Source organism: Megascapheus bottae, chromosome 9, assembly GCF_031878675.1.
Source record: "Megascapheus bottae isolate mThoBot1 chromosome 9, mThoBot2.hap1, whole genome shotgun sequence".
Classification (NCBI taxonomy): Eukaryota; Metazoa; Chordata; class Mammalia; order Rodentia; family Geomyidae; genus Megascapheus; species Megascapheus bottae.
In genome coordinates this window covers 5,201,852-5,346,030 of record NC_143517.1, presented here as the reverse complement: position 1 = coordinate 5,346,030, position 144,179 = coordinate 5,201,852, and the positions used below count along the sequence as shown (strand labels likewise).

At 40.2% G+C, this 144,179-nt stretch overlaps 1 protein-coding gene across 4 annotated transcripts; it reads left to right on the top strand.

Annotated features, from left to right (window-relative positions):
- The first annotated feature begins 45,399 nt into the window (after positions 1 to 45,399).
- Positions 45,400 to 135,467, top strand: Rb1cc1 (RB1 inducible coiled-coil 1). Of its 4 annotated transcripts, none has more exons than XM_090338815.1 (24): positions 45,400 to 45,501; positions 77,064 to 77,173; positions 78,453 to 78,548; positions 79,642 to 79,768; positions 80,689 to 80,859; positions 84,702 to 84,904; positions 88,909 to 89,335; positions 92,039 to 92,209; positions 93,957 to 94,141; positions 94,357 to 94,543; positions 94,750 to 94,831; positions 95,568 to 95,629; positions 96,294 to 96,397; positions 96,982 to 97,108; positions 97,199 to 99,099; positions 115,208 to 115,373; positions 117,507 to 117,615; positions 117,710 to 117,950; positions 119,497 to 119,551; positions 122,728 to 122,775; positions 128,214 to 128,272; positions 131,750 to 131,886; positions 133,767 to 133,837; positions 134,519 to 135,467. In XM_090338815.1, the coding sequence occupies exons 3-24, from the start codon at positions 78,478 to 78,480 to the stop codon at positions 134,594 to 134,596; spliced, it is 4,782 nt and encodes a 1,593-aa protein (XP_090194941.1). In that variant the 5' UTR covers positions 45,400 to 45,501; positions 77,064 to 77,173; positions 78,453 to 78,477; the 3' UTR covers positions 134,597 to 135,467. The 4 variants fall into 4 exon arrangements, with proteins under 4 accessions (XP_090194941.1, XP_090194942.1, XP_090194939.1 ...); XM_090338816.1 differs by having other exon boundaries at positions 78,448 to 78,548; positions 131,750 to 131,877; XM_090338813.1 differs by having other exon boundaries at positions 78,448 to 78,548.
- Positions 135,468 to 144,179: the final 8,712 nt, after the last annotated feature.

Here is a 144,179-nt window from a genome sequence, read left to right as displayed (position 1 = left end):
ATTTCATCAGCGGTCAGTTATTACTGAAAGAAAATATATTGTTTTCTCTTGGTCAATATTTACTAAAAATGCATTTTCTACAATGAGGAATATAGTAGAAAGCAGAGAAAAATGTTCTCTGAATAATAACGTTTTAAAATGTAATTATTATTTTCTTTTTTGCCAGTCCTAGGGCTTGAACTCAGGGCTTGGGCATTGTCCTTGGACTTTATTTTGCTCAAGGCTAGCGCTCTGCCACTTGAGCCACAGCAACACTTCTGGCTTTTTCTATGTATGTGGTACCAGGAATCAAACCCAGGGCTTTATACATACTAGACAAGCACTCTACCACTTAGGCCAAACTCCTGGCCCCTAAAATGTAATCTTATTGCAGTGAACCAGAAATCAAAATTAACATGCCTAAAGAATGATCTCTTCCTCCTCTTCCTCCTCCCCCTCCTCCTATTCTTCTTCTTTTTCTTTGTCAGTCATGGGACTTGAACTCTCAGCCTGGGTACTGTTCTTGAGCTCTTCAGCTCAAGGTTTCCTCCCTACCTCTGGGCCTGGTTGTTGTCCCTGAACTCTTCAGCTCAAAGCTATTGCCCTATCCCTGGAGCCATGTATCACTTCTGGTTTTCTAGTGGTTAACTGGAGATAAGAGCCTCACGGACTTTAGTGCCTGGGCTGGTTTTGGACCTTGATCCTCATATTTTAGCCTCCTGAGTAGCTAGGATTACAGGTGTAAGCCACTGCACTCAGCTTAAGAATGATTTCCAACTCTAATTTTCTTTTTTTTTTTTTTTTTTGCCAGTCCTGGGCTTAAGCCCAGGGCCTGAGCACTGTCTTTGGATTTTCTCAAGGCTAGAGCTCTACCACTTGAGCCTCAGCACCACTTCCGGCTTTTTTCTGTGTATGTGGTACCAAGGAATCGAACCCGGGTCTTCATGCATGCTAGGCAAGCACTTTAACCACTAGGCCAAACTCCCGGCCCCCAACTCTAATTTTCTTTAGGGAAAAAAATTGTATAGAGCTAGGTGTGGATTCTCACAACTATATCCCAACTACTAAGAAGGCAAAGAGCAGAAGGATTACTATTCAAGTCTTGCCTGAGCAAAACGCTAATAGATCCTATCTCAAAGAAAGCCAGGCATCGTATTTTATGTCAGTAATTCCAGCTATGAGAGGAATACAGAGAGAAAGTGCTCAGTCTAGGTGGATGAAAGCATCTGACCCCATGTAAGTAAATAAGTAAATAAAGAAATGGATAGGGCCATACCTCAAATGGTAGAGCAAGTACCTCATAAGAACCAAGCTCTGAGAGCCTGGCGCAGTGGCTCACACCTGAAATCCTAGCTACTTAGGAGGCTGAGATCTGAGTATCAAGGTTCAAAGCCAGCCTGGGCACAAAAGGACCTGAGACTCTTATCTCCAATTAACCCTTAGAATATAGGAAGTGGGGCTTGACTCAAGGGTAGGGTGGTAGCCTTGAGCTGAAGAGCTCAAGGACAGTCCCCAGGCTAAGTTCAAGCCCCATGACCCACAGGGAAAACACACACACACACACACACACACACACACACACACACACACAACAAGTTCTGAGTTTAATTTCAGCACTACTAAAAAGAAAAAGAGAAAAATTAAAAAGGCTTATACAATCAAAGAGAGACCACTAAGGTTTAGTCTGGAAAACGTAAAGATTGAAGAGTGAACGAAGCCTGAGCTCTAGATGAGCTGAGTCTCACATGAAGAGCAGAAAGCAGGCCATAGCTAATGCAAAGGAAAATATGTCTGCAGAATTTGTGAAAAAGTAAGACCTATGTCTGTGCCCCACAAATAAAAAGGACAGATATATGAGATCACAGACAGCCTGAGAGGCCAGGGCAAGAGTTTGGATTTTATTCTAATGTCACCCAGATAAAATGTTTTGTGCGAATTTTTTGTGCAAAACACTGGTGTAAGAGCTGTGTTTAGCTGGAAATCTAGCTCAGATGGGTGACAAGCTGTTTGCCAGTTGGAAATAGAAATGACAACTCGGTAGCTGAACAGAAAGGAATAATTTTGGATAATGCGAGGCAGCCACATTCAGAAAGCCTAATTGGGACACCACCGTTCAGGGATGCGGACCCCTCCAGGCTGCCAGGAAGCATCATGAAGACAGTGGGGGCCTCTGACAGCCCCTGTCCTAACCCAGTGCCCTAGGCTAAGAGCAGGGAGACTCAGGTGCTGTTCAGTGTCCCTTACCCAAGTTCTCTGAGCCCAGTGGAGGCAAGAGGCAGCTGTGAAGTGAAGAGAATGTCGGGAGAATCAGAAGTCATCACTGAACACTATTTAAAAAAAAAAAAAATCCCTGAAGGAAGTTGTGGCTCCCCTCCCCCCACCCCCCCCTAGTAATGCTGTGGGTACCAGAAGTAAATCTGGAGTTCTATAAAGCAGGAAGAAATTAGATTAAGAACCCTTCCTAAAAGATTATAAACTAGAGCCCTGATTAACAGAATTCCTTGGAATCAGGCAACAGAGTGAAGACTGTTCAGGCTTTGAAGTAAAACAGGTTCAGATTCAAATTGCGGGAGCAGGTATTATGGTAGTACATTAAAATAGGGAATTCTCAAGGCCCACCAGTCAGACAAAATATATAGCCAACAAAAAGTCTTTATTGTCCTCCAACCACACTTGGAAGTGTGATATTCCACCTTCCAAGTCACGCTATTATACCCCTCACCCAGGGTTTGGAAATTCCCCTTTTTCCTAACCTTACAGCTGCAAGCAAGCAAGCAATCAGGAAATTACATGACTGAATCTAGGTGCAGTGTGTTCATCTACCCAAACCAAGCCATTTCCTAAAATGAGGTCCTTTCTGAAGCTTATCCATTCCAAGCACACACTAACTGAACTAACGCTTTTCTGAAGCAGGATCTAGCAGGGAGGAAGTATAAGTGTTGAGGTGGTGCTTAGCCATAAAATGGAGGCATTCTGTTCAATACATTATCGCATTATACCTGTAATCGCAGCAGTCTGTCATTCCAGCACTTGAGAGATTGAGGGAAGAGAATTTTAAGAGACCAGACTGGGCTACATACCTCCAAAATGAAAACTAGCCAGGTGCCAGAGGCTCAGACTTATAATCCTAGCTACTCAGGAAGCCAAAATCTGAGAATCAGAGAATCGGAGTTCAAAGACAGCCTGGAAAGGAAAGTTCATGAGACTCTTTATCTCCAATAATCTACTAAAAACCACTAACTCCAGACTGGACCCTATAAATTAACAAGGAACAAGATAAAGGCTGAGTCCTCATCTTGTATCTGTGTCCTCTCTCCTGGTTATTCTTTCCAGCAGTCCCTTTACAGACATCTAGAAATCCAGGAAGAACCAAACCAACCACCAGACTTCAATGAGGGCCCAATCCAACCTCAGCCAGTGGACTATCAGAGCACGCTTGATGCTTCCTCTGAAACCCACCTTCGGCTTAATAATATTTTAACTACGCATACCTTCTCATCCTCATCCCCAAGTCTCTCTATCCACCCTGAGGCCAATGTTGGGCCAATATGGCTGGAAATATACTGAAATATTGTCTTCCTATGACTGGCATGTAATAATTTCCTTTCTCTGCCCTTCACCATGCTTCTCCCATATTTGGAATATGGGAGCAAGTGGCCAGACTTTAAAAAGTGGAACCTGAGTTTGAATCTGGGGTATCAAAACTCTTAATTTCAAATGTATGTGAAATAAATATTTGACATATGAACTACTGAATATATGAAAGCCAAGTATTCTATTAGATAAGTGGTCTTTCTTCCCTCTCCACTTATCATTTTGTCTCCATTCCTTGCATGGGACTCATAACAGGCCCTGACTACAATAAAATTTCCTCAGTGTTAAAATATTATCACTAGGTGTGGTGATACATGCCTGTAATCCAAGCATGTTGGAAGCTAAGGCAGGAGAATCATTAGTTTTATGCCAGCCTGTACTATGAAATTCACACAGAGACCATAAAGAGACCATTTACACACACACACACACACACACTCACAAAGAAAATGGGAAGAATGAGGAAGGGGAGGAGAAAAAGGAGAGAAGGAAAGAAGGAAAGCTCATAATTTGATAATGAGAATGTGAAATGAACAACCACTGCATAAAACAATCTCATATTTTCTTTTAAAGTAGGCATATACCTACCCTGGCATTCTATTCCTGTGGGTAATGGAAACACATGCCCACAACATCATCTCCTAAGAACGTAACTATATCCAGAAGAATACTGGAAACAGCCATCCATCAATAAAATGAACACATGTTAGGGTCCAGTCCCCCAATATTAGAGTCCGTGATTAAAGGAATGAGTCTGACACAAAAGCGGAAGTTAAACAGAGTTTTATTCCATGCCTAGCATTGAGAATCATACTGACCAGCCAGGGCCGTCCCTAAGATGTGAGTGACCCCGCTCAGTGGGGCAACCACTGACACCTTTGCTGTTTGAACTGACCTATCAAGTAGGGTGGGGGAGAAATTCTGGTAACTCCACCTGGTTTAACTGTTCTTGTAATCTGAGCTGTTATCAGGGATTTTAGAGCCCCCACCTTGAGTCAAGTACTCCTTTGTCATGAAGATGGAAAATGCCTATAGGGGATGGATTTTGAGGGAAGAGAAGGGTCCCTTCACACACAGGCTATTTGTTCCCAAAACAGAACACAAGCTGGGAGTTTGGCCTAGTGGTAAAGTACTTGCCTAGCAAGCACAAAAACCCAGGTTTGAGTCTTCTGTACCACATACACAGAAAAAAGCTAGAAGTGGTGCTGTGGCTCAAGTGGTAGAGCTCTAGCCTTGAGAAAACCCAAGGACAGTGCCTAGGCCCTGAGTTCAAGCCTAAGACTGGCAAAAAAAAAAAAAAAAAAGTTGAGGAAAAGGAGGAGGAGGAGGAGGAGGAGGAGAAGCAGAAGCAGAAGAAGTTGTGGAGGAGGAGGAAGAGGAAGGAGAAAGAATCGAAACCCAGCCCAGCAAGCGTTGTCCTTGAGCTCTTCAGGACTACTGCCCTACCCCTGAGCCAAGCCCCACTTTTCTAGAGGTTAGTTGGAGATAAGAATCTCAGGTTCTTTTGAGCCTGGCCTGGTTTTCAATCTTGATCCTCAGCTCTCAGCCTCCTGAGTAGCTAGGATTACAAGCAAGAGCCACTGTGCCCTGCCTTCCTTTGGTCCTTTAAAGGCATTTGGGGTTTTTTGTTTGGTTATTTGGTTTATTTTGTTTATTGTAATGAGGAATCAAACCCAGGGCTTTATGCATGCTAGGCAAGCACTCTACCACTAGGCCACATTCCCAGCCCCGGGGCATTTTTTTTGTTTTGTTTTTGTTTTTCCAGTCCTCGAGCTTGAACTCAGGACCTGAACTCTGTCTTTGGGCTTTCTCAAGGCTAGTGCTCTACCACTTGAGCCACAGTATTACTTCTGGCTTTTTCTGTGTGTCTGGTATCAAAAAATCGAAGCTAGGGCTTCATGTATGCTAGGCACGCATTCTACCACTAGGCCTCATTCCTGACCCCAACTAAGGCATTTCTGAATAACACTTCAGACCCTGGAGGAATCCTGCCAACACATTCCTCTGCATTGCAGCTGGCTTTCGAGGGGAGTTAGGGCTTCCTATTAGGCTGTGGCAACTAGAATATTAGCACCAAACCTAGTTACCTTTTAGAGTCCACAGAGTGCTAGTGATGGCACCTTTTGTTTCCTTCAAGCCTACTTTTTAATTTATTCATTTTTATTTATTTATTTTTTTGTCAGTCATGGAGCTTGAACTTTGGACATGGGTGCTGTCCCTGAGTTCTTCAGCTCAAGACTACAGCCCTACCCCTTGAGCCACAGCACCACTCCTGGTTTTCTAGTGGTTAACTGGAGATAAGAGTCTCAGGGACTTTTTTAGTGACTGGCCTGGATTTGAACTGTGATCCTCAGATCTCAGCCTCCTGAGTATTTAGGATTACAGGTGTGAGCCAGCATGCCTGGCTTATGTTTACTTACTTTTATATATTATATACATAAAAATATAGTATGTGTACATATGTGGTATGTATATATATATACATAACATATGCATATACATATAGTGTGTCAAAGGGGCATTGTGTACCCACCCCAGTACTAGGGCTTGAATTCAGGGCCTGAGTGCTGTCCCTTAGCTTTGTTTTTCTTTTTTTTTTTTGGGGGGGGGTTGTTTTTGTTGATCTTAGGGCTTGAACTCAGGGCCTAGGCACTGTAGCGGAGCTCTTTTGCTCAAGACTAGCACTTTACCACTTTGATCCACAAATCCATTTCTGGTTTTTGAATGGTTAATTGGAGATAAGAATCTCACAGGGATTTTTCTGCCCTGGCTGGCTTCAAACCAGGATCCCTTGAACCCACCCTCCTGCGCAGCTCAAATTACAGCACTTTAGCTTTTTTTTTTTTTTTTTTTTTTTAAATAATCAAGGCTGGTGCTTGACCATTTGAACCCACCTGTAATCTTGTGGTAGTTAATCGGAGATAAGAGTCTCAGGAACTTTTCTACCCAGGCTAGCTCTGAACTGGCATACTCAGATCTTAGCCTCCTCAGTAGTTAGGATTATAGGCGTAAGACATCACTCAACTGAAGTCTATTTTCTACAGTGTATAAATTTAACCTCTATCTTCCTTTCAGCTTATCACCTTAGTTGGAATGGTTTTCAATAATCCTGTGTTCTTGGGCCAACTCTTACTATGCTTTGTCTCATCTTCCCTTAGATTGATGTTATTTTAATTTCTGAACTTGTTTCCTGACGGAGGCAGCCGGCAGCGAATGGGGATTCCTGATTTAGGGGGTGAGGACTTGGGAAAGAAGATAAGAAAAAGATGGGGTCGGGAGGACTACAGCACAAGCTAGCAGCCCAAGAAGGCTGTGAGCTTAAGACTGTAGCCCCATTTATTTCAAGTTCCAAACTTAAATACCTTTCTTAAAACCAGGAAACTACCAGGGGTTACATTTGTACAAAACAGCAATCAAGACTCAGATAAGTTAAATGAGAAGTGATTGACATAGCCCAAAGTCATCATGATAACAGCTTACTTCCTTGTGTACTCAATTGTGCAGGTCCAAGGTCACTCTGACCCCACACTTGGTCCCCAACAGTTTCCTTGCCACATTCTCTTACCTGTTGATTCACACATCGACTTACACTTTGCCTTCTCCAGCCTAGCAGAATCCACGGACCTTGTGGACAAGACATAGCTCCTCACACACATACATCACTTAGGTGTTGGAGCTTGAAGTCAGAAAACTTGTTTTTTGGAGTGTGTTTCTTACTATTTGGTGGTATAAAGAAATGAGAGGCAAGGGAACGGGAGCATGGCCTAGTGGTAGAGTGCTTGCCTAGTGTAAACAAAGACCCGGTTCAATTCCTTGGTAACACATACATAGAAAAAAAAAAAAGCCAGAAGTGGTGCTCTGGCTCATTTAGTAGAGCTCTAGCCTTGAGAAAACCCAAGGACAGTGCTCAGACCCTGAGTTGAATCCCCAGGACTCGCAAAAAAAAAAAAAAAAAAAAAAAAGAGCAAAAAATGAAGGAAGAAAAAGAAAGGAGAGGCAAGCAACCAATACAGGCTCGAGGCTTTATTAGAGGATGGACCTGCCTGGCTGCCCTAAGCAAAAATGGAGCCAGCAGCAGTGGGCAGCTGTGAGTAGAATTTAAACACAATTTTAGGGGGTAGTCACATGGTCACATGGGTCACATTATGTGGTAGAATCGGTTCCAAGAAGAAAGTGTTGTGAAAGTGTTATGTGAGCTACAGGAATCAGGAGAACAAGACTATTGCAACTAGGGCAGGAATTTGTAAGTCACACCAGGAAAACAATACAGCATTGGAGAAATAGAAACTTAACAAATTTTTATAACAGATGGGGACACAGTGTAGGGATTTAATTGACAAGTTGACTCTGAAACCTTTGATTCTTGTCTCTTTTATGTATAGGTTTAAGAGGCAGAGGATAGAGGGTTGGTGAGATATTCTCCAGGTGCTTCCTGCAGGTTAGGGGCATTGATTTTAGGGTTAGCATCCAGTCTAGAAGAAGGCATCAATAAGAGTTCCTTGGTGAACATATGTATGCATCTTTGGATGAAGTCTGAAAGAAGTCTTACAAGGCAGGAATCAAAGAAAAGAAAATAAAAACATTATTGGAGGACCTACAAACAGCAGAGGGAGGACAGCCATCTATGTAGGGTAGAAAAGGAAAAGATTGGATGGCTTGCCTGGTTGCTGTCTCTTGTACTCCAGGTGATCCTGGAGTTGGTGAATCATATCACTAACTACTCCTGACTGACATTTGGAGTTAAGACTAACCAGTCAGAAGCTGGGACTTGATTGGCATTGTTAAGGGCCCATTGGGAGGCCTTGATCATTTTCTGGATGAGGATGGATGAAAAATCTATCCAATAAAAATAGCAGATAATAGATGTCAGTTCCTGCCCAGTTAAAAGATAGACAGGTATGGGCATTAGATAGGCGTGCTCATGAACCATTTTCTCTGGACCTCTTAGCTCTGGTTAATTTTAAAAGGGCAAGCACAAAGTGACTCCGTTTAGAATCTAACTCCAGGCCCTCTTTTTTTTTTTTTTTTTTTCAGGCCCTTTTATCTGAGCCTTCCTTCCCACTTTCTCTGGGTGGATCCTCATTGCCTGGATTAGCTTTGTCTCAGGTGGCTCTAGGATGTCTCTTCTTCTTGCTGGGGTGATGTTGCATTTGGTGTTTAATGCTTGTTGCTGGGAAGGCCTGTCTCCGCTGCTGATGGCATGTCCCATGTTGGAGGGGGAAGGAGGTAACTGTCAGATTAAATGAGAGTTCTTGCCAATAGCCCCTTGTTATTTCCAATTGAAGCAACAAGGAGATCAATAGAAATAGTTTCCAAGCAGGGCTGACCTGGAACTTATTAAGAATAAATGTTGAATTTGATCAGTAAAATTGTCTTTTTGTTTTTGTTATGCCAGTCCTGGCACTTGAGCTCAGGGCCTAAGCAATGTCCTTGGGCTTTCTCAAGGCTAGCACCCAGCCCCACCAGGTTTTTAAGGGGAGGAGGTGACACTTTTCTTAAAGTTCTGCAGACCAAAAAAAGGTAAAGAGGTCCAGGCCTTGAGAGGGAGAGAGAGGGGGGGTGGAGAGAGAGAGAGAGAGAAAGAGAGAGAGAGAGAACTGTTTCTACTACATTTACAACACAAAAAAGTTATCTTTGCAGAGGAGATGGCCAGGCTTATTCCCACTGTGTCAGGCACACATAGGTCTGGGGTGGGGGTAGGGGGGTGAAGGTTGACAGAGGGAGTTTGCTAGAGAGACCCAGAAAAGGATGAGCAGAGAGCAAAGAAAACCTGAATGTATGAAACCTCAGACCATTTAGCATTGTGTTAGCAGAAATCGTCCAGCTCCCTCAGAGTATTCCAATGTGGCTAGACTTGAGCCATTTTGGTTTTATGTCTGTAAAGGGAGTCTGGTGAAAGGGGTGGAGTCCAGGAAGACATAGAAGGGAAGAAGTCTCGCTGTTGGGGGGGGGGGGTCGTCCTCAAGCTTTTTATTTTTTTTCTCATGCTGGCAGAGGACTGAGATATAAAATGGGAATAGAGAAAAGCCACGCCCACAGGAGTGGATGCATCAATGAGGGTAAAGCAATGTAAAGATGTCTGTCAAACAGCTCAAAAATGTACTGGGAGTCTCACCGGGACACCAAATTACCTCCTCAATTTGTCATAGTTGGACAGACTTGTGGTCAGTCCAGTCACAGCTATAGAGGAGGTAAAGGAACATGTCGTCCCTAAGAGTTTGGTGGTGTGATCAGGCTGGCAATTTCACCCAAGCTGGAGCAAGGTACAAACTTCCCGGTTTGGTTTGGTTTTGGTTTTTTTTGCCAGTCCTGGAGTTTGAACTCAGGGACTGAGCACTGTTCTTAGGCTGTCTCAAGGCCTTGAGCTCTGCCACTTGAGTCATGGCACCACTTTGGGCTTTTTTTCTATGCATGAGGTACTGAGGAATTGAACCTGGGCCTTCATTCATGCTAGGCAAGCACTCTACCACTAGGCCAAACTCCTGGCCCCTGAACAACAGGTTTTTGATTAAGGTATTTAAACTTCTATTTAGGACAGGTCAGAGATGAAGAACAGAATGTGAACACGAACAATGCCTTTTAGTGCCAGCCACGTCTTGAAAGGAAAAGAGGTGGGCTGGTGACACAACAGATTATTGATGGGCATTGTAGGAACAGGGATAAGGGAGAGGATGAAGAGTGGCGAAGGGGCAGAGGGAGTAGAAGAAGATGTGGCTTGATAGGGTGGTGGAGATTGAGGAAGAGATTGAGATGTGGAGTTTGATGGGGAATGAGGAGGAAGGAGAGTGGTCAGTAGGGTGGAATGGCAGGGCTGCATCAAGGAGAGCGCCAGAAAAAAGCCTGAGCATAAGGGATTTCCCCAGCTTTGCCATTTCAGTGACTGAAGTTATCCAGATCTGAGAGACTATTAAAGGTGAAGGCATCATTCTCAGGCTAGCAATCTACCATTTGAGCCACCAAAGCATCTGGCTTTTTCTATTTATGTGGTACCATGGAATAAAACCCAGGGCTTCGCTTCATGCATGCTAGGCAAGCACTCTACCACTAAGCCACATTCCCAGCCTGTTGGCATACCTTTTTTTTTTTTTCTTTTTGCCATTCCTGGGGCTTGAACTCTGGGCCTGGGAACTGTTAGAAAACAATCCTCCCCCCTCTTCCTCTTCACCTGCCTAGAAGCAGTTATCACCTGACTATGAATCAGCAAAGGATCTCAGGCTCCGAGGTCACTTCCTCCTCAGATGTGATCCCGCCTCCTGCCTTTATATAATTTGGCTCAACAAGAGACTCCTCTCTTTTCCTCTTTTCTCTTTTTCTCCTTCCCCTCTTACTCCACACACATCAGTCTTGTGTGGGACCACAGTTTGCTCTCTGCCCAGTGAATAATTTTCTGCCTGAACCATGTAGTGGTTTTCCTTTCCCATCCAGCAACCCTTACAGGCACTGTCCCTGAGGTTCTTTTGCTCAAGACTGGCATTCTACCACTTGAGCCACAGGACCACTTCTGGCTTTTTTTTTGGTGTTTATATGGTACTAAGGAATTGAACCCAGGCTTCATGCATGCCCAGCAAGTCCTTTCCACTAAGCCATATTCCCAGCCCCCTGGCATACATATTTTTTTTTGTCAGTCATGGAGCTTAAATTCTGGGCCTGGGAGCTGTGTCTGGGGTCAGCTCAAGGCTAGAGCCCTATTAATTGAGCCACACTGCCATTTCTGGTTTTCTGGTAGTTAATGGGAAATAAGAGTCTCACAGACTTTGCTGCCCAAGCTGGCTTTGAACCTCAATCCTCAGATATCAGCCTCCTGAGTAGCTATGACTACATATATAAGCCACTGGTGCTTGGCCTTGGCATACTTTTTTTTTTCATACATTTTTAAGGACAGGTGTCCTTCTTTGAGATAAGTAATTTTTGCCAGAAGGAGTCATTTTCCAAAGTGTTTGCTTCTCCAGAACACGTCTTTCTTTATGATGTCCCTTCTCAGTTTTCATCGCATATTAATTATTTTGAGCCAGCAGGCAATATCAGATGGAGACAGCTGCCCTGTCCTTTTCTTTTTCCTTGTACTGATCTTGGGGCTTATAAATGAGTATAAATGTTATAAGCAAGGAAGACAGTGCTTTTATGTTTCCAATAAAATTATTCATTAAGTACAGTGCTTGTTCCCAAATTCCTACCTACTCTTAACCATGCCTATTTTTCCAGATCTATCTAGTCTCAATCCCAGATAGGTGAGAAGATTAAGTAGGAAGACCAAAGTCCAGGCTGGACTCTTGAACTTATCCAAAAATTAACTCAAGCAAAACCAGTTGGGGAATGATTCAAGTGTCAAGAGTACATGCCTAGTAAGCTGTGAAGCAATATGTTCAAATTCAGATAAGTTTCATAATAATTTGCTGATAGAGGCAAGGGCCTAGGTGGCCACAGGACAAGGTGGGTCCCCAAGAGACAGGCCAAAATGGGGGCACAAACAATGGTCAGAAGTCATATCAGCAGTTTATCTCAAATTATTTTTATTTAAGATCTCAGGCACATTCCCCACACTGATACCATAAAATTCAAAAGCTTATGGATTTAGAATGTAGAGAAAGAATAAAGAAGAAATACAAGCAGCTTTGCTCCGGGCTAATTGTGGTCCTTAATCCTAGTGATTGCTGCAACTGAGTTAAGCTGAATGCAAACCCTGGCTTTGAACTAGGTACCCCAGCAGCTTCTTTAATCATACGTGTAATATCACCCTGTCATCCTCTTAGTTATCCTGTTGAGCTGGGTTTTCATATAGAGATGAGAGTTCCAAGACTGTTTTCAGCTCATTGGAAAGCAACTGGGAATTGTCAGGGAAAGAAAGGAGAAAACGTGGCATAAGCAAGCCTTGGCCTTTATGGATAATCGCTTTGATTTTTCTGTCCCTGGGTCCAAGTGAGGAATTGTGAAGTTTTCTACAAAAGGTAGGAACTCCTCGCTTAGGATCTTTGACATTGATCAAAGAATAAGAATTTCTAGAAAAATCATAATGGTAAGAAAAAAATTGGCAGAGTTTTATTAAGTAAGCAAGCAAGCAAGCAAACAGAAGTAGAGAAGCACATAAGCAGAAAGGCAGAGACAAACTACCAGTGTGGGTGATCTCAAAGAAGAGACACAGTTCTTTGACAACAAGGTTATTTATAAAGGCGGAGTCTGACTTAAAGTTTTGCAAAAGTATGTATTTATCTTTTTAAATTTATTTGGATGTTTTATTTTCTATCTTAAATATTTTCTTCTCTTTCTTTCTTTTTCTTTTTTCTTTTGTCAGACAGGGCCTGAGCATTGTCCTTGGGCTTTTACTTCAAGGTTAGGGCCCTGCCACTTGTGCCACAGTACCACTTCCAGCTTTTCTCAGTATGTGGTACTGAGGAATCAAAGCCAGGTCTTCTCGCATACTAGGCAAGCACTCTACCACTAGACCAAACTCCCGGCCTCTTTCCTTTTTTTCTTTTTCTTTTTTTTTTTTTTTTTTTTGTCAGTTGTGGCACTTGAACTATGGGTCTGGGCACTGTCCCTGAGCTCTTCAGATCAAGGCTAGCACCACTTGAGCCACAGCACCACTTACAGTTTTCTGGTGGTTAATTGAAGATAAGATTCCTCACTACCATATAAACAGAAAAGGCTAGATGTGGTGCTGTGGCTCAAGTGGTAGAATGCTAGCCTTGAGCAAAAGAAACTAAAAGACAGGGCTTGCAGGCTTTGGACCACATTCCTCAGATCTCAGCCTCTGGGATCTGAGCCTCTCAGATCTAAGCCCTGTTGGTCTGAGTGTTTAGTATTCCAAGGAGGTTGCCACTGCCATCCAAGGGGTGTCATCTTGGCTAAGCTCTCCATTATCCCTGTGTAGAGAGGCTACTGGGAAAACTAGACTAGGAGTTTCATGTCATGTCCTAAGAAACATTCATGAGTTCTTTCTCTTCCCTATTATCTCTCACAAATGTTTCCTTGTGGATAATATATGGCAAGACTGTGGTTATTACTTCTCCTTAGGGACAGAAAAGCTCTGGGCTAGTTTTGACCAAATCTCCCCCCCCCCACACACACATACTTAAAATTAATTATAGAATGGCAATCTTGTACATGTGAAGATTTCTTCCTGAAAGGCTGTCAACAAGTCATAATCTTTCATTTCCCTAAAACCCACCTATATCTTACTAGAAACCCTTCCCACACTCTCTGCGCACTAGAAAGCAGAAAATTTCTAACTATGGCCTCACTTGTTTTTTCTCTTAAGGTTATAACTTTTTTTAAAAAAAGTTGATTTTTCCCCCCTTCTTTACCAGTCCTGGGCATTGAATTCTCGACCTTCAGCACTGTCTTTGCATTTCTTTTTCTCAAGGCTAGTTCTCTGCAGCTTGAGCCACAGCACCACTTCTGTTTTTTCCTGTTTATGTGGTACTAAGGAATTGAACACAGGCCTTCATGCATGCAAAGCAAGCACTCTACCTCTAGGCCACACTCTCGGCCCCTTAAGGTTATATCTTTTAAGGTCCCTTTGTGCATAAACAGTACCCTTGGAGGTCTGGAGTTCCAGACATCTTGAATGCATTTTCCAGATAGCAAAATCTAATTGCAATTCAAAGATACTTAAGTAAACATAATAAATAAATTAGTAATGAAGACAGGCTTGTGCTAGGAATGTGGCTTAGTGGTACAGTATTTGCTTAACATTCATGAAGCCCTGGGTTTGATTCTTCAGTACCACATAAACAGAAAAAGCCAGAAGTGGTGCTGTGGTTCAGGTGGTAGAATGCTAGCTTTGAACAAGAGGTCAGGGGAGAGGAGAAGGGGAGGGAGAAGAAGAGGGGGAGAAGGAAGAGGAGGAGGGGGAGGGAGAGGAGGAAGGGAGGGAGAGGAGGAAGAGAGGGAGAGGGAAGACGAGAAGGAGACAGCTTGAAACTGGTAATAACTTTCAGTAACTACTGGTCATACATAAACTCAGCAATGTGTTAGTAACATTAAGAATGGCTTACAGAAACTGGGAGAGTGGTCTAGTGGTAGCGTGCTTGCCTAGCATGCACAAAGCCATGAGTTGAATTCCTTGGTACCACAAACACTGAAAAAGCCACAATGGCACTCTAGCTCAAGTGGCAGCATGCTAGCCTAGAGCAAAAGTGCTTAAGGACAGTGCCCAGGCCCTGAGTTCAAGATCCAGGACTAACAAAAAAGAAAAAGAACAAAGAATGGCTTACAGTAAGCACTGGCTGAGCAGACATTCTTTCAGAAAAACATTTTACAATGTGTTTAATAAATGTGCAGACACAGCCTTAGTTGGATATAAAATGTCTTGCTGGGCACCAGTGACTCATATTTGTAATCCTAGCTGCATAGGAGGCTGAGATATAAGGATCAAAGCCAGCTTGGGCAGGAAAGTCCATGAGACTCTTACCTCTGATTAATCACAGAAAAAGCTGCAAAGTGTTCTGTAGCTCAAGTAGAGTGTTAGCCTTGAGTAAAAGGAGCTTAAGGATAACATCTAGGCCCAGAGTTGAAGACATAGGACTGACAAAAAGAAAAAAAAAAGAGAGATAGGGCCCAGGTCCTTAGTTCAAGCCCCAGAACTTGCACACACGTCATACACCTTCCATAATAAGTAGTCACTGTAGATAATCACTACAATTTATATTTGTCCACTAAACTCCAGTGCCTACCTCTGAGCTAGGCATTTTCAGACTTTCATATCAGAAGTGGTTAGTATTTACTGAGATTCTTAGGATATATGCTTTGCTGAAATAAAACACAAATATATGCTTTCTTTATACTTATTACTCTAGGTTTTGTTGTAAGGTGAATTCAGCAGCGAGATACATAGAAGCCAATTTTAAGAGGTTAGTCTTTATCAAAAGGCCGGTGACTGGTGAATTCCCATCTCGAAGACTAGCAGCCAGCAAATATACTGAACACTGTTAGAACACTGAGCCATAAAGGCTGGAGAGGAAAAGAAAGAACAAAAACAATACCAACAAGCCAATTCAGCTCCACTGGAGAGCTGAAGTGGGACGCCATGGTGACTGAAGAGGAGCCAGGAGCCAGAACATGAACGCAGAGACACTTGCTAGTCTGGGCCTAACCAGTGTCAGGGTCACAGGAAACTTGAGTCCCAGACACTGGACTGACTGGTTTAGTAGCCTATCATCCAAATCCCCACCTCTGCCTCCCGGATTTCAGGCATTCCCATCACTGGGGGATGGTGAAGGGGGTTCACCTTCCCCAACCACAAAGACAAGTGCCAGACATGGCTAAGATGGTGCCAAGCAGATCCGATCTCCTTACTTCAGGATATTATTGCACACTGGTGATGGGAATGTAATCTGGAGGTTCCTCAAAAGAACTAAACATAGATCTTTACTACCACACAGCCATCCCTTTCCTGGGTATCTTCCCTGAACATCACAAGCCAGGATACCATAAAGACACTTGCACATCGATGTTCATTGCTGCACTATTCACAAGAGCCCAGGGATGGAAATAGCCCAGATGTCCAAAAAATGTAGAACCTATACACAATGGAATTTTATACAGCCGCTAGAAAGAATGTCATTTGCAGAGAAATGGATGGACCTAGAACAAATCATTTTAAGTGAGGTAAAGCAAACTCGGAGACAAACGGCACATTTTCTCTCACATATGGAAGCAAGAACTATGATACATTGTACAGGTTTCTAGTCATTCATACACAGTGAGACCAAAGGAGAGTATTCTTAGGAGAGGACCTGGTCATATATATAATTGATGGAAATGGAAACAAGCTCTTTCTTTGTTGTCTTTGTTTTCTTTCTTTTTTGTCTCCGTTGTTCATTTATGTCTGTGGGAGGGTAAGAAGGGGTACAGAAAAGAAGGGACAAGGGACCAAAAAAAAATTGCAGCAGTAAGCTGGGCACAGTGGCTCATACTGTAATCCTAGCTACTCAGGAGGCTGAGATCTGAGGATCACAGTTCAAAGCCAACCCAGTCACTAAAAAAGTTCAGGAGACTCTTATCTCCAATTAACCACCAGAAAAGCAGAAGTGGTGCTGTGGCTCAAGGGGTAGGGTGGTAGCCTTGAGATGAAGAGCCAGGGACAATGCCCAGGCCCAGAGTTCAAATCCCACAGCCAACAACAACAACAACCTTGGACAAAGCAAAGGGGAAATTTTTGTTTTTTGTTTTTTGTTTTTTTGGTGGGCCATGGGGCTTGAACTCTGGGCCTGGGCTTTGTCCCTGAGCTCTTTAGCTCAAGGCTACTGCTCTACCCCTGTGCCACAGCCCCACTTCCTATTTTCTAGAGATTAATTGGAGATAAGAAATCTCCTAGTCTTTAGTGCATGGGGTACCTTTGAACCTCAATCCTCTTATCTCAGCCTCCTGAGTAGCTAGGATTACAGGCTTGAGACTGCGCCTGTCTGGGGAAAGGGTAATATTATGCAAAAAGAAATTATGCTTTTTTTCTTTTCTCTTTTCTTTTAGCAGTCCTGGGACTTGAACTCAGGGCCTGGGCACTGTCCCTGAGCTTCTTTTGCTTAAGGATAGCACTTTACTGAAAGGTTAGGAAAGGAAACCTACCACATGGTTCAGGCAGAGAAGAGTTTATTGAGGGGAGTGCAAACTGGGCCCACACAAGATAGAAGCATGCAGAAACAGAGGGAAAGGAGAAAAAGAGGAACACAGAGAAGGGATTCCTGTCAAGCCAGATTATATAGGGAAAGGTGGGAGGTGGCACTACACTGGATGAGGGACCACAGTGGATGTGGAAGTTATCTCAGAGCCTAAGGAACCTCTCACTATCCAAGGGAGGCATGACCAGGCAGTTCAGGAAGACCTCATTGGATGAGGAAGAGACCTCAGAGCCTGAAATCCTGGGCTGATTCAGTCAGGTGATTAACAGTCAGGTGATGAGTGGTTCTAGGCAGCTGAAGAGGAAGGGCAGAAGCTGTTCTCCAGGATGGACCTAACATTTAGCACTTGAGCCACAGTACCACTTCTGTGTGCGTGTGTGTGGTACTGAGGAATCAAACCCAGGGGCTTCATGTCCACCAGACAAGCACTCTACCACTAAACCACATTCCCCACCCAAGAAGTGTAATCTTTATCTGATTTATGTAACTGTAACCCCTCTATACCACCTTTATAACAACATTTTTTAAATAAAATAAGACCAGGTACCAGTGGCTCATGCCTGTAATCTTAGTTACCAGGGGAGATTGAGATCTGAAGATAGTGATTTGAAGCCAGCTGGGGCAGGAGACTCTTATCTTCAGCAAACTACTCAAAAAAGTCCAGAAGTAGAGCCATGTCTCAAGTGATAGACATTAACCGGGAGCAAAGAAAGCTCAGACTAGCAAAAAAAAAAAAAAAGATATTGTTAGCATAGACATGGAATGAAGACAGTGTAAAGGTCAGGGAGATGACTGTGCCTATTTGGAGAAGTGTGATTATTTGCACTTTGGTTTCTGGGTAACCATATAGTACTGATAAAGGAGAATGGAGCTATTATTAATATTTTTCCATCAAAGTAGTATTATGTCTGCCCATGAGAACAGTCCCATACCCCCTACCTTCTTCCAGAAAGACAGCACACAGCCTTATTAGAAATCACTAGCCTGAAACCAGTAACCACCTGTCACTTACTTGACTAGGAGTCAGAAAACAACCCCAGGCATAAGGTCACTTCCTGAATCACTCCAGTCATGCCTCCCTCAGACAGTGAGAAGTTCTCCATGCTCTGAGATCACTTCCTCATCCACTCTAATCACTTCCCTGGAAATTATATTTGGTTTTCCTTTTATTTTGTCAGTCCTAAACTGGAACTGTGGCCCAGGCAGTCTGTCCTTGAGCTCTTTTTGCTCAAAGCTAGCACTTTACCACTACTTTGAACCACAGCACCATTTCCAATTTTCTGGTGGTTAATTGGAGATAAAAGTCTCTCAGTGACTTTTCAGCCCTGGGTAGCTCCAAACAGTGATCCTCGGATCCCAGTCTCCTGAGTAGCTAGAATTACAAGTGTCAGGCACCAGTGCCCAGCTCACATTTCCCTATAGAATCCCATTCAACCACAAGTTCCCTCCGTCTTTATCAGTTTTCTTCTCTCCTTGCATGCTTCCATCTTGTGCAGGGCAGAAGTTTGCTCTTTCCTGAATAAAGTCGTTTCTTTGGGAACCATATGGCAGTGTCCTTTTGGTGAACATTATACTTAGCTGTACGTAATGAAAAGAAATTGTTGATTTATAATGAAAATGTATATATCACCCTGTGGCAGGCAGGATTTAATGTAGCAGTCCAGTTTTGCATATATTTATTTCGGAACAAAAGATGCTGCTAATGCTAGTTCCATCCAGCAGACATCAGAATGGCAAACGAAGAATTACTTAAGAAACAATATGGCCGGATTCCAATGGCTCAGTCCTGTAATCCTAGCTACTCAGGAGACTGATATCTGAAGATCATGGTTCAAAGCCAGCCTGGACATGAAAGTCCATTAGACTCTCGCTTTTTTTTTTTTTTTTTTTTTTTTGTGGGCCTTGGGGCTTGAACTCTGGGCCTGGGCGCTGCCCATGAGCCCTTCAGCTCAAGGCTACTGCCCTACCCCTGGGCCTGGGCATGGTCTCTGAGCTCTTCAGCTCAAGGCTACAGCCCTACCCCAGAGCCATAGCCCCACTTCTTGTTTTCTAGTGATTAATTGGAGATGAGTCTTCCCTTCTTTAGTGTCCCAACAGACTTTGAACCTCGATCCTCAGATCTCAGCCTCCTGAGTAGCTAGGATTACAGGCTTGTGCTACTGCACCTGGCTTCCGTGAGACTCTTCTCTCTAATTAACCACCAGAAAACTAGGAATAGTGTAAGAAAAATGGACAAGAATGGAAAAGAATAGGCCGGACAACTGTTTATTGAGGAACAGCAGGGGGCACAGACCTTCCTGCAGGATTGGAGGTTGTGCTAGGGACTGGATTTGGAGGTAGGTTTACATAGGTTTACATAGGTTTCTTTCTTGTTATGGTACTGCTCTTGAGGCTTAATTCTAGGCCTGGGTGCTGCCTTTAGCCCTTTTGCTCAAGGCTAGGGCTTTAGCACTGGAGTTACAGCTCTGCTTCTGGCTCCTTGTGGTTAATTGGAGGTTAGGTGTCTCAGAGACTTTACTGCCTGGGATAGCTTGGCCAGGAAAATACTCTATTACAAACCACATTCCCAGCCAAGAGTTGGTTATTTCTTTTCTTTTTTTCTTTCTGTTTTTGGCTTGTCCTGAGGCTTGAACTCAGAGCCTGCACATTATCCCTGAGCTTCTTTTGGTCAATACTAGCACCTGAGACTCTTATCTTCTATTAACCTCTAGAAAACAGGAAGTGGGGCTTGGCTCAAAGGGTAGGATGGTAGCCTTGAGCTGAAGAGCTCAGGGACAGCATTCAGGCCGAGTTCAAGCCCCTCAAACACAAAAAAGTCTAAACATAGAGCTCCCCTATAACCCAGCAATTCTGCTTCTGGACATTTACCCAATCGTCCAGAAACAAGAACATACTAAAGCCACTAGCACAATGATGTTCATTGTAGCACTATTTACCATAGCAAAGATATGGGACCAACCCAGATGCCCCTCAAAGATGATTGGATGAAGAAGATGTGGTATTTATACACAATGGAATTCTATGCTGCCATCAGAAAGAATGACATCATCCCATTTGTAAGGAAATGGAGAGACTTGGAAACAATCATATTAAGAGAAGTAAGCCAGACCCCAAACAACACAAGATCAATGGTTTCCCTCATTTGTAATAATTAGTACACATCTAGGACTCTCCTCGCAGAGGATTACAATAGCTCAAAACCTAGACACATAAGGTCATATAGGATGAGACTAAATGAAAGGATCTCTAGGATATGGAAACAGGTTTATCTTATTGTTCTTAATGTACTATGTTATGTCTCTTCTCTTGTTGCCCTTTGGTTTATCATGTATTGTTACTGTATCTGGCTTTGTTACCTGGTATATTATATATAGGTTTATTTGTTTATTTGAAATAGGAAAGGGAAATGGGGGAAAACAAGATGATTAAGACAGTGTGGGAGGAGGGAAATAGGGACAAAAACGTGAGAAGGGGTATCAATGTATAAAAAGTAATGCACCTAATATCTGGCAAATGTGACTGTAACCCCTCTATACATTACCCTGACAATAAAAAAAAATTGGAATGGGAATTTGACCTAGTGGTTGAGTGCTTGCCTAGCATGCACAAAGACCCAGGTTTGACACTTTCTATGTATGTAGCACATAGATAGAAAAAGAACCGGATGTGGTACTGAGGTTCAAGTGGTAGAGCTCTAGCCTTGAGAAAGTCCAAGGACAGCACTCAGGCCCTGAGCTCAAGCCCAGGACTGGCAAAAAAAAAAATTATCATGTCCCTGTCTATTTTAGACTTGCTTCCAAATATGAGAAAAAATGCATTATCTCTCTGATCTTGTATTTCTTCACTTAAAATGATTTGCTTGCCAACACTGGTGGCTCACGCCTGTAATGCTAGCTACTCAGGAGGCTGAGATATAAGGATTTTAGTTCAAAGCCAGCTCAGGCACAAAATTCCCTGATACCCTTATCTCCAAATACCCACCAGAAAACTGGAATGGTGCTGTGACTCAAAGTGGTAGAGCACTAGCCTTGAGCTGAAGAGCTCAAGGATGGTGCAAAGGCCCAGAGTTCAAGCCCCATGACTAACAAAAAATAAAATAATAATAATTTGCTCTAGGGATTGTGAATATGACTTAGTGGTAGAGTACTTTCCTAGCACACATGAAGCCCTGGATTGGATGCTCAGCACCACGTAAACAGAAAAGGCCAGAAATGGCGCTGTGGCTCAAGTGGTAGTGCTAGCCTTGAGTAAAAGAAATTTAGGGACCACGCCCCCCAGGCCCTGAAGGCCCCAGGACTGGCACACACAATGCATACACACACAAATGACTTGTTCTAGTGTAATCCATTTCCCTTCAAATGACATATTATTCTTTCTAATAGCTGTGTAAAATTTCATTGTGTACCATATTTTTTTAATCTACTTATCCATTGTAGCGCATCCGGTCTGCTTCCATAATTTGGCTGTTGTGGATAGTGCAGCAGTAAACATGGATGGGAAAATGTTATGGTATCCTGGCTTGTGATGTTCTGGCTAAATAGCCAGGAGTGGCATGCCTGTTTGGTAGAGAATATCTATGTTTGATTTTTTTTTTTTTTAAGAAACCTCCAGATTGTTGCCTAGAATGGCTGTACCAGGGGGCTGGGAGTTTGGCCTAGTGGTAGAGTGCTTGCCAACCCAGGTTGGAATCCTCAGTACCACATACATAGAAAAAAGCTGGAAGTGGTGCTGAGGCTCAAGTGGTAGAGCTCTAGCCTTGAGAAAGTCCAAGAACAGTGCTCAGGCCCTGAGCTCAAGCCCAGGTCTGGCAAAAAAAAAAAAAGAAGAGGAAGAAAGAATAGCTGTGCCTGTTTACGTTCCTATCAACAGTGCCATAGGATCCCTTTTTCTCCACAGCCCCATCAACATTTGTTGTTTGATTCATGATGCTGGCTAATCTAACTAGGGAGAGAGGGAATCTCAAGAGTTATCTTTGCCATTCTGACAAGTCTCTCCTGACAAGTCTCTAATTCCTTTGTTCATTTTTGTGATTGATTTATTAGGTTTGGGTGGCTTTTATTTCTTGAGCTCTTCGTAGATTTTGGATATGAGTCCTTTCTTGGATCTATTTCTAGTGAAAAACTTTCCCCAGTCTGTTGGCTGTCTTTCTAGTTTAGTAAATATATTCTCTGTTGTGCAGAAACTTTTTAGTTTGATATGATCCCAATTGTCAAGTCTCTCTCCTATCTGTTGTATCCCTGGAACTCTTTTTTTTTTTTTTTAATTAAATTTTTCATTCATGGGGTTTGAACTCTGGGCCTGAGCAATTCAGCTCAAAGCTAGTACTCTACCACTTTGAGGCACAGTGACACTTCCAGTTTTCTGGTGGTTAATTGGAGATGAGTCTCATAGATGTTCATTCTCAGGCTGGATTTGAACCACAATCCTCAGATCTCAACCTCCTAAGTAGCTAGGATTATAGGCATGAGCCATGGAACCAGGCTTTTCTCTGGAACTTTTCAAAAAGTTTCTGCCTATGCTTATTAGTTATAGTGTTTCTCCTACTCCCTCTTGCATAATTTCAAAGATTCAGGTTTGTCATTGAGGTCTTTTATCCATTGTGAGCTGATATTAATGCATAGTAGCAAACTTGGATCCACTTTTAGTTTTATGCATATGAATACCCAGTTTTCCAAACACTAATTATTAAAGAGACCACCTTTATTCCACTGTATATTTTTTGTTTCCTTATCAAATATCAGATAACCATAAGTGTATGGTTTTGCTTCTGGTCTTCTAGTATGCTTAATCTATTTTTGTGCTAATACCAAGCTGTTTTTCTTTGGGATTTTTTTTTTTTGCCAGTCCTGGGGCTTGAATTCAGGGGTTGGGCACTATCCATGAGCTTCTTTTACTCAATGCTAGCACTCTACCACTTGAGCCACAATGCCAATTCTAACTTTTGTTTCTGTGGTACTGAGGAATTGAAACCAGGGCTTCATGCATCTTAAGCAAGCACTCTAACACTAAGCCACATTCCATGCCCATCTTTTATTTCTTTTCTCAAATTTTTATAGTTTTTAACTATAAAGGTCTTTTGCTTCCTTGTTAGATTTATTCCAATATTTATTTTTTGATGGTCAGGGGGCTTGAACTCAGGGCCTGAGTATTATCCCTGTGTGTTTTTTGTTCAGAGTTAACACTCTACCACTTATAGCCACAGTTTTCTGGAATATAAGAGTCTCAAGCACTTTCCTGCATTGACTGACTTTGAACTGTGATCCTCAGATCTCAGTCTTCTGAGTAGCTAGGATGACAGGCATGAGCCACCAATGCCAGGATTTTTTTGTTTGTTTGTCTGGATACTTTTCTTTCTTTCTTCTCCCCTTTTTTTTACAGGTGATAGGGCCTGAACTCTTGGCCTTACACTTGTACTCTACCATTGAACTAAAGTCCTAACACTCCCTCCCAGCCCTTTAATTTATTCTTACCAGTATAAAATGGACTGTATAGGGGCTGGGAGTTTGGCCTAGTGGTAGAGTGCTTGCCTAGCATGCATGAAGACCCGCATTTGATTCCTTAGTAGAGCAGAGTCCTAACTGCAGTGAAGTCATTTTGACTAGTCACCAGGTGATAAACATCAGAGCCCTGGACGTAAGCGAGCATTGTAATTGTTTAAATTTGTGCCTATCATGATTTGAACCAATCATGCAGTAACTCATGTGGAAACCCTCAAGTCCTGACTTCGTATAAAAACGCTGCTGACAGGAGGGTCAGGGCTTTTTTCTGAACTCAGATCCACTGCACAGGTGTCCGTTGTGAAGCCAGGCTCGAGCTTATAATAAAGACTTACATTTTTACATCGGTTTTGGGTTCCTTGGTGGTCTTCAGCATAACAGTACCATATACATAGAAAAAAGCTGGAAGTGGTCCTCAAGTGGTAGAGCTCTAGCCTTGAGAAAGGCCAAAGACAGTACTTAGATACTAAGTTCAAGGCCAAGAAGAAAAAAAAATGTGTAAAGCCTACCTATTGCCTATCTTTCAGGACAAACCATGATGGATTTTTTTTTTTTTGGTAGGTTATGGGGCTTAAACTCTGAGTCTAGGCACTGTCCCTGATCTCTTGAGCTCAAGGCTAGCACTTTGAGCCACAGGGCCACTTCTAGTTTTTTGGTGGTTAATTGGAGATAAAGAGTCTCACTGACTTTCGTGCTTAGCCTTTGAACCTAGATCCCAGCCTGCAGAGTAGCTAGGATTACAGATATGAGCCAAGGGTTCCTAGCCCTGATAGATTTATTTATTTATTTACTTATTTATTTTTACTTTGCTAATAACTGCCTGGAGCACTAGAGGGATTTAAACTACTTACAAGATTTATATATGGATCTCATTGTAAATTTCCAGGTAAACAAGTTCTCCCTAGATAAAGCTTTATCTGGTCTCCTGAAGGACTGAAGCCACTCTTAAAGTTGCTTCTGAAAAAATACTTTCATCTTACTTAAAATTTAAATTGGATAACAAAGGGTGTGGTATAAATATAAATACCACAGATGTATTTAAAGAAAGTGGAAATGTGTTCTAATGGTAGAGCTTCAGCCTGGAGTTTAAAAGCCAAGCTAGAATCCTGGTGCTGAGTTCAAGCCTCACTAGCAGTACTGGAAAAAAAAAAAGCAAGAAAATTTGAAGAAATTCAGTGAAGTTTGATGTAGATGACCCTCAGCTTCAAGAAAAAGTGAGTAAGAGTTTCACTTTTTGTAGGGGACGTATAGATGAGTTAAGAAAGTTGGCCTGGTTCAAGTAGTGGAACTTTCTGTCTTGAGATAGAACCTGAGCTCAAAACTCAGTACTATACAAAAAGTGTAATTTTGAGGGTGAACTGGATCCAGTATATTATATTTCAAACAAAACAAACAAAAAGAAGGAAAACTGCAGATGGGGGCCAGGAGTGAGGCCTAGTGGTGGGGTGCCTGCCTAGCATGCACACAGCCCGGGGTTTGACTCTTCACTACCAGATACATGCAAAAAGCCAGAAGTGGTGTTGTGGCTCAAGTGGTAAAGTGCTTGACTTGAGTTCAAGTCCCAGGACTGGCAAAAAAAGGAAAGGAAAGAAAAAGAAAATTGCTGATGGATCTAAGTGTGGTAGTGCACACTATAGACCAATTACCCAGATCAGTGCCTTGATTTACTAATAATCCTACCTTACTATCTGTCCAACCAATTTTTCCCTGCCTCTGGCTATGACTCTTTTCCCACTTTATCCATGCCCTGTCCTTTGTTACTCTTTGGTTGTTGTTATTGGTTGGTTGTGGGCTTGAACTTTGGGCCTGGGAGTTTTCCCTGAGTTCTTCAGCTCAAGGCTTGCACTCTACCACTTGAGTTACAGCACCACTTCCAGTCTTCTGGCTGGGTTAATTGGAGATAAGAGTGTCACAGACTTTCATACCCAGGCTGGTTTTGAACAGTGATCATCAGAGCTCAGTCTCCTGAGTAACTAGGATTACAGGCATGAGCCACAGGTGGTTGGCTCCTTACTTTTTTTTTTTTTTTGCCAGTCCTGGGGCTTGAAATCAGGACCTGAACACTGTCCTTGGGCTTTCACAAAGCTAGAGTTCTACCACTTGAGCCAGAGCACAATTATGGCTTTTTCTATGTATGTGATACCAAGGAATCGAATCTGGGTCTTTGTGCATGCTAGGCAAGCACTCTACCACTAGGCCAAACTCCCAGCCAGTGTAGATTTCTTTTTAGCATGTCAAATTCATACTTATATTCTTTGCTTCTCTATACCTGAGAATGGTATAGTGGGATCATAGAGTAGTGCTCTTTGAGGTTTTATAGGTGCCTCCACCCTGCTTTCCATAATGACTACACTAATTTACAATCCCAGCAACCAGGAATTCGTTTATTCTACCTTCAACCAAAGCATACTTGAAAATCTTTTCAAAATCCAAAAACTTGTACATGATCTTTGTACAAGTAGAGAAAAGTAAAGTTTTCCTCATTGGAGGTGAGCAATTTAAGTTTTTTCTTTTTGTTTGTTTGTTTTTTTTTTTTGACTTGAGAAATGAAGGAGGATAATAGTTTTCATGTTGTTTACCCTAATTTGGGGGGAATTCAACCCAGGGCCTTATTATGCTTGACAACTGCTCTACTGTTGAGCTACACTCACAGCTAATAAATGAAGAATTCTGACAGAGTACATTTTTCTGGGATCAATATTCACACTTTTAGTAATACTTGAAGTTGCTTCAAGTATTGAAGTTTTGGATGTTTGAGCCTGTATGATTTCTTTATCTTTTAATAGTCCTAAAGGCTGACATAAGCCTAAGAAAAGTTCCTGAAAAGTTCTTGGCAAAATCAATTCTTAGGAGAGTTCTAGGAAGTGAAATTGCTACAAGACAATCTGTTGTGAATCACATTTCCATTTGGTCAAAAAGCCATTGCCCTAGCTGGCAACACATGTAATTCCAGCTACTCTGAAGGCTGAATCAAGATTCTGGGTCAAGATTCAATGCCAGCCCTGGCACAAATCCAAGACACTTATCTCTAATTACCCAGAAAGAAACTGAAAGTGGAAATGTGGCTTAAGTGGTAATGCTTTGGCCTTGAGAGAAAAGGCAAGAGCTTAAGATCTTGAATTCACACTCTAGTATTAGCACACACACACACACACACACACACACACACACACACACAAAGTATTACCTTTAAAGTTGTTTGGTATTTCAGAAGGAATCTGAGATAGTTTTGTTTATGAAGTAAGGGGTGATATGCTAGATGAGTCATGTAATCGCCAATGTACTGGTATTTGTTTTATAATTTTATGGTCATTATTAAGGTATTAATTCACTATTATTTTAAGAAAGGCTCAAATTATACCCATGTTTAATCCCAATGTTTTGGTTCCAATGTCTGATATATTCCTATCACTTAGTCCTTGGTCAGTCCTGTCAGTGGGGCCCTTTGTCTCAAGGAATTTGAAGAGTTAAACTCCTAGATTGGAGGAGATCAAAGAGAAGTTTATTTAGGAAGTAAAGAAGAGTTCCCACTGTAGGGCCAACAGATAGTTATCATCCTAAATCTTATGTGTAGGAATCTTTTGTTTGTGCTGGTATTGGGACTTGAATTCAGGGCCTATGTGCTGTTGATTTAGCCTTTATTTGTGCAGACTGCCAATCTACCATTTGAGCTGCAGTTTCACTCTCTGGCTTCCTGGGGGTGTCTCAGTCTTGGGGCTTGAACTCCCGGCCTGGGCGCTGTCCCTGACCTCTTGAGGTCAAGGCTAGCCCTATAACCACTTGAGCCACAGCACCACTTCTGGTTTTCTGGTGGTTAGTTGGAGATAAGACTCCCTCTTGGACTTTCATGTCCAGGCTGGCTTTGAACTTGATCAGTGATCCTCACATCTCAGCCTCCTGAGTACTTAGGATTACAGGCTTGAGCCACCAGTGCCCCTCCCCCCCGCCTGCTTTTGCCAGTCCTAGGGCTTAAACTGGTCACTGTACCTGAGCTTTTCCTTTTTTTGCTAGCACTCTACCACTTGAGTCAATAGCTCTGGCTTTTTCTATTTTTGTGGTGCTGAGGAATCAAATCAGGGCTTCATAAATGGTAGGCAAACACTACCACTAAACCATATTCCCAGCCTTACTTTCTGGCCTTTTCATGTTCATTTGGAAATAAGAATCTCAGACTTGTCTGCCCAAAATGGCTTTAAACCTTATCTTTAAATCTCAACCTTCTGATGTCTAGAAACAAAATTATGATATTGTAACAAAATCCATCCTGAGTAGAGTGTAAGAAATGAGAGAACAACCAATATGGGCTCAAGGCTAATTTACTGGGGAACAGACCTGCTGAGCAGGAATCAAGGCAGCAGCAAAGGACAGTTGTGAGTGGAATTTTTTTTTTTTTGGTTGGTAGTGGGGCTTGAACTCTGGGCCTGAACACTATCCTGAGCTCTTCAGCTCAAGGCTAGTGTTCTACCCCTTGAGCCACAGCACCACTTCCGGTTTTCTGGTGTTTAATTGGAGATAAGAATCTCACAGACTTTTGTGCCTAGGCTGGCTTTGAACCACAGTCCTCAGATCTCAGCCTCCTGAGTAGCTAGGATTACAGGGTGAGCCACCATGCCCAGCTTGAGAAGAACACTTTTGTGTCTGGTTTTTAGTCATAGTAATGTTTTTGAGAGTTTTCTGCATTATTATCTAGAGCTGTAATTTGCTCGAGTGATAATGTCAGATCTACTGATTTCTATATATTTATCAATGCGAATATTGGGTTGGAACTCAGAGCCTTGACTCTTCCCCCCCCCCCCCCCCCGTCCCCTTTCTAACAGCTTGCTATCCAATGTGATAATTTTATTGTTAAGTGGAGATGGAGTTTCATAAACTTGGTGTGTATGTGTGCTCCAGTCAGTACTAGGGCTTGAACTCATTGCCTGGGTATGGTCCTTAAGCTTTTATTGATCAAAGCTAGCACTCTATCACTGGAGCCACAACTCTACTTCTACTATTTTGGTGATTAATTGGAGATAAAAGTCTCAGTCATGGACTTACCTGCACAGGCTAGCTTAAATGGCAGTCTTCCAGATCTCAGCCTACTCATAGAATTATAGTTATGAATCAGAATTGGGGCAAGGGATAAAGTAGCCTGGTTGATGGTTCGTAGTTCTAGTGCTGCAAAGTGGCTTGAAGTCCTTATCAATGGAGGGGAGAATCAATTTCCCAAAGAAGATTGTTCCTATTTGTGTGTAATCTCTTCATGAGGTGATCAGTCTGAGAGGCTTTGCCATTATGAGAATCCACAGCAACTGCAGGTTTAGGACAACTGGAAACTTTAAAGTGCTTATTTAGGGATCTGGAGCAGGACTTTGTAAAAGCTGATGAATAGGAGGATATCTTAGTAACTTTTGTTTCTTTTTGTACTTTCAGCCTTTTTGCCAGTCCTGAGGTTTGAACACAGGGTACTGTCCTTATGCTTTCTCAAGGCTAACTCTCTAGCAGTTTTACCACTTGAATCACAGCACTACTTTCAGCTTTGCTTTTTCTGTGTATGTGGTACCAAAGTATTGAACCAAGGGTGTCCCGTCCGGCGGGACGTCAACTAGGGCCAAGAACCTAGAGGGAGGAATGAAAGGGACAGGAGACACGAAGAAGGCAGCAAGACAAGCGTTCTGATCAAGCTGCGAATTTTATTTTTCACACAGGGGCTTATATGCCTCTTCAGGAGAGGCAAGAGGGGGTTGGGGTACTGCTCAGGGTAGGAGGTCAGGTGGTAGGATGTTTACATATCAATACAAGCAGGCAAGAGTTGCTTAGTGACCTTAGGGCAAGGAACTATGCAGGCACATTCTTATGCTAAGAATTCAGGGAGGAGGAGAATGTCTCTGACACAAGGGTTCATGCATGAAAAGCAAGTACTCTACCACTAGGCCACACTCCTGGCCTGATTTTTTTTTGCCAGTCCTAGGACTTTAACTCAGAGCCTGAACACTGTCCCTGAACTTCTTTGCTCAAGGTCAGCACTCAATCACTTGAGCTACAGCTCCACTTTGGGCTTGGGCTCTTTCTGTTTATATGGTACTGAGGAATCAAACTCAGGGCTTCATGCATGCTAGGCAAGCTTTCTACCACTAAGTCACATTGCCAGCTAATGATTTTTTAATTTGATTTTTAAAAAGAAGAATAAGTGTGTAAACCTACAGAGTGAAGCAAGCATCTAACCCAAAAGTTGGGAGTTTTTTGGATACTTGAATTTGAGCTCAGAGCCTTGTACTAGAGCTCTACTAATAGAAACACCTACCCCATAACCCAAAGGTCTTTGGCGTGTGTGTGCATGTGTGTACCTGGGGCTTGAACTCGGGCCTTAGGCATTGTCCTTTAGTTTTTTCCATTCTAGGCTAGAGGACTACCACTTGGGCCATAGTTCCACTTCCAACCTAGTTAATTGGAGAGTCTTATGAATTTTCCTGTTTGTGCTGGCCTCCAACCTCAATCTTCAGGTCCCTGCCTTTTTAGTAGCTAAGATTACAGACATGAGCCAACAGTGCCTGGTTATAACCCCAACTTTTAACAGAAAAGAAATAGATGAAAAATGGAGGTGTAGACACCAGGATTCTACTCTACTTCTGGTTGCTTTCATTGAACCCAAAATATCTGGAAAAGTGGGTGAGTGGCTGGTGAGGAGATGGTTGGAAAGTAAATAGAAAAGTCTTAGGGGTTTAGTGGAGTTAGTTTTCTAAGGAGTGGGACAGGCTGAAGTGTTGTTTAAGGTTCAAGTCTGAAGGCTAAAGGAGACCAGTGGTAGCCCCTAACATCCCTAAAACCTTGCTAGAGAGGAATGGTTTCCTGGTTTTGGTGACAGGCTTTGAGGTATCTAAAGTGACAGGGCAGTGGGTCTCATGTAGTGTAGGGAAGGGGTTTTGTAGAATTAAGACTGAGTGGATGTCTGAGGGAAAACGTTAGATCCAGCTCTGTGATGATTTCGCTCATGAATGTAGATCTATCTCCTAGTTAAGAGCCAGAATTATCTCTTCCTTAGTAGATTTCCAGATAGTCCTATATAGTTCAGTGTTCCCATCCCAAACCAAATGACCATCTCAGAATATGAGTAAAAGACCTCTTCTCTGCAGCATTATAGTACTTAAAATAGGCTAGGTACAGTGGGACATCCTTACAATCCTAATTACTTTAGAGGCTAAAATCAAGAGGATCATTGTTTGAGGCCAGCTTGGGCAAAAAGTTAATGAGACCCTATCTCTACTAAGAAACCAAGGTTGGTGGGTCACAGCTACAAGGGAAGTAAGAGTAGTAAGATTTTTGCTCCGAGGCTAGCCCTTCCCCAAAGACACATTTCAAGACCTTAACTAAAATATAACTACTAACAAAGAGGACTAAGGATTTGGCATAAGAAATAGAGCTCCTGGGCCGGGAGCTTGGCCTAGTTTAGACTGCTTACCTAGCATTCACCAAGACCAGGGTTCGATTCCTTGGTACCACATACATAGAAAAAGCTGGAAGTGGTGCTGGGGCTCAAGTGGTAGAGCTCCAGCCTTGAGAAAGCCCAAAGACATTGCTGAGTCCCTGAGTTTAAGCCCCAGGGCGAGAGAGAGAGAGAGAGAGAGAGAGAGAGAGAGAGAGAGAGAGAGAGAGAGAGAGAGAGAGAGAGAGAGAGAGAGAGAGAGAGAGAGGAGGGAGGGAGGGAGGGAGGGAGGGAGGGAGGGAGGGAGGGAGGGAGGGAGGGAGGGAGGGAGGGAGGGGAGGGAGGGAGGGAGGGAGGGAGGGAGAGAGCTCCTGTGTAATAAACACTAGGTCTTGAATTCAAACCCTGGTCCCAAGGGGTGGGGGTGGAGTAGACAGTTGAATCTGGTTTAATTGAGTGATCACACTAAGACCTTTGTAGGATAAGACCATAGAAATCTAATCAGGTGTGTACTTCCTAACATAAAATTTCTGGCTTAGCACTAAAGAAAGACTCTTATCTCCAATTAACCTCTAGAAAAGTGGAAGTGGTCCTGTGGCTCAAGGGATAGGGAGGTAGCTTTGAGCTGAAGAGCTCAAGGGCAGTGTGTTCAGGCCCAAAATTCAAGCCCCAAGACCAACAGAAAAAAAAAGAGCTGTGGCTGAAAGATTATAGCACATGTAGCAAATGCAGCAATTTGTCTTTCATGTCTGGTTTGAGATCATCTGCTGGTGTACCTAAACTTTGCTGGAAACCATGGTTCATCAGACTGAAAATAAACCAGTTTGATAAAGGCAGTACTTTTAAAAATCCTCAATGAAGTTTTTACTCTTTGTTTTTCTTTTCAGGAACTAATTAGACAATCATCACTAAAGACAAATAAAGGCATTATGGATGATTACAAGAGGTTTGATTTTTTTTTTGAAAAAAAACCTTCATTAATAAACCAGTATTCAAATAATTCATGACTTAAATATGTCACCATTTTCAAATGTGGTTGAAAACTTCTAGCTTACAGTGACCTCTGGTGTTACTATGTAAAGCATGCATGCAGTTTGTTTTAAGCCCACCCTTTCTGATTAGTGCTCTGCCTACCTTCTACGCCTTCATAATACCATCATTTTTTTGTTTTGTTTTTAATTTGATGTTGGTCCTGGGGCTTGAACTCAAGGCCTGGGCACTGTCTCCAAGCTTCTTTTTTATAGAGCCTCCCCCTCTATCACTTGAACCATATCTCCACTTTGATAGTTAACTGGAGATAAGATTCTCACAGGCTTTCCTGCCCCAGGCTGGTTTGAACCTCAATCTTCAGATCTCAGTCTCCTTAGTAGCTAGGATTACATGTGTGAGCCACTGGTATCTGGCCATGATTTTTTTTTTTTGAAATAAATGCTCCTGGCTGGAATAGAAGAACACTAAACAGCATGAACACTAAACAACACCATGTATCCTTTTTGTCCCTCCCGTGAGGTTAAATAAAACAGTAAAAATAACAATATAAATACTAATATAATAGCAAAAATAAAACAGCCAAAATAGCCAAAAGAACTATATTATACAATACTAATACTTGCTATTACAAAATTTCAAAGTCATTTTTGTGTTAATGACATTCATTTTAGTCAAATCTCTTGTGTGCATACTTGTGTGCTCATGAGAGTGGCTTGCTGGTGCTTGGGGGTTGAACTTGGGGCCTGGGTACTTCCCCTTGGCTTTTTCTCAAAGCTGGCACTCTACCACTTCTGCCATGGCACTGCTTCCAGCTTTCTGGATAAGGGTCTTCTGGGCTTTCCTGCCCTGACCCTAGTACTAAGATCACAGTCTCCTGGGTAGCTAGATTACAGGCATGAGCCACTGGTACCTGGCTCAAATCTCAATTTTTAAAACAACTTACTTCAAAAACATACAGTTGAATTAAGTTGGCTGAGTCTAGCCATGCCAGCACCCGGCCAGGTGCTGGGGGGCTGTTAGCATTTCAGACATCCTGGCAATCCCAAGAGGTAGAGGGAATTCTCCACCCAGTGCTGAAAAGCCTAGAGGTGAGAAAGGCTACTCTTTGAATGCAGATGCCTTGCTAAAGGTGAGCTGGAAGGGCTTTGCTTGCCTCAGGAAAGCCTATGCATATGGAGCTTTGGGGTCTGGCATCTTGTCCTCCTGGTGGGGAAAAGGTAAAGCCTCTCTTCCCCAGGTGAGGGGTGGTGCCTGCATCCCTGAAGACAGGGGTGGGCACTTGACTTAGAGGTTGCTAGACCTGTCAGTCTACTACCTGGGACTTTGGAACTTCCTGTGACCCTGCCCCAAGTTTAAGCCTGAACCAGCTTAGGCACCATTAAGCCATGCCACATGTTTCCTTGTTCAGGTCCTGTGTCCTGTCTCCTGACTATTCTCTGGTCACCATGGCATCCCAATTTAGCTCTCCATTGGAGCTGAATTGGCTTCTTGGTATTGTATTTGTTGTTTCTGTCATCTCTGGCCTGTTTCTTGTCTGTATTGAGTGTTTTCCAGCTGCTGGACTTTGAGATGAGAGCTTTTGTATATTCTCACCTTACACAGTAAAAATGTAAACCTAGCTACAGAGTAATGTAGCCTAATTTTATTCAAGATGAGCATATAATGAGATGATATTTCATATACAGCATATTGTATAAAATGTATATGTAGCTCTGATAATTATATATAAGCATAAGTGGCTATTGTTTTCTTTTAAAGGTTTGGTCTTGCATCCAGGCCCTGAGTTCAAGCCCTAGGACAAGCACACACAGAAAATTACTAGGTGCTATTAAATTGTATGTGTTAGGTACATGAATTATATATATGCTATATATGGTATATATACATATGTATATATTATTTGCATACTTAGTAATGAACAATTATCTTAATACTATCCTAGCTATGTTGAGGTTTGAGTGTTTTCTGATTGCTGGTCAAGTGTAGTCTCACTTGAGATAGGCCACAAACCTTTTTTCTTGTTGGGCAAATTTATGCTTCCTGTGTAGCTAGGGTGACAGGCATACATATCACCATGGCCAGCTTTATATTGAGAAAGGAGTCTCAAATCTTTTGCATGGGTGGGCCTGAAATTATGATCTAGTGACCCTTACAATTTCAGCCTCTTGAGAAGCTAGGAATTACTGGCATGGACCACTGAACTTGGTGTAATTAGACTAATAGTTGACTTTTTTTTTTTGGCTATCATTGGGCTTGAACTCTGGGCCTGGGCACTGTTCCTGAACTCTTCAGCTCAAGGCTACCACCTATCCCTTGGGCCACAGCACCTCTTCCAATTTTCTGGTAATTAATTGGAGATAAGAGTTACAGACTTTTTAGTGTCTGTGCTGGCTTTGAACCGTGATCCTCAGATCTCAGCCTCCTGAGCATCTAGGATTACAGGTGTGACCCACCCCACCCAGCTGACATTAGTTTTGGTTGTTTTGAGGTCTTATTTTTTTTTTTAAGTTGGTTGTGGGGCTTGAACTCTGGGCCTGGGCCTTGTCCCTGAGTTCTTTACCTCTAGGATGGTGTTCTACCATTTTAAACCATAGCACTGCTTCCAGTTTTCAGGTGGATAATTGGAGATAAGTCTCACAAACTTTCTTGCCCAAGTCCCAGGCTGGCTTTGAATCATAATCCTCAAATCAAAGCCTTCTGAATAGCTAGAATTACAGGCAATGAGACACCAGTGCCTGACTTACATTTTTATTTTTTGAATTACCATTAAGTAGTTATATAAAGGAATTGGCATTCATCAAAACTTTATGAATACAAAGTAGCTAGCATTATAGGTGTGAGCCACCAGTGCCTGGCTGATAGAGGTCTTTAGAGGCTTTGGAAGATACCCACCCTTACTGTACTAAGGGAAGACTTGATAATGTTCAAAGGGAAAGTCAATTCATCTGTGGCTGTATTTCAAAACCTAAGAGTAAAATGATATGGGTGGAAAAGAAAAATCTTCATTGCTCTTAAACTTTTGTTTCCATTTAAAAAACAGACAAGCCACAAAAACAGCTTCAATCTTCAATTAAGTCTGTATCGAGCCTGTTTTTTCCACGTATGGTGTACATAGTACATTAGAATGAGTCATCTTCCCAGCTCTCCTGAGGTCACCACACCCTGACTATTTACACAGTTCAGAATAAATGGGCTAGGTGCTGTCCCTGAGCTCTTCAGCTAAAGGCTCTACCACTTGAGCCACAGCGCTACTTCCGGTTTTCTGGTGGTTAATTCAAGTCTCATAGGGACTTTTCTGCCTGGGCTGGCTTTGAATCATGATCCTTAGCTATCAGCCTTCTGAGTAGCTAAGATTACAGGCATGTACTACTAGCACTCCACTTAGTCCTGTGAATTTTTTTATTTGCAAGTCCTGGGGTTTGAACTCAGGGCCTGGGCACTGTCCTTTGACACTTTTCGGTCAAGGCTAGCACTCTGCCACTTGAGCCACAGCACCACTTCTAGCCTTTTCTGTGTATGTGGTTCCAGGTAATCCAACCCAGGGCTTCATGAATGCTTCTAGAGCACTCTACCACTAGGCCACACTCCTGGCCCAGTCTGGTGATTTTTAACTAGGCTTTTATCTCCTCTCCTTAGTTATTAGTCTTTCAAAGTAGAATTGTATACAAATAATTTGTTTATAGATCCATTTCCACAGTCATTGGTAGACTCCACACATGTTGACCAGGTAAGCTACGTACTTAACCCTTTGTGCATTCAATAAAAATTAAATGTTACTGAATGTACATTCACAACTGCTATCAGAGGAACTACCTACTTATGTCTAAAGAGGATCCTTTAAAATATATGTGCACATGTATTTTATCATTTCCAGAGCGTCTTTCCCTGTGGTCTAGTATGTCCTGAAACTGAGATCCTTATGCCTTAGCCTCTTGGATACTAGGATTGCAGGTATATGCCACCACATCTGTCTAATTATTAGTGTAAAACTACCACAAGCATACAACTTTTCTTTTTTTAAATATAATTTTATTAGCATTAAGGTGTTATACAAAGAGAGATGTGATTTTTTTTAAAAAAGATTTTATTATGATTGATTTTTTTATATATTTCAAGAGTCAAGTTTAACAACAAGTTTAAGAATGGGATCTCTATATGCAATCACTGATACATAAATTTAAGAACGAAATTTAAAATTAAGCTTCGAGTTTGTATGTCATAGATATGTATGGGGTGAGTGGTTTTTATTACACATTGGTTGTACAAGTTTCACTGTGACATTTCTGTGCTTGGATATTCATCCTCTCAATCATTTTTCCTTACCTCCCTATTTCCTTCTTGTAAAAATTTCAATAGGTTTTAGTGTTTTTTCTTTTTTGTTTTTCTTCCTGGCCAGTCCTGGGGCTTGAACTCAGGGCCTGGGCACTGTCCCTGAGCCTCTCTCTGCCAAGGCTAATGCTCTACCACTTGAGCAACAACGTTACTTCCCATTTTTCTGTTTATGTGGCACTGAGGAATTGAACCCAGGACTTCATATGCATGCTAGGCAAGCACTCTACCACTAAGCCACATTCCCAGCTCCTAGAATTTATTTTTCATACATGCAGAAAACCTAAGAGGTGTACAACTTTATAAAAAGTAACTTAAGCCAGGAGTTTGGCCTAGTGTGCTTGCCTAGCATGCAGCACTTGGTACCATATATATAGAAAAAGCCAGAATGGTGTTGTGGCTCAAGTGGTAGAAAGCTAGCCTTGAGAAAGCTCAAGGACAATACCCAGGCTCTGAGTTTAAGCTCCAGGAGAGGCAGAAAATAGTAATAGTAATAATAATAAATAAAATTAAGGCATTCTTAAAACTTCACTTTCAGAGGCCAGTGAATTTTTTTGGGGGGGTGGGGGATTTGGTCACGGGGCTTAGGTGCTATCCTTTAGCTTTTCAGCTGAAAGCCAGCACTGTACCACTTTGAGCCACAGCACTACTTCCAGAAATAAGAGTCTTATGGACTTTCATGCCTGGGCTGGCTTTGAACATGATCCTCAGATCTCAGCCTTCTGAGTATTGAAAATTACAGGTGTGAGCAACCAGCGACTAATGAAAGTGAATGTTTTAGAATTATGTTTATGGTATGGTTTATAGTGCTAGCCACACCCCCAACTTTTAATTTTTTTGAGGCAGGGCTTTCCTAGATAGCCCATCCTCCTACCCAGTTTCCCTAGTGCTGGGATTATAGGTGCATGAACCTCTACTATAGGCTTTGAGTTAAATCTTTGTATGTGCTGGTCCTTGGGGCTTGAACTCAGGGCCTGGACACTAGTTCTGACTGAGTTTTGCTCAGGGCTCTATCACTTGAGCTACAGTTCCACTTACAGCTTTTTGGTGGTTAAATGGAGGTAAGTTTTACAGATTTTCCTACCTGGGCTGGCTTCAAACCTCAGTCTTCAGATCTAAGCCTCCTGAGTAGCTATGATACAGGCAAAAGCCACTGGTGCAGGGATTCCTAATTAACTTTTGACTCAGAAGTTGGCTGGGTTTCTTCTTATAATTTGCACCATTAAAAACACTGGCAACAAAGCTGGGTGCGGTGGGTAACTGTAATCCTAACTACTCAGGAGGCTGAGATCTGAGGATCAGGTTTCAAAGCTAGCCAGGACACTAAAGTCTGTGAGACTCATCTCCAGTTAACACCAGAAAACTGGAAGTGGCCCTGTGGCTCAAGGGGTAGGGTGGTAGCCTTAAGCTGAAGAGCTCAGCAACAGTGCCCAGGCTGAGCCTAAGCTCACGACTGACCAAAACAAAACAAAACAAAATACCAGCAACAAACATTTCTTTAAAGAATCCATAAAAGAATTAGTCTTGGTGCTAGTCTCCTAAGCTATCATCAGGAATAGGTTTATAAATGTAAATTTTACTTTTGGCATGGAAGACAGACCCCCAAGTTAGGTTATTTATTTTGTGCCAGTACTGGAATTTGAACTCAAGGCCTTAAGTATTACCACTTGAGCCATACTTCTACTCCCTCCCTCCTTTTTATTTTTTTGTGGTTGATTGGAGATAAGAGTCTTAGGAACTTCTCTGCCTGGATAGGTTTTGAACTGGGACCCACAGATCTTAGCTTTCTGAATAGCTAGGATTTTAGGTTTGAGTCACTAGTTAGTGCCTGGCAGGTTCTTTTCTGTGTAAGTTCTAGGGAGGGAACTCAGGGCCTGGGCACTGTCCCTGAGCTTTTGTGCTCAAGGTTAGTGTTCTACCACTTAAGCCACAGCTTCATTTCAGGCTTTTTGGTGATTAGCTGAAAAGTCTCAAGGACTTCACTGTCCGGGTTGGCTTCCAACTGCCACTCAAGATCTCAGCCCTGAGTAGCTAGGATCACAGGTGTGAACCACCAACTGCCCTGGCTTGGTTATTTAAAACATCATAAGGACTGGGAATGTGGCTTAGTGTTAGGGTGCTTGCCTAACATGCATGGAGCCAAGGATTAGGTCCCTCAGTACTACATAAACAGAAAAAGCTGGAAGTGGTGCTGTGGTTCAAGTGGTAGCACAGAGGTGCTTAGGGACAGAGCCCAGGCCCTAACTTCAAGCCCCAGGACTGGCAAAAACAAAATATCCAGGCCTTCATGCATGTGAGGCAAACATGTGCTCCGCTACTAAGCAACATTCTCAGCCTTTATTTCCTCCCTTTTTAATCCCCCTTGGAAGTACAGGAGTTGGAAACTGCAAGGTAGGTTACTGCTTGAGCCATGTTATTGACTTTTTTTTTTTTAAGTTTATTTGTAATAGAGACTAAAAGTCTGATATCTAACTACCACCAGACATGACTCAATACTACATCTATCTATATAGGAATAGTTTCAGCTCTACTTTTTTTTAAAATAATTTTTATTGTGATTAATAGAAGGGTTACATTATATTCACCAGATAGAAGGTGCTTACCTTCACATTGATACCCTTTCTCATGACATGGTCCCCATTTCCCTCCCACCCTCCCCCTGCTTATCTTGATTTCCCCCCTTCCCTATCCAATTTCAAATAACCAATTAAGCACATATAAAATATATCAGAAATAGATAATTGCTTCTTGACGGGGGTTCTTGATTTACAATTTGTTCTCGATTAATTAATATTTTTTGTAAGGCTGGTTTAGTGTGCACGTATTCATAAAGGTTCTCGTTGGTGTGAAATTTTCTTGTTTTTCTCTCAAATGTAAATGCTAGTTTCGCTGGATATATCAGTCTGGGTTGGCAGTTGTTGGTCTTTAGGACATGAGTGATGTTTTCCAAACTTTTCTTGTGTTTAGGGTTTGCGTGAAGAGGTCTGCTGTAATTCTATTTTTTTCCCCATTATAGTATAGCTCTTTCTTTGTTTTTGCAGCATTTAAGATCAATTCCTTGGTATTCAGGTCTAGTGTCTTTACTATGATATGTCTAGATGAGTTCCTTCTAGGACCTTGCCTCTTTGGAGTCTGAAACCTTTAATAATGAGTATTTTTCCTTTTGAGGTTGGGAAAGTTCTCTGCTATGATTTTGGTGAATAAGGATTGCATTCCTTTGTCCTGGAACTTGGCGCCCTCATCAATCCCTATTATAAGAAGATTAGATTTCCTGGCTGCATCTGCCAGGTCCTGGAGTTCTCTCTGGTGGATTCTGACTGATCTTTCCAGGCTGATGATTCTCTGTTCCAGCTCTTGTGTTTTATCTTCCGTTCCTGGTGTCCTATTCTCCATCTCAGGCAATCTGCTGCTTGATGCCTCCATTTTTGCTTGAATTGTGGACACTGAACTGATCATGTCTGCTGAGAGGGTATTGAACTTTTCTTCCATTTCTCTTTTGAATTCGAGGAGCTCTTTGGAGATTTCCTGCTTATGTTCCTGGAATTGTTTTTGCAATTCTGTTTTAATCTCTTTAGTCATGCCCATAATCATCTCCTTGAATAGGGTCATGTTTCCTGTCTCTTCAGGTGTCATTTCTTGGGATGGTGACATCTCTCTCATCCCTTCGTTCTTGTTACCTTTTGGGCTTTGCGTGGGACTTTGATTATTCATGTATGTCGTAATTCATCTTTGCGTTCTCCTAGGCATTGAGAACTGTTGTAGTTCGCTCTGTGGTTGGTAGGTAGCTGTCTTTACTTGGATTGGGACTGGTGGTTCTGGGAATCTGTGTATACCTGTGGTTGTCGGCCAAATTGATTCCTCTGCTGACTAGGTCAGAGTTTGCAGTTTTTGCAGGTGCCCGGCGCCCCTCTGCCATGGCTTTTCTCGGCTTGGAGCTGACGGCAAGGGGTGGGTGAGGGGTCCTCGCGTTCCGAATTCTTTGAGAAAGTTGGATGTAAGCTTTATCTGGATTTCTTTTCTGGTATGAGTCCTTCTCCGTTGCTTCTTGAATTTGTTGTTGTGGGTTTCTTAAGGTAGTTGGCTCGTGGGATTCCCTGGTTCTCTCTTTTTGTGGGAGAGAGCTAGGCTGGGTCCCTATTGTCTCGGCACCATCTTCTGACCTCAGCTCTACTTTTGGACGTTTTGGTAAGCTCTTCAAAATAATGAAATCTGTTGAATAAAATATGACACTAAAGAGATGTTAGTCTGGAAGTGGTTCTGTGGCTCAAGTGGTAGAGCAGTAGCCTTAAGTTGAAGAGCTCAGGGACAGCGCCCAGGCCCCGAGTTCAAGCCCCATGACTAACAAAAATAAAATAAAATTAAAAAAAAGTAAATAAATTGCCAGGAGGGTAGCCTAGTGATAGAGTGCTCACCTAGCATGTATAAGGCCCTGGGTTCCATTCCTTGGTACCACATACACAGAAAATATGACACTAAAAAGATGTTAGCTCTGGAAGTGGCTCTGTGGCTTAAGTGGTAGAGTAGTAAGTAGCCTTGAGTTGAAGAGCTCAGAGAGCGCCCAGGCCCCGAGTTTCAAGCCCCATGACTAATAACAACAACAAAAAATGGCCTTTGCCAGGAGCTTAGCCTAGTGGTAGAGTGTTCACCTAGCATGTTCAAGGCCCTGGGTTCCATTCCTTGGTACCACATACACAGAAAAGGCTGGAAGTGATGCTGTGGCTCAAGTGGCAGAGTGCTAGTCTTGAGCAAAAAGTGTCCAAGGACAGTGCTCAGGCCAGGGGGAGAGAGAGAGGGACGGGGGAAGGTAAGAGGAGGTGAGGGGAGAGAGGGATGTTATCTCATTCATTTTTAAAAATGACCAGAAATGTTTATCTTATGAAACAAACTTGGTATTTATTTTTGGCACTGATTCTAGACTTAAACTCAAGGACTGGGCACTATTTTTGAGCTTTTCTGCTGCACTACTTAAGCCACAGCTCAGTTTCTGGCTTTCTGGGTGTTTACTTGGAGGTAAGAGTTTCTTTGAAGGTATGAGCTAGAATGTCAGCACTAGCCTGACATTTCTTTGCATGTGTTTTTCAGCATTAGAAACATTGTTCACTAGCTCTCCAAGTTCATTAGCTTTGAAGATAGCCATTTATAATAAGGTAACTATCATCATTATCATTAATAATACATGAGTACCAACACATGAACTGTACAGGGCAGCTTTTAGGTAGGTTAATAATACTGAGAACATTAATAATTACAGTGTCTGCATTCTCTAAAGAATGTATGACCACATATGTCAAATTAGTTAAGATCTTAAAAACAAAGTCCCAAACAGTGCATTTTTATAGTCCTTTAAAAATGGCCAACTGCTGGGAGTTTGGACTAGTGGTAGAGTGCTTGCCTAGCATGCACCAAGACCCGGGTTTGATTCCTAGGTACCACATACATAGAAAAAAGCCGAAAATGGTGCTGAGGCTCAAGCGGTAGAGCACTAGCCTTGAGGAAACCCAAGGACAGTGCTCAGGTCCAGAGTTAAAGCCCCAGGACTGCCCCCCCCCCCCCCCCAAAAAAAAGTCTGCATTTGGGCTAGGAGTGTGGCCTACTGCTAGAATGTTTACTTAGCATGCATGAAGCCCTGGGTAAAATTCCTTGGTAGCACATACACAGAAAAAGCTGGAAGTGGTGTTGTGGCTCGTGGTAGAGTGCAAGCCTTGAGATAGCTCAAGTAAAGTGCCTAGGCCCTGAGTTCAAACCCCAGGACTGGCAACCCCCGCTTCCCCTGAAGTCTACATTTTTATATACTGTGATTGCTGGCTATTTAAACACAAGTTTAAAAATTATCCTAATTACATTAATTTGCTTGAAGTACCTAGCATGTCCTGATTATGAAGTCCCATTAGGTAAAGATTGCAAAAATAAGATATGATTTCCCAATATCTCAAATACATTTTTGTAAAGGATTCATGTTCTTTAAACTTGTTTTATAGACTTAGATGGGAAAACATTAATTTATAGTTTGGGGATATGGAGCAGTGATAAAAGGGTTTGTTTCTAAGCTGCAAATTGCTAATGTCCAAGCATTTTAGATAGTTGATTTCCGGGCATTCTCAGATAGATGAACTCATGTAATGTATGTATAACAGTGGAGGGTGAGTGGCCTGGGTGAGGTGGAGGGTGAAAAGATCAGTTCAAGACCAGTCTGGGTTACCTGAGATCTTGTCTCAAACAAAAAACCAAAAGCAAGCCAGGCACCAAGGACTTGTCTATAATTCTAGATACTCAGGAGGCTGAGGTCTGAGGATCTGCATTTGAAGTTCCTGGGTAGGAACGTCTAGGGAGATTCATCTCCAATTAACCACCAAATTGCTGGGGGTGAAGCTATGGTTCAAGTGATAGACTACCGCTAATTTTCAGCAAAGGACAACTCCCTCCCCCTGAGATTTAGCCAGGAGACAGACAGACACAGGCACGCATGTACACTAAAAGCTTGGGTAGGGACCAGGAGCATGGCCTAGTAGTAGAGTGCTCACCCTAGCATGCACGAAGCCCTGGGTTCAACCCTGAAACCACACATACAGAAAAAAGCTGGAAGTAGTGCTGTGGCTCAAGCGGCAGAGCACTAGCCTTGAGCAAAAAGTGTCCATGGACAGGGCCCAGGCCCTAAGTTCAAGCCCCAGGACTGGCAAAAAAAAAAAAATACAAAACTACCAACGGGAAGGGAAGAAACATGATCACACTGGCCTTTGATAGAGTAAATAATGAGGACTTAGGTAAAAATTGAGGACACCACCAACAAATGTTTTCTGAGTGCACACAGCAGAATACACAGGGAAGGTTAGAGGACATGTGAAAATAAGTAACACTAAGACCTGGGAGAAATACAGGGAACTGCCCGACTAGGGAAAGACTCTTGAGAGAGACTAAAGTTGAAACTAGAGGAAAATCAGGATTTTACAAACCTGAACTGATCTGAAGTACTATCAGTAGGCCCTGCAGTTGTTCCACTTGTTTTATCAGTGGCAAAACATCTATCAAAACATCTACAATGGCAATTAAAAAAAAAATAAGCCAGGTGTGGTGGGTCACGCCTGTAATCCTAGCTACTCAGGAGGCTGCTGAGATCTGAGGATCTCACTTAATAGCCATATCTGGCACGAAAAACAAAAGTGAGACTCTTATCTCCAATTAACACCAGAAAACCAGAAGTGGTGCTCAAGAGGTAGGGTGGTGGCCTTGAGCTGAATAGCTCAGGGACAGCATCCAGGACAAGAGTCCAAGTCCTATGACTGACAAAAAAGAAAAAAAAGATTATAATAAAAAACTGAAATATTAAAATGCCAAGGACTTGCTGGTTATGGTGGCACATGACTGAATGCCAGCACTCAGGAAGCAGAGGCAGGAGGATCTCAGGTTTAGGAGAGCTGGAGTACATAGTGAGTTACAGACCAGTCTGGACTATATAAGTGAGAATCAGAAGGGGAAAAAAATGCCCCAAAATGCTTTGTAAATACAAAGAAACGGAAACTGTCAGCACTGTCTACTTAATACAATGATTTGGAGGACCTTATTAATCTACTTAGTTTCAGCGAGAAAAGCTTAGATGGCCAAAAATGCAATTGAACTAGTTTTGGGGAAGTGATGGTACAGGCCTTGTCTTTACTATGAAGGAGTACAAAAGATATTCAATACACATAATAAAAAAATTGTACTAGGATTACTATGGATACTTGTACAAATGTAACTTTTATTTCTACCAGATATTTGCATGTATCTAACAGATACCAGATTCCCACATACACAGAAAAAGCCAGAAATGGCCCTGTGGCTCAAGTGGAAGAGCACTAGTCTTGAGAAAGTCCAATGACAATGTCCAGGTCCCCAGTTCAGACCCCAGGACTGGCAAAAAAACAAAGAACAAATTCCAATTAAAATTACTGAATAAGTAAAATGACAAGTCAAAGGTAACAAGGACAAGATGCAGTATCCTACTATGGTTTTGAAAACAAGAGGGCATAAACAAGACTTATCTCCTGTGTAACTTTTAGAGACTGGACCTGTAAGATGGAAACTGAAAATTGTTGCTAACGAATCAAATGTTTATCAGTCCTCACTGAAACAGAGTCATAGCAATCTTGGTTCAGTTTGGTGTCCTTTTTTCTTTTGCAAAAACAGAAAAATACGAGCAAAAACCCCAAACACAAACCTCAAAAATACTTCTGAACTTTAGTTTTAAGTCACTGCCAGAGACTGAAGTCTTCATAAATGCCAGATTTCCACCCCGCGCGGCCCCAAACTCTCTCCCATCACCGGTGTTCAAAGTTAACCCGCTAGGAAATTCAGGTTTTTAAGCGGTGGTCGCAGCATAATAATGCAAAAGGCTTGGCCAGCTCTGCATAGGCCGACAGGAGAGAGCTGTCTCCCCGAGGGGCTTATCCGGCAGGGGCAGCTTAAGGCGGGCCATATTATCCATACCTAGAAGGTCAAGCTCACCTTGGGGAGGTCCACGCCGGGCCGGCCACCAGCACCGTAACTAACGAAAGGTGGCTGGGTCAGGGCAGGGAAGCCAGGTCACTCGCCAGGCCCGGTGCCACCAGAAGAGGAGCCGCCTCTTTCCCGGCGGCCCCCGACTTCCGGACCTGCGCAGAAGCCTCTCCGTGCCGCCCTTCCCCCGCCCGCCGGCAGCTTCCCGGCGTGCTCAGCGGCGGGAGAGCCGGAGTCGACAATAACAAACCCAGCTGCGGCCGAGCTCCCGGCCCTGCCAAGCCCTCGGCGCTGCTCCGGGGTCCCCCAGCCGCCCGGGCCCCTCGGCTCTGACCGGCCGTGGTCTCCGTCCTCACTCCGACCTCCAACTCCCGCCCCTGCGACTCAGAGCCGAGGGGCCTGGCCGCGTCCTTCTCTCCCTTGACCCCTCCCTGGCGCTCGGAGTTCGGGGCAGCTGCGGGCGGACGGGCGCCCGAGACGCCGACGGTTGTGTCGGTTGGCGGCGCCGAATGGGCGGTTGGTAGCCGCCGCCCAGGAGGAGGCGGCGGCAGAAGATGGTGCCGGGGGTCGCGGGTTCTGCTGCTGCTGCTGCTGCCGCCGGTGGAGGAGGAGGCGCTGCCGGGTAAGTGCTGCCGCCGCCGCCCGCATCCCCTGCCCCCATCCGGGCTCCGCGGCCCGCCGCCGCCGGTCCGTGCGCACCGGGGTCCCGGGCGGCCCGCGCGCAGGTGGGTGCTCCCGCTGCCGGGGATGCCCTGCGCCCGCCTTCGCGGACCATCGGCCTCCGGTGGGAACAAAAGCAGACGTTCGTATCCGACCCACCACCGGGCTGGGGGCGCCGGGTGGCCGTGCCTGCGGCTTCCTCTTCTGCGGCGGGGCCCGGGGCTTCTTTCCCGGCGCGCGCGGCCGGTCTGCACCTGGCAAAATTGCGGGAGTGGCCAGGTTTTTGGAGACGCCTGTGCCCGCCCGGGACGCGTCCTCACTGCTGCCAGGGCTGCCAGGGCTCAGCCCTTACGGAGCGCTGGGCTCCCGAAACCTGCGGGCGGGATTGGGCCGAGGCCGGACGAATGCCTCCCGAGTGGGAGGGACGGAGAGATGATGTCTTTGTCCCGACCCCAGGCTGTGAGCCTCGGTGTAAAGTTACTCCCAGGAATGACTCAGCCTCCGCCGCCCCACAGATTTGGGATGGGGTGTGCACGCGGATTTCACAACTTACTTGGTAGGAACAAAAATACATGAACCGACAAGAAATGGCAGTTTGTGAGGACCCATCCATCCACCGCCTGGTGGATAGATGTGTGCTGTGTTTACCGTGCTCGCTGTTGATGGTTTCGTAATCGAGGCTTTTCCGTCATGACTTTAAACTCTGGTCATGTCTTGGGCTGGTGCAGGCCTGGGTGCTAAGGAACATGACTGTGCTCACAGGTTTTTAAGTCAGCACGAGATCTTCAGCTAGATGCCAATGTGCTCAACTCTGCTATAAACATAAAGACATTCCTGGTTTGTGTAGGATGAGACTTGTACCCATTTATTTGAAGGGTTGGGAAGTTAGCAGTTTGGAAAACTTTTAAATAGATTTAGCTTTAGGCTTAAGGGTGTTGTCATTGTATATCAATAGATAATACAGACCTCTGATGAGAATATTACTGTGAGAAGCAAGGAGACCTCTGAAGGAAATGGGTAATTTAATTTTGGACTATTGGGTCTATAAGTGAATGATTGCTAGGATTGTTTATGGGGACTGAGAAAGTTTTTATGTATTTATGAGTTGGAACAAAATATGGCCCGAATTAACATATTTTTTCTCACTGACATTCCTGCCATGCTCTTTGTGTTTATGGCTGTGTTTGAAACCTAAAAGTAATGTCATGGATGTTTTGGGCTCCTGGTACTTATATCAGTAAATCTCTGTTGATGGAAGTTACATATGAATTTATGTCATGTTTTAAAAGTAATTTGACTTCGTCTGTTCTGAGTCAAATTATAATATATTCACGGGCCAAATTCTTTCTATACTGTTACTGGATTTCAAGGAAGACAATTGGCCATGAAGTTTTATCTGGCCCTTTCTGACAAACTCCAAACACTGCTAGGTCAGGATGTGTAGACTTTTACTGTCTGTACTGACTTGGAATCATGATCCTCAGCTCACCACCTCCTGACTGGCTAGGATTACAGGCATTAGCCACTAGTCCTCAGCACAAGTAACGTAAAGGCCAAAAAGGCAGAGAATGCAAAACCTGTTTTTTGTTTATTTGTTTATTTGTTTTCCAGTGCTGGGGATCAGTGCAGGAGCTTTGCACCTGCTTGGCAAAAATCTCTTTTAAAAATTCGTTTTTAAAATAGTTATTATAAAGGTGATTACAGAGGGGTTAGTTATATACTTTACCTAAGTGTTTTCTGTATGAACAATGTCACCCGTTCCCTTGTTCTTCCCTAGTCTTTCCTTCCTGTCTGCACCCACCGGTTGTTGAGTTCATGTTCAACATGGTGTTTAAGTATTCTGCTGTTATTTGTGCACTCTTCCTTCTATTTCTGCACTCCCCTTTACCTGACCAAAGAGACAAATGAACAAGACAGAAAATAAAAACAACAAAGGAAAAAGCTCGTTTTCATTGCCAGGAGTTCTTTTCAGTAAACATTATTACTATTATTGTTGTTGCCAGTATTGGGGCTTGAACTCAGAGCCTGGGTACTGTCCTTGAAAACTTTTTGCTCAAGGCTAGTGCTGTACCAGTTGAGCCACAGTACTACTTGGTTTTTATTGTGTATGTGGTACCAAGGACTCAGTCCCAGGGCTTTGTGCATGCAAGGCAAGCACTCTGCTACTAGGCCACACTCACAATAAATATTATTTTACATGATCAGAGACACATAAACATTGTTAGGATCTCTGTTTTTGAAAGACACAGTGTTGAAATTTTATTTAAACTTGAGAAGGTTTTTTTTTGTCCTCTTAATTTGAGATTATCTTTAAATTGTTGTTATTCATATTTAGGAAATATTGAGGGAATTCGTTTTTTTTTCTTTTCTTTCTTTTCTTCCTTTTTTAAATTCAGGGCCTTGGGACTGTCCTTGAGCTTTATCAAGGCTAACACTCTACCACTTGATCCACAACACCACTTCTGGCTTTTTCTGTGTACATTGTACCAAGGAATCAAACCCGGGGTTTCATGCATGGTAGGCAAGCACTCTACCACTAGGCCACACTCCTGGCCCTATTCACTTTTTCGTTTAACTGTGCAAGTAGGGAGGATTTCTCAGTAATATTATTTATTTAGCCAATCCTGAGGCTTGAACTCAGGGCGTGAGCACTGTCCTTGGGTTTTCTCATGGCTAGAGCTCTACTAGTGGAACCACAGCACCACATTTTTCTATGTATGAGGTACCGAGGAATCAAACCCAGGTCTTCGTGTATGCTAGGCAAGCACTCAACCAATAGGCCAAACTCCCTCCATGCCCCCCCCCCAGTGATATTTATGTGCATGCATACAATGTATCCCAGTAAATTTCATTCCTTCTGTTATCTGTTGCCCCTCTCCTTTCCTAAACAATTCAACAGATGACTGAAGGTAGACTGGTGTGACTGACAGGTATAGTAGTCAGAAAATTGCATTCTGGGGAAAAATGTATAGATAGTCAAGCTTTGTAAATCATACTAAATAAAGGAAACTAACAGGAATGTCTAAAGGTGTAGAGTTGAGATCCAGTCCACGTAGGAAATCTGAGAAGCAACTGGAGCCAGGTTTATTGATTTCTGAGATGTTAGTTCAAATCCTCCTCCCCATAGCCTGCAGTACACTTTAGTAGTGTGCCAGGAAACAGAAATATTTGTGGTACTAACTGATAAATTAGAGAGAATGCTAGATTGAGGAGTTCGTATTTTCTTTGGTAGAAGAATAATCACTTTTCTCTGACTGTGGTTAGTGCCCTGAACATAGGACATTGCTCTTTGCGCACATGTGTGTACCGGTGCACACACCAATATTGGAGCTTGAACTCAGTTGGCCTCTCTCTCTTGCTTAGCCAGTGGCAGTGGCGGCGGTGGTGGTGGTGGAGGGAGGGGAGGGAACACTCCCCTCAAAAAAACCCCCAAAAGCTGGTACTTAAGCCACAGTTCCCCTTCTTGCTTTCTGCTGGGTAAGTGGAGATATGAGTTCCTTGGATTTGTCTTCTCTAGCTGGCTTCAAAAATGAGATCCTCTGATCTCAGCCTTCTGAGTAGTTAGGGATTGCAGGTATGACTCCTGAATCTTTGGCATTTCTTTTCATCTCTCTGTAAAGTTACAGTTCTAAGTAGTTTTGTACTTATAAGTAGGATTTCAGTGTATACCCTTTTGGTTCTTGGATTTGGTTTTGGGGCTTGAACTCGGCCTGGGTTCTGCTCTGTTCCTGAGCTCTTCAGCTCAAGGCTACAACTCTACCCTTGAGCCAGTCCCCACTTCCCATTTTCTGGAGGTTAATTGGAGATAAGAGACTCAGGTTCTTTTGTGCCCGGGCTAGCTTTGAACCTCGATCCTCAGATCTCAGCATCCTGAGTAGCTAGGATTACAGGCATGAGCCACCAGGGCCCAGCTTGGTTTTGCTTTATTGAGTGCCCAAAAGATTCTGGAAGAACATGTCACCTATAACATTGCTCTTTTGAATGCCCATACTTTATCTGCTTGTAATCATGCTGAGATGGAAATAACTGACTTATTTTATTCTTTCCTCCTCCCTCCACCTCTTCTTCCTTCCTCCCCTCTTCCTTCCTCCTCCCTTTTCCTACTCCTGTTTTGGAATTATCTATATCAAAGTAAATTTTTTTTCAGTTTTAAAATTTTACTTTGTTATTAATAGAGGTGATATACAGAGGGGTTATATTTATGTGCATCAGGTAGTAGTAAGTACATGTCTTTTCCTACAGTGTCATCTATTCTCTCACCATATCAGTTTTTCCTTCATATAGCACTTACTGGTCAGTAACTGTCCAGTATATACTGTCCAGTATATAAATCCAGTACCATACTGTTAGGACATTTCCATGGCCTTTAGTAATGGTTTTATTGCAAATACTAGATTTATGCATTATTTATTTATTTATTCTTTTTGGTGCTAGTCCTGGGCTTGAGCTAAGGGCCTGAGCATTTAAGGCTAGAGCTCTACCACTTGAGCCACAGCACCACTTCCAGCTTTTTCTGTGTATGTGGTACTAAGGATCAAATCCCGCCCGGTCTTTAAGTATGCTACCCTAGCACTGTACCACTAGGCCAAACTCCTGGCCCATAGTTTATTTTTTTATATTGGTTTAATAGAATGAAGCAAATTTGATTTTTTTTTGGGGGGGGCAGTCTTGGGCCTTGAACTGGGGCCTGAGCACTGGACTTTCTCAAGGCTAGAGCTCTACCACTTGAGCCTCAGAACCACTTATGGCTTTTTTCTGTGTATGTGGTACCAATCAATTGAACTTATGTCTTCATGCATGCTAGGCAAGCACTCTACCATTAGGCCAAACCCTGGCCTCATTGTTTTTGTTTTAAAAGCAATTTTTTTTTTTTTAAATTCTTACCTTGTTCACTGTCTTTGGATACTCATTTCCAGATACTACCACTGTTGTTTGGATGCTGGCCTAGGTGAGGCTGCTTGTCTAGTTGCAGACAAAGCATATATTTAAGAGACTCTGGACCACTGTGAAAAAATTTTCTTCTGAAAAGTGTGATGACACTTGTGGGACTTGAACTCTAGTCTGGGCTTTGTCTCTGAGCTCTTCAGCTCAAAGCTACTGCCCTACCCCTGGAGTCACAGTGCCCTGCGATCCTCTGCTCTCAGCCTCCTGAGTAGCTAGGATTACAGGCGGGAGCCACCGCACCCAACTCCTTTTTCCTTTTTTAAAAACATTTTTGTTGTTACTTTTCCTGATCATGGGGCTTGAACTCCAGAGCTTTTTTACTCAAGGATATTTTGTATAGGTAGGCCAGGCTCAGAGTTCAAGTTCCATGACCAAAAAAATAAGTAAATAAAAATAAAATCAGTGTTTAGAAGCTAGGAAAATAATTATTCTAACTACATTTTCTGCATGAAACATTTAGTTTGCCTTATCAAATGGCATCCAGATCTTGTGTGTTCTAATCAACATGACATGGCTAAAATGACTCGGGTATACAGAGAACGGGGAACAGGGGACTGGGAAGAAGGGAAGAAAGGGAAGAAAGGGAAGGGATAGATAAGGTGTTGGGAGGGAGGATATATTTAAAAAGCAAGATTTGTAAGTTCTAAAGTAAGGGTTATACTATGAGTAGGATTTGGACAGAAACAAGTTTTGACTAGTGGGATAACGATAGCTTTGCTACAGTGAAATTGGGATTAATTTTAGAAGAAAATCACTGAATTGAAACGTAGAAATGTTGTGCCAGGAGAGTGTAGCTCAGTGGTAGTCCTCATTTGTCAGTCTTGTTATTAGCTTGGGTTGGCTTCAAATTTTTTTTCTTTTTCTTCTTTGTGCATGCTAGGCGAGCACTCTTACCAGTAGGCCAAACTCACCACTCCAGGTGAGACCCTTTCTTTCATAAAGGAAACTAACTTTTTAAATTCACGCTGTGTGGAAGGTCAAGTTTGGAGGTTCACAGTGTAACGTTTTCCTTGGGAAGACTGTGAGATCCTATCTCTTTCTATCCCTCACCTTCCATTCTACAGGTGACATTTTGAATTAGTAGTATTCAGTTAGAGATATTTCATTATCAGCTAGTGTTCTACATTAGAGCAGAGATTTGAATTGCTTCATAACATTAACTGAACAAGAATTCCCCACATGATTATTCTTTACATTCTTCAGACCACTCTAGGACTTAGGTGATTTTCTTTTTGTTTTTTATTTCGGTCCTGGGACTTGAACTCAGGGCCTGGGCACTGTCTATGAGCACTTTTGCTCAAGGCTAGTGGTCTACCACTTAGAGCCATAGTTCTACTTCCCATTTTTGAGTGGTTAATTGGAGATAGTAGTCTACTTTTTTTGCTCCAGCTGACTTCAAACCATGACCCTCCTGAGTAGCTGGGATTACAGGTGTGAGTTCACTGGCACCCAGAAAATTTTGTGATTAAAAAGCAAAAAGTTTAGATGAAGCCAGTGAAGATTGCATAGTCAAGGGGAATGTGGTTTTAATTATAGGCTTTCTGATTACATTTCAGTTCTTTCACAGTCCCATTGCCCGCTCTACCTAAAGGTAACAGAGCAATATATGTGAGCCACCAGCATGTGCTAGCGGCTCACACCTATACAACCCTAGCTACTAAAAAAGCTGAGATATAAAGATCACAGTTTGATGCCAGCCTAGACAGGAAAATCTGAGACTCTTACCTGCAATCATTCAGCAAAAAAAGTAGTAGCCTTGAACTAAAAAAAGCCAGGGCCAGGGCTAGGAGTTTGGCCTAGTGGTAGAGTGCTTGCCTAGCATTCACGAAGTCCTGGGATTTCTCAGTACCACATACGTAGAAAAAAAAGCCGGAAATGATGTTGTGGCTCGAGTGGTAGAATCTAGCACTGAGGAAAAAGCCTAAGGACAGTGCTCAGTCATAGTGCCTGACCCTAAGTTTCTCTCTTTCCCTTTCCTCTCCTCCTCCTTCTTTTTCTTCTTTCTTTCTTCCTTCTTCTTCTTTCTTCTATCTTCTTTCTCCTCTCTATTTAGAGAAAACTATTTAAAATGATATGGGGCAGAACTCCACTGCAGTATGAAATTGGTGGACAAAGTGGGGAACAGGTGGGGATTTTTGTCTTGTTCTCTTGATCATACCTGCTTTTCTATGGCAAAATAATCATGGTTCTAAGAGCATGGCTTAAGTGGTAAGGCATTTGCCTAGTAAACACAAGGAGCTGCACTCAAACTTTAGTGCCTCATTAAGGCTTTTAGTTTCCTTTTAACACAGCACTATTTTCTATTTGATTTTGTATTGGTTCCTGACATTTCTTAACTGTCTCCTATCTCTAGGTTTACATTAGGTACTGTAGTGTTTCTCTGGCCATTTACAGTACAATTTCAGCAATGTAAGGTAATTGGTAGTGGACAAAAAAGTATACGTTATATTATTTTTATGTTACAAATGGAATTGAAAGAATGGGCTGTCAGTGTTTAAGAAACCATTGACAGCTAGTAGATTGGGGATGATTCAGGAAGTATGTGGATTCTTGTCTACCAAATGGAAGCCATGGAATGACACGAGGAACCAAAGTTTATGTATCTCATGTCAAGGTATCAGTTTAAATGTCATGGACTGTTATGGCGTAATCTATAAAAGGGTAATGGTGGAGTGTCAGTCCAAGGAGGTTGAATTTGACAGGTGTCATGAATGCTCTTAGTTCAGGAAGAAGTAAAGTTATATTAAAATAAGGGGCTGGAAGCATAGCCTAGTGGTACAGTGTTTGTCTAGCATGCACAAAGCTCTGGGTTTCATTTTTTGGTATCATATACATAGAGAAAGCTGGAAGTGGTGCTGTGGCTCAAGTGGTTGAAGACTAGGCTTGAGAAAGTCCAAGGACAGTGCTCAGGCCCTGAATTCAAACCCTAGGACTAGCGAATAAAATAAATTTAAAAAATAAAAAATAAGGCTTAATAAGCAATGGGAGATGTGGCTCAAGTCTTTAGTGAAATAGCTAAGAAGTGTTCTGGCCCTGAGTTCAAACACCCAGTACAGGCCATTACAGCAACAAAAGAGCCTAAAACTGGTTTGTAGGCATTTTCCTCCGGTGTTATTTTTAATTGTTGGAGCATAGGGTTGTTTGTAGTAAGTGAAGATTAGATAGTTTCCTAGTACTAAAGTGGAAGGAATGTTTGGTTCACAGACTTAGTGACTATTAGATTTGGGATTTCAGAGTATTGATCTCATGATAGCTTGTAAATACGTTAAAACCTGTCCCAAATTAGCTACTTGGATTTGATTTTTATACTAGGTATTGGAACCAGGGTGTATTGTATGCTGGGGAAGACAACTGATTTGGCACAATTACATGCCAAGTGTCTGTTGTTATTTTTGAACTCTACTTTCTTCCTTGCATAGTGACTGCTAGTTGTATCCTCAGGAGTACAGTTGTCTGTTCTTCAACAGATGCTTTTGAACACTTTGTGTTATGTCACAGTTACTTCCTGCCCTTGCATAACATTTTGGAATATTCACTTTGAAGCTGGTGTTGTACTAAAAAAGCTCTTTCACATGGATTGCAGTACTTGTTTTCTACATCACCCAAATGAAGTGGGTGTTTCTAACATCTCCATTTATAGATGAAGGAATGGAATTTATTCTTTTGCTTTTACTATGTCTGTCTGTCTCTAAATCAGTCTACCAATGCATAGATATATTGATTGAGAGTCTTGACTATGTAGCACTAGCACTGGCTGGTCCCAGACCCCAATTGTAGTCCAGACTTGTATTGAACTTAGGATCTTTTATTTTAGTCTCTTTTTCTTTGTCAATTGTACTACTCGAACTCAGGACCTGGATCCTTTCCCTGAGCTCTTTTGCTCAAGATTAGTGTTTTACCACTTTGAGCTATAAGGAAAATGGAGGAGAATGGTAAAGGAATAGGCCAGACTCGATCCTCAATAGGCAACAATTGTTTTTTGAGGAACAGCGAGGGGCACAAACCTTCCCATGGGATTGGGGGTTGTTCTAGGGACTGGATTTGAGGGTAGGCATATATAGGGCTTAACAAGGAAGCAAAAATTAAAAAAATGGGTTATGATCCTGGGGGCCCCTGGTGGTGTCTTTGGCAAGGGCCACAGTGGAATGCTACCTGGGACATGGGGGCCATTATTCCCTGGGGACCAAGGTTGACTGCTGATAAGCAAATGAGCATGCACCTGGTGAATTGCTTGACTTTGGAGAATAAGACAGGACGCAGTCCTTCATATTTCATGTTTAGATGCATAAAAAGATTGGACCGAGAGGCAGATCCTTCTAGTAGGATCTTTTGGATACATAAAAAAGGTTGGGCCGAGAGGGGAAACCAAAATGAGAGACAAGGGAAAGGGGTCAGTGGTTATCCTTCTTGCTACTTCCTACTGACATGGGGCATTGTTTTAGGGGTGATCTCCCATCAGGTCATCCTGTTGAAGAGCTGGAGTTCCGAGGGCATCTTTTCTCCATTGAGGGGCTGGTATCCTGTTGCCATGAAGGACTCTATGGGAGGCAAAAAGTTGGGACCCATTTGTTCCTGGCTCCTCTGTATTTCCTTGAATAATAGATGTTCCTCTCATACAGCAGGATATGCTAAGAGAAATGCCATCAACAAAGCAGTCTGGGGCTCCTGGGATAGGCAGGAATGAGATTCTTGGGTTGAGGCAGGCAAGAGAATTTGGATAGGTATGCCAAGGGGTAAAAGGTGTCTGTCTCCTCCTCTGACAGAATAGCTAAGGCCTGCCCTTCTAGTGTAAGAAGAGAGAAGAGGTCTTGGACAGATAGAATTTAAGTTGACAGAGAGAGTCAGGGGACAAAAGGGGCTCACTGAGGGATTCTTTACTTGGAGGAGTAGAGGTTGGGCTATGAGAGTCATTGGGGATCCATATGCAGAAGAAGTTGGAAAGGCCAAGGAGGGCCAAGAGGTCTCTTTTGGATAACTGAGGAGCTCATGGACTCTATGTGGGAGGTGGAGGCATGGAGTAGGGGGTATTGTTTGGCTTTGTTGGAAAATAGTCCCAAATATGCAACTGATTTTTGGCATATCTGGGCTTTGTTCTTGGAGGACCTGTAACCCCTAGAGGTGAAGGAATTAAGAGGGAGAGTAGAGTGTTTGACATTGGGTCAACAGAAGGGCAACAAAGGAGGTCACATAGTGAAGAGAGATTTAGTATCTACTCTTGCAAAGTCCTTGGGGAGCACTGTTCAGGTTAGTTGCTGGGCCTGGAGGATATCTGGGTTTTCCCAGGTAAAGGCAAAAAGTGGCCTAGAAGAGGGATGTATTGGGGTAGTGAAGAAAGCATCTTTTAGCTCAAGGACTGAAAAGAAAGAGGAGTTAGAGGGAGCATGGGAAAGGAGGATGTATGGATTGGACATGATAAAGCATGTTTTTTTTTGTTTGTTTCTTGTTTTATTAGAGAATTTATTAACGTTGATTTTTACATCATATTTTAAATGACAAGTTTAACAAACAAGTGTTCAGGGAGGGAATCTCTATTTACAATCACTGGGACTTAGTATTTAGAACTTAATCAAAAATGATAAAGCATATTTAAAGCATCACTTGGTTAATTTTTTTTGATGAAAAATTTTTTTATTTCAATGTATAGAGGGGTTACAATTATATTCCCCAGATATAGGGTGCATATCTTCTCATACATTGATATCCCCTCTCATGTCCTTGTCCCCATTTCCCTCCTATTTCAAATAAACAAGTAAACATCTATATAATATACCAGGTAACAAAGTGGGATACTGTAACAATATGAGTTTAACCAAAGGGCAACACGAGAGAAAAACATAGTACATAAAGAATAATAGTCACTTATAATTAAGGTCTTGTTTCCATGTCCTAGAGGTCCATTAATTTGGCCTCATCCTGTATGGCCTTATGTATCTAGATTTTGAGCTATTGTAATCCTCTACTAGGAGAGTTCTAGATGAGTACTAATTATTACAGATGAGGTAAACCATTGAGCCCTATGTTCCTTTGGGTCTGGCTTACTTCACTTAATACGATTTTTCCCAAGCCTTTCCATTTCCTTATGAATGAGGCAATGTCATTCTTTCTGATGGCAGCATAGATTTCATTGTGTATAAATATCACATCTTGTTGATTCACTCATCTACTGAGGGGCATCTGGGTTGGTTCCATATCTTTGCTATGTTAAATAGTGCTGCAATGAACATCGTTGTGCTAGAGGATTTAGTATGTCCTTGTTTCTGGGCCAATGGGTAAATGCCCAGTAGTGGAATTGCTGGGTCATAGGGGAGATCAATGTTTAGTCATTTGAGGAAACGCCATACTGCTTTTCGCTTGGTTAATTTTATTGAAGTCTTGAACTAAGTGATAGGAGCTGTCCTAGAATTGGGGTATTATGGGAAGAATGAGTGGGAGTTAAAAGAGAGGCAGAGAAGAGGGGAATGGGTTTCAGCCCTTGGCAAGTGGTGGGGGGAAGTGGGTATTGTCTTGGGCTATGAAAGTTGTGGGATCTTTTAGAGATAAAGACAGGTTGGTGATGAGAGGCCACAACAGAGTATGTAAGTGTCCCAAGTTAGGGGAGTTAACTTCAGGAAGGAGGGTGAGGGACGGGAGCTCATCTGAGTTTGGTTTCATTTGGAGGAAAATATAAAAGCAGGTCCCTTAATAAAGGTAATGGACGTTGAGGCATGGCTAGGAGGAAGGAATGGTTGAAAGTTAGGTTTACAAACTGGCAGGACAGCGGAGTATGGAAGGGCTCAAAAGGGATATCTTTACTTACAGAAAATCGATAGGGGTAATAGTTGAAGGACTTGAGGAGGTGGGGATGGGAGACCACAGTTTGTACACCTCCCTTAGTTGTATCTTTTCTTATGTCCTTCTAGAAAAGGAACCACTTGTCCTGAGGTAGGGCTATTATCCCATTAAAGAGAAACTTGAAAAAGGTAGGATCAGGAAAAAGGCTGCCAAGGTGGCAGGACTGATAAATATATATGACATAAGAACACACTATGGCCACAAGCCAGAAAAGTTCTATTTTGAGGGTGAGTTCATAACCAGTCAGGAGCTAGGGATGGGTTGGACTGGTTAAGGCCTGGTAAAAAGCCCTGATCATTTCCTTCCTGTAAATAGCAGGTAACAAAGGCAAGAATGTAAGCTCCTATCCAGTTAAAAGTTAGACTGGTATGGATATTAGATGAGCATCAATGAACATTAATTAGATGGGCATTAACTGTTTTCTGTTGATCTAGCTCTGGTTAGTTTTGATGGCAATTCCATTTGGGATTTACCACTATCTTGTAACACCATCTCCTCTTACTCCAGGATTAGCTTTTGTTCCAGGGTTCTAGGTGCTTGTTGCTGGGATTTCTTTTCCCAGTTGGCATACAGAGTTTGAACTCAAGGCCTGGGTACTACCCCTGAGCCCTTATACTTAAGTCTAGCACTCTACCATTTCGAGCCATGGTTCCATTTCCAGAATTCTGCTACAGCACCACTTCCAGAATTCTGGTTATTTAGCTATGCTTCCAGCCTGGCTGGGAAGATTATTCTCAAGGATTATTCTGTCCGGACTGGCTTTGAACTGCAACATTGCCACAAAACCCCTTCTAATTTCCAATTAAAGCAACAAGGATATCAAATAGAAATACGGTTATTTATTTATCTATTTTTTTGTGGGTCATGGGACTTCAACTTGGCCTGGGCACTGTCCCTGAGCTCTTCAGCTAAAGTTTACCTACCTACCCTTCAGTCAACCACCCTACCCCTGAGCCTGGATGCTATCTCTGAGCTCTCCAGCTCAAGGCTACCTCCCTACCCTGGAGCCAAGTCCTACTTCCTGTTTTCTAGTGGTTAATTGGAGATGAGTCTCATCTTCTTTTGTGCTTGGGCTGGCTTTGAACTTTGATCCTCAGATCTCAGCCTCCGGAGTAGCTAGGATTACAGGTGTGAGCCTGTATTTGTTTGTTTGTTTGTCAGTCCTGGGCTAGAGCTGAGAGCCTGAGCACTGTACTTGGGCTTTCTCAAGGCTAGAACTCTGCCACTTGAGCCACAGCACCAATTCTGTTTTTTTTTTTCTATGTATATGGTACCGAGGAATTAAACCAAACCTGGGTCTTTGCATGCTAGGCAAGCTCTCTACCATAAGGCCAAACTCCCGGCCCGAGCCTATATTCTTAATTGCATATAACACTTTGGGATACTGAGATTAAGACACTGTAGGTGTCACTAAGCTTTAGTGATTAAAACTAAACACAGGAGTTGGTGTCCTTTTAGCTCCATAATTCAAGGCAGCTTACATTAAAAGGTGTTCATTTGAAGGACCTTGACAAACATTTAAGTGAACTTTGGTTTATGCTAGTTTTGAGTATAAATCACAGCCAACTTAGTTACCTACCAGCTTCACTCATAGCCTCCTTTATGATATACTCATACCATTTGCTACATATTCAACCCTTCTGAGGTTTGTCCAAAGCTGTAAGGATCACACACATGCAGCAGACACTGGAGATGTCAACAAGCACAGAGAGACACTCTCTCACAAGGTTCCTTTGTTCTGTGGGGCTGGATTATCTTCAGAACTGCCTCAAAATGCTTAACTGTGACTGCCCAGCAGGTTGTAGGGCAGAACAGAGCAATTCCTTAGAGTTTTAGGTTTATTTTATAGTGGGCTAAGAGCTGGGCTGTGTCCCATTCCTTTTACTACTTCTACTGATAAAGATTTCTTTTTATCAATTGGATTCAAAAGCATAATGAACATTGATAACAAGAAAATAATTTGAACCTTGGAGAGAGAGTGGAGGTCACGTGAAATCCCACCTTGGGGCCTGTGTCTCTCTCTGGGTAGGTGTAAATCTTCAGGACCTGCAGAGAGTTGGAGGAGGGAAGAGGTGAAAGAAGTCCTTTTCTCCTGCAGCTTCCTAGGAATTTGCCTTAGGGAGAAATTAACAATCCAGACTTTGTAGGGGAGTAGGTTCAGGAAAGAATAAAGGAATGGATTCTTGTTTTGAGTCCTGAAGGCAAAAGGATAGTTATCTAACTGCTCCCAGGAGAGGAGCAGAGAGTTTCCATTTAGAGAATCCAACCTGGCTGCGAGAGGAGGAACGTAGTGGAGTACAGATGAAAAGAATTGGGCTTCTGGAACCTCGGAACCAAGACAGCTAGCTTTTAAGAGGAAACTGAGAGGGAATCCCTGGAACCCTGCCAACCTTGCGCTCTCTCTCAAGGGGCTGTCAGTGGGAATACAGATGATGTGATGGTAAGTGATCTCCCTTCTGGAGGTCATCAGAGAGGGAAAGGGAAGTAGAGTAGAGATTGCTACAAGGCAAGGCAAGCTGCCTTTCTGGAGGAGATATCTGGGAGGCTTATGGCAAAGGAGGGTTGGTAAAACAGCTGGAGAGCAGAGGGGGCCTCAGGAGTGGAGTTAGTAAGAAGGACTTGATGAGCGGAGAGGGGTCTATGGAGTGGAGGTAGAGGACTTGATGGGCAGAACAGGACAAGCAGAGGGGGTCTAGAGTGGAGTTTCATCTGAGAATTGTTCAAGTCAGTAAGAATATTAAGGTCAAAGGTTCCAAACTCTGGCCAGCAGTGGCCTTTTTCTAAAGGATAGGAAAGCCAGATTTCAGTCAGTCTTTTTGGCTGTAAATTAGTTAGCCCTAGGCTCTTAAGGTTAGACTGCAGGCAAGTCAAGGGAGTGTCTCTAGGAATACACACTTCAGAGCCCATTTTGGAAAATTTTTGATAGGGCTACAGGATGGAAAACTTAGGGTAGGACTACAGAGCCTGTCCCACTGCTTTAGACCTATCCAAAGCTTTGGGAAGGCGGATGCATGGATCCCAATAATTAAGAGAGGGTGTGTGGGGCGGTCAGCAAACATGTCAGACTCTTGGATTCTCTGAGGACCCACAGACAGGAAGGAAGGAAGGAAGGAAGGAAGGAAGGAAGGAAGGAAGGAAGGAAGGAGAGACTTCCTGGAGTACTGGGATCCGTGTGGGGCGCCTCTGCCATGGATCTGGCTGGTTACCTTGTCCTGAAGGTTTTTGGACAGTGGATGAAGTTGGTCAAACAGGTCGAACATCAAAGAGCCTATTGCCTGGAAATCAAGCCTCTGGGTATAGGGAGGAGGAGAATAAGGAATAGATAAGGCCTTCTCTGGGTTTAGGCAGATGACCAAGAGTATGGAGGCAAAAGCCACAAGATCGGTTTAGGTAGCTGTTTAGCCCAAAAGTAAGCTTGGAGGGGTCTGAGCTCTTCCAGTTTTTAGGTGGTTAATTGGAGTTGAGACCTTCACAGCCAGGGGTGCCTGTGAATAGTCTCTTGATTAGGTAGGATTACAGGCAGGGGCCACCAGCACTTGGCTTGTCCCAGTCTCTTGAGAGTTAGAATTACAAATCTGCACCACCATGCTAGCACAGAATGAACATTTAATGTGATTGTAGTTTTGTCTATTTTTTTTAAATAGTTGACTTGAGATCCTTCTAAATAAAATTACCTTATAAAATCTTAAGGAGCTTGACATTTGGGATGTCATTTAGACCAGCTATCCTCTTGATGTAATAATAGATTCAGGGAAACATGGTAAGCATTTTATTTTATTCATGTATAAGGTGGATCTTGTTGAGCAATAAGTATGTACTAAACAAAACCTTGACTATCTTTTCTTTGATTAGGGATTGGTTTTACAAGTTTATTCTGGTTGTTAATTATGTACTTAAGTGAAGCTGTGCGGTTTTTTTAAATTTTATTTTCACCTGTTGCAGTTTAGTAAAGAATTTATTATTATTAATTTTTTTTTGCCAGTTTTGGGCTTGGGGCTCAGGACCTGAGCACTGTGCTTGGGCTTTCTCAAGGCTAGAGCTCTACCACTTGAGCCTCAGCACCACTTCTGGCTTTCTTTATGTATGTGGTACCGAGGAATCGAACCTGGGTCTTGGTGCATGCTAGGCAAGCACTCTACCTAGGCCAAACTCCTGGCCCTTAGTAAAGAATTTATCGCTTATATCTTGCCAGAATACAGGGTGGTCACAAAGGCCCTATGTATTAGACAATTACAGTTCATTATTTGTATATTTTCTCAATGTTCATGGGTTGGCTACAAATAATATTCTGGGAACTGATAGGATATGCTCAGTCAAGACTTGAAAATCTTTGTTTCATTTTGAGTTGCTGTGGGAAAGAAAATTACTTAGCTTAGGCTATAGACAAGAGGAAAATTGCTCTTTGTCTTTGCTCAAGGCTACTACCCTACCCTGGAGCGATAGTCCCACTTCCCATTTTCTCGTGATTAATTGGAGATAAGAGTTTCATGGTCTTTTGTGCTGGGGCTGGTTTTGAACCTCATCAGATCTCAACTTCCTGAGTAGATAGGATTACATGCAGGAGCCACCACACCCTGCCTGAAGAAATTCCTTTTTTATCTAGCATAAATTATGGGAAGGGATTATACAGACAGTAGTTAGGCACTTGTTTAGGCACTTTGCCAATAGGGACTATCAGTATAGGCACAGTTCTTTCTGGCAGTCTTTTGTAAAATGGACTTGGCTTTTGTGACCTAGCTCCATATACTTTCCAAAACCCAAGAAGAAAGCCAGCCTATATCGCTTTTGTCTTACTATTGGTAGTAGAGAACCTCTAAAATTGTTTTATAAGTTTTGTTTCTGTATTTTAATATTTTTTACAGAAATTGAAAGCAATAGTTAATATAATGAGCCACATGAGTCTAAATTTTATCTCAGTAGTTTGGGAGGTTCTCCCATTCTCTCTCAACTTTTCTGCCTCAGCTGGCTTTGAACCACAATCCTCTAATCTCCTGAACAACAAAGATTACAGGCATGAGCCACTGGTACATGGCTAAATCTTGCTTTGTTGATGGGTGAAAATTATGCTTCTTTTTAGATTCATATTTCTTTGATTGCCAGAGACTACATATATTTCAAACATTTGAACTCTTTTTGAAGCTATTAATGCCTAGCAACCAGTTTTGAGAAAAATCACAGTGTTGGATGTCTAAATAAAACAGTGGATCTGGGCAATGGAACACAATTTTCTCTCCTCTTGCTCTCTTGCGCGCTCTCGCTCTCTTTTCTTTCTTTCGCTACACTTTCTCCTCCAAAAGCCAGAAAATTTCTAGGATCAGTATTTAGCCTATCTAACAAAAGGAAAATGGTACTGTTCCCTAAGAGACTTTATTGTTGTTGCTGTGACTTTTTTTTTTTTTTTTTGCCAGTCCTGGGCTTGGGCTCAGGGACTGAGCACTGTCCTTGGACTTTCTCAAGGCTAGCACTCTACCACTTGAGCTTCAGCACCACTTCTGGCTTTTTTTCTATGTACGTGGTACCGAGGAATTGAACCCCGGTCTTCGTGCATGCTAGGCAAGCACTCTACCACTAGGGCAAACTCCCCGCCCTGGTTTTTCCTTTTTCCTTTTTGCTGTCACATTTTATGTTATTGTTGAAGATGGCCTGGTTTAACCTGAGGCCTTCAGCTCTCGATTATAAGATGCCTGGAAATAACTGAAGTTTTGTGCAACTATCATGAAGTTGCACTTCTTCAGGCAGTAGAATTTGGACTGCACTCTTTCTCTGTAAACTAAATATTTTACTTTTGCTGTTTAAGAGGCAAACGTGAGATTGTTGGGTAGAAATTTGCATGAGACTGGTCTTGTCTGGGAGGGCCACCCATTGAGGCCAACATACTTTTTGTCCATTTGCCATTACTGGAGCGTTTCACCTAAGGGGGATGATTCTGGAAACCTTGGAGTCAAGTGGGTTATTTTCTTGGTTATTATGTCCCATGCTTGGTCCTTTCTCACAGCATTGAGCTGTCAGAACCTTAGGAGGTAGAATCTAATGAGAGATTGTTGAGGTACTGCCTAGGAATCCTGGCTAATCTCCCAAGAGGGTTGTTAGGAAAGAATGAATAAGCCTGGGTCTTTCTCTTTGCTTTGACTACCTGTCTTGCTATGTAATTTCTCAGTCACATGGCTCCTGCCCTGTGATGCCATGTGCCATAAAACTTTAGAGGTCAGCTAATACTAGCACCATTCCTTTGAACGTTCAGAAGTAACGAGCTTAATAAACCATTTTTCCGTAGTTAAAAGCCAGCCTTAGGTATTGCATTGTTGTAATAGAAAGAGGGCTAATACAGAGCCCACCACTGTTTTACTTTCTTAACCAGACTTCAGATCCCAAGCCATACTTCTCTTGGTATTTTTTTTGTTAGAGAAACTACTCATATATTCTTTATCTAGGTTTACTGATGATTAGCATTTTGCTCACATTAATTTTCCCCTGAGATTATAAACTATAAACATGTTATTTTATCCATTCAATCTTTAGCACATACTTTTTGTTTGTTTTTTGTGCCAGTCCTGGGACTTGAGCTCAGTGTCTGGGCACAGTTTCTGAGCTTTTGGGCTCAAGGCTAGTGGTCTACAACTCTGAGCCACAGCTTCGTTTCTAGCTTTTTAGTAGTTAATGGAAGATAGGAGTGTCACAGACTTTCCTGACTAGGCTGGCTTTGAACCATGATCCTCAACTCTCAGCCTCTTGAATAGCTAGGGTTATAGGTCTAAGCTGCTGACACCTGCCCCTGTCCTTTAGAACATATTTCTAAAAAGGTTATTTTCTTAATTATGCATAATACTGTCATTATTATTAGATTTCCAGGGAATGATAATTTTCTGATATCTTTCAATACCAACTTTACAATCAGATTTCTTTAGTTGTTTCCTAAGCACATTTTCTTTTTTTTTTTTTTGATTATGCAAAATGTTTACAATATTGTATCTCAAGCAATAGGTAAATCTAGTGCATTGTGCTTTTTTTTTTTTTTTTTTTTTTACATTAAGGACAACAATCATTCATTATATGGCTTTTGTTTCGATATCCTGGAGGTCCTTTCAATTAGCTTCACATTATATGTTCTTATGTATCAAGATTTTGCTCTATTGCAAATCTCTGCTAGTAGGGCCCAAGGTTTCTACTGATTATGACGAATGAGGGAAACCATTGAGCCTAAGTTCCTTTGAGTCTGGCTTACTTCACTTAATAGGATTTTTTCAAAGTCTTTCCATTTCCTAACAAATGGGTTGATGTCATTTTTTCTGACAGCAGCATAGAATTCCATTGTGTACAAATACCACAACTTGTTGACCCACTCATCAACTGAGGGACATCTAGGTTGGTTCCATATCTTTGCTATGGTGAATAGTGCTGCAATGAACATGGTTGTGCTAGTGGGTTTAGTATGTCCTTGTTTCTGGGTGGTTGGGTAAATGCCAAGTAGTGGAATTGCTGGGTCATAGGGGAGTTCTATGTTTAGCCTTTTGAGGCACTGCCACACTGCTTTCCATAGTGGTTGAACGAGTTTGCACTCCCACCAACAGTGTAGTAGTGATCCCTCCTGGCCACATCCCCTCCAGCATCTGTTGTCATTCGTTTTCCTGATCCTGGCCATTCTAGCTGGAGTGAGGTGGAATCTTAGAGTTGTTTTGATTTGCATTTCTTTTATGACCAGAGATGTTGAGCATTTCTTCATGTGTCTATAGGCCATTTTTGTTTCTTCTTCAGAGAAGACTCTCTTTAAGTCTTTGGCCCATTTTTTAATGGGATGGTTGTTACTTTGGAGGTTAGTTTTGGAGTGATTCAATTTTTTGAGTTGTTGATATATTTTAGATATGAGGCCTTTGTCTGTTGTTTGGTCGGTGAAGATCTTCTCCCACTCTGTAGGCTTCCTGATTAGTTTACTAGCTATGTCCTTTGCCCTACAAAAGCTCTACAGTTTAATGCAGTCCCACTTATCCAGCCTTTCTCTGATTTGTTGTGTTTCTTGGTCCTTATTAAGAAAGTTTCGACCTGTGCCAAGGAGGCCTAGTGTATCTCCTATTCCTTCCTGTAGAGTTTTCAGTGTGTCAGCTTTTACCTCCAGGTCTTTGATCCATTTGGAGTTAATTCTAGTGCAAGGTGACAAAGAAGGATCCAGCTTTAGTTTTCTGCAGGTGCTTAACCAGTTCTGCCAGCACAACTTGTTGAAGAGGCTGTCTTTCTTCCATTCTATTTTTTGGCTCCCTTGTCAAAGATTAGGTGGCCATAGGTCTGTGGTTTAATATCTGGGTCCTCTGTTCTATTCCATTGGTCTTCAGGCCTGTTCCTGTGCCAGTACCAAGCTGTTTTGAGGATTATAGCTCTGTAATAGAGTCTAAAGTTTGGAATTGAAATTCCTCCAGCACTGTTCTTTCTGCTAAGAAGTGTTTTTGCTATACGGGGTCTTTTATTATTCCATATGAAATTTTGGATTGCCTCTTCTATTTCTTTAAAGAATGACATTGGGATGTTGATGGATATTGCATTGAATTTGTAGATAGCTCTTGGCAAGATCGTCATTTTCACAATGTTGATTCTTCCAATCCAGGAGCATGGGAGGTTTTTCCATTTCCTTAGTTCTGCTTTAATTTCCTTTTTTTTTTTTTTTGGTATTTAATTGGAGATAGGATTTTCACAGACTTCCTGCCTCTGCTGGCTTTGTGCTATAACCCTCAGACATCAGCCTCCTGAGTAGCTAGGGTTACTGGCATGATTCACCAGCGCTGGGCTTCAGCTTCAGATATATCTATGTCTATATATCTATACACCTATATATCTATATCTATATGTCTATCTCCACTCCCTCTGCCTAGTCCTGGGGCTTGAAGTCAGTGCCTAGACACGGTCCCCAAGCTTCTTTTACTCAAGGTAGCACTCTACCATGTGAACCACAGCACTACTCCCATCCTTTTCTGTTTATGTGGTTCTGAAGAATTGAACTCAGGGCTTCATGGATGCTAAGCAAGCACTCTGCCACTAAGCCACATTCCCAGTCCCAGCTTCCCAGCTCAGTATTCTTGAATGTGACATTCATACTCTTTTTTTTTTTCTTTTTGATTTAGACAGGGATTGTTAATTCTGCTTTAAGTATTTTCTTGCTGTGTGACTTTGGCTTCTCTGAGCCAAATTGTTTTGTCCTTTGCAAAAGGGGATAAAAGTTACCTGTCTACAGTATCTATGTTTCTTTTTGGTCAAACCTGGGGCTTGAACTCAGGGCCTGACGACTGTCCTTGGACTTTTTCAGGGCTAGAGCTCTACCAATTGAGCCACAGCACCAGCTTTTTTTCTATTTATGTGGTACCGAGAAATTGAACCTGGGTCTTTGTGCATGCTAGGCAAGCACTCTTCCTCTAGGCCAAACTCCCAGCCCCAGTATGTATATGTTTCTAATTCAATGTTTTGTTTTTTGTCTGTTTGTTTTTGTCTGTTGTGGGGTTTGACTCTGGGCTTGGGTGCTGCCTCTGAGCTCTTAATCTCTGGGCTACCACCCTACCCCTGGAGCCACAACATAAGGCAGGCAGGTTTTCTTGTGGTTACTTAGAGATAAGAATCTCATGGTCTTTAGTGAGTGGACTGGCTTTGAACCTCCATCTTTAGCTCTCAGCATCCTGAGATGTTAGGATTACAGGTGTGAGCCACTAAGCCCAGTTTAATTTAATGTTTTAAATATTTTATTTTATGGGAGGGAGATTACCTCGGATTGGATATTTGCTTTTTTGGGGGGACAGGGGGCCAGTCGTGGTTCTTGATCTTAGGGTCTGGGCACTGTACTTGAGCTTTTTCAAAGCTAGCACTCTATATTGAGCCACAGTACCACTTTGAACTTCGTATATGTGGTAGCAAGGAATTGAACCTATAGCTTTGTGTATACTAGGCAAGCACTCTTCTACTAGGCCACACTGCCTGCCTTATTTTTGAAACAGGGCCTTGCTATGTAGCTACTACTGTGCTACATCACCATGCTATTTAAGCCTAAAATCTCTGTCCTCCTGCCTTTGAGTCCTATGTGCTATGATTACATAAAATTACAATCTTGTGTACCTACATCTGGCTCAAAGAAATACTTTTAAATAACCTTTTCTGAAAGTAGATATCATTTATTTAAATATATACAAACATTTCATTAAATGCACACAAGCTTCAGAAGAGCAAGCAGTTTGACTTTCTACTTTATTACCACAGCTAAGAATATGCCAGGTTCTAAAATGCTACTTTTTTGGAGACCAGGTTTTGCTATGCAGTCTAGGCTGAGCTCTGGAACTCTTTTTTCCTTGACTGGTATTCATGTTATTCCTAGATTTACAGGGATACACCATATTCCCAGCCCCACCCCCCCCCAGGTGCTTCCCCCTCCCAATTTTGCAGACTGATGATCCCTGAACTTTTTTATTTCTTCTCTTTTCTTTTTCCCTCCCCTCCCTCCCTCTCTCTCTCTCTCTCTCTCTCTCTCTCTCTCTCTCTCTCTCTCTCTCTCTCTCTCTCTCCCCCTCCCTCCCTCCCTCCCTCCCTCCCTCCCTCCCTCTGGCTTCAAACTCTGGGCCTGGACACTGTCTTGAGCTCTTCAGCTTAAGGTAGTGCTCTACCACTTGAACCACAGCATGACTTCGAACTTTTAATTTTATAAAATTTCTTCCTTTAGTCAGGTTATATAACTTCTGAATCCTTTCCTTCATCTTCAGGTGGAAGCAACAATAATACTGTGTTACATGTGTAAATGAAGTAACACATAAAATTATTTAGCTGAATGAGTAATATATAATGAATCAATATGTTAGCAATGATTATAAATTTTATGTGTCATAGATTTGGATATATGGAGTATAAATAGGAACGTTTGTGACCATAAAAGCCACATACCTGAAATTTAGTTAAACATTACCAGCATGAATAGACCCATGGGGAATGATGCCTGATTGTACTGTGTAGTCTCTTTTTTTTTCCCCCATGATATTCTTGGACAGATTTTAAATAGTAGCTAGCAATTAATGAGGATATAGAGAATGAAGATTCAGAAGGGAGCTTCTGACTGAATCTGCTAATCTTAGAGCTGTAAACAATGGGTGAAATATGGTATGTCCTATCAGAGTAGGTTTGGAATTACTCTTAAAATGATAAAGTCATTACCATCCCGATGAAGCTGTTGGAAATGAGCTAAATGACAAATGTTTGGCACTTAAGTGTACAGTCTATTTTCTTAGGCATTGTGTGTGCACACACATGCAACTGTCTTGCCTAATCTTTAAGATAATTATATAAGTAAGCTTATTCCTCCTCCTTTTATTCATTGCTACATTTTCTAGCACAGTGCATGGGACATTATAGGCAATCTGAATGAAAACCAAACAGTTATTAAAGATGACATGTAAATACAAAATAGTGAAATAGTACTGGCAAGTAAACAGCTTACACTTAAAGGGGTGTGGTGATCTTGTTGACAGGGCATATTACCTAAAAAGTATAAATTGTTAATTGAAAAAATAATTTTGTAGTATACTTATTTTAAAATACTTGAATGTTTTGAGCGTGGCATGATGCTACACGATTGCAACCCCCTCTAAAACCAGCATGTTTGTGTGACTTCATAGAAAAACCTGAACCAACTCCCTATCATCTTCCCCCATAATAGGAATATTGGCCTAGCAGTTTGTACTTTGACTGTGCATTTGTATAATCTCAGTTGTGAAGTAAATGGGATTGAAAGGATTGTGGTTTGAAGCTAACCCAGACAAAAAGCAGATCCTGTCTCAGTCAAAAGCCATGCATGGTACTATGTACTTGTGGGGCCCCAGTTATTTGGGAGGTATAGATAGGAGGATTGTGATCCAAAGCTGATCATTTGAAAAAAATGTAAGACTTTCTGCCAGTGCAGTGGCTCACACCTGAAATCCTAACTACTCAGGGGGCTGAGATCTGAGGATCAAGGTTCAAAGCCAGCCCAGATATCAGCTTCCACATATGTTTGAAGGCATACAATATTTAATTTTTTTTTCCTGGTCGGACATTGGGGCTGGAACTCTAGCCCTGGGCGCTGTCCCTGAGCTCTTCAACTCAAGGCTACTGCCCTACTCCTTGAACTACAGCTCCACTTCTGGTTTTCTAGTGATTAATTGGAGACGAGTCTCTTGGTCTTTAGTGCCCGGGCTGGCTTTGAACTGTGATCCTTAGATCTCAGCCTCCTGAGTAGCTAGGATTGCAGGTGTGAGTCACTGTGCCTGGCAATATTTTATTTTTTGAGTTTGGTTTGTCTTGCTCAGTGTAATTTCCTAAAACTGCATTCGCTTTCCTCTAAGTGATATGATTCCATTTTTTCTTTATGGTTCACAGTGTATATATAGGAACACTTTTATTGAATTTATTAACATTTATTTTTACATCATATTTCAGATTATATGTTTAACAAACAAGTATTCAATAAGGGGATCTATATACAATCACTGGCACTTTGATTTTAGAACATAATTAAAATTAAGCTGAGGGTTTGTATGTCATAGATACATATAAATCTATTTAATAAAACTTGTCTAGAGTCATAAATTTTTATGCCTATGTAGTTATGTTTATATTTCCAATACCATATCTGTAACATCGGGTATGCAAATATTGAGTCATTGCTCTTGTACTGTTTGGATCAGATAGCCACATATTAAGGATACCATGTGCCTTTTGTTCCTTTAGTCTTGACTTACCTCACTCAACATGATTTGCTCTAGCTTCATCCACTTCCCAGTGAATGCCATTATTTTGTCTTGTCTGTTAGTTATGTAGAATTCCATTGTGTGTGTATGTGTGTGTGTATCACATTTTTTGTTTTCATTCATCTACAGTAGGGCATCAGGATTGTTTTCATCGATTTGTTATGTGAATAGTGCAGAGATGAACATAGCTGAGCAGGTGTCCTTATTATATTCTGGGTTATGATGTTCCCTTTTTCGTCAAGGATTTTTCTCTCCTCCCCCCCCCCCCCCCCCATTCTTGGGCTTTAACTCAGGGCCTGGGCAGATGGGCAGTGTCCCTGTGCTTCCAACTTTTTCTGTTTATGTGGTACTGAGTAATTGCAAATACTGTACCACTAAGCCACATTCTCAGCCCCACATTTTCTTTAGTTCATTTGTTATACTCCTGGTTCAGCTCCATATTTTGGCTGTTGTGAACAGTGTTAAAATAAACATAGTTATATGCAGGTGTCTTTCTGGTGAATTGACTCACTTTTCTTAGATATATGCCAAATTGTGGTATTGCAGAGTCATAGGAAAGGTCTAATTCTAATCTTTTGAGGAACCTCTACATTGATTTCTTTCCTTTTTTTTGCCAGTCCTGAGGCTTGAACTCAGGTCCTGAGCGCTGTCCTTGGGCATTCATAAGGCTAAAGTTCTACCACTTGAGCCACAGCACCATTTCCGGCTTTTTTCTTACATATGTGTTACCGAGGAATCAAACTAGAGTGCTAGGCAAACACTCTACCTACCAATAGGCCCAACTCCCAGCTGCACTGATTTCTGTAGTGGTTATGCTAGTTCACATTCCCACCAGTTGTGTATGAGTCTCCCCAGGCATTTGTTGTTCATTTTCTTGATGACTGCAATTGCCATTCTGACTAGGGGGTGCCTTAGTGTATTTTTGATTTTCATTTCTTTATGACTAAGAAGGTTGAATGTTCCTTCATGTATGTGTCAGTTTTATTTCTTCTTTCAGTTCACTTGCCTATTTATTAATTGGATTCTTTACTTATTTACTATTAATTTGGACAGGTTCCTTTATCTGAATGGCTTTTACTGATTTTTTCCTATTCTGTGAGTTGTCTGTTGGTTCTACTGATTTTTTTTCTTTTCAGTGAAGAATCCTTTTAATTTGATATAGTTTCATTTGTCAATTCTTCCTCCCTCTGGGCATCTGGAGTACTATTCAGAAAAAAATTAGCCCATGTCTATATCTTAAAAGTTTTTCTGTGTTTCCCTATAGTACATTTTCAAATCCTACTTTGAGATTTTTGATCCAAATGGAATAGGTTTTTATACCTGAGAGGTAACCAGTTTCTTAGCGCTGTTGTTGAAGAGATTTCTTTTTTCCTCCATTGTATGAAAAGTTTTATACTTTGTCAAAATCAGCTGTATAGCTGTGTCTCTGAGCTCTTCAGCCCAAGGCTAACACCTTTCCCTTGTGCCAAGTCCCACTTCCAGTTTTCTAGAAGTTAATTGGAAATAAAGAGTCAAGAGTCCTTTTGTGGCTTTGAACCTGGATCCTCAGATCTCAGCCTCTTGAGTAGCTAGGATTACGGGCGTGAGCCACAGCACCCAGCTATTTTCAGTTTTTTGAAAAACCTCCAAACTGCCTTTCAGAGTGGCTGAACTAGTTTATGCTATGAACCAGTTATATTTATGAACTAGTGAGTGTTAAACCAGCCTTGTATCAGTGGGATGAAGCCTACTTGATCATATTGTAAAAATTTTTAAATTTGTCTCTAGATTCTGTTGGCTAATATTTTATTGAGGAGCTTTTGTCTATGTTCATCAGAGACTGGTCTGTAGTTCTCTTTTTGTGTTGGATCCTTCCCTGGTTTGGGGATGAGTGTGATACTGGCTTCATAGAATGAATTTGGGATGATACCCTTCACTTGTATTTCTCAAAAGAGAAATACATCTTAAAATACATTGTCTTAAAAAGTCTTAAAGAATTCTTCAGTGAAACCATCTGGGCCTGGGCTCCTATTTGGCAGACTTCTGATTACTTCCTCTATCTCAATGCATGAAATTGGTTTATTCAGTTGACTTGTCTCTTCCTGATTCAATTTGGGCAGCTTATATTTATTAAAAAATTTCTACTAGCTGGGCATGGTGACTCACGCCTATAAACCTAGCTACTCAGGAGACTGAGAGCTGAGGATCAAGGTTCAAGGCCAGCCAGGTCACAAAAGGACCTGAGACTCCAGTTAACCTCTAGAAAACCCGAAGTGGGGCTTGATGCAAGGGCAGGGCAGTAGCCTTGAGCTCTGGGACAGTGCCCAGGCCGAGTTGACCTACCAGAAAAAAATTTTTTTTCTACTATGTTTTTTTGTTTCCATGAATATAAGCTCTGGTAGTAATTATGATTGTTTGCATATTTTGTGTGTCGGTTGGGCTATGGTTTCAACTCAGATTTATCTTTTGCTTGGTTGATCTATCCTTTGGTGACAGTGGTGTATTGAAATCTCCCACTATGACTGTATCTGAGTCTATCTTGTTCTGTAGCTCTATTGACATATGTAGGTGCTCCAGTGTTTGGAGAGATATGTTTATAACTGTGATTCTGGTTATGAATTGACATGAAACATTCTTTCCCATCCCTTTACTTACAGTTTGTTTTTGTCCTTGACAGTGAGCTGAGTCTCTTGATGGATCTTGTTCTCAGATTTATTCTGCAGTTCTTTTTCATTTGATGGGAGAGTTGAGGCCATTGATATTTAAGGTAATTATGGAGAAGTGATTAGCATCTTGCTATTTACTTATGCCTTCTGTGTTTTTTTTTCCTTTTTCCTCTTTGTGCTTACTAAATTGGTCTATAGTTGATAGCTCTTTGATGTGATTCCTTGCTGGCGATTGTTTTCTACTCTTTGTTCTTAATGTTTTTTTTTTTTGTAATGCCGGCTTAATGTGCATGAATTCGTATAATTTTTTTGTTAGGAAATATTTTTGTTTCTCCGTCAAATGTAAATGCTAATTTCACATCAGTCTGGGTTCGTAGTTGTTGGTCTTCAGGGCTTGGATGATGTTTTTTTCATGCACATGTTGATGTGGAGAGGTCTTCAGTGATTCTAATTTTCTGTCCATTGTAGAATTACATACAAAGATTACATTTCTTGTCTATGTCTGCCCATTCTTGGACTTTTCTGTGGTGAATTCTATGTGATATTTCCAGATTAATGACTCTGCTCAAGCTCCTGTGTTTTATCTTTTGTTTCCGATGTTCTATTTTCCATCTCAGTTATTCTGTTACCTGTAGCTTCTACTGTGGTTTATATTATGGAAATTGAACTCTTCATGTTTTCTGTGTGTGATCTGAGGGTGTTCATCTTTCTACCTTAAGAAGTATAAACTTTATTTTTGCCTCCATTTTTCCCTCCCCTCCTGCCCCCTCCTCTACCAGTCCTGGGCTTGAGCTCAGAGCCTGAGTGCTGTCCTTGAGTTTTCTCAAGGCTAGAGCTCTACCATTTGAGCCTCAGCGCCACTTCCAGCTTTCTATGTATGTGGTACTGAGGAATCGAACCTGGGTCTTGGTGCATGCTAGGCAAGCATTCTTCCACTAGGCTAAACTCCCAGCCCCTCCATTTCTCTTTGAAAATCAAGAAGTTCCTTGGCAATTCCCTGTTTATGGTCCTGGAATTGTTTTTGGAGTTCTCTTTATTTCATTGATCAGATCTGATGTCATCTCTTTAAGAGGTGGTGGCCTGTCTGTCTTCACACTCATAGTTCTTTTTGGAGTTTGTGTGAGATCTTGATTATAAATTTTGCGATTTGTCTCTGTGATTTCCTCATTGGGACTTCAAGGATTGCCAGTTGTTGCTATTAGTTTGGTCTGTTGGTGGCCTATAATTGGTGGTCTTTACTTGGTCTTTGGCCAGTGGTTCACTGGGTATCTGTGAGTACATGTGGTTCTTAGCCCCATAATACAGCCATTATTGGCTTGCTAGCTGGTTTCAGGTAACCGGGTCCAGCTGTGGATGTGCACTTCCAGTATTTCTGGAGTCTGAGCGAGTGTACTGGTTTCCAGCAGAAGCACGCCACCTTTGCTGGCATGCCCACTGGTTCCCAGTGGTGGCACACAGTTGGCTGTGTGTACACCTGGGTTTCTGTTACATAGTGCAACTGTTGCTGGCTTGTCCACCAGGTTCCCAACAGCAGGGCCCCAGCAGTTGATATGTGCCTTCGCTTTATTGCAGTAGTGTGGGGCACACAGCTTATTACACACCTCATTCACAGTACTAGCTGGTACCTGTTGCTGACATACCCACCTGTGGTGATTGGCAATTGCTATCTGTGTGTGCCTAGGTTTCATTCAGCTGGATAGCTCAACAGTTGCTGTCTTGCTCACCAGCAGCAAGGTCCAGCTGTCCATGCTCTCTTTTGGGTTTTCCACAGTACAGGGGAGCATGCATTCAGTTCACATTAGGAACGTGGGACTATTGCTGGCACACCTACTGGTTCCCACTGGTTCCCAGCTGGCCGTGCACTTGTTGGCTGTTCACACACGTGGATCTCGGCCAGATAGCCAAACCATTGCTGCTTTGCCGACCAGTTCCTAGCAGCAGGGCCCAGCTGAAGATGGGTGCTTTCCAGATGTCCGAAATAGGGCAGAGCACATTTCTGGTTCTTAGAAGGAGTGGTTGTCCCTCCAGTTCTGAGCAGCGGCTCAAGATTGCTATCTCTGCCGATCTTTCTGTTTTTCCCTAATAGGGCAAAGCCCATACCTGATTCCCAGTAGGAGCACAGGGCAGTTGTTGGCCGCATGCCCATCTGTGTCTCAGCTAGGTAGCCCCACTGGCTTGCCCACCGGCTCCTGTTGTGCCAAAAATTTGGGGTCTCCAAAGACCACCAAAGAACCAAAACCCATGTGAAAATGTCTTTATTACAAGCTCCACCCTGGGCTCACAACTGACATTGACTCAGAGGGTCTGAGTCGAGAGCCCTGACGCTCCTGTCAGCAGGGTTTTTATACAAAGTCAGGTCTTGGGGTTTTCTAGATGACTTACTACATGATTGGTTCAAATCACAATTTTATTGACTATAGGCACAAGTTTAAACAATACATTGCTCTCTTATGTCTGGTGTTTGTCACCTGGTAAAACCATGATTTAAAATGGATTCTGAATTCAAAATGGCTTTACTGTGGTTAGGGCTCTACACTCCCAACAGCAGAGCGCTGTGCCAGGTACTGGCACGTGGGTATATACACACATGCTTCCTGCTGAGGGGATGCAGGGTCTTAGTGCCCATCTGTCTCCAGTCTCAATGCCCTGGGGGAGGGAGGTGTTGGGGGAGAGGCAGGCTCTGGACTCCTTGTATCCCCAAAGTGTGCCATTCCTTCTTGGGCGGGAGTGAGAGGGGAGAGGGGTGTGGGTTAAGTACCAAAGTCACTACCTGCACTGCTGTCCTGAGGGGAGTGGGGGGGTCCTGGCTGAGGGCTGTTCCATGGTGTTGAGGGCTCCTGGTCTGTGTGTCTCCCCTCTGATCTCATCCACTGTGCTGTCTAGAGCCCAGACTATTTGAGTCTCCTGTGTCAGAATCCTGCATCCTGTTGGAACCTTGGGGTTCCAGGAGCTGGAACAGCAAGGCCGCTTTTGTGGCTCCAAGGCCCCACAGTGAGGGATGGGGGAGGAGTCCTTGCAATGCCTTTCCTTACATTACATTGATTATGAGCTTTTTCTGTTTTTCTTTCCAGTTTGTATAATTCTCTGTTCCTTCCTAGTTTTGTAGTTGTTGAATTCTTAGGGACATTAGCTCCTGAAACCTGCAACTCTTTTTTTTTTTGGGGGGGGGGTGAAGGGAATTGGAGAGAGCTAGGCTGGGTCACTAGTGTTTGAGCATCATCTTCCTTCTTTCAGGAAAAGCTTTTTTTTTTTTTTTTTTTTTTTTTTTTTTTTTTTTTGCCAGTGGCAAGCTTGAGCGTCAGGGCCTGAGCACAATCCTTGGGTTCTCAAGCTGGAACTCTAAATTTGAGCCACTATACCACTTTTGGTTTTTCTTTGTATGTGCTAGACAAGCACTACCACTAAGCCAATCTTCTCTCAGGATAAAATGTTCTTTTTTTTTTTTTAATCTCCCTTTTCTTTTTGTCCATTGTGGGACTTGAACAATGCCTGGGCATTGTTCAGATTAAGGTTACTGCCCTACCACTTGAGCCACAGAGCCACTTCCAGTCATTAATTGATAAGAGTCTTGAAGGCTTTGTAGTGCCCAGGCTGGCTTTGAACTTTGATCCTCTGATCTCAGCCTCCTGAGTAGCTAGGATAACAGGCGTGAGCCACCACACCTGCTAGGAAAAACTATTCTTAAAGATGATAGGGAAGGGGGTGGGGGGAAGGAAGTGGGGACAAAAACATGAGAAGGGGTATCAATGTTTGTAAAGTAATGCACCTTCTATCTGAATAAAATGTAACCCTTCTATTACAATAAAAATATAAAAAATTTAAAAGATGATAATTTTATTTTTGCAAGTCTTGGGGCTTGAAAATGCTTGGGCACTGTTCTGAGCTTCTTTTTCTCAAGGCTAGCACTCTACTACCTGAGCCACAGCATCACTTCCAGCTTTTTTCTGTGTATGTGATACTGAGGAACCAAACCAAAGGCTTCATACATGCTAGGCAAGTACTTTACCACTAAGCCACATGACCAGCCCAAGAGATGGTCATTTTAATGGAAAAAAGAGAAAATGCCTGGGGACTCAGTGGCAGTGGCTCATGCTTTTAATCCTAGCTACTAAGAAGCTAAGATTTGGATAATTGAGGGTTGAAGCTAGCCCAAGCAGAAAAGTCTTCAGGACTCCCATCTCCAAAACAGCAAAAAATCTGTGCTGGAGGCTAGCTTAAGTACCAGGGTAGAGTGTCAGCCGAGCAAGAGCAAGGCCCTAGGTCCAAATCCTGGTACCAGCAATCCAAAAAGATGAAAGAGAATGAAAATGAGTGCATATTTTATTATTTCTCTATATAATAATTCAGAAAATTTTCTTTTCCAGTTCTCTGACTTTAACCAATAATGCCATCCAGTTGCCAATACCAAGCAGAGCAAACATAAGCCAGTTTTAATCTTTTGAAAAAGTGGTAGTGCTTTTCATAGTGCCTGACGGTAAGTCACAGTTCATCTTTCTTTAAGTGTAGTTTTCTGAAATGATGTTTTAAATTAAACGATTTAAAGTATTTTTGGTTCTGATTTTGACCACTTTAATAAATAAAGTAATATTTGTTTCAGGACCAAAGGTTGCTTTTTGATGGCATGAGGTTCAGAGAATCTTTCAAAGCATTCTATCAGTGTGCAGTTAGAACACAGATTAAGAGAGGAACCTGAATGGAAAGAATTGCCATTAATTCCCCAAATTTGAAAGTGGTTACTTAACTAAAAGGCTATTCTATTTTTAGTTAAGGAAAATGTGTTAGGTATGAGGACTTTAGGGATAAGAACATAGCTAAACTATTCACCATAGCAAAGATATGGAACCAACCTAGATGTCCCTCAGTTGATGAGTGGATCAACAAGTTGTGGTATTTGTACACAATGGAATTCTATGCTGCTGTCAGAAAGAATGACATCGCCCCATTTGTTAGGAAATGGAAAGACTTTGAAAAAATCCTATTAAGTGAAGTAAGCCAGACTCAAAGGAACTTAGGCTCAATGGTTTCCCTCATTCGTCATAATCAGTAGAAACCTTGGGCCCTACTAGCAGAGATTTGCAATAGAGCAAAATCTTGATACATAAGGCCATATAATGTGAAGCTAATTGAAAGGACCTCCAGGATATCGAAACAAAAGCCATATAATGAATGATTGTTGTCCTTAATGTACTATGTTGTCTCTCATCTCCTTTGCTGTCCCTTGGTTATCTCATATTGGTATAGTATCTCACTTTGTTATCTGATATATTGAAGTTATTTGTATTTGGATATTTGAAATTTGATAGGGAAGGGGGGAAAACCAAGACGGGTGGGGGGTGTGGGGGGGAGGGAAACGGGTACCAAGACATGTGAAAGGGTATCAATGTATGTGAATTAATGCACCTTCTATCAGGCAAATATCATGTAACCCTTTTACTAATTACAATAAAAAAAAGAACAAAGCTAATCAGATATATGTTTAACCTGTTTATTTGATTATTTGTTATGGAACCCAGCCTAGTCTCACTCATGCTAGACAAACATCTGCCTGAAACAAACTTTTAATTTCTTCAAACTGCTTCTACTGTTTAATTTTTAGCATAATGTTTATAAAATTTCCTGGCTAAGTTTCTCAAACTTTGAAACTTGTTATTTACCTAATAAGACCATGCTATGTTCTTAATAATGATCTTTTTTGAACTTGTTTGTAACAGTGATTACTTCTCATTCTTTATTCAAAAACTGTATCAGAGCAGAGGGTGAGAACACAGAGAAACCACCATGAAGTTGTATGTATTTCTAGTCAACACTGGAACAACTCTGACATTCGATACTGAACTTACAGTGCAGACGTGAGTTTTATTCCATTTATTCTTATCATTTTTCAGGGTTGTCTTTATGGGAATAGTTAAAAACAAATTTGAGAATTATTCTACTTTATAAATGAGTATTTCAGCACATATTTCGTGTGTTTATGTAGTGTTATCCTCAGAAATGCTGAATTTAAATTCTTTTTAAAAAATTTAGAGAATACTTTATTAGTTTCTGTAATCAAGCCCACGTAGATAAGACCGTATATATTTAATACTGTGTGTTTATCCTTGTACAAATGAAAAAAATTAAGTTTAACATTTCTAGACCAATATGGCTATTAATTTCTGTACAATGCCAACTCAGCATAATTGCATTATGTTATGCATCGATAGCAACAAAAACTTTTCCGGGTTTTGCAGTCATCTCAACAAAATTAGACATTCAGCACACTCCATTAATAAAAAGAAAAAGATAAAAATCAAAACCTCAGAAAAATGCAAAGTTCTGTAACTGTTGTGGTACCTGGCATCATTTTTTTAAATTAGCTTCTCAGTCGTCAACTAGAAAGAAAACATTGTTGAGTAACATCATTAAAAACAGCTCTGATAAAGCACAGTCACTAGTATGTATCATAAAGCAAGTACAAGGTATTTTATATTCACAGAGGGATGATACAGTACTGTCCTACCTCTATAATATTAGAGGATGCAATTTTAATTGAATTTAAATTCTGTAAGCAGTGCTTTTTTCATTGCATAAGTATTCACAATTAATGAACTGATTTCAAATTGAGGTTGTAAATGCCTGTTTCCATTTGGTATTAGTTTGACAGGAATTACTTGTTTTGGTAAAATAGTATGTGTTAATCACTTTCATGCTTTCTGTTCATTTGTTTGTTTTTTTTTTTTAATTTGCTAAATCTTCAGTCTGTTAATGAGAAAATGAATAGTGGGGTTCATAAGTCTAACCATTTTCTAATTTTGCAAGGATTTTACATATTTGACTAATGCCTTCTTGTACTTAGTATTTTACTTTCAGAAGAAGGCAAAAATGAATGAATATTTGAAGTACCACTTTCTAATCAGTGAGAAAATGTAACTGACTTTTTTTTTTTTTTTAAATTCATGGAAGTGTGGCAGACCTTAAGTATGCTATTCAAAGCAAATACAAGATTGCTATTCAGCACCAGGTGCTGGTGGTCAATGGAGGAGAGTGTATGGCTGCAGATCGAAGAGTATGTACTTATAGCGCTGGGACAGTAAGTATCCAAATCTTACTTTTGTTTATTAAAGAATTTATTAACATTGATTTTTACATAACATTTCAAATGACCTGTTTAACAAACAGGTATTCAAGAAGGGAATCTTTATATACAATCAGTGGCACTTAATTTTTAGAACATTATCAAAATTAGGCTGAGGGTTTGTATGTCATAGATACATAATAATATATATAATAAAACATATATGTCTATAGAGTCATATGTTTCTATGACTATGTAGTTGTGTTTATATTTTCAGTACCATGTCCATAGCATTGGGTATGTAACTTTTGAGTCCTCGCTCTTGTACTGTTTGGATCTAATAGCGACATATTAAGGATACCATGCGCCTTTTGTTCCTTTGGTCTTGACTTCTTTCTCCTCTCTCCCTCTCTCCCTCTCTCCCTCTCTCCCTTCCTCCCTTCCTCCCTTCCTCCCTTCCTCCCTTCCTCCCTTCCTCCCTCCCTCCCTCCCTCCCTCTCCACCCTCTCCACCCTCTCCACCCTCCCCTCTCCTCCCTCCCCCCTCTCTCTCTTTGTAAATTTTTGGTCAGTCATGGGACTTGAACTCTGGGACTGGGCTTTGCCCCTGAGCTCTTCAGCTCAAGGCTGCTGCCCTACCCCTTGAGGCACAGCGCCATTTCCAGTTTTCTGGTGGTTAATTGGAGATGAGTCTCATGGACTTTAGTGCCCAGGCTGGCTTTGAACTGCGATCCTCAGATCTTAGCCTCCTGAATAGCTAGGGTTACAAGTGTGAGCCAACTTGCCCAGATCACCTTTTTTTTTTTTTTTTTTAAAGTCATATTTCCACTATTACCTAAGAGATTTCTGAAGTGGGGGGGAAGTTATCATAGTCTACATCATGTGATGGGCATGTTCAGTATTTGTAACATTTTTATTTCAATTCTTTTTTTATAGGACACAAATCCAATTTTTCTTTTCAACAAAGAAATGATCTTATGTGATCGTGCACCTGCTATTCCTAAAACTACCTTTTCAACAGAAAATGACATGGAAATAAAAGTTGAAGAGTCTCTTATGATGCCTGCCGTTTTTCACACTGTTGCTTCAAGAACACAACTTGCAGTGGTAAGATGCAAACTTACCTTAATTTACTAGTTAACTGTTCCAGAAAGCTTTCAAATCTAAAAATAGTCTTAACAGTCTAAATATCACATAAGAGGCATGTAAAAAAAAAATGTTTTAGAAGACTCCTTGTTTTTTGTTTTGCCAGTCCTGGGCTAGAGTTGTTCTGAACACTGTCCTTGGACTTTCTCAAGGCTAGAGTTCTACCAATTGAGCATCACCACCACTTTTGGCTTTTTCCTATGCATGTATACCAAGGAATTGAACCCAGGTCTTCATGCATGTTAGGCAAGCACTCTACCACTAGGCCAAACTCTCGGCTCCAGAATCCTTGTTTTCAAATGGCCTTCTTACGTAACCCAGGCTTACTTTAACTCAGTCTCCTCCAAGGATATTGGGATTATAGGCATGTGACATTGAATACCATATTTAGTTAAATCTTTTCTGTTTTGCTGGTCCCACAGATTAAACTCAGGGTATAGGGAGTTTCCTTTAAGTCCAACTCCTCCAAACTGACCCCAGTACCCTGTCATGGGGCTTGAACTTGGGGCCTGGGCACTGCCCGTGAGGTTTTTGCTCAAGGCTAGTTGCTCTACTACTTTGAGCCACAGCAGCACCATTTCCAGTTTCCCTCCTATAGTTAATTGTAGATTAGAGTCCCCTGGAGTTTCCTCAATGGGTTTAGCTTTGAACCTGAGTAAGATTAAAGACACGAGCGATTGGTACTGACTTTTTTTTTATTCTCATGGCTAGAGCTCTGCTACTTGTTATAGCTCCATTTGCAGCTTTTTGGTGGTTAATTGGAGATCAGAGTCTTGCAGTCTTTCTTACCCAGACTAGCATTGAACTACAATTCTCTGATCTCAGCCTCCTGTGTAGCTAGGGTACTTGGTACTTTTTTTTTTTTAAGTAGTTATATAAAGGATTTTCAGTTCAACCCATCAAATTATGAGTACAGTTATTATTATTATGCATCTTAGTCAGTGTCACCCCATCTATATCCTCCAGTTACATAGAAACTTTTAATTTGATACAGTCTTATTTGTCCATATTATTTTCTGGGCAGCTGCATTCTGAATTCAGAAAAATGCCTATATCTTCCAGAGTTCTCCATATGTTTTCTTGGAGTAGTTTCGGGTCATACATTAAGATCCTTTATCTACTTGGAATTTTCATATACTTTGAAAGATAAGAGTTCAGTTTGTTCCGTGCATGTAGATAACTAGTTTTTCAGCATCATTTGTTGAAGATGCTATCAATATTTCAGTATGTTTTTGACTCTTGTCAAAAATAACATCATTGTAGCCTTGGTTTTATTTCTGGGTCTTCTGTTTGTTTCATCTTGTGTCTTTTTGTGTCAACACCATGCTGTGCTTATTAGTTTGCCTCTGTAGCAGTATGCAGTGGTTTCTATGTTTTCATAGGAATTTGGGTTGATTTTTTTGTGTGTGCCTGTGTGTGGGTCATGTGGGCCTGGGCACTGCCCCTGAGCTCTTCAGCTCAAGCCTACCACCCTACCCTTGAACCAAGCCTCACTTCCCGTTTTCTAGAAGTTAATTGGAGATAAAGAGTTTCAGGTCCTTTTGTGCCCATCTGGCTTTGAACCTTGATCCTCAGATCTCAGCCTCCTGAGTAGCTAGGTTTACAGACATGGCCCACCACTTTCGGCTTAGAAATTGACACTGAAATTTTTGAGTATTACTCAGGCTCTGAGTTCAGTTGTCAGGAACATCCATTCTCTCTATTATAACACATGCAAATCAGTACATACAGGCAGTATGGGCAATCATTTACATCTATCCTATCTTGTACCAAATGATTTTTGCAGTCCTCATGTGGTCCATGGGTTTGTGGTCCCTTCTCCTGTTTTAGGAGAGATAATTTTAAGTTCTTTCTCTATTTAATGTAATGTTGGCAATAGGAGTCATACATAAGTGTCTTTTTTTTTTGCCAGAGCTGGGCCTTGAACTCGGCCTGAGCACTGTCCTTGGGCTTTCTCAAGGGTAACGTTCTACCTCTGGAGCCACAGCACCATTTCCAGCCTTTTTCCATATATGTGGCACCAAGGAATCAAACCCAGGTCTTCGTGCATGCTAGGCAAGCACTCTACCACTAGGCCAAACTCTAGGCCCCGTACTGTCTCTTACTTGTACTTTCTCTAGAGTTATTTTTATCACAAAAGGATGTTGAATTTTGTTAGAGACTTTCTACCTTGTTTGTTTTTGAGTAAATTATTTTTTTTTTGGAGGCAGAATCTCTATATAATAATAGACCATATATATAATATACATTATAATAGCCAGTATATTATGTATGCACACACATATGTGCGCGCACAGACACACGCACACAAGTGCGCACGCACGCACGCATACACGCTTATTCATTCCAGCCTTGCCTCAAACTCAATTATGAGACTCATCTTTGTACCCAAAGTGTGAGGATCATAGATGTACACAATCACTATGTAGTCTTTTAAATTTTTAGATTTGCCTAAATTCCTTTCTCACTTCCATTATTTAGTCAGCTCCTTATCTTCCAGAAAAGTGTTGTTTCTGTTTTTCTCATATTTTTTCTTGAGGCATTTATCACTAAATGATCTCTTATTTGCTAGTGAACTGAAATCCTTTATGACAAAAGGCTTCTCTTTTTTCATGTGTTTTCATATATCATCTGCATTACTTTGTAGTAGTTTATGTCTCATAAATATTTTTTTCTTTGGAACTAATTTTCAAACATCTGTTCTGAAAATATTACAGTTCATAAATTTTCAAGAATTTTATAGTTTTCAGATGTATTACATTAGAAATTGATCATATGTTTTAAGTGGTATCTGGTTAAAATACATTGTTGTTGTTGCTATTTATTTATTGTGAGTCAGGGCTTTCTTATGCAGTTCAGACTATCCTCTAATTAAGGATCCTCTTAGCCTTCCATGTGCTAGCATTGCAGGTGTGATTCACTAAACCTCATCCCTAAAAGGTTTTTTTTTTAAAGTCATGCCTGGACTTGATTTGAACCACCATCCTCAGATCTCAGCCTCCTGAGTAGCTAGGATTATAGGCATAATCCACTGGCATGGCCCTGCTAGATTTTTATTTATTTTTTATTTTTGCCATACCTGGGACTTGAGCTCAGGAGCCGAGCACTGTCCTTGGGCTTTCTCAAGGCTAGAACTCTTCCACCTGAGCCTCAGCACCACTTCTGGCTTTTTTCTATGTATGTGGTACCGAGGAATCCAACCTTGGTTTTTGTTCATGCCAGGCAATCAGTCTACCACTAGGCCAAACTTTCGGCCCTAGGTATTTTTTTTTTATGATTAGTTTTTAATACCTACATGTTTAACTTGAAATAGCCTTTTAAAGGATGATAACTTTCAATATACCATGTACTAGTTTTTAAAATTATTGACATTATACCCTGTTCTCTACATTTTTTTCTTCTCCTGGTGGGTCATGGGGCTTGAACTGAGGACTTGGGTGCTATTTTGGAGCTTTTGTGCTTGAAGCTAGTGCTCTGGTACTTGAGCCATCACTCTACTGTCTACTGTGGCATTTTATTTCATGCCTAATGGGAAATTATAGTCTCACAGACTTTCCACCCTGGGCTGGCTTCAATTGTGATCCTCAGATCTCAGCCACTGATACTCTAAACTACTTTTAGGCATTTTTAGTAGAGTAGAGTGCTTGATTAACATGCATTGAATCTCTAGTACTACACAAATATAAAACAAAAAACTTTCTTTAAAATGTACTTAGAATGATGGTGACAATATGTTTTATGTATATGTATGCACATGTACATAAAAGCCATTGCTTTTATTTGTTTTTCTTTTTTCAATATAGGAAATGTATGAAGTTGCCAAGAAACTCTGTTCTTTTTGTGAAGGTCTTGTCCATGATGAACATCTTCAGCACCAAGGCTGGGCTGCGATCATGGCAAATTTGGAAGACTGCTCAAATTCATACCAGAAGCTACTTTTCAAGTTTGAAAATATTTATTCAGATTATCTGCAATCCATAGAAGACATCAAGTTAAAACTTACTCAGTATGTTTTTCATTAAATGGATAATTTTTTGCTTAAAATGTGCTGAAATTTAACAGTAGTTTGCTCCCTGTATGTTTGATTCTTAGAGATTTACTAGTCATGGGCTTGAACTCAGGGCCTGGATACTGTACTTGGACTTTTTCAAGGCTAGCACTCTACCACTTGAGACACATTGCCACTTCCAGCTTTTTCTGTGTATATGGTACTGAAGAATCAAACCCTGGTCTTTGTACATGCCAGGCAAGCACTCTTATCACTAGTACCATTTCTACTTTTTTTTTTTTTTTTTATATGGTACTGAGGAATAGAACACAGGGCGTCATGCATGTTAGGCAAGCACTCTACCATTAAGCCATGATCCCACCAGCCCTTTAATGGTTTTGAGTCTTAGGATTATGCCTTATTAGTTATAGTTTTTTAATGATATGTTTGTAAATTTATAATTTATGCATGATTATATATTGTTTTGTTTTAACATATATTATGTCTGCGTTCCTATATTTGAGTTACATGAAAAATATTCATCAGACTTTTAGTGGATCAAATTCAGGGCCTTGCACGTTACTAGGCAAAATACTGTACCATTGAGCTGTCTTCCTATCCCCGAACTCATTTGTAAAACTTCTTGTTTCTTACTTATTATAGAAAAGATAAAAGTCCAGGAGTGTGTGTAGCCTAGTGGTAGAGTGCTTGCCTAGAATGCATAAAGCCCTGGGTTCAGTTTCTTGGTACTGCATATACAGAAAAAGTGGGAAGTGGTTCTGTGGCTCCAGTGTTAGAGCAATAACCTTGAGCAATTTCAAGCTTCAGGATTGACCAAAAGAAAACAAAAGTATCTAGTCAAAAAAGTTATCAGACAGTAAGCCAGTAAAAAGATGTAATTTTGTTGTTGTTGTTGTTTGTTGTGGGACTTGAACTCTGGGCCATGGCACTATCCCTGAGCTCTTTAGCTCAAAGCTGCCAACCTACCTCTTGAGCCACAACGCCACTTTTGTTTTTTCTAGTGCTTAATTGGAGATAAGTCTCATGGACTTTAGTGCCTGGGCTGGCTTTGATCCTCAGATCTCAACCTCCTGCGTAGCTATGATTATAGGCATGAGCCACAATTGCACACCAGTATCTTACCATAGAAACACTAAATTTTAACCAAAAATTTACATCCTCACTAATTTATTATCAGAGAGTCAAGTTATTTCAGCAAAAAGATGTAATTTTTTAAAATTAGGAATGGGATTTCATTTTTATGTTACCATACATATTTACAGAATATTCAAGTCAGTATCATCCCATATATCTTTCTTTCCCTTTCCTCCACTTCCCCAAAAAAGTGAGTCTTAAAAAATATTTCCAGGCCGGGAGTTTGGCCTAGTGGTTAAAGTGCTTGCCTAGCATGCATGAAGACCCGGGTTCGATTCCTCGGTACCACATACATAGAAAAAAGCCAGAAGTGGTGCTGAGGCTCAAGTGGTAGAGCTCTAGCCTTGAGAAAGTCCAAGGACAGTGCTCAGGCCCTGAGCTCAAGCCCAGGACTGGCAAAAAAAAAAAAAAAATTTCCATTCTAGGTTTAAAATATTTCCATTCTAGTAAAAAAGATATAGGGATGAGAATATGGCCTAGTGGTAGAGTGCTAGAACCCCTGGGTTGTTCAGTACCACATACACAGAAAAACCTCGATGTGCTGTGTCTCAAGTGGTAGGGCACTAGCCTTGAGGAAAGTGTTTAGGATAGTGTTCAGGCCCCCAGTCCAATCCCTAGAACAGGCCAAAAAAAAAAAAAAAAGAGTGAGAAGAAGATGAAATGGAACTTTAACTCTCAGTTAAGCTAGTTTTCTAGGTTTGAGTATATATGCATGAGCTGGCACATGCTATTAAGATTTGGCTGCTTGTTAGGCAGACATTACAGCTGAGCTGTTTCTATGGCTCAATAATTTATTATATAGTAGTAATACATGCAATGTCATGTTTGTAAAGAAAGGGCCTGTAATAATGTAAAAATACATTTCTAGGTCTATCACTGATATTTGTACTGGTAGCTTTGAAACCCTGGTCTTTATGCTTGCTACCAGGCAAGACTATACCTCTGAACTATATTCCTTCTTCTCTCCCTACCTCCCTCTCCACTCTTGTCTACTCCTTTCCTCTCTTCTCCATTTTCTTCCTCCCTCCCTCTGAATTATCTCTACTTTGTCATTTATCTATTTAGATAGATTTTGGGTTTTAAAATGCCTGGGAAAGATATATTTCAAGAAAAGAGAATGAATAAATTAAGACTAGAAGAATCTTTTAAAGTTTTATTTTACTTTTTTTATTAGAGAATTTATTACCATTGATTTTTTTTACATCATATTTCAAATGATGTGTTTTAACAAATAAGAATTCAAGAAGGGAATCTCTATACAATCACTGGCACTTAGATTTTAGAACATAATTAAAAGTAGTCTGAGGGTTTGTATATCATAGGTACATATTAATCTATGTAATAAAACATGTCTATAGAATCATACATTTGTATGTCTATGTAGTTGTATTTTTTATAACCTTTTCAAGTAAGTGTTTTATAGTCTTAATTATGCTAATGTGCACAGTTATACTATTTTATGTACAATTTCATGAAAGGCTTATGTCTTTTTTTATTAAAGAATTTATTAACATTGATATGTTTAACATACAGGTGTTCAAGAAGGGAATATCTAGGCTTATGTCTTCTTTAAACTATATTTTGATGTAATGAGTCCCAAAATTACCCTTACATAATGATCACTACTTTTAGGGGCTTGAGTGTAGCTCAAATGCTGAGTACCTGCCCTACCAAGCATGAAACTCTAAATAATAACTAAAGAAAAGTAATTCTTACCTGCGTGACTACAGTGACTAATGTTCATAAATCTACATTTTTATTTATTTTTGTGCCCATTCTGGGCCTTGAACTCAGAAAGTAGGTGCTGTTCTTGGGCTATTTTGCCCAAGGATAATACTCTGCCACGTCTGGCTCATTAGTGGTTAACTGGAGATAAAAGCCTTACAGACCTTCCTGCTCAGGCTGATTTTCAACGAGGATCCTCAGTTATCAGCCTCCTGAATGAACCCCTGGTATCAGCTTGATTAATCAACTTTTATTAATTAGTTATTAATTTTGTCAGCTTTGCAGCTTGAACTCAGGGTATAGGCACTGACCCTGAGCTTCTTTTTTTGTTTTTTTTTTTCTTTTGTCAGTGGTGGGGCTTGATCTCTGGGCTGCCCTGGTTGTAGGGGGCGGCTTCCTGAGCTCTTCAGTTCAAGGCTACTGCCTACCCCTTGAGCCACAGCACTACTTTCAGTTTTCTGATGGTTAATTGGAGATAATATCTCAGCTTCCTTAGTAGCTAGGATTACAGGCGTGAACCACCAAGCTTGGCTTCCCTGACCTTTTGCTCAAGGCTAGTACTCTACCACTTGAGCCACAGCACCACTTCTTGCTTGGGGCTTCATGTATACTAAGCAAGTACTCTATCACTAAGCCACATTCCCTAGCCCTTGAACTTATTTTGATAAAAGATTTTATTAGCTGGGTGCACACACCTGTAATTCCTGCTGCTCAAGAAGGCTTGAAGCCATGGGCAAGAAAGTCTCTTAGACTCGTACATTTCCAATTAACCACCAAAAAGCCAGCAGAAGAGCTGTGGCTCAAGTGATAAAGTACACTACCCTTAAGCAAAAAAGCTCAGGGACATTATCACCAGACCCTGAATTGAAGCACTTGGACCAGCACACACAAATATGAAAGATTTTCTTTGTAAAATGTTTAATAAAAGCATTCTGTCCCAGTCTAGCATAAAATAGCTAGGTTATTATTAATGGGTATTTTAATTTGCCAATGATACCTGTCTACTTAACAGCAAGCTCAGAAATTTGTATATATATGTGTAATATATATGGTAAGATTTGTGTGCATAATAATAAAAATGTGACTTCATGCCTAACCATAGAGGTCTTACAATTTTACTGACCGATCTTTTATATTTTAAGTTTAGGAACTGCGGTTTCAGTAATGGCCAAGATTCCACTGTTGGAGTGTCTAACCAGACATAGTTACAGGGAATGTTTGGGAAGACTGGATTCTTTAAATGAACATGAAGGCTCAGAAAAGGCTGAGATGAAAAGATCTGCTGAACTGGTGCTCTCTCCTGATATGCCTAGAACAACTAACACATCCTTGTTAACCTCATTTCACAAGTCAGTGGAACATGTAGCTTCAGATGCCACAGATGCTGAAAGTGGCAAAGAAATTAAGGAATCTTATCAAAGTACTATCCAGCAAGATGAACCTTCAATAGCTGCTAAAGACAGTGATCTGCCCTTTTTTAATGTTTCTTTGTTAGATTGGATAAATGTTCAAGATAGACCTAATGATGTGGAATCTTTGGTCAGGAAATGCTTTGATTCTATGAGCAGGGTAAGTAATATTGATGTGATATTTGTGGTAGCATTTATTTTGGAAACTGTTCTTTGCACTGGAACTTAATAGGTTGAATCAGATTATTTAACTGTTAACCCAATTTATGAAGTAATTAAGTTACTGAGAATTATTTCATGATATAGGTTCAATTTTTAGTGCAATAGTAAATTGCAGTAAAATTCTTTTAAATACTTCTTATCATTTAAAACATAAGATATTTTATTCTTAGTCATTATATCATTAGTTCAGATCCATAAATAGGTACAAAGTATTTGAAGTCAGAATGGAAATTGTTGAGGGCACATGTTCTAGTGATGTGTGTAATATTAAGATTTTGAAGGTATACTCTTGTCAGAGTATAATGGCTAAAATAGACTTGAATTTTCTTGAAGAATAGTTAGATTTATCTTTAATTCATAATTCTTTAATTATTATTTAGAGAAAGCACGCTGTCTAGGATGGCTGGAAAAAGCACATATTTGTTTAAGTTTATAAAACATAGTAAGCTGCCTGGAATTTGGCCCTAGTGGTAGAGTGCTTACCTGGCATGCACGAAGCTCTGGGTTTGATTCCTCGGTACCACGTAACACAGGAAAAGCAGAAGTGGCGCTGTAGCTCACGTGGCAGAGCACTAGCCTTGGGGGGGTGGTTCAAAGCCAGCCTGGGCCCTAAAGTCCCCGAGACTCTTGATCTCCAGTTTACTAATAGAATACCAGAAGCGGCCCTATGGCTCAAGGGGTAGAGCTGTAGCCTTGAGCTGGAGAGCTCAGGAACAGTGCCCAGGCCCAGAGTTCAAGCCCCACAACTGGCAAAGACATAGTAATATGGAAAATGTTCAAAGATACAGGATTCTTAACTTTTCAGTATCTACTTCCTGATGACATCCAAAAGGGAAAGGTTTTTCATTGAATTAAGATGTTTGCAAAGGCATGGGATTGTGTAATATATTAGGCACCGATTACCAAAGATTGGTGAAAGGTAGGCTAATATTCCTGATTAAACTATTGACATTTGAGTAACCTAAAATTCCATTTATGTTTATGGATAATCAACTATAATAGTATGACTAGGATAACTGAGGTGTATAGCTCAAGTCGTAGGAAGAGTTTCTGCCTACCAAGCAAGCAAGTGGCCCTGAGTTCAGACACTTGTATTACCAGACACCTCCCTCACTTCAAACATGAAATTGACTTTGAGTTTCTATGTTTAAAATGCAGATCTAGCAGATTTGTTAGTTTTACTTTACTCTTTATATGAGAAGAGGATGTGAAAAAACATTCTCCTGGTATTCATTATATCTACAACTAATTTTACTTGTTGAAAACAAGTTAGCTAAACTGTTAAAATTAAGTATTTATGCTTGGTATAGTGACTTTTCTTTAAAGATGGAACTTTATGTGTAAGGTTTATTTCTAATAAGGTTCTTTTCATTTTATATTAAGTAGTTTGCATGTAATGACACATGATGCTTGATACTGAAGTAATAAGAAAAAATGTCCCAAGATTTGAAGCTTTTTTAAATTAAAACTAATCCTAGAATATGAAACCATAGCCAATAATTTGTTTCACAGATTAATCCCATTTGCATAAATTTTTAGTTTCCAGATCTCAGATTCAAGTACCTTTATAGGAATTGTTATACAGGGCCAGAAATTTGGCCTAGTGATAGAGTGCTTGCCTACCATGCCCGAAGACCCAGATTTGATTCCTTGGTACCACATACATAGAAAAGCCATTCTGTGGCTCCAGTGGTAGAGCACTGGCCTTGAAGAAAGCCCAAGGACAGTGCCTGAGCTCAAGCCATGGGCCTGGGAGAAAGAAAAAAAAATTGAGTTATACATAAATACCTGATTTTTAGCTGTTGAAATTACAGAAGCTTAGATTCTATTACTTCTATTTATTGATTCCTTTCATCTATAATAAATTGGCAGTTGACCCTGTGCTTGAAATCAGGACCTGAGCACTGTCCTTGGGCTTTCTCAAGGCGAAAGCTCTACCACTTGAGCCAGCAGCACCCTTTTTCTATGTATGTGGTACTGAGGAATTTCATCTAGGTCTTTGTGTATGCATCTACTACTAGGCCAAACTCTTCCTGGTCCCATGCCCCCACTTTTTTTTTTTTTTTTTGGTCAGTCCTGGGGCCTGGACTCTGGGCCTGGGCACTGTCTTTCCTCTCAAGGCTAATTCCCTACTGCTGGGCCTGGGTGTTGTACTGAGCCCTTCAGCTCAAGGCTACCACCCTACCTCTTAAGCCACACCACTTGTGGTTTTTTAGAGGTTAATTGGAGATAAGGGTCTCAGTCTTTAGAGCCTGAGCTGGGCTTTGAATCTTGATCCTCAGATCTCAGCCTCCCTGAGTAGCAACCACCCAGCGTTTCCTGAGCTTGTGCCCTACTCCACTTCTAGCCTTTTCATGGTTAATTTGAGAGAAAAATCTCATGAATGTTCCTGCCCGGCTTGGCTTTGAGCTGTGAGTCACCAGCACCCAGTTTATAAACTTAATTTTGTATAATTTGCTACTGTTTTCTTTTATCAGTACTGGAGCATGTTTTTCATAGTCTTGGTCTTCCTTTGAAAGTATGACTTACATATTTCATGTATTTTCCTTATTTATGTCTTTATTTTATATTAAGACTCAGATATAGAAGTCATAATGTAAAATATATTTTAAACTTTCTTGAATTTTTTCTTGTCATTTAGCTGGATCCAAAGATTATTCAGCCTTTTATAATGGAATGCCGTCAAACTATTGTCAAACTTGATAATCAGAATATGAAAGCTATTAAGGGCCTTGAAGATAGATTGTATGCCCTGGACCAGATGATTGCTAGCTGTAGTCGGCTGGTGAATGAACAGAAAGAGCTTGCTCAGGTGCCTATTTCTGATCTCTTTCAATAGAAATACAAATTATGCTTGCCTTTATAAGTATTTCCCACATCCTTTTGGTATTGTCCTGTGTTGTAATGAAGAATAAGCACTTGTTCTTACTGGTTGAATTTGGTGAGTTAAAGTAACTTCAGACTATTCTAGATAAAAGCTGAAACATAAATCACAAATATGTTTACTAGGATCCTTCTAATCTTCAATGGAGTGGATTAAACTTAGCTTATATAACTATACTTCTTATGGTGGTTATCGGGGTTGATGTATCTTTCTAGTATTTCTTTAGATACTTTTCTAGTAAATAATGATAAGATCAATTTTTTGTTCATTGTAATGTTTCCTTGGTTTTTCATTTACCTATTTATCTTATTTGGGGGGGGGGGCAGTTCCTGAGCCTTGAACTCTGGACCTGGATGGATACTGTCCCTGAGCTCTGCAGCTCAAAGCTACCACCCTACCCCTGGAGCCATAGCCCCACTTCCCATTTTCTAGTGACTAATTGGAGATAAATCCAGTCTTTTGGTCTTTTGTACTTGGGGTGGCTTTGAATGGCAATCCTCAGATCACAGCCTCCTGAGTAGCTAGGATTATTGGCATGAGCCACCGCCTCTGGCTACTCTTAATGTTTTTTATAAGCATAAAGGACCTAGCTTGATTTTTTTTAAATTGGTTATTATAAAGATAATATCCAAAATAGTTACAGTTATATAAGTCAGGTAAGGAATACATTTCTTTTTGGACAGTGTTGCTAATTACCTCAAGCTCCCTCCCAGTTTTTCCTTCCCACGCCCACCCACACTATAGTTAATTTTCAACATAATGTCTAGTAAGAGCCATATTGCCCCTCCATTTCTGTGTTCCCCCTTATAGAGGACAAGGGAGATAAAAGAAAACAAAGATAGCAGCAATGGGGGGAAAACACTTTTTTTCTATTTTCTGGAATTAATTTTGATAAATAATGAATTGTTTTTGGGTCATTTGTAGAGTTTAAAGTCTGGGCTGAGCTCTTCAGCTCAAGGTTACTGCTCTGTAACTTTAGCCACAGCACCACTTCTAGTTTTCTGATAGTTAATTGGAGATGTCTCACAGACTTTCCTGATCAAACTGGTTTTGAACCCTGATTCTCAGATCTCAGCCTCCTCAGTAGCCAGGATTACAGGCCTGAGCCATGGCGCCTGGCGATAAATGTTAGTTTCATATGATTAGAGGCTCAGAGGCATTGCTCCTTTCTGTTTCTCCCCTAAAGTATCCTCCTTTGGTCTCACTTTGAATGAGTGCCTATAGTCAAGTATAATTTATCATGTACCTTTGATTTGTCTAGTTTTTGCATATGAGAAAAAAACACACCATTTCGGTCTCTATGCTTGGCTTACATTATTTAACATGATTTCTTCGAGGTCCATCATTTCCCTGCATGTGACATAATACTATTCTTTCCAATGGCTATGTAAATTCCAATGTGTCTAGATAAGTTCCACATTGTGTTTTGGATCCACTAATTTATTGTGAGTCCTCTGGGTTGTTTCTGTAACTTTGCTATTGTGGATCTAAAGGGTTTTTGTGTTTTAGGTGTCTGTTTAGCATTGTTAGAAATCACATTCCATCACAGAGATACATGTGTAATTGTAAGGGGAATTTCAAAATCTTACTGGAAAGTAGAATAAGTTATTTCCTCATAATTGTATGCCATGTCATTCATGACAGAAAATTAAATGTTCTCTACAATTTTTTAAAGGGATTTTTAGCTAATCAGATGAGAGCGGAAAATTTGAAGGATGCATCTGTATTACCTGATTTGTGCCTGAGTCATGCAAATCAGTTAATGATTATGCTGCAGAATCATAGAAAATTACTGGATATTAAACAGAAGTGTACCACTGCCAAACAAGAACTAGCGAATAATCTACATGTCAGACTAAAGTAAGTGATTCTGTCATCTAATTTAGGATCTTTATAGTTACTGGTTATTTTTCAGTAATAATAATTTCTCTCTACTGCAGTATTAAAATATTGATTCCCTGGAGAATTAAGACCATTTTTGTAGAGTTTTTACATCTTCTTATCTGAAGTTTAATTGATAAGTTAGTTCTATTAAACTTTTGAGTCTGCTGAAAATAATTAATTTTATTCTGTAGGTGGTGTTGCTTTGTAATGCTTCATGCTGATCAGGATGGAGAGAAATTGCAAGCATTGCTCCGTCTTGTAATAGAACTGTTAGAGAGAGTCAAAATCGTTGAAGCTCTTAGTACAGTTCCTCAAATGTATTGCCTAGCTGTCGTTGAAGTTGTAAGGAGAAAAATGTTCATTAAACACTACAGAGAGGTATGCAACGTGAATTATTTTTAATATATTTTTATCATACTTAATAGAAAGGTTCCATTATATTCACCAGATAGAAGGTGCATTACTTCACATACATTGATATCCTAGCTCATGTTTTTGTCCCCATTTGAAATGTGAATTATTTTAATTAACTGTGAACATTAATGATTTGGTATTGCTGTTAATATAAACTTTTCTGCTTGTAGTGGGCTGGTGCTTTAGTCAAAGATGGAAAGCAGTTGTATGAAGCTGAAAAGTCCAAGAGGGAATCCTTTGGGAAACTATTTAGTAAGTCTTTTTCAATAATAACTTTATTTCTTTATATATCTATATCTGTCTGTTGGTCTTGGGGCTTGTCCTTGGGGTCTAGACGCTATCCCTGAGCTTTTTTGCTCAAGGGTAGCTCTCTGTCACTTTGAGGCACAGCTCTACTTTCAGTTTTTAGGTGGACTTTCCTTCCCTGGGTTGGTTTTGAACCATTATCCTCAGATCTTAGCCTCCTAGTCACTAGAATTATAGCATGTACTACCAATACCCATCTTCCTTTACAGGTTTTAATGAAACAATTTTATTGCATAGATGTGAATTATTTATAGAATTGTTCTGTATATATGGGATATTAATTAGCATTGAAATTTAGAGAAATGTTTGTTTTAAAACCTATAGAGCCCAGCACTGGTTGCTCATGCCTGTAATCCTAGCTTCTAGCCCAGGCATGAAAGTCCAAGAGATTCTTATCTCCACTTACCATGAGAAAACCAGAAGTAGCACTGTGGCTCAAGTGATACAGCAATAGGATGGAGAGCTCAGGGACAGTGCCCAGGCCCCGAGTTCAAGCCCCACAACTAACAACAACACCAAAAAAATCATTATTATGATGGTGATGATTATAATAAACCTGTAGAATTGGAGGCATGGTTCAGTTTTAAGTATGTAGCATGACATATTTTGAATTAGTTTGTCAAGCCAGAGGTATCTTTTATTTAAAAGTTCTAAAATAACAATGGTTAATTTCTTTACACAGGGAAGTCTTTTTTAAGAAACCGTCTGTTTAGGGGACTGGACTCTTGGCCCCCATCCTTTTGTGTATGTATATTATATCTGTATCTAAATTTGTATGTTACAAAAATCTTCTTTTAGAAGTAGAGGCATATATCAAAAGCAGGTAACTTTATTAAATCAGTGGGAAGATGTTTTTTGACTTCAAAAGTTAGCTGGAATGCGTTTTAAGATATATTTTTAAATTTTTTTATATTCACAATTTTATATTAATAGCACCTATTATACTGTTAAGATTGATAGGACTAGATGACCTTTTTTTCTCCACCTTCTTCCCATCTTCCCTTTCCTCACTCTTCCCAGGCTTTACCTTCTCTCTACTCTTTTGTCTCCTGTGCCTTAAGGGCTTGGCAAGTCAGGATGAGATGACTTTTCAGTAAGTCTTCATAGGAATTAAACTGAAAAATGAGTTTGGTGTTTTTATTTCTAAACTAGTATTATCTGAATCTGTTGATTTTTATTAATTGGGAAGAAATATTTGCATGACCTTCTGTCTCTAACTACTTTACTATAAAATGGGGAGGAACAAGCATGTTAATCAACCAATAAAAACTCATCTCCCAGTCTGTTAAATGCTTAGAAAAACAATATATATTATGTCTTCTTTGAATTATTTTATTTTCTCTTTGTATTGAATGTAATTATAGTAAGAAACCATATATAGTCTTTTATATTTTTTTGCTCTCTACAGACTCAGAAGCCTAGAAAATTTGACTGTGAACTTCCAGATATTTCATTAAAAGATTTACAGTTTTTGCAATCATTTTGTCCTTCAGAAGTTCAGCCGTTCCTCAGGTAAATATCATTACTATTTGTTTTTCTTTTTTCCTTTTGCCAGTCTTGGGTCTTGAACTCAAGGCCTGAGTACTGTCCTTGGACACTTTTTGCTCAGGGCTAGTGCTCTGCCACTTGAGCCACAGTGCCACTTCAGGCTTTTTCTGTGTATGTGGTACTGAGGAATCAAACCCAGGTCTTCATGTATGCTAGGCAAGCACTCTACCACTAAGCCACACTCCGGGTCAATTACTATGTTTAACTTACAAAATTTTAGTGTTTTCATTGTATTGAAAGTAGTACTAGTACTTAAGATGTACTAGGACTGAGAAATATTTTATGATGGCCTGGTGGTTCTTCTGTGACTGCCTTGGGAAGTTTTTGGGTAATGTGGATATTCAGAACACAAAGATAATGCCATTTATTAACTAATCACTACTGTGATGTGACATACTGATGGAAAATGTCTTACGTAACACCTTACTGATTATGACTGAGACTTTTCTTGATATTCATTGAAAAGGACTGATAATGCTCTAATTATTTTTTTTTTTTTTGCAATTGTCTATCTTCTGTGTAAGGAAACAAATTGTGTTCTTTTTCAGGATCCCTTTACTTTGTGACTTTGAACCTCTTCACCAGCATGTACTTGCCCTACACAATTTGGTAAAAGCAGCACAAAGTTTGGATGAAATGTCACAGACTATTACAGATCTGCTGAATGAACAAAAGGCAAATTAAGTTTTTTTTAAAACACTTCTCTTCATTAGTACAGGAATCTGTATTGCTACAGATCTTAAGCATTTTTCCTCTGCCTTCTAGGTATCTGTCAGTCAGTCATCCCCACAATCGGCTTCTTCCCCAAGGATAGAAAGTGCAACAGGAATTACAACTACTACCTCACCAAGAACTCCTCCTCCACTCACTGTTCAGGATCCCTTATGTCCTGCAGTATGCCCCCTAGAAGAATTATCTCCAGATAGCATTGATGCACATACATTTGATTTTGAAACCATCCCCCATCCAAACATAGAGCAAACTATTCACCAAGTTTCTTTAGACTTGGATTCATTAGCAGAGAGTCCTGAGTCAGATTTTATGTCTGCTGTGAATGAGTTTGTGATAGAAGAAAATTTATCATCTCCTAATCCTATAAGTGATCCGCAAAGTCCAGAAATGATGGTGGAATCACTTTATTCATCTGTCATCAATGCAATAGATAGTAGACGAATGCAGGATACAAATGCATGTGGCACAGAGGATTTTGGAGATCGTGCTTCTCTGAATGTCCGATTGGAAAAATGTAGAGTTGTTGCCCAAGAGTCTCACTTCAGTATACAGACTATCAAGGAAGACCTTTGCCACTTCAGAACATTTGTACAAAAAGAGCAGTGTGACTTCTCAAATTCTTTAAAATGTACAGCACTAGAAATAAAAAACATCATTGACAAAGTAAAATGCTTCCTGGAAATAACACTAAAAGAAAAGCATCAAAAGGAACTACAGACTCTAAAAAGTGAGTATGAAAGCAAACTTGATGCACTAGTAAAGGAGAGCGAAGAAAATGAAAAGAAAATTAAAAAACTAAAAGGAGACTTAGTATGCCTTGAAGAGGTATTACAAAATAAAGACAATGAATTTGCTCTGATTAAGCATGAAAAAGAAGCTGTCATCTGTATGCAGAATGAGAAGGATCAGAAACTGTTGGAAATGGAAAACATTATGCACACTCAAGATTGTGAAATTAAAGAATTAAAACAGTCACGGGAAATAGTATTAGAAGACTTGAAAAAGCTCCATGTTGAAAATGATGAGAAAATAGAATTATTGAGGACAGAACTTCAGTGCTTAGAGCAAAGCCACCTAAAGGAATTGGAAGACACCCTGCATGTCAGGCATACACAAGAGTTTGAGAAAGTTATGACAGACCACAAGATTTCCTTGGAGAAATTGAAACAGGAAAATCAACAAAAAATTGACCAAATACAAGAGTTTCATGCCACAACTGTGCAGGAAAAAGAACATCAGCTTCAGGAATTGAAACTCAAGGTTTCTGATTTATCAGACATGAGATGCAAGTTAGAAGTGGAACTTGCATTGAAGGAAGCAGAAACTGACGAAGTAAAAATTTTGTTGGAAGAAAGCAAAACACAGCAGAAAGAGACGTTAAAATCTCTTCTTGAACAAGAGACAGGGACTTTGAGAACAGAAATAAATAAACTAAACCAAAAAATTCAAGATAATAATGAAAATTATCAGGTGGGTCTAGCAGAGCTAAGAGCTTTAATGACAATTGAGAAAGATCAGTGTATTTCAGAGTTAATCAGTAGGCACGAAGAAGAATCCAATCTACTGAAAACTGAATTAGACAAAGTAACATCTTTGCATAACCAAGCATTTGAAATAGAAAAAAACCTAAAAGAGCAAATAGTTGAATTACAATTTAAATTGAACTCAGAATTGAGTATTCTTGAAAAGCAAAAAGATGAAAAAATCACTCAACAAGAAGAGAAATATAAAGCTATTATCCAGAACCTTGAGAAAGACAAAGAAACATTGCTCAGAAGCCATGAACAAGACAAAGAACAGTTAATCCAGAAACTTAATTGTGAAAAAGATGAAGCTATTCAGACTGCATTGAAAGAATTTAAATTGGAGAGAGAAGTTGTGGAGAAAGAATTATTAGAAAAAATTAAACATCTTGAGAATCAAATATCAAAAAGGTAAGAATTTAGTCTGTAATTTCAAAACTAATAAATTGACGATTCAGATGTGAATAATCACAGTACCTCTATTCTTTAGGGGAACTGTTGTAATTGGGAAATTTTTTATGAATAAAAAGTTTTACTTTTTAGTCATTTTGTTTGGAGATACTGGGATTTGAACTCAACAACTTGTACTTGTCTAGCTGGCACTCTGACACTTTATCCATATCTTCAGCCCATAATCATTCTTTCTTCCTTCCCTTCTCTTCCCCCCGCCACCCCTTCCAAGTCCTGGGGCTTGAACTCAGGGCCTGGGCATTGTCCTTGGGCTTTCTCAAAGCTAGGACTCTACCACTTGAGCTACAGTAACACTTCCCGCTTTTTCTGTGTATGTATGGAACCCAGGTCTTTGTGCATTCTAGAGAAGCACTCTACCACTAGGCCAAACTTCTGGCCGCAAATGTTACTACACAAAAGTAATAGACTATAAATTCATTAATGGCCTTAAACAAAGAATCAATATTTTTAGATTTTTGGAAAAAACTGTTTTGAAAATTTGAGAAATTTTGAGGATCTTTAATCCCTTTAATCCTTTTTTTTGCAGTTTTTACTAAATTTGGTTGAAATTAATTTGTTATTATTAGTATGTATGTATTAAAACTAAAAATTTTTCTTTGAATGTTGTTTAGGAATATCTAAATCATAGATGGGAAATATGTAAGATGCTTATTTTTGTTATTTCCTGATACTATAATTTATTTTCTGTGTGAATAGAAAATTTTCAAAATCCAGGTATGCTGTTGTTGTAGTTGGTGTGTGTGAATGTGGTTTTTTTTTTTGTCATTACATTTAAAAAATTATTGTTTTGTGTCATTTGGTCACAATTTTTTAGTGTTTCTGCTTTTAAAAAATTTGTGATAAAATTTTGTGACCCAATAAATAGTTTAAATGGTATTAATTGGTTCTATCATTAATTTTAAAGTATTTATTTATACTCTCCCTTTGATTTGAAAGTAAAAACAATTTCTATATTCTTGGGGGCATAATTTAGTAGGAGAATTAGTACTTGAATGGATGTTTACAAACCTGAGGGAATAATGGTCCCTAAAGTTATTGCTAAGAAAAACCTATGAAAAAAACCATAATTGAATGGTAGTTAAAAGGATGAGAGCAGATTATATTCTGAAGCTATTGCAATAGGAAAAAGATGACTATAGAGAACTCAAATCTGTTTATAGCATGACTACTTGAAGTTTACCAAAGGGAAATGGGAGGTTAGTGAATAAATACTAAGATACAGGGAATTATAGCCAAACTGCCCCAATAGAATCTTGTTAAAAAATATGCTGAAGTGTGATATCCAGGAAAGGACTGGAGGAATTTGATCAGATACTGAGGGCATTCAGTTCTCTCCAGATTGACTTACCAAGCTTCTTGCTACAACTGGGTAACACAGACCCATCAAGAACAGATGCCAAAATTGGAGCCTAGAACACCTAGAAAAGCCTACTCATATTTAGTGAGAGTCTTTGTTCATCAGGAAGACAGACACTGAAGCACTTACGGAAGCTGAATGTTTTTTGTCCCACGGGCAAGCTGCTGCAACATTCAAGAATCTCTTCAAGCTGCAGTGTTCTGGTTTAACCTGCAGCATAACATAGGTAGTCTCAGTTTGCTTGCCAAGAAGCTCCTGTGAAACTGTGTTTGGCTATAAGCACCTGGGGAGAAACAGCTTGGGCTTCTCTTCTGCCTTCCAAACATTGAAGGCTGTTCTTTTCAAACCTGAAGATGAACAAGGGATTTTGGTCAATGTAGCTATTTGCATTGAAGTGTGAAGGGGTAAGAACAATGCCAAGGTAAAAGCAGGCTGTCCAGCACTGTAAACCATATTTTAAACTCAGCAGTCTTTTTTGCCCGTATTGCAATTTTAATAAAGACACTTCAATATCATACTTGTTTGATGTGATGCAGCTTATGTTTCTCCTTCAGACATCCTTTCCCTCTATTTAAAAAATGGGACCCAAACTCATGTCACTCTAGCTTTTCAAAGATGAATAGTTGATTTTTGTTTTCTTCTCTGCTGTCATAATCTCTTTGCTACATTAAAAGCTAAAATATGGAGTTTACCATTACTATGCCTTCTTTTATAACTAGGTAGTTGGAGAAGAGGCTTAAAAAAAAATCTGTGTAGGCTTAAATTACTAGTGTTCATTTGTGTAGCCATCCTTATACCACAGGTAGACACTTCAGCTTCCATTTATTCCCTTAGCAAGTGTTTGAACTAATTTTAGTTCTTTATCTGATAAGTATGATGAAAATCATTGTTCTAAGGAGACCACTTTCATTGATACTTTCTGTAATACAGTTGCTGTCATTTTTTATTGAATTTTTCCATCTTCGGACATAGGAATATCAATATGAAGAGTTACCCAGAAAATTCACCTCGATTTCATTAATATTTGTGTTTACGCTCACTGTGTAGAAGTAACCTCTTTCTCAGTGGAACAGGATCAATGTTCCGATGAATGATGGGAAATATATAGCAACTTCAAATATTGATTCTTGGTTAATATTATGAGGAGCCCTTGTCAGCCTAGTGGCAGAATAAAGATTGTTTTAGTTTAGGGAGACACTGATTATGTTTATTGATTGAAGAATTGATTTTTATGGAATAAAGTCACTTCTCTAAATCAACATGATCCCAACTTGTGCATTTTTACTTCAAGTTTTCAATTTTGTTTTTTCTAGTATATCCTGACTGTTGAAGAATTAGCCCATAATGTATGATCTCTGGCTCAAGAGTACATACTACATTTGGAAATTACCTTAGCCATACAAAATATCACACATCTAGAGTACAATTGGTGAACATTTCTTTTTTTGCCAGTCCTGGGGCTTGAACTCAGGGTTTGGGCACTATCCTTGGGCTTTCTCAAGACTAGCTCTCCACCACTTGAGCCACAACACCACTTCTGGCCTTTTCTGTGTATGTGGTGTCATGGAACTGAATCTAGGTCTTCATGCATGCTAGGCAAGCAGTCTACCATTAGGCCACACTCCCAGCCTCAGTCAACAGTTTTATCAGAATTGCTTTATGTAGCAAGACTAGTAACTTCCATGATCATGAGATCATGGCTACACATTTTTCACTAAATAACTGTTCAGAAGTGATTTTACTGACTAGAGTGTTTTAAATGGAAGAGTGGACATGGAATGCTAGTCTATATGCAGAATATCCAATCTTGTTGTGGTGGTGTTCCTTTCATGATGGTTGCAATCTAGTGTCCTCAGCCTGCAATCAGATGCCTGCTGGACTCCTTCGGGAACACTGAAGCACCAGAAGTGAAGTGAGTGGCTCAGTGTCTGTGGCTTGTCACGTAGAGTTACTAAGCCTATTTTAACCTCTCTGCCACCATGGAAACATGAGACTGGAAGAGAGATGGATGTGACTTAAAAAAAACTATTGATAACCATTTGAAGAACTGAACTTGTTAGAATCAGGTTATTTTCAAGTAGACACTAATGTCAAGAGGACTTACATATTCTCGGTGTCCTCAAATTTCATTCCTGTTTTAAAATCCATAACTATTCATATTCCACAAGTTTGTTACACCTGTGTCGGCTAGCCACATCATGCAGTCTCTGTATCCTTTGCCATTTTCTCTTTTTTTGTGCCAGTCCTGGGGCTTGAACTCAGGGCTTGGGTGCTATCTCTGTGCTTTTTTGCTTAAGCAAAAAAGTAAGCCAGTGCTGTACTGCTCTGAGTCACAGCTCTACTTCTGGCTTGTAGGTGATTATACTGGGGATAAGAGTGTCACAAGACTTCCCTGCCCAGCATGGCTTTGAACTGTAGTCACCAGTTCTGAGCCACTGGTCCTGGCTGCCATTTCTCTTTTTAAGTTCACTTTGTGATATGTATGTTTGCCCCTGTGAAGATTTCACTCAGGTTCTAGGCTCTCCATCATGGTGACTCTGATGGTTCACCTATGCTTATGAAGAATCTCATCATATTGTGTAGAATTACTAGGATTTAATCTTTTTTCCTCATTGTAAGTGTCACAGTTATGCAGAAAAGAGGCAATGCATCAGGAACCTGAAGTTCTTATACCTTCCTTGTGCCTTCAGTATTCCTTTGAGCTGGAAGTCATATATGTCACTTGGTGAGAGGGAGTGCTGTATACATTTCACTGTGACTTAATAAGTTATACAGAACCTACTTTTATAACAGGTCACCACATTCACATAGTACCTTCAGGAAGAATTATCACTTTTTCACTCTATATTTAGGGACCAGGTTTGGAGCCATAAGCTATTTTGCAAAAGACAGTTTTCTACCCAATTCCTCGGGGTCTTAATTGTGATTATTCTATAAGACCTGTTGCATGCTCCATGCGCCATCCATTTCTGCCACAGACACTTAAGTCTCTACTAGAAAACGTTAATCAAGTTTTAAAGCAGCAAATATTAATATAGTCCTATTGCAGAGTGTTTTTACTTTGAGCCCTACACAGACTTGCAAGTTTTTGGCCAAGGACAGTCTGTCCAAGAGTTGTATGTTGCCTCTAAGATTAATGCTCATTGGGCAGTATTTCTCTCTCTCCCTCTCTCCTTCTCCCCTTCCCACCTCCACCCCCACCCCGGTCATGGGGCTTGCACTCTGGGCGTGGGCACTGTCCCTGAGCTCTTCAGCTCAAGGCTGCCACCCTACCCCTTGAGCCACAGCGCCACTTCAGTTTCCTAGTTTTCCTAGTTAGTTAATTGGAGAAAAGAGTCTCGTGGACTTTAGTGCCCAGGCTGGCTTTGAACTGGGATCCTCAGATCTCAGCCTCCTGAGTAGCTAGGATAACAGGTATGAGCCACTGCACTCAGCTTGCTTCTCCCTCTCCCTCTCCCTCTCCCTCTCCCTCTCCCTCTCCCTCTCCCTCTCTCTCTCTCTCCCTCTCCCTCTCCCTCTCCCTCTCCTCTCTTCTGTCTTTCCCTCCCTCCCTCTTCCCCTCCCCTCCTTTTCTCTTTTTTCCAGTCCTGGGACTTGAACTCGGCCTGGGCACTATCCTTAAGCACTTTTGCTCAAGGCTAGCACTCTGCCACTTGAGCTACAACATCACTTTGATTTTTTTCTGTGTATATGGTAGCAAGGAATGGAATCCTCAGGGCTTTGTGCATGCTAGGCAAGCATTCTACCTGCCACTAGACCACACTCTACCATTAGGCCACATTCCCAGCCCTTGGGCAGCGCATATATATCAACACATTTATCAGTTGAGAAGCTTGCACTTATGTGCTATACCTGAGCTCTTCTGCTCAAGGCTAGCACTCTATACCACTTCAAATGTGGCTCAAGCCACATTGCCACTTTGGTTTTTATATTTGTCTTGTCGGTCGTGGAGCTTGAACTCTGGCCCTGGTCACTGTTCTGAGCTCTTCAGGTCAAGGCTACTGCCCTACCCCTTTGAACCAGTGCTCCACCTCTGCTACTCTAGTGGTTAATTGGAGATGAGCATCTCAAGGTCTTCAGTGCCCAGGCTGGCTTTGAACCTTGATGCTCAGATCTCAGCCTCCTGAGTAGTTAGGGTTACACTAGCTCTTGGCCTTCTGTACTTAATATATTGTTACCCCATCCTCAGGGCTACGGTACTGTGTTAATGTGTACCTGAATTTTCTTAGCCTTCATTGCCTGCAGTAGCATGCATGTGTCTTGCCCAGATAGTGTTCCTGTGCCTCATTTACTAGATCTAAGCATGCTTCCTTCAAATAGGTTAGAACAGTATGATGTCTTGAGTAGTAAAACCAGTATCTCTGCCAACTCAAATTCCAGTGTTTTCCAAGATACAATGAAATTGTCAATGTGGACCAAACATTTTTGTACATGTCTGAACTGAGAAAACTTTCCATAAAGCCTTCCTTTCCTTTCTCTTTCCTTTTCTCTTTTCCTTTCCTATTTCCTCTGTCTTGTTTCTTCTTTCTCTTCTTTTTTCTCCCTCCTCTCCTCTGTCAACCCATGTCTCTCTCCCTCCCTCCCTGTTTCTCCTCCTCTCTCTCCTCTCTCTCCCCCCTCCCCTGCCATTTTCCTTTGTTGGTCCTGGAGCTTGAACTCAGAAGGCCTGGGTTCTTTTCCCCAAGGCTAGCACTGTACCACTTTGAGTCACAGCATCACTTCAGCCGGGTTTATTTTAAAAACAAAAGCCAACTAGATAAGTTTTAGGATGACAGAATATCCTGCAATACTAAGTCATTAAAAATGTACTGCTGTCAATGTAGATATAGGCAAACTGGCCTGTGATCCAAACCAGAGATTAACAAACTGGGTTTGTGAGATCTATCACTTGTGCATACAGTGGAGTATCCTGTGTTGTCCCATGTCCTCCTCTAACTCTAACCAGCCCTTATCCAGGGTTTCACTCACCTGTAGTCAGCCAACATCATTATGCTTCGATGATCCTTCTGATGTAGGTCAGTGGTAGTCTGGCGCTATGTAACAGAGGCTACCTCATTTACCTCGCTTCATCTCAACATGTAGACATTATCATCTCTCATCACAAGAAGGGTGAGTACAGTAAAATTAGGATATTTTGAGAGACCACATTTGTATGATGTACTTTAGTATAATTGTTCAGTTTTGTCATTTTTACTATGCTTAATTTTTATTAAATTTGAAACCAGATATGTATAGAAAAATATATAGTATATTTAAGGCTTGTATTATCTGATTTCAGGTATTTTTTGGAGGAATTTGACATACATATCACAGAAAAAAAACAAGCTTTTGTTCCAGCTTTAGTAGAACACTGCCATGCCCAGAACTCTTATTTATCAAGAGTTGAGTAGTTGTAATGAAGATCATTAAATAAATATTGCTGCTCATTTCCAACCGAAATTTTCAACTCCTGCTCTTAACGAATAGGAATTGGGTGGGGAAGGTATATCACCAAGCTGATAACTACATGTCAAGTAATAGAGGCCTTACTGATTGAACCCATCAAGAAGATGGATTAACAGTGGTTGTTTGCCCTGATTGTATGATAATCCATTGCTAATCTCTGTCTTTTGGATAGGACACATATGTAAATTAAATAAGCATGTATTAAAAATGTTATGTGAAGTGAGATCGCAATTGCCATAACTCATATCTCATTCCATGAGCAAGAGAACTTAAATAGTGTAATCTGTTCCAGGCCTGATTGTGGATCTTCTTAACAGGTCTCATGGGAGAGACCCAGTGGGTTGTTAACATTCAAATAATAAAAATGTTACCTGATAGGCCACAGTGGGCTGAGGATAAACCAGTGTACCATAATCTCCCACACTTCTAGAGAAGGCCAAACATCCTTTGACTTTGTAGTTGGATATTGGTCTAGATCTTAGATTTAGTAAGCTGTATGATTCTCTTGACTTAGATTTCCTTTCAGATTAGATTTAATCTGTAGTAGATTTAGAATCCATGGTTTTGTTGTGGGTGGTGGGGGCCTGGGCTTTGTTCCTGAGCTCTGCCACTCAAGGCTACCACCCTGCCTTTGGGCCAAGCCCTATTTCCTGTTTTCTAGAGGTTAATTGGAGATAAGAGTCTGAATCATTTTGTGCCTGGGCTGGCTTTGAACCTCAATCCTTAGATCACAGCCTCCTTAGTAGCTAGGATTACAGGCTGAGCTACCCACCATGCCCGGCTTCGACGTTTTTGGGGTTTTGTTTTGTTTTGTTTTTGCCAGTCTTGAGGGTTGAACTCTAGGCCTGATCATTGTCCTTGGGCTTTTTTCCCAAGGCTGGCACTCTGCCACTTGAGCCACAACACAATTTCTGGCTTTTTCTATGTATATGGTACCAAGGAATCAAACCCAAGTCTTCGTGCATGGTAGGCAAGCACTCTGCCACTAGGCCAAACTCCTGGCTTTGAACCCTGATCCTCAGATCTCAGCCTCCAAGTGGCTAGGATTACAAGAGTGAGCCACTAGGGATTGGCTTTTTAAATAAGGTTTGAATCAGCCCATTCTATAGTACAACCACTGAGAGAATTTTGTTATTTTTTGTTTTTGCTTTGTTTTGTTTAGGATAAGCTGATTACTGCTCTGCTACCTTGAGAGTCACATGATATCTCTGGTCATTATGTGTCACTAACTGATCTTTGCCACTGCAGCATCCTGTCATTCCCATTAAATGTATGGTATTTCAGGCACTATAGCTTTTATACTTAAATTTCTCAAAGCCTTGGTGAAGGAAATATCCTTTGGACTCTTCCTTCCAGCAGAACTACCTTCACATGTTCTCCTGTAAATCAGCTAATGTTTTATAATGGGCCAGATAGTATTAGAATTTTTATGCCTCTTATAATCACAGTCAGGTGTGCACTTCTTATGAGTGTTTCTGTCCTTCATGTAAGAAGCAAGAGTGGTATTTTATTTATTTATTTGGGGCCAGTCGTGGCACTAAGGGGCTGCGCACTGTCCTTGAACCTTTTCAAGGCTACCCCTCTACCACTTGAGCCACAACCCCACTTCTGATTTTTTCTGTATTTGTGGTACTAAGATTCAATACTTTCTGCAGTGAAAATTAAGATTTAAAATTTTTAGTATAATGGCTTATTACGTTTAGTATATGTAACTGTTTTGTTTGTTTTTGGAGGTATGATCTCTCTATAGACATGACCCTCTCCAAAATAGAAGCTAGCCTCTATCCTGCTTTGGCTTCCTGAGTACTGGAATTAACCATTTGGGTCACCTGACCCAACATATGTTCTTTTGGTTTTGTTGTTGGGTGTGTGTGTGTGTGTGAAAGCTGTTTTCTGTAATGAAAGTGGGAAATGTCATTGTTTTATATACTTGAAAAAGCTATTGTTTAGCTTATGAACCCTCCTGTTTGCTTTGTGGCCGTGTTCAACAACACTCACAAAAAAAGTAGTGAACTGAATGTGCTTATTCTTTGTATCAAGTACCTCCCTCCTCCTCTCATTTTTATGCCTGTTTGGAAAATATTAGTAGCTAACATTGAATCTGGAATCTGTGGCCCTTTGCAATGAAATTATAAGTAATTTCATTTGAATTCAGGTTCAAGTTGTTCCCTCCTGTGCTACTTTTCACTTGGTCCTTCTTAAATAGCTCTTAAGCAAGCTTTTGCTGAAACATTTTATTTATGTTTTGTTTGTTTATTTTTGATCAGTTGTAGGGTTTGCAGTCTTGGTCTGGGCTTTGTCACTGAGCTCTTCAGCTAAAGGCTACCACTCTACCATTTGAGCTACAATTCCATTTCTGGTTTTCTGGTAGCTCATTAAAGATAACAGTCTTAATGGGTTTTGAACCAAGATCCTCAGATCTCAGCCTCTTGAGTAGCTGTAAACCTAGGTTTACAGATGTGAGTTGCGGTGCCAGTTGAAATACTTTTGTTGCTTTACAGCTACAGTTAGGTTAAGTTTGAAAATAGTAATGGGTCTAGAAGTATGTTATGGGAAGAAGTTGTTGAAAGGATTGGCTTTTGGAAAGAAGTTGTTGAAAGGATTGGCATTTTGAGAATGGAACCAAGTTGAGATGAAGCTCTTTATAAAAGGGTGTTCTGAAGGAATTTGTTTTCAAACACCTGCCAGGGCCTTGTTTTCATTTGTTACTTGAGATCAAACAACTACAGGTGTCAACTGTTAAACCATGGCATGTTGCATTTTACTGCAACAGTTAAGTCATTACCACAGAATTTCATGTCTTCCAGACTTATCTCCCTTTAGAATAGTTTCTTTGTCTGACTGATCTTAAAAAATAAAACAATTTTTAAACATTTGTATTGAGAGAACTGAGCAATGAATGAATGCTGAAGGCCAGGAAATCTCTAGGCAGAAAGTCCTCTTTAAAAAAACAAAAACTACAGTACTTTTTCTTCTTTTCTTTCCTTTTTCTTTTTTTTCTTATTCTTTTTTTTTTCTTTTTCTTGTTTGCCCCGTCCTGAACCTTGAACTCAGGCCTGCCTGCTGTCCCTGAGTTGTTGCTATCAGTCCTAGGGCTTGAATTCAGGGCCCTGAGCATTATCCTTGGTCTTTTTCCTCAAGGCTAGTGCTCTGCCACTTGAGCCACAGTACCACTTCCAGCTTTTCTATGTATGTGGTACCAAAGCATCGAACCCTGGTCTTTGTGCATGCTAGGCAAGCGGTCTATACCACTAGGCCAAACTATCTGCCCCATCCCTGAAGTTTTTTATTTAGTTTTCCACTCAAGGCTAACTATCACTTGAGCCATACCTCCTCTTTCAGCCATCTTGGTAGTTTATTTGGAGATAAAAGTCTCATAGGCTTTCCTGCCTCTCCTGTCATTCTTCAGATCTCAGCCTCCTAAGTAGCTAGGATTCCAGGTGTCAGCCACCTGTGCATGGTGGCTCTTTAATTTCATATGCCAGTTTTCTACTCAAGCAGGTTTTGTTTGGAATGTCACATTATTCATACAGCTAGCAACAGCCATCTGGATAATAATAGACTTTTCATTACTTATTATGCATGTGCGTCTCATTGGAAAATTTGAACCCAGTCATTCCTGAAAAGGGGACTTTGGATAATGTTATCAGCTTATCTGCCATGCAAAAGAAATTTTTGAACAGAAATTGTATAATATGAAGACACATCTAATTTTGCTAGTCTTTCCAAACTTGATTACACTTATACCAGAATCTATACTGAGTGTACAGCCACCATCGAGGAACATTTGCAAGATGCAAATAAGGTTATTAACTTTTTTGTCCTGGGGCTTGGCCAGCTTTCCACCTTGTTGAGCCACAGTTCCACTTCCAGTTTTCTGGTGGTTAATTGGAGATAAGATTCTCATAGTCTTTAGTGCCTGGGCTGGCTTTGAACCGCCATCCTCATATCTCAGCCTTCTGTTAGGATTATAGGTGGGAGCCACCATCAACCAGCAAAGAATTAACTCTTAATTATAATGTTAGAAACTTCCATAAGTCAGTAAGGTGGTGTACAGAAACAGAGGATTTGAACAAAGAGGAAATTGAAGATGCCTAATTATTGTACTTGGGATTAAGGAAAGGTTAAAATAAATTAGTCAAGGAGTGGCAAATCACTTTACATTGTTTTCTTGAGAATATAAGGTGAATTGATGTCTCACACTTGGGTGCAGACAAATGAGTGTGCATGCGGTTAATTTACTGAGGTCTGGGGAAGTCTGCCTACTACAGTTCCTTACCTTACTTCTAGCAAGTAATGTGTTTCTGAATGACTGTGGATGAAGATATTTTTAAATTTTTATCTCTTTTTAATCTTAAGTTTTCTTAATTAGCTTACACTAGTTGTACAAGCAGGGCTTCATTGTGACATTTCCATACATGTCTTTTAGCATATCATGATCAAACTTGTACTCTTTTCTCCCAAAGCCATCTCTGCAGGCTTTTCTCCCTCACAGCCCTTCTCACTCCTACCAGTACTCACTTGCTCCTCAGCTGAGGCTTTCCTTCCTTCCTGTCATTTCTTTATTGTTTGGAAGGTGGGAGCAAATTAGTTGTACCATTTGTTGTCATCATTGTGTAGTAAATGCTCATACATTATATTTTAAGAATAACCCTCACAATTGCTTTCTTTCTCCCCCAACCTTTTATAATATGTATAAATGTATGTTATCTGCATTATATAATGTACATTATATAGGTGTTGTGTGTATAAATGTATATGATGTAATGTTATACATCATTACAATATACATATATGCATCATATATGTTGATATGTACATATCATGTACATATTCATTGATATCTTTTAGGTCTAGGCATGAAATCATGAAGTATTTGCCTTTTTGTGTCTGACTTATCTTGCTTAACATGATGATCTCCACTTCTATCCACTTTCCTATAAATACTATAATTTCATTGTTGACTAATATTTCTTGGTATACACGTGCTATAGTTTGTCTGTTTCTTGGTTGCTGGGCAATAGTCATTGCATTGTTTCTTAATTGCATAGTAAATCTTTTTTGCATACTAAGTTATATTAGTTTAGAAATACACATACAAAAGTAGACATAAAGTATGTCTATTTTTAGATTTTTTTTCTCTTCCCCAGAGCTAAAGACTGAACTCAGGCAAGTTCTCTTCCACTGAGCTAAATCCCCAACCCCTACTTTCAGATGTTTTGAGGAATCTCTAGAATGATTTCCATTGTACTTGCTTTAGTTTATATTCCTACCAGTAATATGTAAGAGTTCCTTCATGTACCTGGGATTCTCGACCTGGGAATCCAAGCAAGGGTTTCTTTGTTGATTACTATACCACTAGGATGAGATGAGATCCTAGTATGGTTTGATTTGTATTTCCTTTTCAGAGAATAGTCTGTTCACTTCTCTTGTCCATTAATCAGATTTTTCTTTTGCTGTTCAGTTTTTTGAATGTTTTTCACTCAAAAAATTTCTTGCACTGCCAGTGAAGATTTTCTTCTCTGAATCATTTCTTGGTTCTGATATAATTAATTTTAAGCCTAAATTTAATGTTGTAAATGTTAGGGGAGAGTTACCATATATCTAGACATTGTAGTTATAATTCAGTGCAAATTTTCTGTTGGTAGATACACATAAAATGATAGAAATTTTTGCTAGAACTACTTCATTGTCAAGTTTTACATTACAATATTACAGATTCTAATTGGTAGCAAATGTATCTGCTTCATTCATTCATTCATTCATTTATTTATTTATCTGCATTTACTTATTTATTTATTTATTTATTTATTTGCCTGTCCTGGGGCTTGAACTCAGGGCCTGAGCACTGTTCTTGGGCTTTTTTTCTCAAAGCAAGAGCTCTACCACTTGAGCCACAGCACCACTTCCAGCTTTTTTCTATGTATGTGGTACTGAGTAATCGAACCCTGAGTCTTTGTGCATGCTAGGGAAGCACTCTACCACGAGGCCAAACTCCCAGCCCCTGTATCTGCTTCTTGAATTCTGATTTCAAAGTCTGTCAGTGCTGGCCATGTATTCAAAGATACTTTTATGTGAATTTTGGTTGACCATAAGAAAAAAGCAACTTTTACTGATATTTTTCTTAGATTTTTGTGGTGACTTTGTTATGTTAAATTTTTAATTGGATTGTAATAGACAGTAATATTTTCTGCCTCTCCTGTCTTACCCCCAAACAGAGCTCCTTATGTTTTCACAGAGAGGCAAGCAGTGGTAGTAGTATGAAAATAAAACCTATTTCAACTGTTATGGCTTCATTATTAAGGTTAATTTCTCCTGATATTAGGATCATTTCAAGCCTAGGATAATTTAAAATAGGTTATATACTTGACAGCCATTTAGAACTCCTAAACTCCCTTTTCTTCTTCTTTTAATCTTCTTTTTCCTGATTTCTTTTTGACTTGGGAGACATGTAATATAAGATAATAATTTTCTTCCCAGTGAGCCAGTGCTAGTCTGGTAGTCTAGTAGAGATATAATACATGCTGACTGCCAATTGAATAGCTTAAGAAGCAGAAACTTGATTTGTCCTAGTTCTTGAGATTTGAAATCTGAGATTGGTGGTGGTGGTGGTAGTGCAGAAGTTCTTTAAGTAAAGGGAGTGCTGGTGCTGGGGATTGAACCCATGCTTGGTAAACCACTGTACCTCCCCCCCATTCTGGGCCTTGAACTCAGGGCCTGGGCACTGTCCTTGAACACTTTTTGTTCAAGACTAGCGCTCTGCCACTTGAACCCACAGTGCCACTTCAGGTTTTTTCTATCTATATGATACCAAGAAATTGAACCCAGGGGTTCATGTACACTAGGAAAAAACTCTACCACCAGGCCTCACTCCTGGCCCATAACGACTGTACCTTTTGAGTGACATCTCCAGTACTACGTGACCCCACCCCTTTCTGATCTCAGCCTCCTGAGTAACTGATTACACAGGGATAAATTCAGATCATCTTTAGCTCTTCATTTCCTCCTTTCATTCATCCCTTCTCTCCTTTAAGATTTCTCTTTCTATCATATGTGATTTAGGAATCTTATACATATAGACTAATTGGAGATTGGGGGTTATTCAGTGTCTTCAAAGTGACAATGGTATCTATATGCATTTGTGCTCCTAGAACCATCCCTACGCTGTCACCTCAGCACATTAGTCCTGCCATATAGTGTACCAGGCAATCCAAGAGGCAAGATACTTAGGAATTATAGGTACTTTCCACCTCCTACATGCCATCCTTATATTCATTTACAGTTTACACTGTTTATTCTCATTAATATAAATTCCTTCAGTTTTGTGTACTTTCTGTTTCTCAGTGGCATTCCTCTTCACAATAGGCTTTTTAAAACAAACCTAAGCTTATATTTTGTCACTGTCTAGATTAAAGTTTTAATTACTTTATATTGTACTTACAGTAAAGCTTTCTATTACTGTTATTCATGATCTAACTTGCCCTGTGTTTTCTGTCTCTTTCCAGTAACTGTTTTGTTTATCTGAATATAGCCTTGACTTTTGCTCATCATTTTCTTTGAATTGTAGAGACCATTCTTCAAGAAAAGCATAGCTGAACTTGATTGCTTGTAAACCTCACCTATACCTAGTTTTACCCTGAGCATTTCATAGCATTCTCTTTTTTGTATTCTCTTTCTTTGTTAACATTCCCATTTCTGCTGCCAGTCAGGGGTTTGTTTGGTTTCTTTTTTTGCCAGTCCTGGGCCTTGAACTCAGTGCCTGGGCACTGATCTTTGGCTTTCTCAAGGCTAGAACTCTACCACTTGAGCCACAGCATTTTTTCTGGCTTTTTTTGTATGTATGTGGTACCAAGGAATCGAACCTAGGTCTTTGTGCAAGCTAGAAGTCTACCACTAGGCTAAACTTCCAGCCACAGTCAATTTTTTTTTATATTTGCTATACTGTTTCACTTACACATTGTCACTCCCCCAACAGTAGAGATGAAACTTTATAAACAAATCTTTTATCTTAACATTTAAGTTAATTTTGTTAATGGAATAGGGAATCTTACTTCACTCGTCCTCTCAGGAAAGCATCATACTTTAATTAGTTGTTTGTCTGTTTGCTTGCTTTTTCTTTTTGTTCATGTACTAGTCCTGAGGCTTGCACTGCAGGCCTATGTGCTTGCTGTCCCTGAGTTTTATTGTTCAAAACAAGCACTCTACAGTTTGAGCCACAGTTCTGTTTTCTGCTTTTTGATGGTTTGGAATTAAGGGTTTCCTGTACTTTCCTGTCCAGGCTGACTTCGAACCATGATACTCAGATGTCAGCTTCCTGAGTAGCTAGGATTATAGCAGTCAGCTATTGGCATGTGGTGAAATTTTATCTGTAATTTTAGAAATTTGAGCACAAGAATGCTAGTAGTTCTCTGAATGCTTATCACTTGTTAGTATTATGCTCTTTATCATGTAATTAGGCAGTTATATAGGGCAAGAACATTTTAAATCAATATTGATTGAACAGTGCATGCTGATTCTAAAAACATTAAACATAAGCTACCTGGTAATGAAGGTAGACTGAAAAACTTTAGCCACATTACAACTTCACTTGGTATAGTGTGTTTTAGTATTGTCCAAGGGACTTTTTAGACTTTTAATTCATATGATTATTTAAAGGATTATGTAAAGGTTGAAAGTTAATAAAACTAGTAATTAGTTTTATGAGAAGTTAAAATAAGTATTGCTCAGTGTTTCTTCTTTTTTTTATTTGTCCTTTTTGTCTTCTCATATCTAATGCAGGTGAGCAATCTTTAAGAAATGAGCAAATCTTTGGCAAATAATATCAGTTAAGGAATATGTAGAACATTTTTATATGAAGAGTTCAGTTCAGTTTTAGCTTTATACTATTTATTCATTACTTGGCAAAATTAGCTAAAATCAAGACCTTTTAGCATAAGAGATCTTTGAATAGTTTTATTTTTTCTTCAGACAAGTAAATTGTAAATTGTGTATAGGAACAGCAAAACTGAAAATTAAAGCTAATGGAAAGGTACAGAAGTAGCATATTATGGTGAATTTACATGATAGTTAACTAGTGTATCATTATTATTAAACTTTTCCTTAAGTCATAAAGACAAAAGTGTTAAAGTAGAATTGGCTTTCTAACTATATTAGATTAATGAATGATAAACAGCCTAAATATAATATTTGATACATTTATAATTGCATCTGTAATGATTAAATTTAATATGACATTCTACTTTTAAGTCCTACCATTGAATCTACCAGAGAAGATTCTTCAAGTTTAGTTGCTGAACTTCAAGAAAAACTTCAAGAAGAAAAAGCTAAGTTTCTAGAACAACTTGAAGAGCAAGAAAAAAGAAAGAATGAAGAAATGCAAAATGTTCGAACATCTTTGATTGCTGAACAGCAGGTATGAGCCTAGCCTTGTTTGAAAAAGGCTAATATAAGTGAAGAAATGTAATGAAGATTTCTTGTAGATATAACTTCCCTGTTCCTCTTAATTTCCATTTTTCATGAGAAGTTATGTATTAAAAAAATAGCCAAGAAAAAGCATTGACCAAGTACAGTAACTGAATAAGATTTTTATCAATTAATGAAGAAGTGACAGATCATTTACATGGTTTATTCTGCATTAATCTCTTTTTTTTTTTTTTGTATTCTCTGTGTGCTCTTTTGTAAGCACAAACATAGGTCCAGATTTCCAAACTGGACCAGATGAAATAAAAGAGTTTTAAAACTGATAGCTATCTAATTGATGTCTTTTTAGTTTGAAAACTTAGTAGTTATATAGTGAGATTAGCAGAAATGACTTAGCCCTTCTTTCTCATATACTTATCAATTATGACAAACATTCCAAAATTCATCTCATATAAACAGTAAGCAATGAAAAAAACTAAATGATGAAATTTCTGCTTTTTGAGCAGGGAGCTTAGCCTAGTGATAGAGTGCTCGCTTAGCATGTAGGAAGCCCTGGATTCAGTTCCTCCCTACCACATACACAGAAAAGACCAGAAGTGTCGCTGTGACTCTAGTCCTCTAGTGGCAGAGGACTAGCCTTGAACAAAAGTGTCTAAAGACAGTGCCCAGGCCCTGAGATCAAGTCCCAGGACCAGGAAGGAAGGAGAGAGAGAGAGAGATATGCTTTGACAAATATTTTAAGCTTTTATGTATAAATGATACAAAAGGAAGTTATAAAGTTCTCTCTGCCAGTCCTTGAGTTTGAACTCAGGGTCACTGTCCTTGAGATTTCTCATGGCTGCCCCTCTACTACTTGAGTCACAACATCATTTCCGGCCTTTTCTGTGTATATAGCACCAAGAAATTGAACCCAGGACTTTGTGCTTTCTACCTAAGTACTCCACCACTAGGCTACACTCTCAGTTCCATAAAGTTCTCTTTTAAGGGCTCTTTCTGTATTCTTACTAGCTAAAGTATATTTAACATTTAGTGACTTTGTTGAAATTTTAATGTAGAAACGAATTATTGCCCCCCCCCCCTAATTATTTTACTCTTAAACTACCCTCTTGCTTCAAGCATTATGGTCCAAAAATCAATGAACTCTTGGGATTCAAACGGCAGCCAGAAGCCTGGCACTAGTGGCTTATGCCTGTGATTCTAGCTACTCAGGAGAATGAGGATGGAAATTCGAAGTCAGCCTGGGCAAGAAAACCATGTGATTCTTATCTGTAATTAACCACCAAGAAAACAGAAATGGAACTGTGTTTAAGTTGTAGAGCATCATCCTATAGTGAAAAGGCTGAAGGACAGTCCCAGACCTTGAGTTCAGTCCCCAAAAAGAAAAAAATGTTAGGCATGTGATGAGAAATCACGTTCAAATGACCATTTAGATCATTTCAACATTCACTGATTATTGAACTTCAAGATTTTAATGAAATGTTTAAATAATTCAGTCTTTTTTTTTTTTTTTTTTTTTGCCAGTCCTGGGACTGAACTCAGGGCCTGAGCACTGTCCTTGGGCTTTCTCAAGGCTAGAGCTCTACCACTTGAGTCACAGCACCACTTCCAGCTTTTTTCTATGTATGTGGTATGAAGGAATCGACCCGGGTCTTCGTACATGCTAGGCAAGCCCTCTACCGTTAGGCCAAACTCACAGCTAATTCATTCTTCCTTATGAAAGCAGCCTGTGTAGTTAAAATTTCTGATTGTCTCATGGTATCTCTGTAGGCAATTAGATCCATGAAATTTATAGGAAGAAAGTGTATAAGTCAGAGAATAAGTCTTAATAAGCCGGGCAACGGTGGCTGAAGCCTGCAATCCTAGCTACTCAGGAGCTGAGATCTGAGGATCATGGTTCAAAGCCAGCTCAGGTGCAAAAGTTTTTCATAAGATTCTTATCTCCGGTTAACCACCAGAAAACTAGAAGAGGCCCTGTGGCTCAAGTAGTAGAGCCTTGGACTAAAGAGCTCAGGGACAGTGCCCAGGCCCCTCGACTGAAAAAAGAAAAATAGGTACCACAGAAGTGTAAGTTTATTAGTATTAGCTGCTAAATGTATGCAGATAATGTAGTTATTCTTTGTTTCAGACCAATTTCAACACTGTTTTAACAAGAGAGAAAATGAGAAAAGAAAACATAATCAATGATCTTAGTGATAAATTGAAAAGTACAATGCAGCAGCAGGAGAGAGATAAAGGTCAGTACTATTTTTACTAAGATTTTTAATCCTTTTGAAAAATGTAAGAATAGTTTTCATTATGTAATGCTTATTTCAATTTGGTGTCTTTTAGATTTGATAGAGTCTCTTTCTGAAGATAGAGCTCGGTTGCTTGAGGAAAAGAAGAAGCTTGAAGAAGAAGTCAGTAAGTTGCGTAGTAGCAGTTTTATTCCTCTTCCACATATAACTGCTGCCCCAGAGCTTTATGGAGCATGTGCACCTGAACTCCCTGGTGAAACAGAAAGACAGGCCGTGGAAACAGCAGAGGAAGGAAGAGTGGATTCAGCAATGGAGACAAGCATGATGTCTGTGCAGTAAGTGTCTGTGTTTAGATCCTCAGTGCAGTTCTGTAAGTTATAAAATTTATATAAAGTATATAATTCAATCAAAACCTTTGGAAGACATCCTATGTATTCTATGTATAGAATGCATTCTACATATGTATTTAAATATTTCATTCTATGTATACCAAAAGATTATTAGCATTTGATAGAAAACACAGTAAAGGAGACAAGGAATTCAAAACCAAAAAGCTTTATCAAGGGTACTTGGAAACTTTAAAAGACTTGCTGAATCCAAGTCCAATGAGTGTTGGTGATAATCTGCTAAATTAAAGTTTGGGAGCTGAGATTTCCCACAAGCAGCACTCCATGACACCACAGTAGTATCTATTTATCAGGTAGATCAAAAGTACTACAAAGCACAAAGCTGCTATGCAGAGAGATCCGAAGGGGAATATAACAAAGAAACTAAGGACTGGTAAAGGCAGGATCGAATCTGTCTATAATAAATGTCCATGACTGAAATCACACACAGGAACATGGGCAAGCACTCAGAGTTTCAGTGCTACCTCAGAGATTTCGTTTGCTGAGCATCATGGTACACACCTGTAATCCCAACACTCGGGGACGACAAGGTAGGAACATCAAAAGTTTCGACTCAGCTGGACTATACAGTCAGTACCAGGCCATTTAAGGTTATAAGACCCTGTGTCTGAGATTCTGGTACCATAGGTTGTTAAGATAATTTATGAAGGAAAGTAAGGGGAGCTAGCAGGAGATGTCAAAAAGGGCTACATGGAATAAACTCCTGTCCTGCCCATGCTCTCCTTCTAAAAAAAGAACAGTAAGAGCCAGGCACTGACACTGAGATCTGAGGATCATGGTTCAAAGCCAGCCTGAGCATTAAAAATCTGTGAGACTCTTATCTCCAGTTAACCATCAGAAAACCGGAAGTGGCACTGTGGCTTAAGTAGCAGAGCATTTGCCTTAAGCTGAAGGCAGGGACAACCAGCAACCAAAAAAAACACAAAACAATGAAAAACAGTAAATAAGATGAAAAGGATGATTAAGACAGAGAAACAAAACAGTGACCTACCCTTCAAAGGGGAAGATGGAGGAAGACTAAAAGAGGAGCACTGTGCTTGAGGTCCCAGGACCTCAAACTTATATTAATGTCTGCAGAGGGGAGGGTGGGCAGTCCTAAGATACTTTTTTGTTTGTTTGTTTGTTTTGCCAGTCATGGGGCTTGAACTCAGGGTCAAACACTGTCCTTGGACTTTTCTCAAGGCTAGAGCTCTACCACTTGACCCACAGCACTACTTCCAGCTTTTTTCTATGTATGTGGTACTGAGGAATCGAACCCAGGCCTTTGTGCATGCTAGGCGAGCACTGTACCACTAGCCCAGAACTTTTATGTGTCATTCATTCTCAGAGACGGGGCCGTGTGACATCAACTCTTCCACAAGATGTGGTAGGACTCACAAAGGAAATTTGGGGTGCTGTTTTGTTTCCTTCTTTCCTACTTTCCTTCCTAGCTTCCAATTAAAATTTACTTAATAAACATAATTCTCTCTTTTAGAGAAAATATCCATATGCTGTCTGAAGAAAAGCAGAGAATAATGCTCTTAGAACGAGTAAGTAAATTCTCAATATTTTCATCTTAGGAAAGCATTTAAGTGAGCCTTATTCTGGTAATATACAGTAGCCTATTTACATTTGTGAGTTACATGTTAAATTTATTTATTTATTTATTTGGGGGTGAAGGATCATGGGGCTTGGACTTGGCGTAGGCACTTTCCCTGAGCTCTTCAGCTCAAAGTTACTGCCCTACCCTTGAGCCAAGCCCCACTTCCCATTTTCTAGGTTAATTGAAAATAAGAGTCTCAGGTTCTTTTGTGACCAAACTGGCTCTGAACCTTGATTCTTAGCTCTCAGTCTCCTGAGTAGCTAGGATTACAGGCGTGAGCCACCACGCCCTACGTTAAATTTATTTTTATAGCTAGTGTTTTGAGAAGTCATGTTCAATTCTTATGACTTAAACAATTGGCAGTAGTTTCAGGCCTCTTAGAACTTGCTAGTGCTTGACATCTATATAAAGAGAAATGTTTTCTTGGCTAGACGTTGGTAGCTAATATTTGTAGTCTTAGCTATTCAGTAGGCTGAAATCTGAGCTTTAAAGTTCAAAGCCATCCAGAAAAAAGTTTATGACTTGGATGTGGGACATAGAGGGTGTTGCTCAGCGGATATGTCAGACTTGAATGAAAAAGTCAAGATAGAATGAGGCCCTGAATTAAAGCTCCAGAACTGGCACACATACATATAGGAAAACATGTTAAATATGTATTTTTGTGAAATATATTTTTTTGGTTGGTCATGGGGCTTGAACTCAAAGCTAGGGCTCTGCCACTTGAGTCACATTACTACTTCCAGTTTTCTGGTGGTTAATTGGTGATAGGAATCTCATGGACTTTGGTTGTGTGAGTTTGGCTTTGAACTGTGATCCTCAGATATCTGCCTCCTGAGTAGCTAGGATTACAATAGGCGTGAGCCACTGATGCCCAGCTTGAAATAATAGTTTTATTCAATGGCAGTTCAGAATTCAACTAAGTAATAAATAAGAATTTTATACATTCATTTTTTTTCATTTTTTTCATTTTTATTTTTTGTCTCTATTTACATATTTTAAGAAAGAATTATAAAAGGGCTGGTGGCTCATGTCTGTAATCTAGCTACTTAGGAAGCTGAGATCTGAGGATCAAGGTTCAAATCCAGCCTGTGCACAAAAGGACTTGAGATTCTTATCTCCAGTTAACCTCTAGAAAATGGGAAATGGGGCTTGGCTCAAGGGTAGGGGGCACCTGGAGCTGAAGAGCTCTGGGACAACATCCAGGCCTAGGGGTAGGGCGGTAGCCTTGAGCTGTAGAGCTCAGGGACAGCACCCAGGCCGAGTTCAAGCCCCATGACCCACCAAAAAAAAAAAAATTATATGTTAGAAGTGAGCAAAAATATAAAGCAAGTTGACAAACCAGATATAGATGTAATAAAGAATAATTGACTGGAGCTAGGAGTTTGGCTTACTGGTAGAGTGCTTATCTAGTGTGCACAAAGACCTGGTTTGATTCCTTGGCACCAAAAACTTGAAAAATGCTTGAAGTGGTGCTATGGCTCAAGTGGTAGAGCTTGAGCCTTGAGAAAGCCCAAGGACAGTGTGTAGACCCCGAGTTCAAGCCCCAAGACTGAGAAAAAATAATTGAACACTGTTGGCGGGAATATAAAACTTGCCCAACCACTATGGAAAGCAGTATGGAGATTCCTCAAAAGAGCTTCCCTATTATCTAGCAGTCCCACTCCTGGGCATTTATCCACACTAAAGTAAAGCTACTGGCACAACTATGTTCACTGTAGCATCATTTACCACAGTTAAGATATGGAACCAATCCAGATGTCCCTCAGTGGATGAATGGATGATGAAAACGTGGTATATATACATTTATATGTATATATACAATGAAATTCTATGCTTCCATGAGAAAGAATGACATCTCCCTATTCAAAAGGAAATGGAAAAATTTGGGAAAAATCATATTAACTGAAGTAAGCCAGACCCAAAAAAAATAGGCTCCATGGTTTCCCTCATTGCTAATAATTAGTACGTGCATAGGATAGTCCCAACAGAAGTTTATAGTAGACCAATAGCTATCTATGGACATATGACCCTACAAAATGATAATCGAAATGATATCCACAACATGGAAATGAGAGGATTTTGTTGTGGTGATTGTTCTTCCTGTGTGTGTTAATTTACTTGGTTTTTCTTTCTTTTTTTTTCTCTCCTCTGGTTTATTCCCCATGATTACTGTTCCTGATTTGTATATAGTTTATCTGATTTGGGGATGGGAAGGGGGAATCACAGAAGCAGTGGGACAAAGTGTGGACTAATGCAATGGGTGATACTCACTAGACACTATGTTGGAAATAAACTTTAGAGCCTGAGCAGGAGGGGCGACGGGAGTAGGAGAAAATGAAGGAGGGCCAATACTGTTTGAAAGCAAATGTACTCATTACCTTATGTAATTGTAACCCTACTATGTATCACCTTTATACAGTAAAATAAAATTTAAAAAATGGGTGGGGAAGAATTTTGCAAGAATGGGCCTGCTTTTGTTTGGTTCAGAGTTGTATACAATTGGCAAATCTTCATTGAGTATCCAGTTTCATACAACTCAGAGATGGAGCACTTGCCGAGCATGCCCAATGCCATTGATTTAATCTCTAGCACTAGTTTCATATCCTAGACTGTTGAGATTTCATCAGCATGTTTTTGTGTTTGCTTTTGTTTTTTTTGTCTTTGTTGTTGTTGCTGTTGCTGGTCATAGGGCTTGAACTCTGGGCTTGGGCACTGTCCCCAAGCTCAGCTCAAGACTAGCTCTTTACCACTTTGAGCCACAGCACCACTTCCAGTTTTCTGTTGAATAATTGGAGATGAGTCTCGTGGATTTTTGTTCCTGGGCGAACTTTGAACTGCATTCCACAGATCTCAGCCTCCTGAGCAGCTAGCATTAATTATAAGGGTGAACCATCAGTGCCCAGCTCATGTTTATACTTTAAAAGCTTATGTGATTTAAAAATCCAAAGTTAAGGCCAGCACTGATAGCTCACACTTCTCCTGAAAATAATAGTTGGAAACAAGCAAAAATAATATTCTTGTTAGTATTTTATTCAGAAACTGTACATTAGGTTGAAGAACTTTGATTTATTTGTATAAGTATAAGGGTAAACCACGGGTCCTCTTTTTTTTTTCTACCTGTAGACACTACAGTTGAAAGAAGAAGAAAATAAGCGGTTAAACCAAAGACTGGTAAGTTGTTTTCTCAGTGGTATTTAATGTTTTATCATTATTTACATTTTTTTTACAGAAATCTGCTGTCTGAAGGATGTGTGTTTTGTAATTCTAGTGCATTTGTTAAGCCATATTGTTCACTTAGTACTACTGATTCTTAAAGGTGAAGTTGGGTCAGTTGTCACATATGACCGACTTTCTTTCTTTCTTTCTTTCCTTCTTTCTTTCTTTCTTTCTTTCTTTCCTTCCTTCCTTCCTTCCTTCCTTCCTTCCTTCCTTCCTTCCTTCCTTCCTTCCTTCCTTCCTTCCTTCCTTCTTTCTCTTTCTTTTGTCCTAGGGCTTAGAACTCAGTGTCTGGGCACTGTCCTTAAGCTTTCTCAAGGCTAGCACTCTATCATTTGAGTCACAACACCCCTTCTGGCTTTTTCTGTGTATGTCATACCAAGGAATTGAACCCATGGCTTTGAGCATGCTAGGCAAGCACTCTACCACTAGACTACACTCCCCAGCCCACATGTGACTTTAGATTCATGCTTATATAATGTTTGGTTCTGAAGAAAACTGTTTTGGAAGTCCACAATTAGGGTTTGCAGTCTCAGTATTAAATTTAAACCAAGCAGTAAGTTGCAAATTAGAGCTATCCTTCATAGGCTGTTTGAAGACATACATGCTTACTTACAGGTGTGCATATTCGATGTATCATACCCTCTCATAAATCTTGTCTTCTCCTTAAGTGATGTCTGAAAGAAAAAGACCTTTTATGCTCTTCTGATTTTGTTTGAATAATGCATCTAATTAGTTATTGCCAGTCCTAGGCTTGAGCTCAGGGCCTGACCACTGTCCTTGGACTTTTTCAAGGCTAGAGCTCTACCACTTGGGCCCTAGTACCACTTCCAGCTTTTTTTCTATGTAGGCAAGCACCCTACCGCTAGGCCAAACTCCCACCCTCAGCTTACTTGTTTATAGCCAGTTATTCTTTAGCAAAGCAATTACCTCATTTTTCTAATTTTAATAATTTCTAGTTTGAGATTCTATTTGTTGGTGGTGTTTGTATATAGTACTGAGTTTAAATTCAGAACTTAATATTTCTTAGGCTGACTCTGCCACAAAAGCCAGCTCTGATTTTGCTGGAAGCTTTAGATCTGGTTTTATTTTGTTTTGTTGTTGTTGTTTTTCGTTAGTCTGGCAAAAGTTCCTAGCTTTCCTTGAACTATGGACCATCTCCTCTTATCCTCCAGGTGTCTGGGATCATAGGTGTAAGCCAACAGCTCTCAGCATAATTAATAGTTTTATGAGGCAATAGACATACTTTATGACCACATTCTTTTTCTTTTTCTTTTTCTTTTTTATGACCACATTCTGTCCTTTCAAGATAGTCTTTGGAATTGATTTTTTTTGTTTGTTGCTTCTTTTTTTTCATATATTTTTTATTGTAATTAATAGAAGGGTTACATTATATTCCATTGGTCTTCAGGCCTGTTATTGTGCCAGTACCAAGTTGTTTTGGTCACGATAGCTCTGTAATAGTGTCTCAAGTTTGGTATTGAAATTCCTCCTGCACTGTTCTTTCTCCTGAGAATTGTTTTTGCTATATGGGGTTTTTTATTCCATATGAAATCTTGGATTGCCTCTTCTATTTCTTTAAAGAATGACGAATGACATTGGGATATTGATGGGTATTGTGTGAATTTGTAGATAGCCCTTCCAATCCAGGAACATGGGAGGTTTTTCCATTTCCTCAGTTCTGCTTTAATTTCCTTTTTCAGGGTTTTAAAAGTTTTCATCAAAAAGGTCCTTTACATTCCTAGGTACTTTGTTTTCTTTGAGCTATTACAAAAGGAGTTGCTTTCTGATTGTTGCCTCGATCCTCTCACTGTTGACATATAAAGGAAGGCAGTTGATTTTTGAGGGTTAATTTTATCCCCTGCTACCTTTCCAAAGTTTTGAATCAGCTCAAGCAGCTTGGGAGTGGAGTCTATAGGGTTCTTTAAATACAGAATCATGTCATCTGCAAAGAGGGAAAGTTTAACTTCCTGTTTCCCTGTTTGGTTCCCCTTTATGCTTGCTTCTTGCCTTATTGCTCTGGCTAGGAATTCTGATACTATGTTAAAGAGGAGTGGAGAGAGTGGGCATCCTTGTCTCGTTCCTGATTTTGGAGGGAATGGCTTTAGCTTTTTGTATAATACTAGCTGTGGGTTTGATTTTTTTTTTTTAAGCTTTCATTTTTTTCAGGTAAGGTTTCTTCTTCGTGGTTTTATCTTTCTTTCTTTCTTTCTTTCTTTTTTTCTTTCTTTATTTGTTTTGTGGGTCATGGGGCTTGAACTAGGCCTGGCTACTGTCCCTGAGCTCTTCAGCTCAATACTACCAACTCACCCTTGAGCCAATCCCCACTTCCCGTTTTCTAGAGGTTAATTGGAGATAAGAGTCTCAGGTCCTGTTGTGCCAGGTCTGGCTTTGAACCTTGATCCTCAGATCTCAGCCTCCTGAGTAGCTAGGATTACAGGCGTAAACCACTGTGCCCGACTTCAGTAGTGAAACTCTTATGCTCTAAGTTGAACAACTAATCACATATTCTGTAGTGATTGAACCATCCACTGTTAAATTTTCAAAAAGACTTTGAAAATAATCTGCCTATTCCAGGCATGCCAACCTCTTAATTTATTTAGTTAATCCAAAAACAGTCCATGTTCTCTTTAGCAGGGATTTTATTGGCGTATTTTTTCTTTCTCTCCCCCCATTTCCCCTCCTTTTGTGCCAATCCTGAAGCTTGAATTCAGGCCCTGGGTGATATCCCCTTAGCTTTTTCACTCAGAGGTGCTCTATTACTTCAGCCATACTTATGCTTCTTTTTGGGTTTTAGTTCACAATAGAGTCTGACAGACTTTATGTCTGGGTTGCTTTCAAACTTGATCTTCAGATCTCAGCTTTGTAAGCAGCTAGGATTACAGAGTGAGCTAGCAGTAGCCAGATGTATTTAGAGAACAATAACTTGTATACCATTGATATTTCCTCATTTATGGATAAGATAGAGAGACACACAAACATGCGGAAGGGCCTTCAGATGTGAAGACACTTGATGCAGATTTGCATGCATATTCAAATTTTTATCTCCAGATCCAAGCACTCATTTATAGTAATTATATTGTTTTTTGTTTTTTGAGGTTTTTTGTGCCAGTCCTGGGCTTAAGCTCAGGGCCTGAGCACTGTCCTTGGATTTTTCTCAAGGCTAGAACTCTACCACTTGAGCCTCAGCACCACTTTTGGCTTTTTCTAAGTATGTGGTACCAAGGAATCGAACCCAGGTCTTTGTGCATGCTAGGCCCTATAGTAATTATATTGTTTTTTTAAAAAAGGTAAGGTTTTAAATAATCTGAGTCAAGTTGAATATGGCTGAAATGGATGCTTATATCCTGGTGTGTTGGTACATTGTGAAAAAAAAAAACTGTCTCATATCAAAATGTGCTTCTTAAAACTTAGTGCTTTGGCCTGGTGGTTTGTCTCTTGTTTAGGAAAAAAAGGAACTGCTTTGGGATAAGGAAGGATTTTTTTAAATAAAAGTTTTGTCTTGGGGGCCGGGAGTTTGGCCTAGTGGTAGAGTGCTTGCCTAGCATGCACGAAGACCCAGGTTCGATTCCTTGGTACCACATATATAGTAAAAAAGCTGGAAGTGGTGCTGAGGCTCAATTGGTAGAGCTCTAACCTTGAGGAAGTCCAAGGACAGTGCTCAGGCCCTGAGCTCATGCCCAGAACTGGCAGAAAAATAAATAAAAGTTTTTTTCTTGGGCCTAGAGTTTGAATTAGTGGTAGAGTGCTTGCCTTGAATGTTCAATTCCTTGGTACCACATACATCGAAAAAAGCAAGAAGTGGTGCTGTGGCTCTAGTGGTAGAGCTCTAGCCTTGAGAATACCCAAACACAATGCTCAGTCCCTGAGCTGGAACCCAAGCCCAGGACTGGCCAAAAAGAAAAAAAAAAGTTTTAAGCTGGTTTCTTTTCAGAATGGAATTAAGACATACATCAGATCATTCAAGAAATAGCTGAGGGTTCCAGTGTTCTGGTCTATTGTTAATCTTGTTAAAAGTTACCTTATTTTAACAAACCAGTTGTAAGCAGAATATGAACCTGAGCTCAATAAACCTGAAGAGAGGGATAGAACCTGCTGCATTTGGTTAAATAAGGGAGCAGCCCTCCTCTTGCTCTGTGGTTCTTGTAAAGCATATTTATAACAACATCGCTATACTACCATCACTCGAGCTAGCTAAGATAACCATGAATTCAAGGCCTGCTTGAACTATATAGACATGGCTCCAGTCTTCTCTTCCCCCAAAAAGAGGTGGGGAAGAGGAAAGAGAGCAAGAAGAAGGGAGGAAGTAGTTGATTGGAGTTAAAAGTCTCATGGACTTTCCTGATCCATTTGACTTTGAACCACAATCCTGCTGAGTCGCCTTAGATTTCAGGCATTTGCCACCCAGCGCTATTGCTTTCTTTTTTAAATTTTTTATTGTTGGGGTGATGTACAGAAGGGATTACACTTACATTCATTAGGTAGTGGGTACATTACTTCTTGAACACTGTTCCCCATCCCATGTGTTTTCTTACTTTCCCTGCCCCTACCTCCTCTCACTCATCTTGTTTTTCCCTTACCTTCCCTTTTTCAAATAAATAAATGAGTAAACAATACACCAAATTCTGATACAGTAACAACATGAGATGAACCTTAAGGGGAAAAGAAAAGAAACAGCTTTACATAATACATTAAGAACAACAGTCACAAAGATAAACCTCTTGTTTCATATCTTTGAGTTCATTTTGCTTAGCCTCATCCCATATGGCCATATGTACATAGCTTTTGAGCTATTATGATCCTCTATTAGGAGAATCCTAGATGTGTAGTAATTGTTACAAATGAGGGAAACCATGGAGCCGATGTTTCTTTATGTCTGGCTTACTTCACTTAATGTGATTTTTTTTCTAAGTCTTTCCATTGGGGCAATGTCATTTTTTTCTGATGGCAGCATAGAATGTACTGAGGGACATCTGGGTTGGTTCCATGTCTTAGCTATGGTGAATAATGTTGCAGTGCACATGGTTGTGCATGTAGGTTTAGGCTGGCCTTGTTTCTGGGTACTTGGGTAAATGCCCAGGAGTGGGATTGCACAAGTGCTATTTCATCTTTTTTTTTTTTTTTTTTTTTTGCCAGTCCTGGGCTTGAGCTCAGGGTCTGAGCACTGTCCTTGGACTTTCTCAAGGCTAGAGCTCTACCACTTGAGCCTCAGCACCACTTCCGGCTTTTTCTATATATGTGGTACCAAGGAATCAAACCCGGGTCTTCATGCATGCTAGGCAAGCACTTTAACCACTAGGCCAAACTCCCGGCCCTTCATCTTTTTTTGTAATGTAAATATGTGATCATTTTTGTTAATGTGTAAGATTCATACAGTGTTTTTTTTGTCATAGATGTCTCAGAGCATGTCTTCAGTATCTTCAAGGCACTCTGAAAAGATAGCTATTAGAGAGTAAGTATCTCACTTTTATTTTGTGGGTAAATGTGTTCAGTTCAAATTGTTCAGGCACCTGAATGCTTTGTACTCAGTGGTAGTAAAAGTATATTGGAAAACAAGGTCATTCTAAATTATTATCTTAGAATCATTAGGCTTACATTCCAAATCCTTGCTTTAGCTTTGTCATATTGCGTATTTTCATGCAAATATGCTTCAAGTGTTTTGGGTTCTACCTAAGATTTTAGCTAATGTCACCTCTTAAATTCCTATTTCTCTTCTTTGTCCATTTTATGTTAGAGTTTTGATTTTAAGATGGTGTTCCCTTATTTTAACTTTTTAGTTTGTTGAAAACATACAGGTTCATAATAAGCTTGGGAATTTATCAAGGGAATATTTTTTCTTTTGGCCAGTCTTGGGGCTTGAACTTCAGGGCCTGGGGTTTGACAGGACCAGAACCAAGACCAAGCAAAAATTTACTGAACTGAATGTTTCTAAGATCTCTTCGTTTCAGTCGGTTTTTGACTAAATTTTCCTTGCCAGATATCTTTGATTCTGGCCTTAAACATTTCATTAGTTTTATCTTCTCTAAGTGATTTGAAAGAGCGGTATTTTGTATTTTGTCTTTTCCAGCCACATGGCAAAACAGTGGGTAATTCATTTATGGCTTTCTGAAGATTACAGAGAGATAAACCCTAAAATAATTTTCTTAGAGATTGTCATTTCCTTGGCCGGGAGTTTGGCCTAGTAGTTAAAGTGCTTGCCTAGCATGCATGAAGACCCGGGTTCGATTCCTTGGTACCACATACATAGAAAAAAAGCCACAAGTGGTGCTGAGGCTCAAGTGGCAGAGCCTTGAGAAAGTCCAAGGACAGTGCTCAGGCCCTGAGCTCAAGCCCAGGACTGGCAAAAAAAAAAGCAAAACAAGAGATTGTCATTTCCACCTTTTTGGTTTCACCAAACACAAAAGGTATTTAGCCAAAACAATATTTAATGCATAGTATGGCAGCAAATATTTGTAGAATTACCAAATAATTAATAAAAGACCACTGTCCTTTAAAACCTCCCTAGCTAATTGATGATTTATGTGAGAGATTAGTTAAAAGATCCTTAAAAATAGGAAATCTGGCCAGGCATGATGGCTCATACCTATAATCCTAGCTAGTCAGGAGGCTGAAGATCGAAGTTCAAAGCCAGCCTGAGCACTAAAAAGTCTGAGAGAGTCTTATCACCAGAAAACTTGGAAGTGGTGCTGTGGCTCAAGGGGTAGGACAGTAGCCTTGAGCTAAGGAGCTCAGGGACAACAACCAGGCTCAGAGTTCAAGTCCCATGACCAAGTGACAAAAAAAGAAAAAAGAAGAAATATGAATCCAGGCTAGTGCTTATAATCCTGGCTACTCAGGATGCTGAGATCTGAGGATTGCAGTTCAAAGCCAGACTGGGTTGGAAAGTCTGTAAGATTCTGCTTCCAGAAGCACAGAAAACCAAAAGTGGGCCTGCTGTGATGGCTCACACCTGTAATCCTAGCTACTTAGGAGGCTGAGATCTGAGGATCAAGGTTCGAAGCCAGCCCAGGCACAAAAGGACCTGAGACTCTTATCTCCAATTAACTTCTAGAAAATGGGAAGAGGGGCTTGGCTCAAGGGTAGGGTGGTAGCCTTGAGCTGAAGAGCTGGGGACAATGCCCAGGTAGTAGCCTTGGGCAAAAAAGCACAAACAGCATCCAGGCCCTGAGTTCAAGCCCAAGAACCAACCAAAAAAAAAAAAAAGGAAATTTGATATTCAAGTTGGGTATAGTGACTTCCATCTATAATCCTAGCTGCTTTGGGAGATGGAGGATTATGGGTCAAGTACAATGAAGACATCAGTCATGGTAGTGTAGTCTGTTATCCTCACTGTGCATGTGAGGGTAGGTAGGAGAACGACACCTGGAGACTGACCCTAGGCAAAAGTGGGAGACCTTATACAAAAATAAATAAAGCAAAAAGGGCTGAAGGTGTATATAACACAGGTAGTAGAATGCCTGCCTAGCAGGTCAAAGGGAAATACATGTTTTTCCAAGACCTATTGGTGTTTTGAACAACAGAAGAGGAAGTCACCATTTGAGCAACTAGGCAGTTGTAGCTCAGAAGGCTAGCTAGTCTACCACTTGAATCACAGCTCCACTTCTGACATTATGGGCAGTTAATTGGAAACAGGAGTCTCACAAACATTTCTACCCAAGCTAGCTTCAAATCACTATCCTCAGATCCCAGCCTCCTAAGCAGCTAGAATTACAGAGGTAAGCCAGTGGTGCCTGGCTTTTTCAGCTCCTTCAACACAAAGGACAGTGGTCTCCTCGATATGTCTAGGTGTAAGTATACATATAGTTCAGGGTTTTTTGTTGTTTTGTTGTTTTGGTTTGGTTTTTTTGTTTTGTTTTGTTTTGTCAGTCTTGGGCTTGGGCTCAGGGCTTTCTCAAGGCTAGAGCTCTACCACTTGAGCCACAGCATACCACTTCTGCCTTTTTTTTTCTATGTATGTGGTACCGAGGAATTGAACCCAGGACTTCATGCATGCTAAGTAAGCACTATACCAATAGGCCAAACTCCTGGGCCCTAGTTTTTTTGTTGTTGTTGTTTTTTCTTTAAAAGGAAGTATTTAACAATTGGAAAATTTAGTGACAGGATCTAGTTCTTTGACAAATACTGTGGCTACTAATTAGATCTCTCTGAATTTGTTTCCTCATATAAAAGATTAGGTAAAAAAACATCTGAGAGAGGTTGAAATAAGTATTTTTTTCACACCCATCTAAGCAACTTTTTTTTCTTTAAATAAATAACTCAGGCTTGTGAACCTAGCTACTTAGGAGGCTGAAATCTTGAGGATCATGGTTTAGAGAACTGAAGCCATCTTCAGCAAAAATTAAGCACCAAAAAAATCTGGAAGCAGAATTGTAACTCACGTGGTAGAAGGCTAGCCTTGAGCAAAACAGAGCTCAGGGACAATACCCAGGACTTGAATTCAAGCCTCAGAACTGATAATTAATAATACATTCATAGTTTCAGGCCAGTGAAGACCTGCCTTTATGTTCCGAAGACACGCATATGACGATTTAGAAGTTGGGCAGAGAATAAAAAGACTGTGTGTAAATGTCAAGTCAAATATTGCCAAGCTTTATGGAGTACAGTTGTCCATTGGTATCCTTGGAAATTGTTTCCAGGACCACATGCAACTAGCAAAATCCATACATACTCACATACTCCCAATACTTTTAATTATCTGTAGATTACATATAATGTAAAATGCAAATATTTTGTAATTTTTTCATGCTATTTTTAGAATAAGAGCAAAAAAGTCCACGCACATATTCAGTACAGACAGTATTGACCCATGTCAGTTCAATCCAGAAGACACATAAGTCCAGAGAAACAGGCGGTTGGTTGGGTATACTTGTTTCAGGACAGGGTGATTGATAGTAACTCTAGGTCAATAACATTGTTTTCCTTTACTTAGTTTTCAGGTGGGAGATTTGGTGCTCATTATCCTAGACGAGCGCCATGACAATTATGTGTTGTTTACTGTTAGCCCTACTTTGTATTTTCTGCATTCAGAGTCTCTGCCTGCTCTCGATCTCAAACCAGGTGAGGGAGGTAAGTGTCAAATCCAGAACTAAAATATTAACATGGAATAGAGAAATTCTAACCTTCATAATTACATGAAAATGAAGTCATTACATAGCTCTGCTTAAACTGTTCTTTTTAAAATCCACATCTAGGTTTTCTTGAGTTTCATTGACAATTCAAAATTAACTGTGTTGATGGATTTCTCAGAATATTTGAGGGCCCAGACATTCTTTATATTAATAATAGAAGTTATAGTAATAATATTCAAATTGATGCTAATCCTCATTTATTTATGACGAAATTAACCATTTTTGTTTGCCACTCCCCCTGCACCCCCCAAGCTGTCTGTTCTGTCCCATATATTATCCAGTGTTTCTATCTTATTGAGTACCCATTCTTGGACTAGACTCACATCATAAGTGCTCTATTAAGGCTTTTGGTAGTGACTTTATCGTGTTCAGTGTAGTGGTCTTATGTAACTAGGGAAAATACATTGGTATCTTAATTTTCTTAAAAAAAAAAAAAACAGAACAAAATAAAGGTCAATAAACTTGATTTCGCCCCCATTCAACTCTGTTCTACTCATCTCGCCTTTTTTTTGTCAGTTGTAGAGCTTGAACTCTGAGTCTGGGCACTGTCCCTGAGCTCTTCAGATCAAGGCTAGCGCCCTACCCCTTGAGCCTCAGACCCACTTCCCGTTTTTTGGTGGTAAATTGGAGATGAGCCCAGACTGGCTTTGAACCATGATCCTCAGATCTCAGCCTCCAAAGTAGTTAGAATTACTGCCACTGCGCCCGGCTCCCCCGCTCTTTTAAATGTTGTGTGTCTCTGTGTGTAGTGTTGGGATGGAGCCCAGGACAATTGGCATACACTAGGCAAGTTCAAGTACTCTCCTACCCAGTTCTTTAGACTTGTTTGAAAATGACTGTTAGAACACACGCGCGTGCGCACAAACACACACACACACACACCAAAGTGTAGTGGCTCATGCCTATGATCCTAGATACTCAGGAGGCTGAGAGCTAAGGATCACGGTTCAAAGCCAGCCCATGCACTAAAGATCCAGAGACTCTTATCGCCAATTAGCCACTAGAAAACCGGAAGTGGTGCTGTGGCTCAAGGGGTAGGGCAGTAGCCTTGAGCTGAAGAGCTAAGGGACAGTGCCCAGGCCCAGAGTTCAAGCCCCACAACAGACAAAACACAAACACACACCCCAAAACCTACCATGTTTAAAAAACTATAAAGCATTTCTAAGACAAGTCTTTTCTACTTGCATTGTCTCTGAATATCTCATAGTTTACAGATAAATCCATACAGCTATTTCAGTGAAATTAAAGACAATGCATATATTGTTTTTGAATACCGCCATGCCTGGCACTGTCTGCAGGTATGAGTGGCCTGCCTATCCTTTAGTGCTTTGCCTCTTTTAGAAATGTGAAGTTCTTCCAGTAGGGGGCATTGTTGAGTTATCCTAGAATTCCAAAAATTATTCACCATATTCAGATTACTACTGTTTTCTGATGTAAGCATACTTAGTAAATGAGTAAAAACTCACATACCCATATTTGTTCAAAAATAACTGAATTTGGTTTTCTTACAAATTATTAAGCTTTTATGGAAACTTTGAGTGTTTTAATTCTGACAGTTCTGTTTTCTTAAATTATTAAATTATACTTTGCAAAGAGTCCTAGCGCTTGAACTCAGGGCTTGGGCACTGTCCCTGAGCTGCTTTTCCACAAGACTAGTGCTTTACCACTTGAGCCACAGCACCACTCCTAGCCTTTTCTGTATATGTGGTACTGAGGAATTGAACTCAGGGCTTCATGCATGCCAGGCAAACACTCTACCACTAAGCTGCATTGCCAGCCCTATACTTTATAAAGAAAACTAACTATTTGATTTATTAGCTTCAGGTACATCTAGAAGACCCTGGGTACTTGGGAAAGTGATGGAAAAGGAATATTGTCAAGCTAAAAAGGTAAAAACTGTATCCTATAATTTAAGCCTACAGATTAAATAGAAATTGTTAGCTTACTTTTAGCTCCCTTGAATTAGAGTAAAAAAGTTTAAACCAATAGTTTATATGTGTTTTTTATTTACTTGCCCTTAGATTATAAAGGTACATAAGCAAGAACTATAAAGAAAACTACCAAAATATTTTTTTCTTTTATGACTATTACTAGTTAGTAATGTAACTCATGTGCAGAAAATATCCCTCCATAACTGGGAACAAGAGTGAATTTAAACATAGAATTGATGTTTATTTATTTTTATACCCTACACTCATTGAAATAAAATGGCTCAAGATATTTGGTCGTTTAAAAGTGGATCAGATTATAATGTCATCATTGTCCATGCTATGAAATTGGCAAAACTCTTTTTCCTTTCTAACTAATTTTGGGCCTCAAGGTTGTCAAACACTAGTAAAGGCTAAACTGTATACTTTTTGGGTTCTTAATTCAGTGATAGATGGCTCACTTTAGTATACAATTAGCTATAAACTGTCTTCTGCTAGTATTAATAACTGAATGTAGGAGTAATAATTTAATTAGGAGTATGTCTTCTATTGACTCACTTGCATCCTGTGATTTTTTAGCCATCTCTGATAGATGAGAACTTACTTCGGTTTAACTATGTCCTTTTTTTCTCTCCCTCTTAGGCACAAAACAGATTTAAAGTTCCTTTAGGGACAAAGTTTTACAGAGTGAAAGCTGTGTCATGGAATAAGAAAGTATAGCATCTGGAAGAAGTTACTACATTCTATTTCATTTTCTGATTTGTCCTCCAGTGCTCATTAATCACTTCAAAAACAGGCCATCTTTTTATATAAAATCAATATAATATACTTCATTGGTGTACAACACTTACTTTTTAACTGGCTACATATTAGGAACAATAAATTCATCAAAATCCTTGGCTGAATTAAAATGGCTTTGTTTTGTTTTTTTACCCAGATAACTCTAGAAATGCGGACCAAACTATGTCATTTTCTCCAAGGGCAGACCCTGTGCATTGTGGCTTATGATTAGCCATATTAATTGCCTGTTAAATACATTTGCTTGAACTTTAGATGTAAATGTCAACTATTACCAGCATTTGTCCTTTTGTGAAATCAGTATCAGAATACTTGCACTCTTCATTCAATATGTTCTTTATAAAATGTATAAATTCTTCAAAAAATATTTAAAGAAGTGTTACTGCATGTGATAATCATAATTTTAAGTTTGCCTCAATAGGTTGCTAAAGCAAATTCTTTCATTTCTTTAAATGCCCTTTTGGTATTATGAGAGGGAAAAAACACCTGCAACTTTTTGACTGACTGACTTTAGATCAGCCGTAAATGATCAGCAGTCTTCAAAAGCACTTTGAACAAATATACCACTGGGTTCTGTAGGGAAGAGTCTGTGCCATTGATGTTCTCACATGCAGGACTCAAACCTTTCCACATCTTTATGACTCTATTTAGGATAAGGATACTGGTGAAATTGCAATTCATGGTTGAGTTTCAGAAAAAGATATTCACTGTACATTAACCATTTAAATAACAAAATATTGTATTGTAAAAGACATGTACAATTTTAAAAACAATAAAGATTTGAACCTGTAAATGTGTGTGCCTTTTAAAGAAGGAGACATTTTTAATATATTTGAGTGATTGCTGCAAAGTGAGAAAAAGTTGTTTTGTATCATAATAGAGAATCATGTTTATTACCAAAATGTTGTTATAATCCATGTAAAACAGTATTATGTAGGATAGCATTATGTAAAATAGGTCTTTAGAGACTTTGTCGTTGAACAAGGGTATTTAAGTGAGGTCACTGAAGAGTTGTTTCAGATTTGTTGCTGGAGAACAGTAACAATGATTTTTCTGAAAATATTTAATTTCTTCATAAATAAGTTGAATATTTTTTTAAATATGTATATCTAATAGTATAAAAATGGAATAAACATAATAGTGTATAGATTACTGAATTTGACATTAATGAATAAAAGAATAAATGATTTCATATGTTTCTAATCCTTCCATGACATCTTTATGCAAAGAATACCAATATAGAAAATTATTTTGAATATGGTGGTTTTGTTAAATAGATTTGACTGGGTTTAAATGAATCTGTTCAGTGGATTGTCTTGTATTTAATTGGTGGCTTCACATTATATGTACTTATTGTGTTGTGGAATCATTGTGTGCTGTAGTATGTGTTATCAAATCCACCATCTAATACTATCTTTATGATCTTGAATTCTGGATATTGTTGCCTGATATTTCTTTTCTTTTTTTTTTTTGTTGGTTGTGGGGCCTGAACTCTGGGCCTGGGTGCTGCCTCTCATCTCTATCACTTGGAGCCACAGCACCACTTCTTGTTTTGTGGTGGTTAACTGGGGATAAGAATCTCACAGACTTTTGTGCCCGGGCTGGCTTTGAACCATGATCCTCGGGTCTCCACCTCCTGAGTAGTTAGGATCACAGGCCTGAGCCATCGGCATCTGGTGATATTTCTCTCTTATTCTGTCATTTTATTCTATCATCCAGTGTTCATATGTATTTTTCAGAAGCTAACAAAAAGGCTGGAGTGATTTCTGTTAGTTTGAAAGAAAACGACATGTAACTTTCAGTAATTAAAAGAAATGCAGTGCAAGTTTTGGAAGTCCTAATTTTAAATGAGTTGTATATTGTCTCAACAATAATGGGTAGGAACTATTCAGTGGGGTTATTTTTACACAAACAGTGAGATACATTTTTTTTTTTTTTTTGGCCTGAGGTAAAGTCCTGTGGCTTGAACTTAGGGCTTGGGCACTGTCCCTGAGCGTCTTTTTGCTCTCAGCTAATGCTCTACCACTTGAGACAGAGCCACTTAGGGCTTTTTCAGTGTGTGTGGTACTAAGGAATCAAACCCAAGGCTTCATGCATGCTGGGCAAGCATTCTATCACTAGGCCACATTCCCATCCAAGAATTAAAATTTCAGGTAGTTTGAAATACTTCTGGCACGTACTAAGCACATTGACTATAAAAAGGTTTCAGAAATGTAGTTTTATAGGAAGCCAAACACCACTGTGCACACCTGTTATCTCAGCACTTAAAAGACCAAAATGGACCCTCTAAAGAAGTTAAAGTAGGCCTGGAAGACCTTGTCTACTTGTCTTGAAAAAGAGGGAGTGAGGACAAAGGTTGGATTTTTGGTTTTGTTTTAGGTTTTTTTTTTTTTTTTTTTTTTTTTTTTCTGTTCACAGGGTTTGAACTGAGGGCCTAGGCAATGTCCTGAAGCCTCTCTTTGTGCTTAAGGCTATTGCTCTACCGCTTGAGCCACAGAGGCTCTGCCAGGTAATTTATTAAAGATAAGAGCCCCACGGACTTTTCTTCCCAAGCTGGCTTTGAACCACAAACCTCAGATCTAAGTCTTCTGAATAGCTGTAGAATTACAGTGGTAGCTTTTCTTTTCTTTTTTGCCAATCCTGGGGCTTGAGCTCAGAGCCTGAGCACTGTCCTTGGACTTTCTCAAGGCTAGAACTCTACCACTTAAACCACAGCACCACTTCTGGCTTTTTCCATGTATGTGGTACTGATGAATCAAACCTGGGTTTTTGTGCATGCTAGGCAAGCACTCTACCACTAAGCTAAACTCTGGCCAAAGGTAGCTTTTTAATATGAAATTTAAATTACTTTTCATTCCAAGTAAGCTTAAGCTGACGTGAATTATATACATTTATTTTAGGCAAAGAGAACTTCATATACTAAAATTAATCCAAAAATAAACATTTTTATTAGCATAAAATGTCAGATGTAAAACATTCTTTCAAAAGTAATTTACAGAATGCATGTCCGGTTTCTTCACTTACTACTGGAAGGTAATTATTTTAAATATTGTTATGTGCTACACTAAATTATATCACTCTAGCTTTGCAGTATTGGAATTGTGAACTTGGGTCCTCTTTCTTGCTAGGCAGATACTATGCTGTTTATCTCCAGCTTGCTCTTACCCTGGTTATTCTGCTCTGCTCCCACTTCCTGTCCATGCATGCACCTGGACTGAGACCTACTCTTGCCTTTCCTTCATAGCTAGATAACAAATGTGCGCCATTTTGGCCAGTTGCTTTGATTGAATCAGAATTTCAAACTTCTCTGTGTCAAGCATGAATCACATGTACACTTAGGGGACCTTTTTTTTTTGTATGAACTATAAATTCAACTACAAACATCTAATTACTCTTCAAATCTAGTTCATATTCTCGGACCCTTTCCTTTATATTTTTGTTAGAAAGTTACAGTTTCATGGACTTTCATCTGTTGCAAGAGCTTATGATGAACTAACTTCTCAGGAAAGAATCAGTAAAAGGAATTGCCAGAAAGCATAAATAAAATAGGTGGGGTTTTTTTTTCCCCACTGATTCATAGCTTAAGTAAATGAAATAGACACAGCCATTGCTCCATTATATCTTTCAAAATCTGTTACCAGTCCAATTATGTATTTGTATAGAGTATGTTTTCTACCCTACCTGTAGAGAATAGAAATTTATAGGAGCTGCTTTTTAGTCCTGAAAAATGGCATAATATTAAGCACTCCGTGTCCCCTCAATGTAGTGGCACATGTTCTGAATCATGAAGTTTGCAAAATTTCTTTCTTCGTTTTTCTTTTTTTGGTCATTCATGGGGCTTGAACTCATCCTGGACCCTGAGCTCTTCAGTTCAAGGCTAGTACACTACCACTTGTCACAGCACCACTTTCTGTTTTCTAGCGGTTAATTGAAGAGTCTCACGGACTTCTGTGAGATCTCGGTCTCCTGAGAAGCTAGAATTACAGACATGAGCCACCAGTGTCAGGCCAATTTCTTCTTTTCATCTTAGATGATAAGCCTTGTATATTGCCCTTAAAGTTGTATTTTTTTTTTTACCTCACTACTACCTTAGGGTTTTCTGGAAGTGTCCTCACTGTTCCTTTTTAAATATTTTACTGAATTTTTCATGTTGGCAATTGCAGTTTTAATTTCCATGAGTGCTGTTTTAGCTCAGTTGTTATGATTTAATAATTTTTTCACATCTCTGAAGTCAAATTTTTCTCAGAAGTCTCATATCCTTTATTAACTCATAAGGCCTTTTTATTCGTGTATGAAGTGTTCTTAAATGTTCTATATAACCCTTGCTCCTATCAAGAGTAATAATTTGCCAACTGTGTTTCTGATCATCTGTGAACTGTATTTTGTAATTTTCAAACTTTATAACTACTTCAACTGTGTTTTTAACTTTCAAATAACTATTGGTTATAGAGCTGTAATTTTAAACCTTTCTGGAATCTTTGAAATGTTTGTTGTTAACACTGAGGTTTGGATTCAGGAGTCTTACACTTGGTGTGCCTGTTGCTCTGCTAATACTCTCCCACTTGAGATACTCCTGCAGCTCTACCTCTTACTGATTCTTCTAGAGAAGATTCTCTCCACCTTTTCTGTTGCAGGTCAGCCTTGAATTGTGATATCCCAGGTTTCGGCCTTCTGGATTACACTGACACCCAGTTACTGAATTTTAAAATCTGGAAATGTTAGTCTTCTGTCGTCACCTTTTCCATGATTGTTTTTAAGTATCCTGTCAGATTCTATGCAAATTTTAAGATGGGTTTTTCCATTTTAGAAAAAAAAAAAAACATTGGGATTTTGATAGAGGTATGGCTTGAGAATAATATTACCTTAACATTCTAATTTTCTCCATCTATGTCTTTTCAATTTATTTATTTTTTTGCCAGTCCTTGGGCTTTAACTCAGGGCCTGGGCACTGTCCTTGAACACTTTTTCTCAAGGCTACCACTTTGACACTTGAGAACCACAGTGACATAGATATGTATGGTTTTTAGCATGCACTTTTGTTTTTTTTTGTTTTTTTTACCTTGATCAAGTTCTTAAAGTTTCTTGTTTAGTTCATTGTGGGGCTTGAACTCTGGGCCTGGGTGCTGTCCCTGAGGTCTTCAGCTCAAGGCTAGTGTTCTACCTCTTTGAGCCACAGCACCACTTCTGGTTTTCTGGTGGTTGACTGGAAATAAGAGTCTCAGAGACTTTCCTGACTGGGCTGGGTTTCCTTTGAACCATGATCCTTAGATCTCAGCCTCCTGAGTAGCTAGGATCATAGTACCCAGTATTCCCAAAGTTATTTTATTTTTATATTATTTTTTTTTTTTTGCCAGTCCTGGTGCTTGATCTCAGGGCTTGGGTGCTGTCCTTGGACACTTTTGCTCAAAGGCTAGCACTCTGCCACTTGAATCAGAGCACCACTTGCAGCTTTTTCTGTGTATGTGGTTCCAGGAAATCAAACCCAGGATTTTGTGCATGCTAGGCGATCGAGGTACCACTCGGCCACACTCCAGTCTATTTTGTTTTGTTCTGGGTTTTTTTGGCTGAAATGCGTCTTTATTTTCAAATGAATAACATGTCTTTTCTTATTGCAGATTTTTTATGACAGGGTAGTGAGTTAATTGTTATTCTGAAAATAATTTTTTAATGTTTATTTTTATTTTATTAAAGAATTTATTAACTGATTTTTACATCATTATTTTGTTCTTTTTGATGAAAAATGGAATTGTTAACACACACTGAAAGGAATCTTAATATAGACTTCTACTGTGTTTTAAATTTGAATGTTTTTTTAAGTTACTCTGCTTAAAATTTCCTTACATGTCTAGTAGATGTGCTAAAAGTGGGCATCTTTGTTTATGATAAAAAGATTTTCTGTCACCATTATGTTAGCTAAATCATAACAGACGTCTCTAGACTACTAGAGTGCTCTGGGCAAACATGCTAAAGATATTTAAAAGTGACTAGCTAAGCAGGGACCACTGTGCACTGACTTAACAGTGAAGTCTTAACAAATTGCTCATGACCTGAAACTTGGTTATTCTTAGAAGCCTAAGCTCGAAAAACTGGCTCCAATTCTCCTTTCTTTAGCCTTGTCGGCTGGTTCTTACTGACTGACTGGTTTCTCAGCATCATCACTCTTTCTTTACCTACTAATCTACATACCTGATAACTGTCTGGCAGTCCCTTGAGCTAGAATCATAAGGTTCTTTTGCCTGCTTTTGCTAGTATGAGACATGTCTCCATCTTTCTAGCTTCTAATAGGATTTTCTTGAATTACTCAACTTATACTGAGTTAACTCAGTTTTCCAGCCTTTGGCAGATAGTGTCATATATTCTGAATGTTTGTTATAGCAGAATGTCTTTGGACATACCACCTTTTCTGTCAGGTGCATTCTGTATAACATTTTAACATGAGATGGTCTAAAACCATTCATTGAATCATTGGACTGCAGTTTCTGTGGACGTCAAAATTTTTGCATCATATTTACTGCATATCAGACCCTTAACCTAGCATCTTTCATATAATGTTCTCACACCAAAATACCTTCAGTCAAGAAAATGCCCTTTTAGCACGCACCCTTAAGAACTAGCAGTGTGGATTACGTGCCAGATCACTAGCTATGTGTAAAAAGCCAAGTGAGAGCATCAAGACCAGCACACAAAAATTTCTGGTTGCTAATTGTCCTAGCTACAATTGTCCTAGCTGAGATGTGAGAATCATGGATCAAAGCCAGGCCCATGAGACCTCCAATTAACCAACAAAAAGCCAGACATGGAGATGTGGTTCAGGTGGTAGAGTGCGTGCCTTGAGTGAGAGGCCCTGAGGTCAAGCCCCAGTAAAGGCACACACATAAAATCTTCAAGCATAATTCTCCTAATGACATTCTCAATCACATGACACCCTCACATCAAAACTTTCTCATTTACCACATGGAACTTCACATTGTAACATCACTAGATCACAATAATATATCTTAAAACCTACCTTCTAAGGTCTTGAGTCATAGATGCCTTTACATTATAGAGCCTTCCTTTATATCATAATGCACTCAGGCAAAGCATTCACTAATATAACTCCTATGAACAAACCATGCTTTCACTCATATCATGAAGGCCTCATTGACAAAAATGTCTACATCATGATGCCCATACTCTCATGTCATTACCAGCCTTCGTATCTCCCGCGCTCACACATCATCTTATTTATAATGGTGTATTCACATAACTACATCACAGTGTTTTTACTTTTTTTTTTTTGCCAGTCCTGGGCTTGAGCTCAGGGCCTGAGCACTGTCCTTGGACTTTCTCAAGGCTAGAGCTCTACCACTTGAGCCTCAGCACCACTTCCGGCTTTTTTCTATATATGTGGTACCGAGGAATCGAACCCAGGTCTTCATGCATGCTAGGCAAGCACTTTAACCACTAGGCCAAACTCCCGGCCCATCACAGTGTTTTTGTAACTCCCTCACACATAACACTTTTTGTCCATAACACATTCACCTGAAGTCATAATGCCATCCTTTGTAACACTTTTCATAGCGCTATCATGTCACTCAAATCCTAACACCCTTACCTAGGCCGTAGCCAGTCAAAAATCTTAATGTCTTCATTGCTTTTTGTCCCAGTTCTAGGGTTTGAACTTGGGATCTGGGTGCTGTCTCTGAGCTTTCGTGCTCAAGGTTAGTGCCCTACCACCTGAGCCACAACTCCACTTCTGGCTATTTCTGGTAGCTAGTTGGAGATAAGTCTGATGGACTTCCCTGCCCAGGCTGGCTTTGAATTCGAATCCTCAGATCTCAGCCTTCTGAGTAGATAGGATTACAGATGTGAGGTATCAGTGCCCAGCTTGAGCTGACATCTCAACACCAGTACTGGGGTACCACATAATAAAGGCTTGACTTAAACCTCACACAGAGCCCTACCCATGCCATGCTGTCACACATGCTGGTACAACTCACACATCAGGTCTCTCTCACTCTCAAAGCCTTTACTTACATCCTGTCTGTAGTCACACTGTAAGATGCTTATTCCCATTATAATACCCTCACCTAAATCATAATGTGCCTCCACGTCATAAAACTCTAGAATCATGTCTTAACTCACAAACGCTCACATCATAACTACCTCCCTATGTCATAATGCCCCACTCACACTCTAACACTAACTCACAAGGCCCTCAACTCAAACGATTATGTGTTTACTCATAGCACATATCCTAAGGTGCTCCACAGTGTTACAGCCTCACATACAACACCCTTACGTCCTACCATCAAAAGGCATGTGATAACCCCTCTAATCACAGCATCTTTACACATAATAAAAGCCTCACTCGGATAATTGCACCCATGTATCAACACCACTCATCACAAAACCCTCATGTCATCGTCTCCTCACATCCTAATGGTCTCACCCACCTCACAGCGCCAGCATTCATGTCTTATGCCTTGACATAACACCCGTGCACACATCCTAACAGCGTCCCTCGCACCCTAATGCCTTCACTGAAGGCTTGGCTATCATCAATAGTGCCACAATGAACACAATGAACATCATAACATGTGACAACTTTTTAAAAATGTTTCATTAAGTACAAAGGTTATAATTCCATAAGCCAGGTTACTGCGTTTAATGCATCTTCATCATCACACTGTTCTCCTTCTTATCCCTCAAATTATTTATTCCAGTTTTTATATAATGTACATTGAATACAATAGCTGCATTTCTGCACCAAATTGAGTGCTTCCCTGTATGTTGCCTCCCAAACATGTCTCATCCCTGGTATTTTGAACAACAGTTCTTTAGATGTTCAGAGGAGTTATATACCTTTGGACTCGTAAGTATACCATACTTAGTTTGTTTGCATCTATATGCAGAAAACCTATCATCATGTATGTTTGCATTTTAGATCTGGCTTCCACATATAAGATAAAAAACGTGTACCATTTGTCTCTTTGAGCCAGAATTCATTCACTTAACATAATTTTTCTAAGTTTTTTTCATTTGCCTGAGAATGGCATAATATTCTGTCTAATAAGTGAGTAAAATTCTCTTGTGTAGATGTATAACATCTTCTTAATCCACTCATCTATTCTAGGGCACCTGGGCTGTTTCCATAACATGACTATCAGGACTAGTGCAGCAGTGAACCTGGATGTGCAAGTGTTTTTATTGTATCCTGACCTGTAATATTCTGGTTCAAAGCCCAAGAGGGCTATCGATGACTCATGGGGAGGCTCTGTGTTTATGGAGACTCTCATGAGAAATATCAAAATTGCCTTCCAGACTGGTTGCACTAGTTTACTGTTAGTGGGAACTAACAGTGTAGTAGGGTTCCTTTTTCTCTGCATGGTTGCCTGCCTTATTACTTGTATTCTCAATGATAGCCAAACTTATTGGGGTGAGATGGGACATCTCAGTGTTGGTTTAATTTGCTTTTCCTTTTTAACCAGGGCACTGAGAATTTTCACTACATGTTTATTGG

Bases quoted from the DNA above. Each gene is read 5' to 3' on its own strand.
- Rb1cc1 (XM_090338815.1), top strand. From the start codon at position 78,478: ATGAAGTTGTATGTATTTCTAGTCAACACTGGAACAACTCTGACATTC. The intron at 115,374-117,506 runs GTATGAGCCTAG...TCTTTGTTTCAG, and splicing joins CTTTGATTGCTGAACAGCAG to ACCAATTTCAACACTGTTTT. The intron at 133,838-134,518 runs GTAAAAACTGTA...TCTCCCTCTTAG, and splicing joins AATATTGTCAAGCTAAAAAG to GCACAAAACAGATTTAAAGT.